At 38.7% G+C, this 124,158-nt stretch overlaps 5 protein-coding genes and 1 pseudogene across 16 annotated transcripts; all 6 read right to left on the reverse strand.

Annotated features, from left to right (window-relative positions):
• Nucleotides 1-5,363: 5,363 nt before the first annotated feature.
• Nucleotides 5,364-17,246, reverse strand: LOC141554165 (uncharacterized). Its single transcript, XM_074285780.1, has 5 exons — nt 16,600-17,246; nt 13,492-13,576; nt 10,486-10,612; nt 9,510-9,605; nt 5,364-7,696 (listed from the first exon to the last, which is right to left on the reverse strand). The coding sequence occupies exons 2-5, from the start codon at nt 13,507-13,509 to the stop codon at nt 6,078-6,080; spliced, it is 1,860 nt and encodes a 619-aa protein (XP_074141881.1). The 5' UTR covers nt 13,510-13,576; nt 16,600-17,246; the 3' UTR covers nt 5,364-6,077.
• Nucleotides 17,247-18,908: 1,662 nt separating this feature from the next.
• On the reverse strand, nt 18,909-34,308 carry LOC141554164 (uncharacterized). The gene is made up of 5 exons (XM_074285779.1): nt 33,799-34,308; nt 29,817-29,902; nt 25,270-25,396; nt 24,287-24,382; nt 18,909-21,583 (listed from the first exon to the last, which is right to left on the reverse strand). The coding sequence occupies exons 2-5, from the start codon at nt 29,832-29,834 to the stop codon at nt 19,746-19,748; spliced, it is 2,079 nt and encodes a 692-aa protein (XP_074141880.1). The 5' UTR covers nt 29,835-29,902; nt 33,799-34,308; the 3' UTR covers nt 18,909-19,745.
• Nucleotides 34,309-37,098: 2,790 nt separating this feature from the next.
• On the reverse strand, nt 37,099-56,117 carry LOC141554160 (uncharacterized). 5 transcript variants are annotated; one of them, XM_074285770.1, is made up of 5 exons: nt 55,984-56,089; nt 48,377-48,462; nt 43,030-43,156; nt 42,075-42,170; nt 37,099-40,230 (listed from the first exon to the last, which is right to left on the reverse strand). In XM_074285770.1, the coding sequence occupies exons 2-5, from the start codon at nt 48,392-48,394 to the stop codon at nt 37,955-37,957; spliced, it is 2,517 nt and encodes an 838-aa protein (XP_074141871.1). In that variant the 5' UTR covers nt 48,395-48,462; nt 55,984-56,089; the 3' UTR covers nt 37,099-37,954. The 5 variants fall into 5 exon arrangements, with proteins under 5 accessions (XP_074141871.1, XP_074141872.1, XP_074141873.1 ...); XM_074285771.1 differs by lacking the exon at nt 55,984-56,089 and adding an exon at nt 55,634-55,981; XM_074285772.1 differs by lacking the exon at nt 55,984-56,089 and adding an exon at nt 49,681-50,513.
• Nucleotides 56,118-56,861: 744 nt separating this feature from the next.
• Nucleotides 56,862-87,842, reverse strand: LOC141554161 (KRAB domain-containing protein 5-like). Of its 3 annotated transcripts, none has more exons than XM_074285777.1 (5): nt 87,778-87,842; nt 83,138-83,223; nt 66,841-66,967; nt 65,902-65,997; nt 56,862-57,508 (listed from the first exon to the last, which is right to left on the reverse strand). In XM_074285777.1, exons 2-5 carry the CDS (start codon nt 83,153-83,155, stop codon nt 57,462-57,464), a joined length of 288 nt encoding a protein of 95 aa, XP_074141878.1. In that variant the 5' UTR covers nt 83,156-83,223; nt 87,778-87,842; the 3' UTR covers nt 56,862-57,461. The 3 variants fall into 3 exon arrangements, with proteins under 3 accessions (XP_074141878.1, XP_074141876.1, XP_074141877.1); XM_074285775.1 differs by lacking the exon at nt 56,862-57,508 and adding an exon at nt 61,910-64,196; XM_074285776.1 differs by lacking the exons at nt 56,862-57,508; nt 87,778-87,842 and adding exons at nt 61,910-64,196; nt 87,415-87,771.
• Nucleotides 87,843-91,876: 4,034 nt separating this feature from the next.
• On the reverse strand, nt 91,877-95,805 carry LOC141552618 (uncharacterized; annotated as a pseudogene).
• Nucleotides 95,806-101,142: 5,337 nt separating this feature from the next.
• On the reverse strand, nt 101,143-120,239 carry LOC141554175 (KRAB domain-containing protein 5-like). Of its 6 annotated transcripts, none has more exons than XM_074285801.1 (5): nt 119,704-120,233; nt 111,119-111,214; nt 110,553-110,679; nt 108,762-108,857; nt 101,143-103,669 (listed from the first exon to the last, which is right to left on the reverse strand). In XM_074285801.1, the coding sequence occupies exons 3-5, from the start codon at nt 110,599-110,601 to the stop codon at nt 102,084-102,086; spliced, it is 1,731 nt and encodes a 576-aa protein (XP_074141902.1). In that variant the 5' UTR covers nt 110,602-110,679; nt 111,119-111,214; nt 119,704-120,233; the 3' UTR covers nt 101,143-102,083. The 6 variants fall into 6 exon arrangements, with proteins under 6 accessions (XP_074141902.1, XP_074141901.1, XP_074141900.1 ...); XM_074285800.1 differs by having other exon boundaries at nt 111,088-111,214; XM_074285804.1 differs by lacking the exon at nt 111,119-111,214 and adding an exon at nt 104,143-104,226 and having other exon boundaries at nt 103,551-103,669; nt 119,704-120,239.
• Between the last annotated feature and the right edge of the window lie 3,919 nt (nt 120,240-124,158).

Consider the following 124,158-nt stretch of genomic DNA (forward strand, 5'->3'; position numbering starts at 1 on the left):
ATGCCAATTAGGAGAAATAGCAAGTTCTGCCCCATTATTCCTTCTTTCTATTCTGGCATATTCTTTTTACCCTCGACTTATTTTTTCCTTTAAAAACTTCACAACAGAACCCATCTACCATTGGGAACCACTGTTCTTTCTTATTTAACTCCATTATTCGTTAAAGATTTGCAAGTTACCCTTTGACCCAGCCATACTACTGCTGGGCTTATATCCCAAGGAAATACTAAAGAAGGGAAAGGGACCTGTATGTGCCAAAATGTTTGTGGCAGCCCTTTTCATAGTGGCTAGAAGCTGGAAGATGAATGGATGTCCATCAATTGGAGAATGGTTGGGTAAATTATGGTATATGAATGTTATGGAATATTATTGTTCTGTAAGAAATGACCAACAGGAGAAATACAGAGAGGCTTGGAGAGACTTACATCAACTGATGCTGAGTGAAACGAGCAGAACCAGAAGATCACTATACACTTCAACAATGATACTGTACGAGGATGTATGCTGATGGAAGTGGATATCTTCAACATAGAGAAGAGCTAATCCAATTCCAATTGATTAATGATGGACAGAATCAGCTACATCCAGAAAAGGAACACTGGGAAATGAGTGTAAACTGTTATTTTTACCTTCTGAATCCAATTCTTCCTGTGCAACAAAAAATTCGGTTCTACACACATATATTGTTTCTAGAATATACTGTAATATATTTAACATGTATAAGACTGCCTGCCATCTGTGGGAGGGGGTTGGGGGAGGAAGGGAAAAAATCTGAATAGAAGTAAGTGCAAGGGATAATGTTGTAAAAAATTACCCATGCATATGTACTGTCAAAAAAAAGTTATAATTATAAAATAAAATAAAAATTAAATTATAAATAAATAAATAAAGATTTGCAGGTTCTAATAAGACATGTTTTTTCTTTCCCCGTTATGTTAGCACTACATCATTATCCATCCCCTTCTCATTGCTTAAATCAATTAGCCTCTTCTGGTCTTTTGGTTCTGTACTTCAAAGTTCTTTCTTAGCTCCAGTCTTTTATCAGAAATGTTCAAAATCCTTTAGTCCTTCAAATATATTTCCCTCACCAGAGGATTATGTCCAACTTGGCAAATAAGTCATTCTGGGTAATAAGCCTGAATCTTTTGCTTTTTGACTTATTGTATCTAACATCCTCTTGTTTATGCCAGAAGCCACATGGTTTGTGTGAACTTGCCTGTGGTTCCTTGGTCCTTGCTCAGCAATTTCTAAATGTTGCAAGATTTTTTTCTGTAACAGTAATGGATTAGGGCCGACATTCCCAGTTTCCTCTGGTGCTCTTCTCAGACAATTGGTGGAGTCTTTCTGTCTTTGCTTTGTTCTCTGATTCTTGAAGCTCTGAACAGTTTTTATTTATGATTTTTTAACATAGAAGATCTAGAATTTACTAGGTCCCTACTTTGGAGCTTTGTGCCTATCCAAGGTGTTTCTTGACTCTCCCTGATGTTGGACACAGTGCTTTCAAAGCCACTGTGGAGTAAACCTGAGGAATGAATGCATTTCAGGCACTGTGTTCAAATTCCTGGAGATAGGTGTTAGCAAGTCATATAGAAGCTATTCTGACTGGGATATAGAGCTCATAAAGGAACATATTGTTTAATAAGTTATGGAGAGGTGGGCTAATTTGAGACCGTGAAGGACTTTTGCCTGCACAAAGAGGAATTTGTACTTGATTTTAGAGTAGCTAGGCAGGGCAACCAGTAAGGCAGGAACTGGTTGAAGGAATCCAAGGTCTTTCACCTAAAGAAATTCTTGGAACAAAAGAAACTATGATGGTATTTGAAGGTCTATCAGGAAAGTAGGAAATCATCTTTGTTCTGCTTATTTCTAGAAGGGAGAACCAGGTGGAGTCAGGAGTCCCAGAATGAGAGGGTGGCTATAAAAAGGAAGATTTTTTTTTTATTAACTTCATGTAAGGAATTCTTGCAAAATCTGAGCTCTCCAGAATATAAAATCCTGTTCAGATTGCTCTTTTCACAACAGATCTTTAAGCCTGCTAGGTTGCAAAGCAGATAGAGCACTGGGCTTGGAATCAGGGAGACTCATCTTCCTGAGTTCAAATCTGGCCTCAGATACCTACTAGCTATGTGACCCCAGGCAAGTCACTTAAGCTGGCTTGTCTCAGTTTTCTCATCTATTGTAACCATCCACCCAGAGGTTACTGATGACAGTCTTGTCTAGTACCAGGCCTTCAGAAATCTTACCCGATCACAGATCCTTAGAGATTCCTGGCCACCGCCTCTCTGAGCAGTGGTTCTCACGTCTAACAGAGCGCCTGTGGCTTGCAAGCACAAGATTTTATTCCACATGTTCCCATCCTGCCCTCTCCTGCACACTTACTGACCTCTTTCTGAACTCTCACTGAACACCTGTTGAACTCCACCTGCTTCCTAGTCCCTACTGCTTATACAGGGCCTATGAAGTCACACATACAGCCAATAAGGGTAGGAGACGTATCCCGTTGATGATGTGTTCTCAACACAACCAGAGTTCCCGCTCATGAGGCAGTTAGTGCTGATTGCATAGATTACATCCCAGTGCCTCAGATATTAAAGACTCTTTGCTTCCTCTTATACTATGTGAAGTTCCTCCCCTGACCCTTACAATCTATAAAAAAAGCTGGAGGACATGGCTAAACTCTTTTTTTAAATAATTAATTTTTACAAAAATTGTATGCATAGGTAATTTTCCAGCATTGACAATTGCAAAACCTTTTGTTTCAACTTTTCCCCTCCTTCTCCCCACCCTTTCTTCCAGAGGGCAGGTTGACTAATACATGTTAAATATGTTAAAGTATAAGTTAGATACAATATATGTATACATGTCCAAACAGTTATTTTGCTGTACGAAAAGAATTGGACTTTGAAATAGTGTACAATTAACCTGTGAAGAAAATTAAAAATGCAGGCGGACAAAAATAGAGGGACTGGGAATTCTATGTAGTGGTTCATAGTCATCTCCCAGAGTTCTTTTGCTGGGTGTAGCTGGTTCAGTTCATTACTGCTCTATTGGAGCTGATCTGGTTCATCTCATTGTTGAAGATGGCCACATCCATCAGAATTGATCATCATATAGTATTGTTGTTGAAGTATATAATGATCTCCTGGTCCTGTTCATTTCACTCAGCATCAGTTCATGTAAGTCTCTCCAGCTTTTCTGAAATCATCCTGCTGATCATTTCTTACAGAGCAATAATATTCCATAATATTCATATACCACAATTTATTCAGCCATTCTCCAATTGATGGGCATCCACTCAGTTTCCAGTTTTTGGTCACTACAAAGAGGGCTGCCACAAACATTCTTGCACATGCAGGTCCCTTTCCCTTCTTTAAGATCTCTTTGAGACATAATAGCTAATATCTTTGCTAAGAAAATTCCAAATGATGTCATTAAGACCTGGAAATGACTGAACAGTAACAACAAATCTTTAAGACTGGTGACTATTTGCGAATTATGCCATAAATGGGATATGTACTGAAGACCCTTCTAACAATAAGTTTTGTGATTTTGTATCATTAGAGCTCACTGGGATGGCCAAGTCTAAAAGAGATGCATTAGGAAGGTGGAGATTCAGAAGCAGCATTCTGAGGTCTGGAAATATAACATGGAATCAGGAAAAAAAAAACATCAAAAAATCAGTATGTATTTATTAATTGACTCCCCATTTCCCTGTTGTCTTCAGGGTAGGGTGTGTATTTGGGGAGTGATGGATACAGCCTAGTAGGTGATTTCTCATTAAAGGAACACTCACTCTCTTAACCTTTGGATTATCTCCTTCCTCCCCAGGGAATTCCCACAGTTGGCATTCAGCTGGCTCTCACCTCGCACCATAAAAGGGGCTTAGATTAAACTAAATATAAGAAAAGAATATAATATATTCTTAATATATTATTATATTATAGTATTATTTTATATTTATTAATATTTATATTTATATATTATTATATTAATAATATAAGAAAATAATAGAATATATAAATATAAAGATAAGAAAATCTTTGTCTGCGAGCATTCCAGAGGAAGAATGCTCATAGGATGTCGGTTGTGTCTGACAGTGTCCCACTTCTTTTGATCTAATCCTGTGTGTTCTAGTTATGTCTACACTGCCAAGATATTCCTCACAAACTTCCTGCAAGTTTTAAATCAATTTCAACTCCTTGTTTGTTAATTTGTACACTTATTGAGTGTAAACATCAGTGGTACTGTGCAAGATTACAAAGAAAGCCCTTGAACCATTGTTCGCCTATACCTTCTGGTCCCTTAAGGGGAACCAGGCTGTGGGGTCTTTCCGTAATACCGTGGTCTGGCTCACTTCATGTCCCTGTTTGAGCACACTTGTTGCCTCCCAGTGGCAACTGGCAGCCAGGTTACCTCTCCCAGGTCTGCGGACATCCCAACAGAACACCAAGACCACTTTGTTCATTTGTAGAAGTTTATTGCCTAGATTACATCTTGATTCTGCCCCCAGTTCCCTTGTACATGTATATATTAGGACAAATGGTTAGCCCCTAGCAACAAGCACTAACCAATCATAAGGGGAGAGGAATCCATTGAGCTGCATGTTCAATATAAGCTTTCTTATCTCTAGGAACCTGTGCCTGATAAGGAGCTGCAGATTCACAACCAATGTCTCTTGAGAGCATGGAGTCCTAGCTACCCTGCTTTGGTTTTGTGCTCATAGCTTAAGCTCCAACAGATAAACTCAAAAGAAAGAGGAAATGAAGCAATTGAGTGTTTGATATAGCCAAAGACCCCAGTTTTAAGAACTCACTATTTGACAAAAACTGCTGAGAAAATTGGAAACCAGCATAGCAGAAACTAGGCATTGACCCACACCTAACACCATACACCAAGATAAGGTCTAAATGGGTTCATGATTTAGACATAAAGAATGAACTGATGCTAAGTGAATTGAGCAAAACCAGATCATTGTACACAGCAACAGCAAGATTATACAATGATCAATTCTGATGAACATGACTGTTTCTAACAATGGGATGGTTGGTTGAGGACAGTTCGAATGATCTTGTGAAGAGAGCCATCTATACCCAGAGAAGACGACTGTGGGAACTGAGTATGAATCACAACATAGCATTTTCACTCTTTTTGTTGTTCTTTGCTTGCATTTTGTTTTCTTTCTCATTTTTTCCTTTTTGATCTGATTTTTCTTGTGCAGTAAAAGAATTATATAAATATGTATACATATAGTAAATTTAACATATATTTTAATATGCCATCTAGGGGAAAGGGTGAGGGGAAGGAAGGAAATATTTGGAACACAAGGTTTGCAAAGATTAGGGTTGAAAAATTATCCATGCATATCCATAGAAAATAAAAAGCTTTAATTTAAATCCCAAAAAAGGAAGGGATTTGGAGAGAGAGGCACAAAAAAAATCAGAGAATAAAATATTTAGGAGAGTAGGAGGGGAAAGAGAAGAAAAAATTATTGACACAGAGGCTGAAATAGTTAAAGAACACATCAAAAATGCTGGCTATTATTGGAGTTCATGTGGTTCCCTTTATCAGGATAATGAAAAAAAAAAAATCATCCTATTTAGTTTGCATAGAATGACGTAAAGTTAGACTTTACTTGGCTTTTTAATCCATACCGTGTCCCACATCTGAGATTCTCTAGTTGCATCTTTAAAGTAGGCTAGACAGTTTTAACATTTCAATCCACTCCTCACTAAGTATTGTCTTCTACTCCATCTCCCCTGGCTATAAAATATATTTTATTCCCCAAAACACAACTGCTTTGTCAGTAAGACTGCCTAATGTGTTACATTAGCTTGACCCTGTGAAGTTATTTTCATGTAAAATAAACCGTATTTTAAAAAGTCATATCTAGTAAGACTTCTACTGGATCTCTTAAAGTATTGCTGCTGGTTGAAAACATTCTCAATCTTTACACGTAGATGACTTCTTTCCATTATGAAACATCTCATATTTCTTAAGATTTGAGCTGTACAAAAAAGTTTTCCAACATTTATTACATTCAAATGGGTTCTCATTTTTAATTTGGTGAAGACTGGCCTTCAACTACAGGCTTCTCCAATATCTGGACATTCAAAGGATTTCTCTCCAATATGAATCCTTTTATGTTTATTAAGGTATCCCTTAAGGCCAAAGGTTTTCCCACATTCATTACATTGATAGGGTTTCACTCCAGTATGAATTTGCTTATGTGTATTAAGGCCTTCATTACACCTAAATGCTTTTCCACATTCATTACATGTATATGGTTTCACTCCAGTATGAATTTTCTTATGTCTATTTAGATGTCCCTTAAGTCTGAAGGCTTTTCCACACTCATTACATTTATAAGGTTTCACTCCGGAATGAATTTTCTTATGTCTATTTATGCCTTCATTACAGCTGAAGTCTTTTCCACATTCCTTACATACATGAAGTTTCTCTCCAGTATGAATTTTTTTATGTCTACTAAGGTGGTCTTTAAGGCTGAAGGATTTTTCACATAAATTACATATATAGGGTTTCACTCCAGTGTGAATTTTTTTATGTCTATCAAGGCCCCTCTTCTCTTTGAAGGCTTTTCCACATTCTTTACATTTGTAAGGTTTCTCTACGGTATGTATTTTCTGATGTGAAATAAGGCCTCCCTTCTGTCTGAAGGCTCTTCCGCATTCAGTACACATATAGGGTTTCTCTCCAGTATGAATTCGCTCATGTTTATTAAGGCCTCCCTTATGAATGAATGCTTTTCCACATTCATTACATTTATAACGTTTCTCACCAGTATGAATTCTCTGATGTAAATCAAGGCCTTTCTTACAGCTGAAGGCTTTTCCACATTCCTTACATTTATAGGGTTTCTCTCCAGTATGAATTCTCTTATGTGAATTAAGGCCTCCCTTCTGCCTGAAGGCTTTTCCACATTCAGTACATTTAAAGGGTTTTTCTCCAGTATGAATTCTCTTATGTGAATTAAGGTTTCCCTTAAGGGTGAAAGATTTTCCACATTCATTACATTTATAAGGTTTCTCTTTAGTAGGTATTCTCTTATGTTGACCGAGATATCCCTTCTGGCTAAAAGTTTTCGTATCTTTTTTAATTTGTTTAAAAGACTTTTCTTCCTGAAGATGTTTCAAATGAATAGTATGATATGGATTGTAGCTGAAAGTCTTCCCACATTCCCCAAATTTATATTTCTCTTCAGTATGAATTCTTCCATATTCAGTAAATACTCTATGGTAATGATCAAGTTTTGAGTGGTAAGAATTCTTGTATTTATTGAATTTATACAGTTTCTTAACCATGGAAATTCTTTTACGTTTAATTAAGTGTGTATACCATTTGAAGCACTTTCCAATTCCAAAATGATTATGAAACCATTTTCCTGTAGAAACTCTCTGTTCTGGAAGGAGAACTGAACTGAAACTGAGTTTTTTTCCAAATTTAAAAAAATATGGAACACTAAACTTATGATATTTTCTATGTTTCACTATTAACTGTCCTTCCAGATTGTTTGTCTGCCTTTCTAATCCAGAGCCATAATTCCAAGTTTCTCCCAATTTGGAATCCCAGAAACCATGTTTTTTGAGTCTCTTTGTGAATGGCTCTTTTGTGGAAAAACACTGCTTTGGAGCTAAAGCTGAGTCCTTGGTTTCACATTTTGTTTTCACAACAGGAGAATCTGAAAGAAACAAAGCAAAGTGTCACCACTCATTACTCACTGTTGTGGGGAAAAAGAAAATTGCTTTAGAGTCCATTCAGTCTTCCCCATGAGGAAGAAGGTTGACAAATTTGGACAAAGCAGAAGAATCATAGTCACAAAGGAGCTGAAGTCAAAAAGAGCTGAGGGGAAGGTAGCAGAACTGCTCATGACCTCTAAAACATTTACATTTTCAGAAATGAAAATAATAATTTTCAAAGCATAGAGAGTTATATAAAAAAATTGCCTAGATCCAAACAGGTTTCCACATTCTATGAAAGTTAAAACTTGAGACCTGCCTAGAACATTGAACAGCGAGGCGTCCCTGCCATACTGCATATGCACACAGCACTGAGCCTCCAGTCAAGAAAACTTATTTTCCTGAGTTCAATTTGACTTGAGACACTTTCTAGCCAAGGGACCCTGAGCAAGGATGGCACTTAACCCTACTGGCCTCAGTTTCCCCATCTGTCAAATGAGCTGGAGAAGGAAATGGTAGACCATTCCAGGATCTCCACCAAGAAAACTCTAAATAGGGTCACAAAGTGTTGGACAGAACTCAAGTCCTCAATAGAAAAGGAACATTGAGAGGTGAAGTGAATTGTCTAATGTTACACTTAGTAAGTGTTAGAGGCAGGCTCTGAACCCAGGTCTGCTAAGTGGGAAGCTGGTGCTCTTTATACTTAGTAACAGTTCAGACCCTTAGAGCCTGTTTTCATGTCTTATGTTCCCATGTTCTAGGAAATTACTTAAATTTGATGAGATAGAAAGTCAAAGTGTGAATACCAGTTGTGAAAATTATTAGAGAGATGACCATGGACACCTTAAAATGCTATGGATTTTCACAGCCCTAATCTGTAAAATGGTGATAACACCCACATTCTGCATACCAAACATTGGTAAAACACTTGCTACCTGTATCTTAATAATAATTAAAGTCATTAATGACCTTAAAGGCAATTTTCCTTGGAGCAGAAGAAATAGAGAACTCATTTTACAAATTCAAGATGAAATGGCCAAGTAGGAAGTGGATACCAGGTATACATGGCATCTTTATAAGATCTCTCAATGAAAAAAAAAAAAAACGAGCCATATTGGAAGGCAGATTAAACAGGTAGGAGGATGCAACAATGGTTTGTTTTTTTAAATAGAGGTCAGTCTTAATTATATTGGAAAGTTCTTTTCCATTTATCTCTCAGCAAAGACTCTTCAAACAGAAAAAATAATCTAATGATTTAAGAAGATAAAACAATCAAATATAGGATATTATCTAGTGTATATGTGGAAGGTTAAGTATCATCAAGAAGTTTTTTCTGAGACTAGAGGGAACTACAAAGGTTAGTTTAATAGAATAACATTCCTTGACATGAAAAGTGAGGTTACAGGAGGAGCAGGATAGACAACCACAGCTCCTCTCCTCAGGCCTATAGACCTTGAAAGAGAGCTCCAGGCCCAAGATTTCCAAGGTAACTCACTCTAATGACCCAGCCAAGCTCCTGCTGGCAGTTTGTCCTGTCCCTGACTAGATTTCTGGGTCAGGGGGTTTGCAGCTGCATCTGACCCTTTGTAAGCCCCTCTGAGGGATTTCTGGACAGAGATTCATATGTCAGAGGAGTTTGCCATTAACTTCTCCACATCATGTCACAGAGGAGACCCACAAGGTTAAGGGACCTGTCCAGGGTCTCACTGTTGGGAAGTATCTGAGGTCAGACTGGAACTCAGAACCCTGAAGCTTCTTCAGTCCAGGGCTGGCTCTCAGGGAATTGCACCCCCAGTCTGCCTGGTTATCACTCACCCTCAAAAATGCATCTGGGATCTTCTTTCCTTGATAGCCAGGGAACTTCGTGTCTCTCCAGACGAGAAATCACAGTTGGTTTAGTTGCTGGAAGCCCTGCTCAAGGAGAAATAAGTGGAAAGTGCTGAGAACACAGAAACACCTCAGAACTCAGTCCTGGTCTCTCTCTACAAAAAAAGGACATGTCTGGAAATGTCAGTGGAGAAGCATCAATGACCCATCAAGGAAGTTTCCCTCAGCAAATGTGAGGGAAGGGACAGAGCCTTTGGTGCAGCCACGGGACAGATGGGGTCATGTTCACCCATTCCTAATCTGCTGGAAGAAGTCTTTCCTTCTCTGCCCTGGGGCTCTATGGAGAATCTGAAGCCTGGCTGAGCAGAGAGTATGGAAGGAGAGCCTGCAGGGCTACTGAATGAAGCTGCTGATTTCCAGCTGGACAAAGAAGGACCTTTTTGTCTGGGAAGAGCAACAACTGCTCAGAAATTGCCCAAAGATCTGATTGCATTTCTATTTAAAAGGCATTTGTGTGACTTTCCCTCCCTGTCCAGAAAACTCAAATTCAGCCAAGCTCCTCAGCCCCCCACCGGCATGGACAGTTGGAATGCTCTGACCTTGCAGTGGCTCACACATGATGCTCTCCCTGCCATCTCTGCAGGTCACCATGGGATGCTTCCCCAACTCTACTCTTTGCCCTTCAACTCTTGCAATCCTAGTTACCTTCACAGCTTAGCTAAGATTCTGCCATCTCTAGAGTGAGGCTTTTCCTTATCCCTCTACCTGCTATTGCCATCTTCTTAGAGATGACTTGTTTTGTACTGACATGTACATACTTGTTGTCTGCTGGATAGTACAGACGCTCCATGAGGGCAGGGCCTGTCTAATTTTTACCTTTCTTCTCTTTGTGACTTTGTGACATAGTTCCTGGTTCTTAATCAGAGTTAAATTCAGATTGAATGACTGAAAAAAATTAGCTTACCAAGAGAGACAAAGTTCTGGTAGTTCTCCAGCATCACGTCCCTGTACATGTCCTTCTGGCCAGGATCCAAATAGCTCCACTCCTCCTGGGTGAATTCCACAGCAACATCTTGGAACGTCAAGAAATTCTGAAATATCATAGGATCTTATTATGAGAAATATCAGAAATTTCAGAACCCATCTGCTAATGCAGGCTGGGGAAGAAGGGGGGAAGACCATCGGAACTCAAAATGTAAAAATGTATATAAATTTCTTAAAAACATTATTCTGTACATTGTGATCTTCCCCAACCCATAGCCATGCAAAGTTGTGTTTTTGGGTCAGGACTAGAGTGGAATCAGATCCTCTTTTTCTAAACAAATCTGTGTGCATCAAGTCTGTCAGCAAATGTTTTATCTATATGTACATGGCAGACTACCAATGCACATCTGTTTGAACAGTAGGTGACTTATCTCAATATGGCTTGCCCTGCTGAGATGGTCTGGCCATTTCTGGTTCTGTGGCAATGAGTCTAATTGAGGAGATTTTGCAATGACTTGGGCCTAAATATAATAAGTACCTAAGAGAGCATATGATGAGGCACAATAGCATGGTATAAAAAAGAATAATTCTTTCTTCTATGGCATGTCTCTCTGAAAGGGAAGGACAAAAATTTTGTTGACATAAAAACAAAAAGATCAATTAAATGAATTTTATGAAAAGATAATCATGGTGTTTTATTCAATAACTTTACTATTGGAACCATACCTCGAGATTGCCTTTCAATGATATTTGTAACAGCCTAATTTGTTATTGAAAAAAAAAATTGGTCAACACATGTCTAATCATTCTGAAATGGCATATTTTGTGGTATACTGATTGGAATACACAATATTACTATTAAAATTCAAATGAACCAAGAACAAAAAGGAATATGGAAGTGAAAAAAAAGAACAGATCACTGAAACAATAATTTCACCAATGAGAAATCACACCAAAGTTTATGGGACACAAAGAGAGGAATACTTAGAGGAAAATTAAGAAGAAAATTTTTGCTCAAAATCAAAAATTTCAAAAGCAAATATTAAAAAATTTTGCTTTAGATGAAATTGAGGAAAATTATTTTTAAAAAAGAATATTCAAGAACTGTGCAAGAAATCCAAGCTGAGTTTGTTAATATCATTCTCTATTAAAAAATAATCAACATTTATGAATGTTTCCTCTTCCCTGTCCCTACTAATTTTGCTCCTGGAGTTCTTGTCTTTCACTGGCCTGGCAATTCCTTACCTTCCCCCACTCAAGGATCCCGCTCTCTTCTCCTTCTCCCCTTTATTCCCACTCCCATTAACTAACATGCCTGGTCCCACTCCCGTAAATCTGAACATCCATCTTTTCTAAAGGGTTACCTATGAACATGCTCAGAAAAACAAGTCAAAGTGGGCTCCTGAATCCCCATCCCTCTGACTCCAAGTCCCCCCACTCCAACCCCTTTTTACTTATAGCTTAAACTCAACAAGATGACAGCTATCTTCCCCAATAGTGGGACTCTTGAGGGCAGAGCCTCTTTTTACTTAGGTGCTTAGGAGGAGCTTAATCAGTGCTTACTGTTGGGTTATTTCCATTTTCCATGTGGGCACACAGGAGTGCTTAATCAATGCTGCCTGCACCTAGTCTTCAAGACCCAGTTTATCCCCTTTAATTCTTGTGCCAAAAAGTGGAACTCAAGGAACTAGTTCAGGTCATGCAGTCAGATAGCCTCGGGGGCAGAATTAGAACCCAGCACTCTTGGGATCCTTTTCTTCTTCCTCCAGATTGGGGAGCCATCTCTCCACCTGGGCTGCCCCAAGCCAGAATGCTCCAGCTCACAGGCACTCACCCTCATCCTCACCTTACTGGCTGGCAACTCTCCCCAACCTCCTCCTAAGTGGAAAAGGATGGCAATATAAATGGTGGATGACCTTGTGAGAGTAAAAGTGGTATTCTCTTGAACCTTCCCCATCTTGGGGAATAAGAAATTTCCCCACCTGGCTAATTCTGAACCTGGCCAGGACTTCCTGACATACCACTGGCTGCTTATGGCTCATACCTGAAACCAAAAAGAACTAACACAGCTGTGTCCCTGTCTTTCTTCTCACATAGCAAATCCCACTGATAAGGGCAAGTATGAAAGAAAAAATGAACTCTGGGTGCTTAGTTCTACATGCTAGTTTAGTAAGGGATCACTCTGAATTGTCCTTTGAAAAATAATTATTTGAACCATCTCTTTAATTGGATTAGGAGACACAAAGATTCATTTTCCAACTCAGGGCCTCATAAAGCAAGAATTAAAAGTCTCCCAAGTTTTAGGTGAATTGGGTATTTTTAATAAATTAATTCCTCTTTTAACTATTTTATGCTGAATTTGAGTTAAGTCTTAGCAACTTAGACACAGATTTAGAAGGAAGAAGCCTCCTTAGAGCTTATCTAAGAATATGTTTTGGAAATATAAAATTAAATACCTTGAACTTTTTTTATCTACATAAAAGAAATATAAGCTTTAATAACTGAATCCACCTAAAGCTATGAAGCTATGATTATTTCAAACTTGTTGATAAAACTCATGGGATTGTGACTGACATTATTCTGTATTATATCTGTACACTGTCTTGAAATTGACTACTCAATGCATTTATCCATTCCATCCCAGAAAGGAATACCCTGGAATTAGAACCAAGAAGACCTGACCAGTTAATGGAAACTATGGGAGTGGAGCTGGGGGTGAGGAAGATGATTCCAAGATTGGAATTCCAAGATTCCTGTGCCTGGAAAAAAAGATGGCACCCTGCAAAGAAACAGGAAGTCTGGAGGAATGGCAGGTGGAGGATGGAGGGAAGGTGAATTCCATTTTGGATATGTTTTATTTGAGACAGCCAGGTAGACATGTCCATCAGGTGGACTGTGTGACACAAAGGGCACCAGGAGACAAACTGGGTCTGGCAAGGTTGTTCTTCCGTCACTTTTCCAACCTTTTCATGTCTGTACTTCTTACCTTCCTCTTGAAAGTCATGGCCTTTCAAAATCATTACTTCTCCAATGTTTCCTTAAGATTCCGATCTTTCCCAAGTCTTGTCTCCCTAGAAAGATGGAAGAGTTATCTTAGAATGGATTCTTGCTTCTCAGGGTGTAAGATTAATCTAGGTTCAGAATTTGCATTCTATAGGCACAGACTTAAAGGGGGCAAGTGCAAGTTGATTACTGCTCAGAACCTTGATTTGGACAAAACATAAGGGAAGAGGAAACTTGTAATGGAGAAATAATACACAACTTAACAGGTGTCATTATCACACTAATAACAAACAGGTTCCATTCATTATTACTAATTTGGGACTGTTGGCAGGAAGTCTTGGGATCAAGGAGAGAGATAGGCCTTTAAGAAAGCTAACGGGCCCTAGGAAAAGAGAAAAGACTTTGAAAGAGACAATAAAGGATTTGGACTTTAATTCCTGACTGTACTTGTGATGATTACTGAACTGAAAGGAAGGCTGCTCCCAGAGACCCCAAGGGAATATCAACAGAGAACATTACATTTTAGGGAGAACATTATAGAGGACATGTAAAGGAAATGGGTAAAGTAAAATAAAAACCAGACAGAAAAAGAGCACAAAGAGAGAGAGAAAAGTAAAAAGTCTGGAAGAACTGGCTCCAAATCCTGTATTACTAAGATTTGTCATTTACTAGCTGTGTGAGCCTGGACAAGTCACATTACTTTTCCAGGCCTAAGCAATGAGAGGGCTGGACTTGAAGAATTCTTATCTATGTTTCTTCCCCAGGCAGGTAGATGATGCAGTCTTAGAGCACCAGGCCTGGAGGCAGGAAGACCTGAGTTCAAATCCAGCCCCAGATACTTATCTGGATAGCTGGATGACCCTGAGCAAGTCACTTAACCCTACTTGCCTCAGTTTCTTCAATTGTAACATGAAGATAATCATAGCTCCTGGGTAAGTGTCATTGTGAATGGGAAAATATTTGTAAAAAGCATTTGGCCCAGACATAGTAGCACCCATATATTTACTTGCCTTTTAGTTCATCTTAAAAATGGGCAAAACAAGGACATCCATTTCTCAGAGTTGTTGTGAAAATTAAATTAGGTAATATTTCTAAAAAGCATTTAGAACCGTATCTAGAACAAGGTAGACACTCCATACATATTTATTCCCTTTCCTCTTAGCTCATCTGAAAAAATGGGGAGGAGAATAATAGCATCTACCTCTCAGGACTATCTTGAAAAATAAATGAAATAACAATGTTGAATGCTTTACAAAACTTTTAAGGTCTTTAATTGTCATGTGTCCAGCAGAAAATTAGGGAGGATTAAAATAAAAATAAATAAATATCCATTTCAAGAAAGCAAATATAATAACAGAAGACATTACAATATGAATGTCCATCTTTTCTGTGCTTCCTTGTAGGTTATTTTGTTCTCTACTGTCCATTTTTACCTTATTCTTTTTTCCCCTTTCACTGTGTCCACTTCTCCCAAACAGGCTGCAAGCATGGACATATTTATTACACAGATACATACAACTATATCTCCACGGGCATCCACACACATATATCTATATATACATTTACACAGACCTGAATGCATACATACACACACACATCTGTACCCTCCAGGAACACAAATATTAATTTATATAAACACAGTTAAACTTACATGTATACATAAACACGAGCACCCATCTGCATCCCTCCACACATATGCATAATATAAATACTCACATACACATACAAAACATATATCCTTCCTCATCCCCACATATACATATATCTATATATGCCTACATGAACACACATACATGTATTTATACACACACATAAAAATATACTTACATACATGCATACTAGGTATACACTCAATGATAAATACACTACATACATACACACACATATTTATCTATGCTTTCATATATCTATACACATTTATACCTATACATACCTACCCTCACACATTTACACAGAGTACAATATATACCCCACCAGGCCACATGCATGAACAAATACACGCATGAATACAAGCAATGTCACACATATGCACAGTCACACACATATACCCATCCCCACATTCATGTATGTATACATTTACATGTGTCTACATGCATACACATACATGCCCATACATGCATACACTCACACATTTACACTTAAACATATATTACCCATCAGGATCTACACATACATGTATCTATATATATACCTAACATGTACATACACATATATGTAAACATCCACCAATCCTACCCCTATAGCTATATATAATATACATTGAAATACACACCTACATCTACATGCACACACACATACACCCACACATACATATACTCACGTATTCACACACACACACACACAGAGCAGGGCTGACACAATGTACATTTCTCTCCTCATGGAACCGTTCAGTTTTCCTGTCAGAGAACAAGGATCCCAAGGCCCCCCTTGCGGTTTTCTAACAAACTTTACCGCGGCTCCTGTTACAATGTGGCTGAAAGTCTCTTCCCCGTCCCTGCGGACTCTGCTCCTGGTGTATTTCACTTGCGGGGCTATTCCTTACCCTCCCCCACCCAGGGATCCCTCCCTCCTCTCTCCCACTCCTCTTTATCGCACTTCCCTAACCTACACACCGGGTCCTCTGCCGTAAATCTGAACTTTCATCTTTTAAGGTCTTTATAAAGGGTTAGCTTTATCTTTCATGCTCACAAAAACGGGTCCAAGTGGGATCTTACATCCCCTCCCGACTCCAAGTCCTCCACGGCTCCTTTCAGCTATGTCCCCCATACACAGAGACGGTGAGGGAGGGCAGGGCCTCTTTTTGCTTTTTTTCAAAGGCGCTAATCAACGCTTACTATTGGGTTATTTACATTTTCCTTTCTGGCACACAACAGGTGCTTAATCAATACTGTCTGCAGCTAGTCCTCAGGGACTCAGTCCATCCCCGTTAACACTTGAGCAAAAAAAGTAGGGCTCAGTCACACAGCCAGATAGCCTCGGAGGCAGAATTAGAACGCAGGGCTCGTGGGACTCGTTTCTCCCTCTCCCAGATCCGGAGCCGTCTCTCCACCTGGGCTGCCCCAAGCCAGAACTCTCCCGCACAGATACTCACCCGCCAGCCTGGCAAATTCGCACAAGCTCCTCTAAGTGGAAAAGGGTAGCCATCTCCCCACTGCGCCTGCTCAGAGGTAGCTTGGTCCTTGCCGGCATCCGCCGGAATCCGAGAGTTCTCTCCTTTCTTCTGGGAAATGTAGTCTGGCGGATGGCCGACTCTGGTTAAGCGCCTGGCGGCGCGCGTCAGGACTGATGTCAGAATGCTCGCTTAGAAGGTCCCTGCACTATGGGCGCTTCTTCTGCTGGAAGCTGCATGGGAGGGGTAAAGCCGGACACCGAGAAGTGGCTGTAAAATGTTTCCTAGATAAATACCCAATTCATCCGCAGCTATTTCTGGAACTTCTAGAAACTCCATCCAAATCCAGGGTCTAGCGCTGAGTCTGGCAAAGAGTGACGTCATGGGATGCTCCCCTCGTAGACATTCCTACTCCCAGCGCGCATGTATACAATGCTTTTTCCCTGCCAAGCGCACTGCGCCATGATCTAGATCAGTCCAGAGCTGGAGCGGATAGATCTCAGGGGCCGGGCCTCTGCCCAGCTTCTTCAGTCACATGTGCGGAAGCTTGGGTGGTGTGTCTGTGTGTGCGGGTGGAAGACTTCTCCGCTACTGCCCGGGTACCATAACCCTCAGAATCTCTAAAGCTCAGGAGGAATGTCTGCAGACGGGAAAAAAGATGGAGTCAGGTGTAATCAACACTCAATCATTAGGCACTGACTGTATGCCTGGTGACAGAAATATTGTTAGTATCAAATATAATATTTATCTGTCACTCTTCTGAATAATCTTAATAATGTCAGAATTATAGAAACATCCTCACTTTCCTACTCTCTAAATTCCCTGCTCAGAAGACAGGAATACTTATTTTCCTGAGTTCAAATCTGGCCTTAGACACTTTCTAGCCAGGTTACCCTGGACAAGTCACTTCACCAGTATTCCTCAGTTTCCTCATCTGTAAAATAGGCTGAAGAAATGGCTGACTGCTCCAGCATCTTTTCCCAAACTAAACTTTTTATTTCCCTCATTTCCCCTCGAATTGGAGAGCTGGATGGTAGAACAATAAACTCCTGATAAACATATACTTTATGGAGGGCTGACTAAACTCTTTCCTTTCCATCTACACTTCTGTTGGGTGTTCAGGATGGCTAGTACCTTCCTTCTTGCTTTTTAGCTTCCTTTTGGGTAAGGTCTTCTCCCATAAGTAAGTTCCTTACACAAGAACTCTTGTGTTGGGTTTTTTTTTTTTAATTTATTTTTTTTTTAAACATAGAAGATCCAGAATGTCCTAGGTCCCTACCCTGGATTTGTATTTACCCAAGGACTTCTTCAGGGGGTTCTTGACCCTCCCTGATGTCAGATACAGAGATTTAAATTAAAAGAGCTTTCATTTAGTGAACCTTTCAGGCAGGATTCAAATTCCTGGAGATACATGATGGAATGTCATATGAGGGAAGATGAAGAAAGTCATTCTGCCTGGGATATGGAGCTCAGAAAGGAAAATAATGTTTAATAAGCCTGGGGAGCTAGGTTGATTCAAGAATGTGTAGGGCTTGTCTGCCAGGCAGAGGAATTTGTACTTGATTTTGGAGTAGCTAGACAGGGCCACTAGCATGGTTAAAGGAATCCAGGATATCTAACCTAAAGAAATGTTGGAGCAGAAGAAACTATGCTGGGATTTGAAGGCCTGTCACATAAAGGAAGAAATCATGTTTCTTCCACCTATTTCTAGAAGGGAGAAGTAGGAGGAACTAGAAGTCCCAGAATGACATGGTGGATTATAAAAAGGAAGATTGTTTTCTTACTTCATGTAAGGAATAAATTATTGTAAAATCGGAGCTCTCCAGAAATATAAAACACTGCTCAGACTGCCTTTTCCACAACAGATCTTTTGGCCTGCTAAGTTGCAAAGTAGATAGAGCACTGGGCTTGAAATCATCTTCCTGAGTTCAAATCTAGCCTCAGACATGTACTAGCTGTATGACCTCAGGCAAGTCACTTAAGCCTGCTTGTCTCAGTTTTCTCATCTATAAAAGAAATTGAAGGAGGACATGGTTAATATTTTTGCTAAGAAAATTCCAAGTGATGTCATTACGAGATGGAAATGACGAACAACAATAACAGAACTTTAAGACTGTTGACCACTTGCTGGTTATGTTGTAAATGGCATACATGCTGATCTTGTTTTGTGATCTGGTGTCATCAGAGTTCTCTGAGATGACCAAGTCTAAAAGGAGATGCATTAGGAAGGCAGAGAATTTGAGGTAGCATTCAAGGTCTGGAAATATAATATGGAGTCTAGAAAAAAATTTAAAAATCAATATACCTTTATTAAATAATATGTGGCAGGAACTATCCCTGGTATTGACGGTACGGATATGAAAGTGAGATAGGTCTTGCCTCAGTGAGTTTACAATCTACCAGGGATGATAGGAAGCAAGTACAGGGTAAGCTAAAAGAAAGAAGTGATTTAGGGAGAGGGGCAAAAAAATCAAGGAATGAGAAATATTTAGGAGAATAAGAGGAAGGAGAAAGAGAAAAACATTGAGAGATACAGAGACTGAGATAGTTAAATTTCACATCATGAATACTGGCTATTATTATTAAATTAATTTAGTCCCCATTATCAGAATAAAAAAAAAACAAAACAAACAACTCATCCAATCTTGTTTGCATAGAATGATGTAAAATTACTTAGCTTTGTAATCTATAATGTGTCTAATATCTGAGACTGTCTAGTTAGCATCTTTAAATTCATTTAGGCCAGACAGCTTTAACACCTCAATCCACTTCTCACTAAGTTCTGTCATCTGCTCCTCCTTGTCCCCAGCTATAAAAGACTTTGTTCCCCAAAACACAATTGCTTTGTCAGCAAGACTGCCTAATGTGTTACATTAGCTTGACCCTATGAAGTTATTTTCATGTAAAATAAACAGCATTTTAAAACTTCATATCCAGTAAGACTTCTACTGGATCTCTTTTAAGTGTTGCTGCTGGTTGAAAACATCCTCACATTCTTTACATGTAGATGACTTCTCTCCATTATGAAACAATTGATTTTTTTTAAGGTTTGAGCTGTACAAAAAAGTTTTCCAACATTTATTACATATAAATTAGGTTCTCATTTTTTATTTGGTGAAGATTGGTCTTCAACTACAGACTTCTCCAACATCAGGACATTCAAAGGATTTCTCTCCAGTATGAAGTCTTTTATGTTTATTAAGATATCCCTTAAGGCCAAAGGTTTTTCCACAGTCATTACACTGATAGGGTTTCACACCAGTATGAATTTTCTTATGTGTATTAAGTCCTTCATTACAACTAAAAGCTTTTCCACATTCATTACATGTATAGGGTTTCAATCCTGTATGAATTTTCTTATGTTTATTAAGGTGTCCCTTACGCATGAAGGCTTTTCCACATTCATTACATTTATAGGGTTTCACTCCAGTGTGAATTTTCTTATGTATATTAAGGTGATCCTTAAGGCTGAAGACTTTTTCACATTCATTACATTTATAGGGTTTTACTGTAGTATGAATTTTCTTATGTTTATTAAGGTATTCCTTAAGGCTGAAACCTTTTCCACACACACTACATTTATAGGGTTTCTCACCAGTATGAATTCTCTCATGTTTCCTAAGATGTCCCTTATGTCTGAAGACTTTTCCACATTCATTGCACTTATATGGTTTCTCCCCAGTATGAATTCCCTCATGTAAAGAAAGGCCTATTTTAAAGTTGAAGCCTTTTCCACACTCATTACATTTATAGCGTTTCTCTTCAGTATGAATTGTCTTGTGTTTATTAAGATATCCCTTATCCCTGAAGGCTTTTCCACATTCATTACATTTATAGGGTTTTTCTCCAGTATGAATACTCTTATGTGAATTAAGGTTTCCTTTAAGGTTGAAGACTTTTCCACACTCATTACATTTATAAGTTTTCTCTTCAGTATGATTTTTCTTATGTGATTTAAGGCTTCTATTCTGCCTGAAGGCTTTTCCACATTCAGTACATTTATAAGGTTTTTCTCCAGTATGAATTCTCTTATGTGAATTAAGGTTTCCCCTAAGGGTGAAGGCTTTTCCACATTCATTACATTTATAAGGTTGCTCTTCAGTATGATGTTTCTTATGTGATTTAAGACTTCTATTCTGCCTGAAGGCTTTGCCACATTCAGTACATTTATAAGGTTTTTCTCCAGTATGAATTCTCTTATGTGAATTAAGATTTCCCTTAAGGGTGAAGGCTTTTCCACATTCATTACATTTATAAGGTTTCTCTTCAGTAGGAATTCTCTTATGTTGACCAAGATATCGCCTCTGGTGAAAAGCTTTCCTACCTTTTTTATTTTGTTTAAAAGACTTTTCTTCCTGAAGATTTTTCAAATGAATAGTATGACATGGATTGTAGCTGGAAATCTTCCCACATTTCCCAAATTGATGACATTTCTCTCCACTACAAATTCCTCCATGTTCAGTAAGGCAAGAATTGATGTGGAAGCCTCTGAGACATTCATTTATTCTGTGGGATTCTCCTTGAGAACACACTCTATGGTAATGATTAAGTTTTGAGTAGCAACTGAAAGAATTCTTGTAATTATTAAACTTACAGAGTTTCTTCACCATGGAAATCCTCTTATGTTTAATTAAGTGTGTAAACCATTTGAAGCACTTTCCAGTTCTAAAATGATTATGAAAACATTTTCCTGTAGAAACTCTCTGTTTGGAAAGGGGAACTGAACTGAGTTTTTTTCCAAATTGGAAAAAATATGGAACACTGAACTTGTGAGTTTTTCTTTGTTTCACTATTAGCTGTCTTCCCAGGTTATTTGTCTGCCTTTCTAATCCAGTGTCGAAATTCCAAGCTTCTCCCAATTGGGAATCCCAGAAACCATGCTTTTTGAGTCTCTTTGTGAATGGCTCTCTTGTGGAAATGCATTGCTCTGGAGCTGAAGCCAAGTCATTGGTTTCACATTCTGAATCTGAAAGAAACACAGCAAAGTGTCACTCACCACCCATTCATTACTCGGTGTTTTGTGGAAACGAAAATACTTTGTGCTCAATTCAGTCTTCCCCATGAGTAAAAAGTTGACAAATTTGGACAAAGTAGAAGAATCATGGTCACAAAGGAGCTGAAGCCAAAACTGAGGGGAAAGTAACAGAACTGCTCGTGACCTCTAGAACATTTAAATTTTCAGAAATGAAAATAATTTTCAAACCATAGAGAGTTATATTTCAAATACATCTCTGATAACACTGAAAAAAGAAAGTGATTGGAGCTGTGATTTTATAAATAATTCCCTAATCCTATATAGGTTTCCACCTTCTCTGAAAATTATAGCTTCAGAGCTAGTGAGAACACTGAACAGTGAGGTGTCCCCATCATACTGCACAGAACATTGAAGCTCCAGGCAAGAACTCATCTTTCTGAGTTTAATTTGGTCTCAGACACTTTTCCAGTTTAGGGACCTTGGTGAAGTCACTTAATCCTGTTGGCCTTAGTTTCCCCATCTGTCAAATGAGCTGGAGAAGGAAATTGTAGACCATTTCAGGATCTCGTATACACCCTTTGATACAGTAGTGTTTCTACTGGGATTATATCCCAAGGAGATCTTAAAGGAGGGAAAGGGACCCACATGTGCAAAAATGTTTGTGGTAGCCCTCTTTATAGTGGCAAGAAACTAGAAACTGAGTGGATGCCCATGAGGTGGAGAATGGCTGAATAATTTATGGAATAAATATGGAATAAATAAATATGTTATGGAATATTATTTTTCCGTAAGAAACGACCAGCAGGATGATTTAGAGAGACCTGGAGAGACTTACATGAAGTGATGCTGAGTGAAATGAACAGAACCAGGAGATCATTGTAGAAAACAACAAGATAATATGATGATCAATTTTCATGGATGTGGCTCTCATCAACAATGAGAGCATTCAAACAAGTTCTACTTGTTTGTTGGTGATGAAGAGAGGTATCTACAACCAGAGAGAGGACTGTGGGAACAGAGTGTGGAACACAACATAGCATTCTCACTCTCTCTGTTATTTCCTTGCATTTTGTTTTCTTTCTCAGTTTTTCTTTTCCTTCCTTCTTGATCTGATTTTTCTTGTGCAGCAAGATAATTGTAGGAATATATAAACATACATTGGATTTAACATGTATTTCAACATATGTAACATGTATTGGACTATCTGCCATATAGGGGAGGGAGTGGGGGAATGGTGGGGAAAATTTGGAACAAAAGGTTTTGCAAGGATCAATGTTGGAAAAATTACACATGCATATGCTTAGTAAATAAGCAAGCAAGCAAACAAACAAATAAATAAATAAAAAAGAAAACCCCAAACAGGATCACAAAATGTTGGACATAACGCAAGTCCTCAATAAAAAAGGAGCATTGAGGGGTAAAGTGAATTGTTCAATGTCACACTTAGTAAGTATTAGAGGCAGGTTCTGAACCCAGGTCTGCTAACTAGGAAGCTGTGCTTTTTACATTGGGTAACATGTCAGACCCGTAGAGCCTGCTTTCATGTCCTATGTTTCCATGTTCTAGGAAAATCCTTAAATTTGATGAGATAAAAGTCAAAGTGTAAATACCAGTTCTGACACTTCTTAGGGAGGTGACCATGCACAACTCAAAATGCTATGGATTTTCACAACCCTAATCTGTAAAATGGTGATAATGTACACACTCTGCATCCCAAACACTGGTAAAACACTTGCTACCTGTATCTTAATAATAATAATTATTAAAGTCATTAATGATCTTAAAGACAATTTTCCTTGGAACAGAAGAAATAGAGAACTGATTTTGCAAATTCAAGATGGAAATTGCCAAGTAGAAAGTGGATACAAGATATAAATGGCATTTTAAAATGGTCAATCAGTGAAAAGAGACAAATTGGAAAGCATATGAAACAGGCAACAGGATGTAACAATGGTTTGTTTTTGAATACAGAGGTTAGACTTAATTATACAGGAAAAGTTTTTTTTTTTTAATTATATATATATATTTTTTATAATATTATCCCTTGTATTCATTTTTCCAAATAAAAGTTTTCTTTTTATCTCTCAGAAAAGACTCATCAAAGAGAAAAAATAATATTATGATTTAAGAAAACAGTCATGGAAATAAAGAATATTATCTAGTGTATGTGTGGAAAGCTAAGCATCATCAAGAAGAATTAAAGCTTTTTCTGAGACTACAGAGAAATATAAGGGATCTTATTTTACCAGAAACCATTTCTTGACATGAAAGGTGAGTTTACAGGAGGAGTGCAGGAAGGACAACCACAGCTCCTCTTCTCAGGCCTATGGTCCTTGAAAAAGAGCTCCAGGCCCAGCGTTTCCAAAGTAACTCACTCTAATGTCCCAGTCAAGCTCCTGCTGTCGGTGAGTCCTGTCTCTGCCTAGATTTCTGGGTCAGGGGTTTGCAGCTGCATCTGGCCGTTTGTAAGCCCCTCTGAGGGATTTCTGGACAGAGATTCTTATGTCAGAAGAGTTTCCCATTTCCTTCTCCACATCATGTCACAGAGGAGACCCACAGGGTTAAGGGAACTGTCCAAGGTCTCACTGCTGGGAAGTGTCTGAGGTCACACTGGAACTCAGAACCCTGAGGCTCTTTCAGTCCAGGGCTGGCTCTCAGGGAATTGCACCCCCAGTCTGCCTGGTTATCACTCACCCTCAGAAATGCATCTGGGATCTTCTTTCCTTGATAGCCAGGGAACTTCATGTCTCTCCAGACAAGAAATCACAGTTGGTTTAGTTACTGAAAAACCTGCTCAAGGAGAAATAAGTGGAAAGTGCTGAGAACACAGAGACACCTCAGAACTCAGTCCTGGTCTCTCTCTACAGAAAAGGGACATGTCTGGAAATGTCAGTGGAGAAGCATCAATGACCCATCTAGGAAGTTTCCCTCAGCAAATGTAAGGGAAGGGACAGAGCCTTTGGTGCAGCCACGGGACAGATGGGGTCATGTTCACCCACTCCTAGTCTGCTGGGAGAAGTCTTTCCTTCTCTGCCCTGGGGCTCTATGGATATTCTGAAGCCTGGCTGAGCAGAGAGTGTGGAAGGAGAGCCTGCAGGGCTGCAGAATGAAGCTGCTGATTTCCAGCTAGACAAAGAAGGACCTTTTTGTCTAGGAAGAGCAACAACTGCTCAGAAATTGCCCAAAGATCTGATTGCATTTCTATTTAAAAGGCATTTGTGTGACTTTCCCTCCCTGTCCAGCAAACTCAAATTCAGCCAAGCTCCTCAGCCCCCCACCGGCATGGACAGTTGGAATGCTCTGACCTTGCAGTGGCTCACATATGATGCTCTCCCTGCCATCCCTGCACATTACCATGGGATGCTCCCCCAACTCTCCTCTTTGCCCTTCAACTCTTGTAACCCTAGTTACTTTCACAGCTTAGCTGAGATTCTGTCATCTCTAGAGTGAGGATTTTCTTCATCCCCTCTAGCTTCTATTGTCATCCCCTTGGAAATGACTTGTTTTGTACTGACATGTACATACTTGTTGTCTGCTGGATAGTACAGACGCTCCATGAGGGCAGGGCCTGCTTAGTTTTTACCTTCCTTTTCTTTGTGACTTTGTGACATAGTTCCTAGTTCTTAATCAGAACTAAATAAATGCAGATTGAATGACTGAAAAAAAAATTAGCTTACCAAGAGAGACAAAGTTCTCATAGTTCTCCAGCATCACGTCCCTGTACATGTCCTTCTGGCCAGGATCCAAATAGCTCCACTCCTCCTGGGTGAATTCCACAGCAACATCTTGGAACGTCAAGAAATTCTGAAATATCACAGGATCTTATTATGAGAGATATCAGAAATTTCAGAACCCATCTGCTAATGCAGGCTGTGGAAAAAGGGGGGAAGACCATTGGAACTCAAAATGTAAAAATGTATATAAATTTCTTAAAAACATTATTCTGTACATTGTGATCTTCCCCAATCACAGCCATGCAAAGTTGTGTTTTTCGGTCAGGAGTAGAGTGGAATTAGATTCTCTTTTTTAAAACAAATTGTGTGCATCAAGTCTGTCAGCAAATGTTTTATCTATATGTATATGGCAGACTACCAATGCACATCTGTTTGAACAGTAGGTGACTTGTCTCAATATGGCTTTCCCTGATGAGATGATCTGGCCATTTCTGGTTTCGTGGCAATGAGTCTAATTGAGGGCCTAAATATAATAAGCACCTAGGAGAGCATATGATGAGGCACAATAGCATGGTATAAAAAAGAATAATTCTTTCTTCTATGGGATGTCTCTCTGAAAGGGAAGGACAAAAATTTTGTTGACACAAAAACAAAAAAATCAATTAAATGAATTTTAAGAAAAGATAATCATGGTGTTATATCCAATAACTTCTTTTTTGGGTAGAAAAAGGTAGTTATTCAATGATATTTATAACAGCCTAATTTGTTATTGGAAAAAAAAAACTGGGACAACAAATGTCTAATCATTCTGAAATGGCATATTGATTAGAATACAATATTACTATTAAACTTTAAATAAACCAAAAACAAAAAGGAATGCAGAAGTAGAAAAAAGAACAAACCATTGAAACAATAATTTCATCACTGAGAAATCACACCAAAATTTATAGGATACAAATAAAGGAGTTCTTAGGGGAAAAATGGGAAGAAAATTTTTACTCAAAGCCAAAAATTTCAAAAACAAAGGTTAAAAAAATTTGCTTGAGATGAAACTGGGGAAAATTATTTTAAGTAAAGAATATTCTAGAATTGTACAAGGAATCCAAGCAGAGTTTGTTAATTTCTTTCTCTATTTAAAAAAAATCAATATTCTTGAAAGTCTCCTCTTCCCTATCCCTGCTAACTGTGTTTCTGGTGTCCTTTACTTGCTCGGCTATTCCTTACCCTCCCCCACCTAGGGATCTTTCCCTCCTCTCCCGGACTCCTCTTTATAGAACTCCCTAATCTACACACCTGGTCCCACTTCCACAAATGTGAACACCCACCTTTTAAGGTCTTTATAAAGGGTTACTATGATCATTTATGGTCACAAAAATGGGTCAAAGTGGAGCCTTGAATCCATATCCCTCCTGACTTCAAGTCTCCTAATGCTCCTCCTTTTTGCCCAGGGCTTACTTCAATAAGGTGCCATAGTTAGGTCCCCCATACTCTGAGACCTGGGAGGGCAAGGCCTTTTTTACCTTTTTCCATAGGAGCTTAATCAGTGCTTACTGTTGGATTATTTCCATTTTCCATGTGACAAACCGGAGGTGCTTAATCAATGCTGCCTGCACCTAGTCTTCAGGGACATAGTCTATTCCCTTTAATACTTGAGCCAAAAAGTGGGGCTCGAGGGGCTAGCTCAGGTCATGCAGCCAGATAGCCTCGGGGGCAGAATTAGAACCCATCATCCTTGGGATCCTTTTCTCCCTCCTCCAGCTTAGGGAGCCATCTCTCCACCTGGGCTGCCCCAAGCCAGAATGCTCCAGCTCACAGGCACTCACCCTCATCCTCACCTTACTGGCTGGCAACTCTCCCCAACCTCCACCTAAGTGGAAAAGGATAGAATAGACCTGCCACAGGTGGATGACTATCTCTGGGAAAATTCTCTGTGGGGGTAAAGGGGGGATTTTTTGAACCCTCCCCATCTTGGGGAATAAGAAATATCCCCACCTGGTTAATTCTGAACCTGGCCAGGACTTCCTGACATACCACTGGCTGCTTATGGCTCATATCTGAAACCAAAGAGAACTAATACTGCTGTGACCCTGCCTTTCTTCTCACATAGCAAATCCCACTGATAAGGGCAAGTATGAAAAAGAAAAAGAAAAAATGAACTCTGTGGGTGCCTAGTTCTACATGCTTGTTTAGTAAGAGATCACATTGAATTGTCATTTGAATCACAGATATCAGAAACCCTGAAGCTTACAATTGCTGGGTTATTTAGTTTATAGGATGCTACCCTGTAACAGTCTTTCATTAGGATAATAATTAGCAGGAGACATGACACCATTTCCAAAGATGAATTAAGAATTTACATGTAAAATAATTATTTGAACCATCTCTTTAATTGGATTAAGAGACACAAAGATTCATTTTCCAATCCAGGCCCTCATAAAGCAAGAATTAAAAGTCTCCCAAATTTTAGGTGAATTGTATATTTTTAATGAACTAATTCCTCTTTTAGCTCTATTTTATGCTGAATTTGAGTTGAGTATTAGCATCTTAGACACAGATTTAGAAGGAAGAAGCCTCCTTAGAGCTTATCTAAGAATATGTTTTGGAAATATAAAATTAAATACCTTGAACTTTTAAAAATCTACATAAAGAAACTATAACCCTTAATAACTGAATCTACCTAAAGCTATGAAGCTATGATTATTTCTATATGATTATAGAACTCATGGGATTATAACTGATATAATTCTCTATTTGATACCAGCTATGATCATTAAGAAATCCTATTAAGTCAATGATTTCCTAGAGTATGGGACTCTGACAAAGGGAGTACAGAGGCCACCTGGACCTTTGGTGCACAATAAGTTTTCTGCCACGTTGCAGAAACGCCCTTGTTGAGCAAGGAGCAGTAATTTGTGATCATGGGATTGGTCTGAGCTTACAGTTAATGCTCATGAGCAGGGATGCCTTGACAGGGCCTCTCGCCCGTGATGCAGATGGCTGGATGTGCTCTCCCACCATTGGCAAATATCATGCATACGCAAAGACCTGAGCTGCTTTTCTGAATGGTGACTGGGGATTGCCCACTGTTCACCCACTGATCAGGCCGCAAAAATGTATGCCCACCAAGCTGTAGAGCATAATAAACTGGGGCTCTTTTCATACTCTAGAAATCTCCCACCTCATCTCATCTCTGAGATCAAAGGGCGCATATGTTTTGAGCTCTCAACCAGGAGGATGCAACAATGATCCATGGTGACAACAACTCTATGGGATCAATATTCCAGAATTACAGGTAGAGTACTCAAGTACATCCTTTAAGCCCAGCTCAATAAAACTGGCTAGTCATATGACTCTAGCTGAGAACTGACATGAAGTGAAGAAAGTAAGGAAGTTCCCTTATATATCTCTCTGTATCTATAAGGTCACTATTTTCCTTCTGTGGCAAATTTCTATAATCATGGCAGGTTAACAATATAAGTACAATACTAAATCTTTATTTCAAAAGTTAATACTGGAACATATCTGAGCTATTACAATAAGACACAGACATAACGTCTGAGCTGTTTAGCCTAAAATTTTACTCCTTCACAAAATAAATGTGAATTAGACATTAATGGAATAGTCTGTGGGATCAAATTGTTGTTGTATTAATTATTTAACAGAAACAGCTTTAATTTGGCTTTTAAAGAAAAAGAATGATAGAATATCTTGTATTACCTAAAGAGGAAATGTAGAGAACTCCCAGGAAGCTAAAAACCTCAATAACTGGGATGTTCCCCTCCTCCTAAGATTAATCAAGACTGCATTTAAGCTTGAAATCCTAGGAAAACAAAGTCCAGGCAGAATTACTGGGGCACTGTGCACTTTAAATAAGATTGAGTCTCTAGAAACTAAAAACATGCTTCAGAGAGTTAGATCGGAGAAAACAGAAACCAGGGTTGGTTATAGAACAATGTTTTTCAGAGTAACATGTGATTTTAAGATGTATAAGCAGCGTGATTTCTCTCAATAAATGGCTCTGTTGAATTATTGGCAACCCTGTCTTCTTTTTAACCTCCACTAGCCCATTTGTATTATCCTGGCCACAACAAGGAAAAACCAATTTTATTTCAATTTATTATTACCATGTAGAAGATGAATAAGTCTTGAAAGGTAAACCTGTTTGTACACTATTTTGAAACTGACTACTCAATGCATTTATCCATTTCATCCCAGAAAGGAATACCCAGAACCAAGAAGTCGGGGCCAATCAATGGACACTATGGGAGTGGAGCTCTGGGTGAGGAAGAAGATGATTCCAAAGTTGGAATTACAAGATTCCAGTGACTGGAAAGAAGATGGTGCCCTGCAAAGAAACAGGAAGTCTGGAGGAATGACAGGTGGGGAATGGGGGGAAGATGAGTTCTATTTTGGACATATTTTATTTGGGACAGCCAGGTGGACATGTATAGCAGGTGGACTGTGACACAAGGGACACCAAGAGACAAGTTAGGTCAGGCAAGGTTGTTCTTCCCTCACTCTTCCAACCTTGTCACGTCTGTACTTCTTACCTTTCTCTTGAAGGTCATGGCCCCCCCAAAATCATTCCTTTTCCAGTGTTTCCTTGAGATTCTGACTCTTCCCAAGTCTTGTCTTCCTAGAGAGATGGAAGAGCTATCTTAGAATGGATTCTTGCTTCTCAGGGTATAAGGTTAATCTAGGTTCAGAATTTGCATTCAACAAGCACAGACTTAAAGGGGGTAAGTACAAGTTGATTATTGCTCAGAACCTTGATTTGGAGAAGGCATAAGTCTTTACAGATCACTTTCAGGCTTACAAAACATTTTGCGGAAGAGGACACTTGTAATGGAGAAATAATACACAACTTAACAGGTGTCATTATCACATTAATAACAGAAACAAACAGGTACCATTCATCATCACTAATTTGGAAACAGCAACTCCTGAATTTTCTGAGGGAGCCAGTCAGAATGCACCCTGAAGAGGGAAAACTCCCAAGCAAGGCGTCCCTTCCTGAGTGAAACTCCCAAATGTCTACTCTGCTGTGAGGTTCATATAAGGTGAGACCAAAGAAGGCCCCGTGCTAAGTTTATGATGTCATATATGACCCTCTGGACACAACATCTTCCCAACTATGGGTCACCAGGGCCAGTAGTTCATTCATTCCTTTAAGCCAATTGGTTTCACTCAGGGAAATGGCCAGGTTTCCAGGGTGGAACACACACCAAGACTCAAAGGAAGCCCTTAAATTAAGCACAAGGAAAAGTGGCCTTCTCTTCCTGTGCCTCCCTGTGTCTCATCCTCATGTTCTCAGCACAAGGTTATACAAAAGGACCTGGCTCACATTCATAAAGATTCCTTTCAATCCCAGAAAATATTCCAAGGCCACGGCTGAGACTTGATAAGATCTCTTAAACAGGGCTGACCTGCTACCAGTACCAGAAGTCATTATCAGCTGAGCAAGAATTCTAGTGCTTCAAACTGTGGAAATTCTACCAAAAGGTGCTGGGATAAGAAACATCACTTTCCAACTTGAGAACCTGCACATTGATGCCCTTTGATGCCTAAAAGAACTGATTAGCTAAGCCAGCAAACAAAACCTCTACTCACATTGAGATCTTTAGTTATAAATACACATACACATAAAATAAATACTTTTGAGATGAAGAAAAGAGAGAAAAGAAAAAGATAAAAGATGATAGAAAAAGAGAACAAGAGAAAAAGAAAAGACCAGAAGAAAAGAACAGAGAGAGAAAAGTAAAAGAAAACATATATTTAAAAAAGGGGAAAAGTAAAAGAAATGAGTAAAGTAAAAGACAGAAAAAGAGACCAAAGAGAAAGAGAAAAGTAAAAAGTCTGGAAAAAACGGCTCCAGATCCTATCTTCTTAGGATCTGTCATTTACTAGCTGTGTGAGCCTGGCAAGTCACATTATTTTTCTAGGTCTATTCCAGTGGTTCTCAAACTGTTGAAAGGCCGGACTATAGTAAAAACAAAAATTCACACTCTTTCTCTGCTTTTCAGCCCATTTGCCATAACCCCGCAGGCCGCATAAATGTCCTCAGCGGACCGCATTTGGCCCACTGGCCATAGTTTGAGAACCCCTGGTCTATGCAATGGGAATGCTGGACTTGAAGAACTCTTATTTATATTCCTTCCCCAGGCAGGTATGTGAGCACCAGGCCTGGAAGCAGGAAGACCTGATTTCAAATCCAGCCCCAGATAATTAATAGTTGGATGACCCTGAGCAAGTCACGTAACTTTATTTGCCTCAATTTCTTCAATTGTAACATGAAGATAATAATAGCTCCTAGCTCAGTGTCATTGTGAATGGGAGAGTATTTGGAAAAAGCACTTGAGTCAGACATAGTAGCACCCATTTAAATACTTACTTGCCTTTATTTCATCTTAAAAATGGGCATAACAAGGACATCCATTTCTCAGAGTTGTTGTGAAGATTAAATTAGATAATATTTCTAAAAAGCACTTAATACAATGTCTAGAATAAAGTAGACACTCCATATATATTTATTCCCTTCCCTCTTAACTCATATGAAAAATGGGGAGGAGAATAATAGCATCTACCTCTCAGGATTGAGAGGACTGTGAGAATTAAATAAAACAACAATGTTGAATGCTTTACAAAACTTTTAAGGTCTTTAATTGTCATGTGTCCAGCAAAACATTAGGAAGGATTCAAAATATGTAACAATAAATTTCCATTTTAAGAAAGCAAATATAATAACAGAAGACATTACCATATGAATGTCCATTTTTTCTGTACATCCTGTAAGTTATTCTTTTGTTCTCTACTGTCCATTTTGTACCTTATTCTTTTTTCCCTTTCACTGTGTCCCCTTCTCCCAAGCAGGCTGCAAGCATGGACATATTTATTACACATATACATGCAACTATATCTCCACGGGCATCCACCATATATTTATATAGAACTGAATGCATATATACACACGAACACAGACACATACAATAAATACTTTGAGATGAAGAGAGGAAAAAAAAGATAAAAGGATGATAGAAAAAGAAAACAAAGAGAAAAAGACCAGAAGAACACAGAGAGAAAAGTATATATACACACAAAAACACCCATTTGCACCTCGCTGCAAACATACATATATAAACACACTTACATACACATACATGTACACACAAAAACATATCCATCCTCATCCCCATATATGCATATTATCTGTATACACTACGTGCACACACATACATATATCAAAATGCACTTACATATACCTACATGCATAACACAGTACAAACATCTACAGATAAGCAAACTTAAATACAGCTACTCTACATATATACATATTTATTTCTGTACACCTCCTACTTTGATATATCTATATACACATTTACACAAATGTATATATACATATATACCCATACATACATACCCTTACACATTTACACAGAATACAAATATATAATGCGCCAGGACACATACATGCAGAAAAGTATACACATGTTACATACATATCAATGCTTGCATATACATATCTATCCATCCCCACCCCCACAGTCATATAGCTACAGACAGACTTAAATGTGTCTACATATACATATATCCATACATGCATGTACTCACACATTTACACTTATATATTATTATATACACTAACATGCACATACACCTATGTATAAACATCCATCAATCCCTACCCCCATATATACCTAAAAATGCTTACATACAGCTACATGCATATAAATAGGCATATATACATACAAACATATACCCATCCACATCTTGGACCACAAATATGTATATGTGTATATATATATATATATATATATATATATATATATATATATATATATATATATATATATATATATATATATATATATATGCTATTATATATCCACACACATACACTGAAATAGTTACATACATCTATAAGCACACACAAATATACATACACATATACAATGAAATACACACCTACATCTACATGCACATACACACCCACACAAATACACATATTCCTATCCATAGGTACACCCGTGTACACCCTCATATACCCCTACATGCATACACACATACATGTACACACGCATGCACCCACACATACATGTACGTGTACACAGACATACACACGCGGCTAAAGCAATACCAGCAGGTATTTTCTTGACACATAATGTACATTTCTCTCCTGATGGAACCGTTCAGTTTCCCTGTCAGAGAACAAGGATCCCAAGGCCCCCCTTGCGGTTTTCTAACAAACTTTACCGCGGCTGCTGTTACAAAGTGGCTGAAAGTCTCTTCCCCGTCCCTGCTGACTCTGCTCCTGGTGTGTTTCACTTGCGGGGCTATTCCTTACCCTCCCCCTTCCGTTATCGCACTCTAACCTACACGCCTGGTCCCACTGCAGTAAATCCGAACTTTCATCTTTTAAGGTCTCTATAAAGGGTTGGCTATGATCTTTCATGCTCACAAAAGCGGTCAAAGTGGGCCTTGAATCCCCATCCCTCCTGACTCTAAGCCCCCCACCACATTTTACCCGTGGCTTACCTCAGAAAGGTGTCACAGCTATGTCCCCCATACACTGAGACTCGTGAGGGAGGGCAGGGCCTCTTTTTGCTTTTTTTTTTTTTTTACAGGCGCTTAATTAATGCTTAGTGTTGGGGTATTTACATTTTCCTGGCTGACACACAAAAGGTGCTTAATCAGTGCTGTCTGCAGCTGGTCCTCAGGGACGCACTTGAGCAAAAAAGTGAGGCTCAAGGGACTAGCTCGGGTCATGGACCAGATAGCCTCGGGGGCAGAATTAGAAGCCTGGGTCCTTGAGATCCGTTTCTTCCTCCTCCAGCCCCGGGAGCCGATTCTTCACTTGGGCTGCCCCAAGCCAGAACGATCCCGCACACGTACACAGCTGCCAGCCTGGCAACTTTCCCCAACCTCCGCCTAAGTGGAAAAGGATGGAAATAGACACCTCCCACTGCGCCTGCTCAGAGGTAGCGTGGTCCTTGCCGGCATCCGTCGGAATCCGAGAGTTCTCTCCTCCCTTCTGGGAAATGTAGTCTGGCGGATGGTGCGCGTGCGCACCAGCTACTTTAAATCACAGGCTCAGACTGTTTAAGCACCTAGCTTGGGGTTCAGGTTCTTGTCAGAATGCTGGCCCAGAAGGTCCCTGCTCTATGGGCGCTTCTTCTGCTGGGAGCTGTATGGGAGGGGTAAAGCCGGACACCGAGAAGTGGCTGTAAAATGTTTCCTAGATAAATACCCAATTCATCCGCCGCTATTTCTGGTGCTTCCAGAATCTCCGAGTGCAGAGTGGGGCAAAGAGTGACGTCATGGGATGATCCACTGCTAGACAGCCCTAGTCCTAGAGCGCATGTATACAGTGCTTTTACCTACAAAACGCATTGGGGCAGTGATCTGGGGCAGTGATCTAGGTCAGCCCAGAGCTGGAGCGGATGGATCTCAGGTGCCGGGCCTCTGCCCAGCTTCTCCTGTCACACGTGTGGAAGCTAAGGCATTGTGTGTGTACACACTGTAATGTGGGTGGGAGACTTGTCCATTCTGATAACCCTCAGAATCTCTAAAACTCGGGAAGAATGTCTGCAGACGGGGAAAAAGATGGAGTCAGGTGTAATCAACACTCAATCATTAGGCACTGACTGTATGCCTGGTGACAGAAATATTGTTAGTATCAAATATAATATTTATCTGTCACTCTTCTGAATAATCCAAATACTATCAGAACTATGAAAACATCCTCACTTTCCTACTCTCTAAGTTCCCTGGTCAGAAGACAGGAAAACTTATTTTCCTGAGTTCAAATCTGGCTTTAGACACTTTCTAGTTACATTACCTTGGACAAGTCACTTTGATGAGGTTAGTGGCAGTCAGAGAGTTCTGGTCAGCACAAAGGTTCAACATGAAAGAATTCACGAACCCGAAATATTAATTGGCAAAAATGGAAGTTTATTGTTGGATAGGAAGCCAGTTTTGCTGAGAGACTGACTTCTTTAATGGCAAATTCCTGTTAGGGAAATGGAGGCTGACACTGAGAGAAGAAGGCCTTCTCAGCGGGCAGCTTCCTAGCAGCTATTATCAAAGAGGCAGATCAAGCTGCTTTGGACCTTCTAGAAAGGATGAGTTCAGAAATTGCCCTTGAAAAAGGAATCTTTGAGACTCAGGTTTCAGGTTGAAAAGAAAACCAAAGTCCCCAGGCCTAGATGCTTATCAATATCTGGCCCAGATCTCCAATTGGAATTTAAAAGGGTATGGCATCACCTTCTGAAGACAATTCTTCCTGTGCAACAAGAAATTCCATTCTACACACATATATTGTATCTAGCATATACTATAACATATCTAACATGTATGGGACTGCCTGCCATCTAGGGGAAGGGGTGGATGGAAGGAAAGGAAAAATCGGAACAGAAGGGAGTACAAGGGATAATGTTGTAAAAAATTACCCAGGCATATGTTCTGTCAAAAAAAAAAGTTATAATTATAAAATAAAAAAATACTTTAAAATGAAATAAAAGGGTATGGCATCCCCAGAAGATCAATAGGGTGCTTTTGGACCAAGATTTCTAATTGAATAACGACACTTAACTGGGGAGCTATGCTTTCCCAGGAGGGCCTCAGACTCCAAGATCAAAAGGGAACACAGTTTCAGAGTAACAATTTTAAAGAGAACAGTTTCACTTCCCCTTCAACTTCACCCACTATGCCTCAGTTTTCTCATCTGTAAAATAGGCTGGAGAAGAAATGGCTGACTGTTTCCAGCATCTTTCCCCAGACTAAACATTTTTATTTCCCTCATTTCTCCTTGAATTGGAGAGCTGGATGGTAGAACAATAAACTCCTGATAAACCTTTACTTTATGAGGGCTAACTAAACTCTTTCCTTTCCATCTACAATTCTGTTGGGTGTTCAGGATGGCTGATACATTCCTTTTTGCTCTTCAGCTTCCTTTTGGGTAAGGTCGTCCCCCATAAGTAAGTTCCTTGCACAAGAACTCGTGGTTTTTTTTTCCCCTTAATATAGAAGATCCAGAATGTCTTAGATCCCTACCCTGAAGATTTGTGTCTACCCAAGGACTTCTTCAGGAGGATCTTGACCCTCCCTGACATCGGACACAGAGCTTTAAATTAAAAGAGTTTTCATTAAGTGAACCTGTGGAATGAGTGCATTTCAGGCAGGATTTAAATTCCTGGAGATACATAATGGAATGTCATATGTGGGAAGATGAAGAAAGCCATTTTACCTAGGATATGGAGCTCAAAAAGAAAAATAATGTTTAATAAGCCTGGGGAGTTGGGTTAATTCAAGAGTATGTAGGGCTTCTGTCTGCCAGGCAGAGGAATTTGTACTTGATCTTGGAGCAGCTAGACACTAGCATGTCAGGAACCCTGCTTAGATTGCTTTTTCCATAACAGATTTTTTGGCCTGCTAGATTGCAAATCATCTTCCTGAGTTCAAATCTAGCCTCAGACGCCTACTCAAGCTGTGTGACCCCAAGCTTGTCACTTAAGCCTGCTTGTCTCAGTTTTTTCATCTATAAAAGAAGCTAGAGGAGGACATGGCTAACATCTTTGCTAAGAACGTTCCAAATGATGGTATTAACAGATGGAAATGACTAAACATCAACTGCAGATCTTTAAGACTGGTGACCACTTACTGCATATGTCATAAATGGGATATATGCTGAAGTCCCTTCTAACAATGAGGTTTTGTGATTTTGTGATATCAGAGTTCTCTGAGATGGCCAAGTCTAAGAGAAGATGAATTAGGAAAGTAGAGAATCAGAAGCAGCATTCAAGGTCTGGAAATATAATATGGAGTCTGGAAAAGCCATCAAAACATCAGTATATCTTTATTAAATTCTATGAGGAAGAAACCATGCCTAAAGTTGACAGTACAAATATGAAAGTGAGCCAGGTCCTGTGTCAGTGAGTTCTCAATCTACCACAGATGATATGAAATATTCCAGAGCATAACAGGATAAAACCAAAAGAAAGTGGAAGTGATTTAAGGAGAGGGTTACAAGAAAATCAGGGAATAAGAAATATCTAGGAGAGTGGGAGGGAGAGGAGAGGGAAGAGAAAACATTGAATGATACAGAGACTGAGATTGTTAAAAGTCCACATCATAAATAATGGCTATTATTATTGAGTTCATTTGGTCCCCATTATTAGAATGAAAAAGAAAAATAAACCCATCCGATCTTGGTTGCACAGATTGATGTGAAGTTAGACTTTACTTAATTTGGTAATCCATATTATGTCCAATATCTGAGATTGTCTAGTTAGCATCTTTAAATTAAGTAAGGCGAGATAGTTTTAATATCTCACTCCATTCCATAAGTTCAGTCTTTTGCTTCTCCATGTCCCCGGGTACAAAATATTTTGTTCCCCAAAATGCAACTGTTTAATCAGTAGGACTGCCTAATGTGTTACATTAGCTTGATCCTGTGAAGTTATTTTCATGTAAAATAAACAGCATTTTAAAACGTCATGTCCAGTAAGACTTCTACTGGGATCCCTTAAGTATTTCTGTTGGTTGAAAACATTCTCACATTTTTTACATGTAGATGACTTCTTCCATTATGAAACATCTGATTTTTTTTAAGGTTTGAGCTGTACAAAAAAGTTTTCCAACATTTATTACATATAAATACGGTTCTCATTTTTTATTTGGTGAAGATTGGTCTTCAACTCCAGACTTCTCCAACATCAGGACATTCAAAGGATTTCTCTCCAGTATGAAGACTTTTATGTTTATTAAGGTATCCCTTAAGGCCAAAGGCTTTTCCACAATCATTACACTGATAGGGTTTCACACCAGTATGAATTTTCTTATGTGTATTAAGTCCTTCATTACAACTAAAAGCTTTTCCACATTCATTACATGTATAGGGTTTCAATCCTGTATGAATTTTCTTATGTTTATTAAGGTGTCCCTTACGCATGAAGGCTTTTCCACATTCATTACATTTATGGGGTTTCACTCCAGTATGAATTTTTTTATGTATATTAAGGTGATGCTTAAGGCTGAAGACTTTTTCACATTCATTACATTTATAGGATTTTACTGCAGTATGAATTTTCTTATGTTTATTAAGGTATTCCTTAAGAGCAAAGATTTTTCCACACTCACTACATTTATAGGGTTTCTCACCAGTATGAATTCTCTCATGTTTCCTAAGATGTCCCTTATGCCTGAAGACTTTTCCACATTCATTACATTTATAAGGTTTCTCCCCAGTATGAATTGCCTCATGTAAAGAAAGGCCTATTTTAAAGTTGAAGCCTTTTCCACATTCATTACATTTATAGCGTTTCTCTTCAGTATGAATTATCTTATGTCTGTTTATGCCTTCATTAGAGCGAAAGGCTTTTCCACATTCCTTACATATGTAGGGCTTCACTCCAGTATGTATACTTTTATGTCTAGTAAGGTGGTCCTTAAAACTGAAGGCTTTTTCACATAAATTACATTTAAATGGTTTCTCTCCAGTATGAATTTTATTATGTGAAATAAGGCTTCCCTTCTGCCTGAAAGCTTTTCCACATTCCATACACTTATAGGGTTTCTCCCCAGTATGAATTCGTTCATGTACAACAAGGTCTCTCTTACAGTTGAAAGCTTTTCCACATTCACTGCATTTGTATGGTTTCACTCCAGTATGAATTTTCTTATGTCTATTAAGGTATCCCTTATCCCTGAAGGTTTTTCCACACTCATTACATTCATAAGGTTTTTCTCCAGTATGAATACTCCTATGTGAATTAAGGTTTCCTTTAAGGGTGAAGGCTTTTCCACAGTCGCTACATTTATAAGGTTTCTCTTCAGTATGATTTTTCTTATGTGAATTAAGGCTTCTATTCTGCCTGAAGGCTTTTCCACAATCATTACATTTATAGGGTTTTTCTCCAGTATGAATACTCTTATGTGAATTAAGGTTTCCTTTAAGCTTGAAGACTTTTCCACACTCATTACATTTATAAGGTTTCTCTTCAGTATGATTTTTCTTATGTGATTTAAGACTTCTATTTTGCCTGAAGGCTTTTCCACATTCAGTACATTTATAAGGTTTTTCTCCAGTATGAATTCTCTTATGTGAATTAAGGTTTCCTTTAAGCTTGAAGACTTTTCCACACTCATTACATTTATAAGGTTTCTCTGCAGTATGATTTTTCTTATGTGATTTAAGATTTTTATTTTGCCTAAAGGCTTTCCCACATTCAGTACATTTATAAGGTTTCTCTTCAGTAGGAATTCTCTTATGTTGACCAAGATATTGCCTCTGGTGAAAAGCTTTCCTACCTTTGTTACTTTGTTTAAAAGGCTTTTCTTCCTGAAGATTTTTCAGATGAATAGTATGATATGGATTGTAGCTGGAAGTCTTCCCACATTCCCCAAGTTGATGACATTTCTCTCCACTACAAATTCCTCCATGTTCAATAAGGCATGAATTGATATGAAGGCTTCTGAGACATTCATTGACTCTATGAGATTCTCCTTCAGAAAATACTCTATGGTAATGATTAAGTTTTGAGGGGTAACTGAAAGAATTCTTGTACGTATTAAACTTATACAGTTTCTTGACCATGGAAATTCTTTTATGTTTAATTAAGTGTGTATACCATTTGAAGCCCTTTCCAACTCTAAAACAATTATGAAAATATTTTCCTGCAGAAACTTTTTGTTTTGGAAGAGGAACTGAACTGAGTTTTTTTCCAAATTGGAAAAAATATGGAACACTGAACTTGTGAGACATGTTTTTATTCTTCACTATTAGTTGTCTTTCCAGGCTATTTGTCTGCCTTTCTAATCCAGTGTCATAATTCCAAATTTCTCCCAATTGGGAATCCCAGAAACCATACATTTTGAGTCTCTTTGTGAATAGCTTTCTTGTGGAAATGCATTGCTCTGGAGCTGAAGCTGAGTCCTTGGTTTCACATTCTGTTTTCTCAACAGGGGAATCTAAAAGAAACACAGCAAAGTATCACTCACCACCCATTACTCATGGTTGTGTGGGAAAAAAAACGACTTTAGAGTCCATTCAGTCTTTCTCATGAGGAAAAAGGTTGAAAAATTTGGACAAAGTAGAAGAATCATGGTCACAAAGGAACTAAAGCCAAAAAGAGCTGAGGGGAAAGTAACAACTGCTTGTGACCTCTAAAACATTTAAATTTTCAGAAATGAAAATAATAATTTTCAAACCATAGAGAGTTATATTTAAAATTGATCTCTGATAACACTGAAAAAGAGATAGTGATTGAAGCTTTGATTTTATGAAGAAATTCTCTAGATTTCCACCTTCTCTAAAAGCTATAGCTTCAAAACTAGTGAGAACACTGAAAAGTCAGATGTCCCTTCCATAGTGCACAGAGCATTGAGGCTCCAGGCAAGAACTCATCTTCCTGAGTTCAAATTTGGTCTCAGACACTTTCCAGCTGAGGGACCAGAGTCCCTTAATCCTCACTTAATCCTGTTGGTCTCAGTTTCCCCATATGCCACATGAGCTGGAGAAGGAAATGGTACACCATTCCAGGATCTCCATCAAGAAAACCCCAAACAGGGTCACAAAGTAATGCACAGGACTCAAGTCCTCAATAGAAAAGGAGCATTGAAAGGTGAAGTGAATAGTCCAATGTCACATTAGTAAGTGTTAGAGGCAGTCCCTGAATACAGGTCTGCTAACTAGGAAGCTGGTGTGCTTTGTACTTGGTAATACATCAGACCCTTAGAGCCTGCTTTCATGTCCTATGTTCCCATGTTCTAGGAAATTCTCTAAATTTGATGAGATAGAAAGTCAAAGTGTGAATACCAATTGTGACACTTTTTAGGGAGGTGGCCACAAATAACTTAAAATGTTATGGATTTTCACAGCCCTAATCTGTAAAATGGTAATAATACAGACACAATTCATCTCAATTCTGGTAAAACATTACTAAACCTGCTACCCAGATATTAATAATAATAATTATTAAAGTCAGTAATGATTTTAAAGGTAAATTTCCATGAAGTCGGGCAAATAGAAAACTGATTTTATATATCCAAGATTGGATAGGTCAAGGAAGAAGTGGATATGAATTTAGATGTCATCTTTATAGTGTCTCTCAATGAAAAGAATGGGACACATATGGAGCGAGATGAAAACAATTTTTTTTTCTTAAATAGAGGTCAGACTTAATTATACTTGAAAATTCTTTTCCCTTTATCTCTCATAAAAGACTGTTCAAAGAGAAAAAATAATCTAAGGATTTAAGAAGAGAAAACAGTCATGTATAAAGGATGAGATCCTGCATATGGTTAGAAGTCTACAAGAATTACAGCTTTTTATGAGACTAGAGAGAAATACCAGGGCAGATTTACTAGAAAACCATTTCTTGACATGAAAGGTGAGGTTACAGGAGGAGTGCAAGAAGGACAACCACAGCTCCTCTCCTCAGGCCTACGGACCTTGAAAGGGAGCTCCAGGCCCAACATTTCCAAGGTACCTCACTCTAATGACCCAGCCAAGCTCCTGTGGGCAGTGAGTCCTGCTGCCCCTGACTAGATTTCTGGGTCAGGGGTTTGCAGCTGCATCTGACCCTTTGTAAGCCCCTCTGAGGGATTTCTGGGCAGAGATTCATATGTCAGAGGAGTTTGCCATTTCCTTCTCTACATCATGTCACAGATGAGTCCCACAAGGTTAAGGGACCTTTCCAGGGTCTCACTGCAGGGAAGTGTCTGAGATCAGACGAACTCAGAACCCTGAGGCTCCTTCAGTCCAGGGCTGGCACTCGGGAGACTGCACCCCTATCCACCTGGTTATTACTCACCCTCAAAAATGCATCTGGGATCTTCTTCCCCTGATAGCCAGGGGGCTTCATGTCTCTCCAGACGAGAAATCACAGTTGGTTTAGTTCTTGGAAGCCCTGCTCAAGGAGAAATAAGTAGAAAGTGCTGAGAACACAGTCCTGGTCTCTCCCTACAGAAAAGGGGCAGGTCTGGAAATGTCAGTGGAGAAGCATCAATGACCCATCAAGGAAGTTTCCCTCAGCAAATGTAAGGGAAGGGATAGAGCCTTTGGTGCAGACACAGGACAGATGGGATCACATTCACCCATTCCTAGTCTGTTGGGAGAAGTCTGTCCTCCTCTGTGGGGCTTTATGGAGAACCTGAACCCTGGCTGAGTAGAGAGTATGGAAGGACAGCCTGCAGGGCTGCAGAATGAAGCTACTGATTTCCAGCTGGACAAAGAAGGACTTTTTGTCTGGGAAGAGTAATAACTGTTCACAAACTGCCCAAAGATCTGAGGCATGTAAAAGATATTTGTGTGACTCTCCCTACATGTCCAGCAAACTCAAAACTAACCAAGCTCCTCAGCCACCCACAGCCATAGACAAATGGAATTCTCTGACCTTTCAGTGGCTCACATGTGATGTTCTCCCTGCCATCTCTGCAGTTACCATCGGATGCTCCCCCAACTCTGCCATGTGCTGCTCTTTGCCCTTCAACTCTTGCAACCTTACTTTCCTTCACAGCTTAGTTGAGATTTTGCCATCTCTAGAATGAGGCTTTTCTTCATCCCCTCTAGCTTCTATTGCCATTCCCTTGGAAATTACATGTTTTGTACTTACATGTACATATTTGGTATCTACTGGAAAATACAGATGCTTCATGAGGGCAGGGCCTGTCTAGTTTTTACCTTTTTTCTCTTTGTGACTACCATAGTTCCTAGTACTTAGAACTAAATAAAAGCAGATTTAATGACTGAAAAAAAAATTAGTTTACCAAGAGAGACAAAGTTCTCATAGTTCTCCAGCATCACATCCCTGTACATGTCCTTCTGGCCAGGATCCAAATAGCTCCATTCCTCCTGGGTGAATTCCACAGCAACATCTTGGAATGTCAGGAAATTCTGAAATATCACAGGATCTTAGTGTGAGATGACAGAATATCTGCTAATGCAAGTTGGAGAGGAAGGGGGGGGAAGATCCACAGAACTCAAAATGTAACACAAAAATGAAATAAAGTTTTAAAAAAGTTATCCTAGGGGCAGCTAGATGATGTAGTCTATAGAGCAGGTCCAATGCGAAAGAATTCACAAACTCTAAAGTCTGAAGCAAAAGGAAAGCTTTTCTAGGAAGACAGACTCCTGTGACAAGGTCCTATCAGAGAAATAACAAAGATTAACAATGAGAAGAACATATCTTCACAGTGAGCAGGAGTCCTGGCAGCCTTGCCAAGAAGAGAGCTCCATTGGCAAAGCAAATTCCTTGTTTGACTTATGCAGAAATTCAGAGTTCAAAATTGTCTTTTATTAGGGGTTTGAGGCTAGGGATTCCATTTAAAATCGAATGGGATTCCTTCAAAGTTGTCAATGGCCTGGGCTTAGATTTCCAGTTGAAAAGAGAGTAATTATCTTCAAGTTTCAAGCCACTCAATAGAAATATCAGGTTGAGATCTCCAACTCATTCAGTTAGAGAATGAGACCAGTTAAGTTTGAGCTACTGGGAGTGGTCCTGGGCTAATCTTCAACTCAATGATGTGTGCAGCTAGTCCTTAGCCAAGATTTCCAACAGAATGAAACCACTTAATTGCCCTGAAGAGTGGGTCTCTATCAGAGGAGAGTTTCAGAGTTCACCCCCATTGCTTCCCCCCAAAAGTCAAGGGGGACACAATTTGTATCAGTACCCCCTGGATAGCTGGAGAACAAAAGGCCTTAATCATGGTGAGGAGAAACTCCTGCATGGCTGCTCACCCACATGGCTCATTTTTCATTTTTCAGAGCAAAAGGAGACATAAAACAATGGGAGGTCAAATAGTTAAAGGATTGAAACATGAAGGGAAAGATCATAAGCTTTTACAGTTAATCATGTTAAAAAAGAAGAGTAAGGACTAAGAAAAATAAGTTAAGAGCATTTTTACAGGATGTTTATAACAATGCGCCTTGATTCCACGACAGCCCCCAAATCAATATTAGTGAATGGGAAGCCATTGGAGAAACTTTATACAAAGTATATAAAGAGAAAAGCCCTCAGGAGGTCTCTTCTAATATTCTCTCTTTGTATAACATTATAAAAATTTGCTTATCAAAACCAGGTGAAATAGAGGTAAGAATAGAACTCTGAAAGTCATTCTTGATTAAACAAAAAGGGAAGAGAAGTCTCCTAAGAATAGACTATATTGACTGAAGGACTAGATACTATTTATTATCTTACACTGAATAACATGTCCCATACCTCAGCTGACTAATTTTTTTCTTCACAACATAATTTTTCCTCAAACAAAGAAGAACAGAAAAGGTTAAAGGGCAAGCTCTGAGACCCGGCCCTCCCATTATAATATGTGATGTGGAAGGATGTCAGTGGGACATGGAGGGTAATAATTTCAGGCTGAGGTTTTCTTTATATTTTCACATCGAGAAGACACATGGATCCAGGAAAGGTGTAGCAGCCCTGTCCAGAGCATGAAGATAAAAGAAGACTCGTAGAGGCTGACCACAGCCAAAGGGGATCAGGCAGCATGGTTCCTGCAGCTGGCTTCAGGGCTGGCATAACTTAAATTGGGAGAAGGAAAACCCAAAACCTTTTGGCATATGATAGAAAGCCCACCTTGGGTGAGAGTAGTTGGATAGGGAGAACACATTCCTGGAGTTCTCTTGCATGGTAATGGATCTCAATATTTAGTTAAGGAATTTGGGATTAATAAGCATGGAGGGGAGTCAAATAGTTCAATAATTAAGTTTAATTTTACTGCATTTACTAAAGACCTTCCCCTATGTGTTACTACAAATACTAGCTTTGACAGCTGTAGTCTGATAACAATTTCTTCATTTTCATTATAGAGATGACCCTTTTCACAAGCTTTTGGACAGTAGGAATGTTGCAACCCTCCAATTGTGTAAACAAGGCTTTAAGTCTGTAGTACCACAAACCACACAACATTTCCTCAATCTAACAACCACCGTTATGTGTATATTGGGACAGAACTATGAAACTCCCAATTGGGGAATCCATATATCATCCTGTCTGGATCGGGACCTATGGGACTCTGAAGAAGCTGAGCCTGTGTTTCTGGACTGCAGAACAGAGCAAAGACTTTCGTCACACAATCTGGAATCAGACTTATGTGGCCTGGCTCATAATCGCCATATGCATGGAGGCCACCCCAAACCAAATTGGTGGGCAAATAATCATAAGGGGAATGATCAGGTTTGGAAAATCACATTACCTTTCACTCCTATAGAGGGATGTTTTCAGAAGAGAAATAAGAATATATTATATAATGCTACTGTGCAAGCATGTTTGGGGAATGATTATGCTTTCATGTAGGGAGAAATTGGCCAAATGACAATAACAAAGATAGAAGGAGTTTATAATTTTACTTGCAGGGAATGCAAGGTTTCTGAATGCATAGGAAGTAGTAAAGTTAAAAATAAAAAAATAAGGAAGTAGTAAAGTTAATATCAGTATTATGTTTGTTATTATGAAGAATTTATTTAATATGTTACCTATACAGAGTGATAATTGTATCACACTCCAGCAGATCATTTCTTGGAGAACATTGAACATATACTCAGCAAAAGCAGAAAGAAAAGATGTATTTCATTTGATATAATTGTATTAATTTCTATTTTATCTTCCAGTGACTCAATTGCTATGTTTGTAACTGATGTAAATTATGTCCCCCTTTAACCTTTCGGGGGACCCTGAAACTTGGTCTCCCTTGGAGGGGGAGGGGAGGAATTCCTGAGCCTCAAACTCTCCTAGACTCTTCTGTCTATAAGGGAAACTCCCAAAATAAGTAATCTCTTTTCAATTGGAAATCTAGATCTGGGGTATAGTCAACATTGAGTGGCTCAAACTCCCAGTTAAGTAATCTCATTCAATTTTGAATTGAATTGAAGCCCCAAGATTCAGATGGTTAACAAAAGACAATTCTGAACTACGAATCTTTGCAGAAGTCCTAACAGGATTATGACCACTGCTGAAAATATTTTCTTCTCAGTGTTATAGTCCTGACAGGACCTTGCCCACTAAGAAGTCTGTCTTCCTAGCAAGCTGGCTTCTTAGTGCAAATAATCCCATTCTTCCCCACAAATCTCATACCTGTATTCATTGGGATTTGCAAATTCTTTGGCAAAACCTGCCACTGGCCAAGGGGATCCCATTGCTGTTAGGGGAGCTCTTACACTCCATTCTCACTCCCCATCATAACAACTGTTCAAAATCAAGTTGTTCAAGCTAATTATTTGCATGAACTAATTCTAAATTTTTCTAACGGGTTGGCTATGCAGAATAAAATTAATAAGGAGTTTTATGAAGCTATAAATCAATTAAGGGAGGATATCCTTGAAACAGAACAAGAAGTGGAAATATTGAGGATAAGACAAAAATTGTGTGTGATTACAGATTTACTACTTTCTGTATGATTAATAAGGAATACAATGAGTCAGAGTGGGAATGAAAAAAAAATTAGAAATCATCTTAATGGATTATGGAGAAACTCAAATGTTACATTGGTTATTGAAGATCTTCAAAAATTGCTGATATGTATAAAGAATCACATGAAAATCTAGAACCTGACCAGACTGCCCAAACAATTGCTGATTGGATGAAGAGAGCACAAGGAACATTCAGTGCCACTGGGCATGAAATTAAACTCAGAGCATTTACTGTAATTTTATTTATATGTAAATATGTATTTATATGTATCTGTGGACCTACTCTGGAAGGGTGTTTTCTGAGCATAATCAAAAAGGATTGTAGAGAATATCCTCAGGCAGAATCTTAGCCAGACTTCAAGACCTGAGAGCACTTCAATAAACACAAAAAGAGGGAGATGTAAAGAACTCCCAGGAAGCTAGAAACTTCAGTAACTGGGAAGTTTCCCTCCTCCTAAGATTAATCAAGAATGCATTTAAACTTGAAATCATGGGAAAACATAAAGTCCTGGCACAATTACTGGGGCACTGTGAACTTTAAATAAGATTGAGTCCCTAGAAACTAACAAGTTTCAAAGTTAGATCATGGAAAACAGAAACCAGAGTTAATTACAAAATAATATTTTTCATAGTAAGATATATAAGTAACATAATTTCTCTCAATAAACAGCTCTGTTGAATTATTAGCAACCCTGTCTCCGTCTTTTCAATCACCACTAGCCCATTTGTATTGTGCTGGCCACAACAAGAAGAAACCAACTTTATTTTAGTTTATTATTACCATCTGAAAGTTGAGTAGGTCTTGAAAGGCAAACCTGTTTGTAAACTATTTGGAAATTGACTACTCAATGCATTTATCCATTCCATCTCAGCAAAGAATATTAGAACTAAGAAGACTTGGTGAGTCAATGGACACTATGGGAGTGGAGCTGGGTGTGAAGGAGATGATTCCAAGGTTGGAATTCCAAGATTCCAGTGACTGGAAGAAAGATGGCTCCCTGAAAATGATGGGGGTTGAAGTCCCTTTAAGAACCCCCCCCTTGGCAGACCTTTGATTTACAAATCCTGGTCAGTGGGCTTTCCCCATCCCCCACAGGATCTGAGCTAACTTGGGTTTTCCCAACCTCCTTTGATTTACAAATCTTGGTCATGGAGCCTGTCCCAGCCCCCACTGGATCTGAGCCAACTTGGGGAAACCACCCACAAGTCCCTTTAGGTATAAAAGAGCCAAACTGGAGCTCTCTCTTTGCAGAAGCCCTTCCCTCCAAACATGGTATCCTTCCCGCCATGTAAGGGTTCCTGCCTGCCCAGGGACCACCTCTGGCCCTGGCATCTTTCTACCTTTAACTTTACTTCCAAATCCCTACAATAAACCTTTTTATCAATCTAGGTTTTTGGGCCTGTAAATTCCTTTTAAAGAGGACTCTGCGCCATCATGCGACTATCTCTGCGCCAACCCAAAAGGGGGTTCCCCTTCCCTAACTCTCATCACAAAGAAACAGGAAGTCTGGAAGAATGGCAGGTGGGGAACAGGAGAAGGTGAGTTCTATTTTGGACATGTTTTTTTTGGGACAGCCAGATGGACATGTCCAGCAAATGGACGTGACACAAGGGGCACCAGGAGACAAGTTACGTCTGGCAAGGTTGTTCTTCCCTAGACTCTTCCAACCTAGACATGTCTGTACTTCTTACCTTTCTCTTGAAGGTCATGGCCCCCCAAAATCATTCCTTCTCCACTGTTTCCTTGAGATTCTGACTTTTTCCAAGGTTTGTCTACCCTAGAAAGATGGAAGAGTTATCTTAGAATGGATTCTTGCTTCTCATGGTATAAGGTTAATCTAGGTTCAGAATTTGCATTCAATTGGCACAGACTTAAAGGGGTTAAGTACAAGTTGATTACTGCTCAGAACCTTGATTTGAAGAAGGCATAAGCTTTTACAGATCACTTTCAGGCTTACAAAGCATTTTGCGGAAGAGGAAACTTGTAAAAGAAAAATAATAGACAATTTAACAGGCAGCATTACTGAAGAAGGGCTCCCCAAAACTCTAAAAATCCTTGAAGGAGAAAATCTCCTTCAACTCTGCCTCAGTGAGGGACCCCACTAATAGTGGGACAAATAGTTTCATTCTGTTATCTAGGTGGGGTCGGTTCAGTCCTGAAACTCATTGAATTCTATTCAAATTCCATTCCAAGCTGAAATCCAACTTGTAGAACTCTACCCATTAGCCCCCATCAGGTTGTAGCTAAAGCTCTTATTATAAAAGAGCCAATCTAAAAATGCTCTCTTTGCAGAGGTTCCAAACATGCCATGCTATGCCAAGGAGCCTCTGCCCACTGGATATTTTTTTCCAGTGTTATCCTCTCCTCATCCTCACCTATTTCTCTAACCAGACTTTATGCCTCTTTGTCAGGATTTCTAACCTTACTTCCCAATACCTATAATACATCTTTTTTTTTTTTTTTTTCCTCTGAGGCTGGGGTTAAGTGACTTGCCCAGGATCACACAGCTAGGAAGTGTCTAAAATCACATTTGAACTTGGGACCTCCTGAATTCAAGGTTGGTGCTCTATCCACTGCACCACCTAGCTGCCCTCCCAATAATATATCTTTTATCAATCTAGGTTTTCAGTCTGTAAATTCCTTTGCAGAGAAACTCTGCGTGCCAGAAGGGGATTCCCTAAAACTCCCTACCCTTGCGCCAAAACCCAAAAGGGTGTAGGGGAGCTAAACCTCTTCATTTGGTTCCCTGAACCCCAAACCTGACACTAGACCCTATCATTTAACTCCCTGACCACCTGAAACTCTAATCTCATTTTGGTTCCCTAAATCTAGACCTTATCATTTGGTTCCCTACTAAAGGAAACCCCAAAACTTAAACTGCTAGGGAACAGGATAACAAGAGTCTGCATTAATCTTATCAATGTGTACCCTGCATGCAATGCCCCATTTGTGTAAGCAACAAGTATGTGTGAAAACAAATCTTGTGCAGCCTGACCTTGTGGTCTATATAGCTGGTTAGTTTTTGGTCAACACACTCTTGGGAACTGATGCTGAGGTTCTCGGGTGTGTGTTTTTCCTGGCTGATTACAGGTCTGGAGTACGTTCTGTCGACAGGTCAGAGCAGGCATTGAGCATGTACCAGATAGAGATAACCTCCATCATCACAAGGGTTGGGCTCCGAGACACACAAGCTATACTATACTCATACTTGTTGCTGGTGCATGTGGGCAAGAGCAGAAGAGAAGGATATAAGTACAGGACTACAGAGAGAGAAAGACAGGACGATGTAACCAAGCAATAAAGCTTCTTAACTGCATTGTGGTGTCTGTCTACTCTGGCATATCCGGAGATGTCCAAAGGTTGTAAAGGTGACGATAACTGTGGGTAAGTGCTCAGACCTCCACTAGTGTCAGCATGATGAGAGATAGATAAGGGGGAACCCTGTTTTGGTCGGCACAAAGATAGTAAGATAGTCCCATGACGGCGCAGTGTCCCCTGTAAATGAATTTATAGGCCCGAAAACCTAGATTGATAAAAAGGTTTATTGTAGGATTTAGAAGTAAAGTTTAACTGGGAAATGAGTATAAACTGTGAGCATTGTTTTTTGTTTTGTTTTGTTTTGTTTTTCTTCCCAGATTATTTTTACCTTCCGAATACAATCCTTCCTTTGCAACAACAACAACAAAATTCGGTTCTGAACATATATATTGTACCTAGGATACATATTTAATATGTATGGGAATGCCTGCCATCTAGGGGAGGGGGTAGAGGGAAGGAGGGGGAAAATTCGGAACAGAAGGGAGTACAAGGGATAATGCTGTAAAAAAAAAAAAAAATTACCTATGCATATGTACTGTCAAAGAAAATGTTATAATTATAAAAATTAACCAAAAAAATTTACAAAAAAAAAAAAAAAGAAGTAAAGTTTAAGGTAGAAAGACACCAGGGCCAAAGGTGATCCCTGGGCTGGCAGGAACCCTTATATGGCCGGAAGGATACTATGTTGGGGGAAGGGCTCCTGCAAAGAGAGAGCTCCAGCTTGGCTCTTTTATACCTAAAAGGGGGCTTGTGGGTAGAGTCCCAAGCTCCTGAAGGGCTTTCAGATAAGGAAGAAACTGTTAGTGGGGTTTGGGGAAACCTGAGCAGATAGTGGGGACTGGGAAGACCCAAGCCAGCTCAGATCCGGTGGGGCTGGGCCCTGATATCACTGGAATTCAAAAGGGTGCTTTTTGATCAGGACTGTGAATCAAAGGTCAGCCATGGGGGTTGGGGAATCAGAAAGTTATCTTAAAGGGATCTCAACCTCCATCAAGTTTTGTACCAGCTGAGGACCCCAACATTAAGCCTCATTATCACAGTAATAACAAAAATAAACAGGTAACATTCATCATCACTAATTTGGGAAACAGCAACTCCTGAGTTTTCTGAGGGAGCCAGTCAGAATGCACCCTGAAGAGGGGAAAAATCCCAGGCAAGGCATCCCTTCCTGGGTGAAACTCCTAAATGTCTACCCCTATGTGAGGTTCATATAGGCTGAGAACAAAGAAGGCCCTGTGCCAAGTTTATTGTGTGATATATGACGATGTAATAATAATAAAGATCCTAACTCAAATTGCTCAAAGGCATGATACAAAACAAAAAGTTTCTTTATTTCAATTCTCAGGAGAAGTGGGGCAATCTTTTCACCAGAAAGTCTGGAACTTGGAAAGCCACTTTTATAGAAGTAATGACCATAGTTATATAATCAAGGTTTACAGACACTTTATTTGCTCATACATCTCATGTTAATTCTTTTAAAATCATTGACCAACTCGATCTCTATTCCTTATTTGTCTTTGGAATACAGGTGGGCTTTTTGTGGTACCAGAGTCTTGGTTAAGCAATAAATATTTCAAAATGTTATTAAGAAAAAGGGGTCCATCTTGCTTCAAAGATAAATAATCAATTAAGAAAGTGGGGTTAAATTAAAGGTTTCTACATTACTGAGCTAATAACTAAGGGATTGGGTCTGTTTCCAGCTTTTCTCAATCAATCAGATAGGGATGGCCAGGTTAGAGGCTTCTTAGGCCATTAAAAAATTAGGTTTTTCTCTATGCAGTTGAGTAAAGGTCAAGGGGTTATCTCTTAAATGTTTCCTGCTGGAGGAGCAAGTCTTTGCTACTCTCCCAGAGCCTAAAGATTAAACTGAGCCTAGGCTCTGAGTCTTGAATTACCCAAGGCTATTATTCAGAGAAGTCCTCAGTTTCCCTGTTTCACATATTACCCACCCTGGACACAACAACTTCCCAGCTATGGGTCACCATAGGGGAGTAGTTCCTTCATTCCTTTAAGCCATCTGGTTTTGTTCAGGGAAATGGCCAGGTTTCCAGGGTGAAACACACATCAAGGCTCAAAGGAAGCCCTTAAATCAAGCACAAGGAAAAATGGCCTGCTCTTCCTGTGCTTCTCAGTGTCTCATCCTCATGTTCTCAGTACAGGGTTATACAAAGGGACCTGTTTGACGTTCATGGAGATTCCTTACAATCCCAGAAAATATTCCAAGGCCATGGCTAAGACTTACTAAGATCTCTTACACAGGGTGGCCTGCTACCAGTACCAAAAGTCATTACCAGCTGAGCAAGAATTCTCGTGCTTCAGACTGTGGAGATTTTGCCAAAAGGTGCTGGGATAAGAAACATCACTTTCCAACTTGAGAACCTGCACACAAATGCCCTTTGATGCCTAAAAGAACTGATTAGCTAAGCCAGCAAACAAAGCCTCTACTCATATTGAGATCTTTAGTTATATGTACACATACACATACAATAAATACTTTGATAGAAGAGAGAAAAGAAAATGATAAAAGGGGGATAGAAAAAGAGAACAAAGGAAAAGAATTAGAAGAAAAGAACACAGAGAGAAAAGTTAAAAATATTTTAAAAAGAGGACAAGTAAAAGAAATGAGTAAAGGAAAAAAGACAAAGGGAGCAGAAAGAGAAAGAGAAAAGTAAAAACTCTGGAAGAACTGACTCCAAATCCTATCTTAGTAGGATCTGTCATTCACTAGCTCTGTGAGCCTGGCCAAGTCACATTACTTTTCCAGGCCTAAGCAATGAGAAGGCTAGATTGGAAGAACTCTTATCTATATTCCTTCCCCAGGCAGGTATGTGAGCACCAGGCCTGGAGGCAGGAAGACCTAAGTTCAAATCCAGCCCCAGATAATTAATAGCTGGATGACCCTGAGGCAAGTCACTTAACCCTACTTGCCTCAGTTTCTTCAACTGTAAGGACCCTTTAAATGGGCGGACACGGTGCAACAAGAGATTGAGGCCCGGAAGTAATTTCTGTGGATATTAGGACTGCCTTGTAGGTGGGATCTTGGCCACATTGAGATAGCTTCCTAATGGGTGACTCTCTCACTGATTGGCTATGTGTGTGACCTCACAGGCCCTATATAAGCCCACTGCACACAGCAGTTGCTCTCTTTAACCTGGCGCTCTTTCACCTGGTTCCCTAGCCTGGGTGGCCAAGCTGAGATGGATAGCCAAAAGAGGTAAGTATTTTGGTAGTGAACATGTGGGTCTTCTGACCAGGTGTTCACTCGGGAACCAACAAGTCAGGGCATCAGTCATGGCATTATGTGAGTAGGTATAATAAAGGCTTTTAAGATTACACATGGCTGTTCTTGAGCACGCTACCGGTTATTAAACTATAGATTCAAGAGATCATGGCCAGAGACCTTTGAAGGCCTCAGAGGAGGCGAGCCAGGTAGAGTTCACACTGTAAAGGTCAGTGGTCAAAAGTACTCTGTTGGGCCTAGGACAGACTAGTAATTGTAACTGCCAGGAGGGCATGTTACATTCAACTGTAACATGAAGATAATCATAGCTCCTAGCTAAGTGTCATTGTGAATGGAAGAATATTTGTAAAAAGCACTTGGCCCAGACATAGTAGCACCCATATACTTACTTGCCTTTAGTTCATCTTAAAAATGGGCATAACAAGGACATCCATTTCTCAGAGTTGTTGTGAAGATTAAATTAGATAATATTTCTAAAAAGCACTTAATACAATGTCTAGAATAAAGTAGACACTCCATATATATTTATTCCCTTCCCTCTTAACTCATCTGAAAAATGGGGAGGAGAATAATAGCATCTACCTCTCAGGACTGAGAGGACTGTGAGAATTAAATAAAATAATAATGTTGAATACTTTACAAAACTTTTAAGGTCGTTAACTGTCATGTGTCCAGCAAAACATTAGGAAGGATTCAAAATATGTAACAATAAATTTCCATTTTAAGAAAGCAAATATAATAACAGAAGACATAACAATATGAATGCACATCTTTTCTGTGCGTCCTGTAAGTTATTCTTTTGTTCTCTACTGTCCATTTTGTACCTTATTCTTTTTTCCCCTTTCACTGTGTCCCCTTCTCCCAAGCAGGCTGCAAGCATGGACATATTTATTACACATATACATGCAACTATATCTCCACAGGCATCCAACACATATATCTATATAGACATTTACACAGACCTGAATGCATACTCACACACTCACACACACACACACACACACACACACCTATATACACACTTAAACTTACATGCATACATACACATATAAACACCTATCTGCACCCCTCCACACACATGAATATATCTATAAACACATATGTATAATACAATTACATACCCATCCTCATCCCCCACATATCTGTATATACTATATGCACACACATGCAGATTTTATACACACATATCAAAATGCACTTACATACATCTACATGCATGACACAGGTATACAACATTTATACATCTACATGTAGACATATACACATATATTTATCCATCTGTACTCCTCTTTCATATATCTGTATACACATTTATACCCATACATACCTACCCTCACACATTTACGCAGAATACAATATATAACCACATGCATGCACAAATACATGCATGAATACAAGCAATGTCACACATATGCATAGACATACATATACCATCCCCACATTAATACATGTACACAAACATTTACATGTATCTACATGCATGCCCATGCATGCATACATTCACACATTTACACTTACACATATAAGCCATCAGGACCTACACATACATGTATCTATATATACCTAACATATACATACACATATATAAACATCCACCACTCCTTACCCCCATATATATCTATAAACTCTTCATGCATACAAATATGTATATATATACGTACAAATATCTATCCATCTGTGGACCACACACACACATATCTATAACACACTATAATACCTATAGGCACAGACCCACATATATCCACATACTTATGAAATAGTTACATCCATCTGTACACACAAATAGAGACACACATTATACACATACATTGAAATACCACCTACATCTACATGCACACACACATATACCTACACAAAACACATGTATCTCCCGTACTCTACTTGTATCCATCCACACCCCCTCATACACATACATGTCCATGTACACACACACAGACATGTACACACATACACACGCGGCTAAACCAACCAGCATTGTGTCAGGGCTGACACAATGTACATTTCTCTCCTGACGGAACTGTTCAGTTTCCCTGTCAGAGAACAAGGATGCCAAGGCCTCCCTTGCGGTTTTCTAACAATCTCTGCCGCGGCTCCTGTTACAATGTGGCTGAAAGTCTCTTCCCCGTCCCTGCAGACTCTACTTCTGGTGTGTTTCACTTGCGGGGCTATTCCTTACCCTCCCCCACCCAGGGATCCCTCCCTTCCGTTATCGCACTCCCTAACCTACACGCCTGGTCCCACGCCGTAAATCTGAACTTTCATCTTTTAAGGTCTTTATAAAGGGTTAGCTTTATCTTTCACGCTCACAAAAACGAGTAAAAGCGAAGCCTTGAATCTCCATCCCTCCTGACTCCAAGAACTCCACCGCTCTTTTTTACCCATAACTTACCTCAGTAAGGTGTCACATCTATGTCCCCATAGTCCCACAGAGATGGTGAGGGAGGGCAGGGCCTCTTTTTGCTTTTTTCAGAGGCTCTAATCAACGCTTACTATTGGGTTCTTTACATTTTTCTTTCGGGCACACAACAGGTGCTTAATCAATGCTGTCTACAGCTGGTTCTCAGGGACGCAGTCCACCCCCGTTATCACTAGAGAAAAAAGTGGGGCTCAAGGGACTAGCTCAGTCATGGACCAGACAGCCTCGGGGCAGAATTAGAAGCCTGGGTCCTTGGGTTCCATTTCTCCCTCTCCCAGCTCCGGAGCCGTCTCTCAGCCAGAACGCTCCCCACAAATACTCACCCCCCAGGCTGGCAACTTTCCCCAACCTCCGCCTAAGTGGAAAAGGATGAAAATAGACACCTCCCACTGCGCCTGCTCAGAGGTAGTGTGGTCCTTGCCAGCATCCGTCGGAACCCGAGAGTTCTCTCCTCCCTTCTGGGAAATGTAGTCTGGCGGATGGCGGACTCAGACTGTGGTTAATAGTCTGGCGGCGCGCGTCAGGATTGATGTCAGAATGCTGACATCTAATCCATGGGCGCTTCTGATGCTGGGACCTGGATGGGAGGGGTAAAGCCGGACACCGAGAAGTGGGTAAAATGTTTCCTAGATAAATACCCAATTATTCTGGAGCTTCTAGAAACTCCGTGTTCAGCTCTCGCTCTCAGTCCAGCAATAACGTCATGAGATGCTCCTCTCCTAGACAGCCCTCTAGTCCTAGCGCGCATGTATACAGGGTTTTTAGTCTGCCAAGCGCTTGTGGCAGTGATCTAATTTCTCCTGTCACACGTGCGGAAGCGGAGGCAGTGTATATGTGGGTGGGAAACTTTGTCCATCACTGCGCAGCTATGATAACCTTCAGCATCACTAAAGCTCAGGAGGAATAAATGCAGACTGGCAGAGATGGAGTCAGGTGTAATCATCACTCAATCATTAGGCACTGACTGTATGACGTGACAGAAATATCGTTAATATCAAATACATCTTATTACCTGTCATTTTTCTCAATAATCCCAAAATGTCAGAATTCTAGTAACATCCTCACTTTTCTACTTTTTAAGTTCCATGGTCAGAAGACAGGAAGACTTATTTTTCTAAGTTCAAATCTTTCTAGCTAGATTACCCTGGACAAGTCACTTCACCCTTGAATTTCCTCATCTTTAAAATAGGCTAGAGAAGAAATGGCTGACTGCTCCAACGGCTTTTCCCAGACTAAACATTTTATCTCCCTCATTTCTTCTGGATCTGGAGAGCTGGATAGTGGACTACTAAAGAACTTACCAACTAAACTCTTTCCTTTCCATCTACACTTCTGTTGGGTGTTTAGGATGGCTGGTAAAAGCTTCTTGCTTTTCAGATAGCTTTTGTGTAAAGTCTTCCCCCATAAGTAAGTTCCTTGGAAAACACAAAAATTCTTGTGTTGGCCTTTTTCTTAACACCCAGAGTTCCTGGAGGTTTATGTCTACCCAAGAACTTTGTCAGGGGGTTCCTGACTCTCACTGATGTTGAACTCAGAGCTTTAATTAAATTAAAAGAGCTTGCATTGTTAAGTGAACCTGCAGAATAAGTGCATTTCAGGCAGGATTCAAATTCCTGGAGATACATGAGGGAATGTCTTATGTAAGATAAAAGAAAGCCATTCTGCCTGGGATATGGAGCTCAGAAAGGAAAATAATGTTTAATAAGCCTGGGTTGCTAGGTTGATTCAAGACGGTGAAGGGCTTCTGTCTGTCAAGTAGCGGGGAATTTGTACTTGATCTCAGAGTAGCTAGTCAGGGCCGCTAACATGGCAGAAACTGGTTGAAGAAATCCAGGCAGGGTGTTTGACCTAAAGAAAATGTTGGAGCAGAAAAAAAATATGATGGTATTTGAAGGTCTATCACATACAGGAAGAAATCATGTTTGTTCTGCTTATTTCTAGAAGGGAGAACTAAGAGGAACCAGACGTCCCAGAATGACATGGTGATTATAAAAAGGAAATTTTTTTTCATGCAAGGAATACGTTCTGGTAAATTTGAGCTCTCTATAACTATAAAACACTGCTCAGATTGCTCTTTCCAAAACACAGCTTTGGACCTGCTAGATTGCAAAGTGGATAGAGCACTGGACTTGAAATCATCTTCCTGTGTTCAAATCTAACCTCAGACACCTACTAGCTGTGTGAGACCAGGCAAATCACTTAAGCCAGCTTATCTCAGTTTTCTCATTTATAAAAGAAGCTGGAGGAGGACATGGCTAATATCTTTGCTAAGAAAATTCCACAAAATTTCAGCAAAGTGGCAGGATACAAAATAAATCCACATAAATCCTCGGCATTTTTATATATCACTAACAAAATGCAACAGCAAGAGATACAAAGAGAAATTCCATTCCAAACAAATGTTGAGAGTATAAAGTATTTGGGAATCCATCTACCAAAGAAAAGTCAGGAATTATATGAGAAAAACTACAAAACACTTGCCACAAAAATAAAGTCAGATTTAAATAATTGGAAAGACATTCAGTGCTCTTGGATAGGCCGAGCGAATATAATAAAGATGACAATACTCCCCAAACTAATCTATTTATTTAGTGCTATACCAATCAGACTCCCAAGAAACTATTTCAATGACCTAGAAAAAATAACAACAAAATTCATATGGAAGAATAAAAGGTCGAGAATTGCAAGGGAACTAATGAAAAAAAACTCAGAGGAAGGTGGTCTAAGTGTACCTGATCTAAAGCTATATTATATAGCAGCAGTCACCAAAACCATTTGGTATTGGCTAAGAAATAGACCGGTAGATCAGTGGAACAGATTAGATACAAAGGACAAAAAAGGGTACATCTATAGCAATCTAATCTTTGACAAACCCAAAGATACCAACATTAGGGATAAAAATTCATTATTCGGAAAAAACTGTTGGGAAAACTGGAAATTAATATGGCAGAAATTAGATATGGATCCACACTTAACACCATATACCAAGATAAGATCAACATGGGTCCATGATTTAGGCATAAAGAATGAGATCATAAATAGATTAGAGGAACAGGGAATAGTCTACCTCTCAGACCTGTGGAGGAGGAAGGAATTTATGACCAGAGGAGAATTAGAGATCATTATTGATCACAAAATAGAAGATTTTGATTACATCAAACTAAAAAGTTTCTGTACAAACAATACTAATGCAAACAAGATTAGAAGGGAAGTAACAAATTGGGAAAATATTTTTAAAAACAAAGGTTCTGACAAAGGTCTCATTTCCAAAATATATAGAGAACTGACCATAATTTATAAGAAACCGGACCATTCTCCAATTGATAAATGGTCAAAGGATATGAACAGACAATTCTCAGAGGAAGAAATTGAAACTATATCCATTCACATGAAAGAGTGTTCCAAATCACTACTGATCAGAGAAATGCAAATTAAGACCACTCTGAGATGCCACTACACACCTGTCAGATTGGCTAAGATGACAGGAACAAATAATGACAAATGTTGGAGGGGATGTGGGGAAATTGGGACACTAATGCATTGCTGGTGGAGTTGTGAAGGAATCCAGCCATTCTGGAGAGCAATCTGGAATTATGCCCAAAAAGTTATCAAACTGTGCATACCCTTTGACCCAGCAGCGCTACTACTGGGATTATATCCCAAAGAAATACTAAAGAGCGGAAAGAGACATATATGTGCCAAAATGTTTGGGGCAGCTCTTTTTGTTGTAGCTAGAAACTGGAAGATGAATGGATGTCCATCAGTTGGAGAATGGTTGGGTAAATTGTGGTATATGAAGGTTATGGAATATTATTGCTCGGTAAGAAATGACCAGCAGGAGGAATATAGAGAGGCCTGGAGAGACTTAAATCAACTGATGCTGAGTGAAATGAGCAGAACCAGAAGATCACTGTACACTTCAACAACAATACTGTATGAGGATGTATTCTGATGGAAGTGGAAATCTTCAACATAAAGAAGATCCAACTCACTTCCAGTTGATCAATGATGGACAGAGGTAGCTACACCCAGAGAAGAAACACTGGGAGGGGAATGTAAATTGTTAGCACTAATATCTGTCTGCCCAGGTTGCATGTACCTTCGGATTCTAATGTTTATTGTGCAACAAGAAAATGATATTCACACACATGTATTGTACCTAGACTATATTGTAACACATGTAAAATGTATGGTATTGCCTGTCGTCGGGGGGAGGGAATAGAGGGAGGGGGGTAATTTGGAAAAATGAATACAAGGGATAATATTATAATATATATATATATATATATATAATAAAAAAATTTTAAAAATAAATAAATAAATAAATAAATTTAAGACAACTCTGAGATACCACTACATACCTGTCAGATTGGCTAAGATGACATGAACAAATAACGATGAATGTTGGAGGGGATGTGGGGAAACTGGGACACTAATACATTGCTGGTGGAGCTGCGAAAGAATCCAGCCATTCTGGAGAGCAATCTGGAATTATGCCCAAAAAGTTATCAAACTGTGCATACCCTTTGACCCAGCAGCGCTACTACTGGGCTTATATCCCAAAGAAATACTAAAGAGCGGAAAGAGACATATATGTGCCAAAATGTTTGGGGCAGCTCTTTTTGTTGTAGCTAGAAACTGGAAGATGAATGGATGTCCATCAGTTGGAGAATGGTTGGGTAAATTATGGTATATGAAGGTTATGGAATATTATTGCTCTGTAAGAAATGACCAGCAGGAGGAATACAGAGAGGCCTGGAGAGACTTAAATCAACTGATGCTGAGTGAAATGAGCAGAACCAGAAGATCACTATACACTTCAACAACAATACTGTATGAGGATGTATTCTGATGGAAGTGGAAATCTTCAACATAAAGAAAAGCCAACTCACTTCCAGTTGATCAATGATGGACAGAGGTAGCTACACCCAGAGAAGAAACACTGGGAAGTGAATGTAAATTGATAGCAATAATATCTGTCTGCCCAGGTTGCATGTACCTTTGGAATCTAATGTTTATTGTACAACAAGAAAATGATATTCACACACATGTATTGTATCTAGACTATATTGTAACACATGTAAAATGTATGGGATTGCCTGTCATCGGGGGGAGGGAATAGAGGGAAGGGAGGATAATTTGGAAAAATTGAATACAAGGGATAATATTATAAAATATATATATAATAAAAATTATTAATAAAAAAAAAGAAAAAGAAAATTCCAAATGATGGCTCTAAGAGATGGAAATGACTGAACAGCAACAACAGATCTTTAAGACTGGTTGAACATTTGCTAGTTGTTATAAATGGAAAACATGCTGAAGTCCCTTCTAACAATGAGCTTTTGTGATCTTGTGTCATCATACCTCATTGAAATGGCCAAATCTAATAGGAGATGCATTAAGAAGGTAGAGAGCTTCAGAAGCAGCATTCTGAGATCTGGAAATATAACATGGACTCTGGAAAAAAAAAAACCATCAAAAGTATACCTTTATTAAATTCTCTGGCAAAAACTGGTGTTGATAATACAGATATGAAAGTGAGACAAGTCTTGCCTTAGGGATGATATGAAATATTCAACAAAAGTTAAGTACAGGGTAACCCAAAAGAAAGAGGAAGTGTTTTTGGGAGAGCAGCACAAGAAAATCAGGAAATAAGAAATATCTAGGAGAGTAGGAGGGAGAAGAGAAAAACATTGAGAGAAACAGAGACTGAGATAGTTGAAGTGCACATCATAAAGAATGGCTATTATTACTGAGGTCATTTGGTCCCCATTATTAGAATAGAAAAAAAAAACAAAAACCAACCATCCAATCTTGTTTGCATAGAATGATGTAAAGTTACACTTTACGTAGCTTTGTAATCCATACTGTGTCCAACATCTGAGATTGTCTAGTTAGCATCTTTAAAGTAACTAAGGCCAGACAGTTTTAACACCTCAATCCACTCCCCATATTCTATCTTCTGCTCCTCCTTGTCCCCGGCTATAAAAGATTTTGTTCCCCAAAATGCAATTACTTTGTCAGTAAGACTGCCTAATGTGTTACATTAGCTTGACCCTGTGAAGTTATTCTCATGTAAAAGAAACAGCATTTTAAAACTTCATGTCCAGTAAGATTTTTACTGGATCTCTTAAGTGTTTCTGCTGGTTGAAAACAGTCTCATTCTTTATATGTAGATGACTAACCTCCAGTGTGAATCATCTGATGTTTCTTAAGGTTTGAGCTGTACAAGAAAGTTTTCCCACATTTATTACATTTGAAGAGATTCTCATTTTTTATTAGGTGAATTTTGGACTTCAAGTACAAGTTTCTCCAACATCAGTACATTCAAAGGATTTTCCTCCAGAATGAATTCTTTTGTGTTTATTAAGGTATTCCTTAAGGCTGAAGGCTTTTCCACATTCATTACATGTATAGGGTCTCAATACAGTATGAATTTTCTTATGTCCATTGAGGCCTTCATTACAATTAAAAGCTTTTCCACATTCATTACATGTATAGGGTTTCAATCCTGTATGGATTTTCTTGTGTTTATTAAGGTGTCCCTTAAGCCTGAAGGCTTTTCCACATTCACTACATTTATAGGGTTTCACTCCAGTATGAATTTTCTTATGTCTATTAAGGTGATCCTTAAGGCTGAAGACTTTTCCACATTCATTACATTTATAGGGTTTTACTGCAGTATGAATTTTCTCATGTCTATTAAGGTATTCCTTAAGGCTGAAGACTTTTCCACACTCACTACATTTATAGGGTTTCTCACCAGTATGAATTCTCTCATGTTTCCTAAGATGTCCCTTATGCCTGAAGACTTTTCCACATTCATTACACTTATAGGGCTTCTCCCCAGTATGAATTCCCTCATGTAAAGAAAGGCCTATCTTAAAGTTGAAGCCTTTTCCACATTCATTACATTTATAGCGTTTCTCTTCAGTATGAATTATCTTATGTCTGTTTATGCCTTCATTAGACCGAAAGGCTTTTCCACATTCCTCACATATGTAGGGTTTCACTCCAGTGTGGATATTCTTATGTCTACTAAGGTGGTCCTTAAGGCTGAAGGATTTTTCACACAAATTACAGTTATAGGGTTTCACTCCAGTATGAATTTTCTCATGTGATTTAAGGCCTCTTTTCTCCATGAAGTCTTTTCCACATTCTTTACATTTATAGGGTTTCTCTCCAGTATGAATTTTCTTATGTCTATTAAGACCGCCCATCTGCCTGAAGGCTTTTCCACATTCAGTACAAGTATAGGGTTTCTCCCCAGTATGAATTCGCTCATGTACAGCAAGTTCTTTCTTAGAATTGAAAGCTTTTGCACATTCATTGCATTTAAAAGGTTTCAATCCACTATGAATTTTCATGTGTCTTTTAAGGTATGCCTTATCACTGAAGGGTTTTCCACATTCTTTACATTTATAAGGTTTCTCTCCAGTATCCTTCCCTGTGAAGGCTTTTCCACATTCATTATATTTATAAGATTGCTCTTCAGTATGATTTTTCTTATGTAATTTAAGGCTTCTATTCTGCCTGAAGGCTTTTCCACATTCAGTACATTTATATGGTTTTTCTCCAGTATGAATTCTCTTATGTGAATTAAGGTTTCCCTTAAGGGTGAAGGCTTTTCCACATTCATTACATTTATAAGGTTGCTCTTCAGTATGATGTTTCTTATGTGATTTAAGGCTTCTATTCTGCCTGAAGGCTTTGCCACATTCAGTGCATTTATAAGGTTTTTCTCCAGTATGAATTCTCTTATGTGAATTAAGATTTCCCTTAAGGGTGAAGGTTTTTCCACATTCATTACATTTATAAGGTTTCTCTTCAGTAGGAATTCTCTTATGTTGACCAAGATATTGCCTCTGGTGAAAACCTTTCCTACCTTTGTTACTTTGTTTAAAAGGGTTTTCTTCCTGAAGATTTTTCAAATGAATAGTATGACATGGATTGTAGCTGGAAATCTTCCCACATTTCCCAAATTGATGACATTTCTCTCCACTACAAATTCCTCCATGTTCAGTAAGGCATGAATTGATGTGGAAACTTCTGAGATATTCATTTATTCTGTGAGATTCTCCTTGAGAACACACTCTATGGTAATGATTAAGTTTTGAGTAGTAACTGAAAGTGTGCTTATAATTATTAGATTTACACAGTTTCTTGACCATGGAAATTCTTTTATGTTTAATTAAGTGTGTATACCATTTGAACCCCTTTCCAACTCTACAATGATCATCAAAATATTTTCCTGTAGAAACTCTTTGTTTTGGAAGGGGAACTGAACTGAAACTGAGTTTTCTTCCAAATTGGAAAAAATATGGAACACTGAACTTCTGAGTTTTTCTTTGTTTCACTATTAGCTGACTTTCCAGGTTGTTTGTCTGCCTTTCTAATACAGTGTCGAAATTCCAACCTTCTCCCAATTGGGAATCCCAGAAACCATGCTTTTTGAGTCTCTTTGTGAATGGCTCTCTTGTGGAAATGCATTGCTCTGGAGCTGAAGCCAAGTCATTGGTTTCACATTCTGAATCTGAAAGAAACACAGCAAAGTGTCACCACCCATTACTCACTGTTGTGTGGAAAAGAAAACTGCTTTAGAGTCCATTCAGTCTTCCCCATGAGGAAGAAGGTTGACAAATTTGGACAAAGTAGAAGAATCATGGTCACAAAGGAGTTGAAGGCAAAAAGAGCAGAGGGGAAGGTAGCAGAACTGCTCATGGCCTCTAAAACATTTAAATTTTTTGAGATGAAAACAATAATTCTCAAACCATAGTGAGTTGTATTTCAAGTTGATCTCTGGTAACACTGAAGAAGAGATAGTGATGGAAAATATGATTTTATGAACAAAGAGCTGCTGAGAACATTGAACAGTGAGGTGTGACCACACTGCACAAAGCACTGAAAATGAAGATGAGAAAATTCATCTTTCTAAGTTCAAATTTGGTCTCAGACACTTTCCAGCTGAGGGATCCTGAACTCACTTAATCCTGTTGGCCTTAGTTTCTACATCTGTCACATGAGCTGGAGAAGGAAATGGTAGACTATTCCAGGATCTCTATCAAGAAAACCCCAAACATGGTCACAAAGTGTTGGACAGAACTCAAGTCCTCAATAGAAAAAGAGCATTAAGAGGTGAAGTGAATAATCCAATGTCACACTTAGTAAGTGTTAGAGGCAGGCTCTGAACCCAGGTCTGCTAACTAGGAAACTGGTGCTCTTTATACTCGGTAATACGGCAGACCCTTAGAGTTTTCATGTCCTATGTTCCCATGTTCTGGGAAATTCCCTAAATTTGATGAGATATAGTTGTGACACTTATTAGGGAGGTGACCATGGACAACTTAAAATGCTATGGATTTTCACAGCCCTAATCTATAAAATGGTGACAACACACACACACTGCAAATCAAGCACTAATAAAACACTTGCTAACCGTATCTTAATAATAATAATTACTAAAGTCATTAATGACCTTAAAGGCAATTTTCTTTGGAGCAGGGGAAGCAGAGAACTGATTTTACAAATTCAAGATGGGAATGGCCAAGTAGGACAAGGTATAAATGGCATCTTAAAAGGGTCATTCAGTGAAAAGAATGAGGCACATTGGAAGGCAGATGAAACAGGCAACAGGATGTAGCAATGATTTGTTTTTGAAAATAGAAGTCAGCCCTAATAATACAGGAAAGTTTTCCCTTTATCTCTCAGAAAAGAATCATCAAAGAGAAAAAATAATTTCAGGATTACAGCTTTTTCTGAGACTAGAGAGAAATACAAGGGCAGATTTACCAGAAAACCATTTCTTGACACAAAAGGTGAGGTTACAGGAGGAGTGCAGGATGGACAACCCCAGCTCCTCTCCTCAGGCCTATGGACCTTGAAAGAGAGCTCCAGGCCCAATATTTCCAAGGTAACTCACTCTAATGAGCCAGCCAAGCTCCTGCTGGCAGTGAGTCCTGTCCCTGCCTAGATTTCTAGGTCAGGGGTTTGCAGCTGCATCTGACCCTCTGTAAGCCCCTCTGATAGATTTCTGGGCAGAGATTCATATCTCAGAGGAGTTTGCCATTTTCTTCCCCACATCATGTCACAGAGGAGACCCACAAGGTTAAGGGACTTGTCCAGGGTCTCACTGATAGGAAGTGTCTGAGGTCAGACTGGAACTCAGATCCCTGAGGCTCCTTCAGTCCAGGGCTGGCTCTCCAGGGACTGCACCCCCTGCCCTCCTGGTTATTACTCACCTTCAGAAGTGCATCTGGGGTCTTCTTCCCCTGATAGCCAGGGGGCTTCATGTCTCTCCAGACAAGAAATCACAGTTGGTTTAGTTACTGGAAGCCCTGCTCAAGGAGAAATAAGTGGGAAGTGCTAAGAACACAGAGACACCTCAGAACTCAGTCCTGGTCTCTCTATACAGAAAAAGGACATGTCTAGAAATGCCAGTGGAGAAGCCTCAAAGACCCCTAAAGGAGTTTCCCTCAACAAATGTGAGGGAAGGGACAGAGCCTTTGGTGCAGACACAGGACAGATGGGAGTCACATTCACCCATTCCTAGTCTGCTGGGGCTCTATGGAGAACCTGAAGCATGGCTGAGCAGAGAGTGTGAAAGGAGAGTCTGCAGGGCTGCAGAATGAAGCTGCTAATTTCCAGCTGGACAAAGAAGGACTTTTTGTCTGGGAAGAGTAACAACTGCTCAAAAACAGCCCAAAAGTCTGAATGCATCTGTATATAAAGGTATTTGTGTGACTTTCCCTCCTTGTCCAGTAAATTCAAATTCAGCCAAGCTCCTCAGCCCCCCACGGCCATGGACAGATGGAATGCTCTGACCTTGCAGTGGCTCACATGTGATGCTCTCCCTGCCATCTCTGCAGGTCACTAGGGGATCCTCTCCCAACTCTACTCTTTGCCCTTCAACACTTGCAACCTTATTTACCTTCACAGCTTAGCTAAGATTCTGCCATGTCTAGAATGAGGCTTTTCTTCATCCCCTCTAGCTTCTATTGTCATCCCCTTGGAAATGACTTGTTTTGTACTGACATGTACATACTTGGTGTCTGCTGGATAGAAGGCAGGGCCTGTCTAATTTTTACCTTTCTTCTCTTTGTGACTTTGTGACATAATTCCTGGTTCTTAATCAGAGTTAAATAAATGCAGACTGAATGATTGGAAAAAAATTAGCTTACCAAGAGAGACAAAGTTCTCATAGTTCTCCAGCATCACATCCCTGTACATGTCCTTCTGGCCAGGATCCAAATAGCTCCATTCTTCCTGGGTGAATTCCACAGCAACATCTTGGAATGTCAGGAATTTCTAAAATATGACAGAATCTTAGTGTGAGAAATGAAAGAGACTTCAGAATTCAGCTACTAATGCAAAATGGGGAGGAAGGGAGGGAAACACTTGGAACTCCAAATGTAATCCAAAAATGAAATAAAAAATTTAAAAAGATTATCCTGTAGATTATGATCTTTCCCAAGCCAAAGCCATGCAAAGTTCCTCCCCCCCCCCCCCCCAGTTAGGAGTAGAATGGAATTAGATCCTCTTTTTCTTTCTTTCTTTCTTTTTTTTGTTAAAGCTTTTTATTTTCAAAACATATGCATGGATAATTTTTCAACATTAACCCTTGTGTAACCTTGTATTCCAATTTTTCCTCCCTGCCCCCACACTGTTCCCTGTAGAGGGTAACAGTCAGTGGGGAAACTTTGGGTAAGGTATAAGACCTTTCAGCCCAGAGGGAACCTGCTGACAATGTCTGATTCAGCTCCCCATCTCCTCTAAGGATTCTCGGCCTTCCTGAGAAGTCAGGGGATGATGACCACCTGTGTAGAGATTGAATCACAGTGATAGCAGGTGGCAAACTCCATGTGGTCCCATGTACACAGTGTTGTTTTTATTACATTATATCAAGGGGAAAGCCCTTGAAATAAATGGACTCCATTTTTCCCTTGAGACTCCCGCCTCATCATTTATCTACTAGGAAGGTATATTTTAATCACCCCAATTGTAGGGGCTCTAGAAAGCAGGAGACAATATTTCCCTATATGACAAGTAATCATGATAAAAATGTATGTTAAATCCAATATATGCATACATATTTATACAATTATCTTGCTGCACAAGAAAAATTAGACCAAAAATGGAAAAGAAAATCCAATGCAAGCAAACAACAAAAAGAATGAAAATACTTTATTGTGACCTATCTACACTCAGTTCCCATAGCCCTCTCTCTGTAGATGGCTCTCATCCTCACAAGACCATGGGAACTGGTTTGAATCATCTCATTGTTGAAGAGAGCTACATCCATCAGAACTGATCTTCCTATAATCATCTTATGGCCTTATACAAGGAACTGTTTCTGCTTGCTTCACTCAGCATCAGTTCCTGTAAGTCTCTCCAAGCCTCTCTGAAATCATCCTGCTGGTTGTTTCTTCCAGAACAATAATATTCCATAACATTCATATACTATAATTTATTTATCTCTTCCCCCAACTGATAGGCATCCATTAAGTTTCCAGTTTTTGCCACTACGAAAAGGGCTGCCACAAACATTTTTGCACTTGTGAGTCCCTTTCCCTCTTTTAAGATCTCTTTGGGATATAAGTACAGTAGAAACTTTTTTGGGTCAAAGAATATGCATAGTTTGATAGCTCTTTGGACATAGTTCCAAACTGCTCTCCAGAATGGCTGGATGCATTCACAATTCTACTAAAAATGTATGCGTGTCCCAGTTTTCCCACATACCTTTCAGCATTCTTCATTATCTTTTCCTGACATCTTAGCCAGTCTGAGAGGTGTGTAGTGGTACCTCTGAGTTCAGACCCTCTTTGACCCAATTATGGGAGCATGAAGTCCATCAGCAAATTTTTATCTATATGTACTTGACAAACTACCAATGCACATGTGTTTGAACAGTAGGAGACCTGTCTCAATATGATTTTCCCTACTGAGATGGTCTGGCTGTTTCTGGTTATGTGGCAATGATTCTAATTGAGGAGATTTTGTAATGACTTTGGGCCTAAATACAATAAGCACCTAGAAGAGAATATGATGAGTCAGAAATGCATTTCTTCTATGGGATGTCTTTGGAAATGAAGGACAAAAATTCATTTTATGTAAAAATAAAAAAGCAATTAAATGTATTTTGAGAAAAGATAATCATGGCCTTTTACCCAATAACTTTATTATTGGGAACATGCTTAGAAAGTCTTTTTTGGGTGGAACAACTATTCAATGATAACAGCCTAATTTGATATTGAAAAAATACTGGGACAATGGAAAAGTCTAATCATTAACAAATGGTCTATTATTTGGTATAATGATTGGAATATTGTTATACTATTAAAATTGAAGTAAACCAAGAATATTAAGAAATGTGGAAGTGGAAAAAAGAACAGATCATTGAAACAATAATTTCATCAAAGAGAATGACAATAATGAAAAATCACATCAAATTTATAGGATGGAACCAAGGAATTCTTAGGGGAAAATTTATATCTCTAAGCAATAAAAAAGAATAAGCAACTCAATGAATTGGGCATAAAGAAGAAAAAGCTATAATGAATTTAAAATGCCTAATTACACACCAAATTGAAAATTCTGAATATCCAAGGAAACATTAAAGAAAATAAAGGAATGAAAAACTATTGAATTAATTAATAAACCTAAGAGTTGGGGAAAAAACTAATTAAATAGACAAACTATTTTTTAATTTAATTTAATTTTTTTAAACAAAAGACTATTCCTGATCTCATCTTCTCGGCTAATTAAGAAAAGGATGCAGCTATCAGAATCACGCTGAGCCCCACTAAGCCAGGGACCAGCCAGATGCTTACTGAGCCTACTGAGCCTACTGAAGGCTCCCCAGAGAAGGAGTTGGGCAGCGGCCCTGGCTGACTGCCCCGGGAGCTCGGGATGCCATCCTCAAGCAGGCCCTCCTGCTGACCACAGGGTCTCTCAGGTCCTGGACTACGACTTTCACTACTGCCTGGGCTGTGGGATCTCTGGCTCCTTCACCACCACAGGTTTCCAGGCCACCAGCTTCAGCCCTGAGGGCCACAGATGAACACCAGGACTGAACAGAACCTGGGGTCTGGGGAGGAGAAGCAGGAGAGCCAGGCAGGCCTGAATAAGAGCCATTGTCCAGTGAGGGCCTGCACCATCTTCCAGGGCTACTCTGTGAGTCTCATCAGCCTGGTGACCCAGGGATCATCGACACCTGGAGCGACACAAACAGTGGGTGTTCTGGGGACAACTGTGGGAGGCAGAGAGGAACACCTGACCACACATGGCCCCTGCCTGCCTGGGTGCATTTAGTCTGAAGAGGAAGGACCTGAGACAAAATGCCGGCCATAGGACTGCAGACCTGCTTCTCCTCACTGACAATTACTGCAGCTTTGAGAACTGCTGGCTCCAAATTTTGGGCTAGATGGTTCTGGAGAAAGATCAGGGGAAGGAGCAGAATGGACACCCGAGAATATGACTGCACAAGTGGACAAAGAAATCCTCGATCCTGACTCCATATTATTGAGCACGGAAGAACAACATCCTAGGGCTAAGTCTGGCTCTGGCAGAAGCATTTCTGAGGGATATAATCTTCCGCCACTCATGGAAGAAAGCAGGACTTGTGCTGGACATTGTGCAGGATTTCCAGAACTTTCAGGCCCTCTCTGCCAAGCTCACGGGCCTGATAGTCCTTCGGAAGGCCTGCTGACACACATGGTGTCCATGCCGTGCCCACGAGAACCGAGCCGATTATGTTGTGTACAGCAACACAGGCCAGGAACTGGACGGCACAGACTGGGAACCAAGCCCGGACCTCGCCGTGTCTCCGGGGTGAGATCAGAATGGAATGGAAGCTGTTAAGGGCTATGCTGATGTTGTCTTCCCTCTGCTTGTGACAAGACTTTGGCCTAGAAAATCAGCAGCTTGAGTCCAGAGAGAAATGATGAGAACAACTGGGTCTAACAAGGACCTGGAAGCTGGGGTTCTGGATTCTGTTTGTTGTTTCCCATTTACTTCCCAGAAACCCCACCCTTCATAGTGCTCTGGCCAAGGACAGCAAATACCTGGACCTGAGACAAAGGTCTCTTTATGTTGCAGGTGATGCTACACATTCATAAAGCCAATGAACTCCATGCATCGTACCCCCCCGCCAAAAAAAAGAAAGAAAGAAAGAAAGAAAGAAAGAAAGAAAGAACAATTTACAGTATGAAAAATGAATAGGCTGAATTAAAAATCTCTTGGGTAAATTTAACAATAAATAGGAGATATATTACCAAAATTTATGCCAGTGAATCTGAATGAAATGGACAAATATTTATAAAAATATAAATTTCCCAGATTAATGGAAGAAGAAATAAAATATATAATCCTATTTGAGAAGAGCCTGAACAATCCATTAGTGAACTTTCTAAGGATCAAATGCATTCACAGGTGAATATTACTAGTTTGGAGAACAATTAACTCCAATGCTATATAATTATTTGGGAAAATATGCAATGAAGAAATCCTACAAAATTCCTTTTATGACACAAATATGCTATGGGGGTTTCTACCATAGGAAGAACCAGCATTGAGAAAGATAACTACAAACTAATTTCCAACATTCCAGTGTAAAACAAACAGTGTAAAAGTTTTAAATAAAATATTAGGATGTTGTAGAAATTTAACATAAGGATAATATACTATGACAAGTTGGAATTTATACCAGAAATACAATGTTGATTCAAGATTAGACAAATTTCAACATAATTGATCATGTCAAAAGAAACCAACAAAACCAAACAAACCAGAAGAAATCATAGGATTCTCTCAATGGATGCAGAAAAAGCTTTTGACAAAATAAATCACCCATTCCTATTAAAAACACTAGAATGAATGGGAATAAATGGAACTTTCCTTACAATGAGAAGCATTATCTGCCTAAAATCATCAGAAAGCATTATCTATAATGAAAATAACCTAGATGCTTTTCCAATAAGATCAGGATGAAGCAAAGATACCCATTATTTCTACAACTATATAGGAAATCGGGAATACGAGAAGAAAAAGAAATTGGAGGAATTAGCATGAGCATGAAGGAAACAAAACGATCACTCTTTGCACAAGATATGATGGTATATATATTTTTTAATTAAAGCTTTTTATTTTTCAAAACATATGTGTAGACAATTCTTCAACATTAGTCCTTGCAAAACCCTATGCTACAATTCCGGTCCTCTTCTCCTGCGCCCTCCCCTAGATGGGAAGTAGTCCAATATATGTTAAACATGGTAGAAATAAATGTTAAATCCAATATATGCATATATATTTATACAATTATCATGCCATACAAGAGAAAAAGTGAAGCAAAATAAAATACAAGCAAACAAAATGCTGTCTTGTAAACCACATTGAGTTCCCATGGTCCTCTTTCTGGATGTAGATGTCTCTCTTCATCACTGAACAATTGGTACTGGTTTGACTCAAATGATAGTATAGAGAATCAACTAAAAAACTACTTGAAATAGTTAACCACTTTAGCAGCACTTCAAGATATAAAATCAACCCACAGAAATCCTCAGCATTTCTATATATTGCCAAGAAAGAGCAATAACAATAGATAGAGAAATTCCACTTAAAAATAACAAAAGACAATATAAATACTTGGGAATCTACCTGCCAAGACACACCTAGAAACTAGATGAATCCAATTACAAAACACCTTTCACACAAAAAAAGGTGAGATCCAAACAACTGGAAAAGTATTAATTGCTCATGGGTAAGCTGAGCCATTATATATAAAAAAAGACAATTCTGTCTGAATTAACTTAACTGTTCATTGCTATATATGCCTATCAAATTAGCAAAAAACTATTTCCTATGCCTAGAAAAACACAATAAAATTCACCTGAAAGAATCTGAAAGAAATCAAAGAAATTAATTTTTGAAAAAGCAAAGGAAGGTGGCCTATCCATACGAGATCTCAAACTGTCTTATAAACAGGCAATCATCAGAACTATTTGGTACTGGCTATAAAACTGATTAGCCAGAATAGGTCAGGAGATTCAATTTCATATACAAGATTCAAGAAGTCAATGACCCTAGTAATCTAGTGTTTGATAAACTCCCAGCTCCCATCTCTGGGATAAGAATTCACTACCCAACAAAAATCTTAGGGAAAACTGGAAAACAACGTGATAGAAAGTGGATAAAGATCAACAGCGTACACTGTGTACCAATGTAAGGTCAAAATGTGCGTGTGATTTAGATACAAAGGGTAATACCAGGAAAGCAAAGAAAGTTGACCTATAAGATCTATGGAAAAGTGAAGAATTTTTGACCAAACAAAAGCAAGATGGCATTATAAGATGTAAAATGGATAATTTTTGATTATGCCAAATTCAAAAAAGTTTTGCACAACCAAATCAATGCAACCAAGAATAGAAGGAAAAAAAAACTGGGGAGAATTTCTACAGTAAGTATTATAGATAAAGGTCTCATTTCTCAAATACACAGGAAACTGAGCAAAATTTATAAGAATACAGGTCATTCCCTAAGAGATAATGAATAGAAAAAAGGAAAAAAGAGGCTGTTTTCAGATGAAAAAATGAGAGCTATAGATTCTCATATGAAAGAAAAAAAAAAAAAGTCTTAAATCACTATAGATTAGACTGGTCCTCAAACTTTTTAAATAGGGGGCCAGTTCACTGTCCCTCAGACTATTGAAGGGCTGGATTGTAGAAAAAACAAAAGCTCACACTCTGTCTCCGCCCCCAGCCCATTTGCCATAACCCGGCGGGCTGCATAAACGTCCTCAGCCCGCTGCCAGCAGGCCATAGTTTGAGAACCCCTGGAAAAATGAAAATCAAAATAACTCTGAGATACCATGTCACACCTATCAAACTGGCTGGCACAAAAGTAGAATGATCAGTGTTGGAGAGGAGTGGGGGAAAATTGGAAAAGTCAAGCACTGTTGGAATTGTGAACTAATCCAACAATTTTGCAGGGCAACTTGGAATTATTCAAACTATGTATATCCTTTCACCAAAATCACTATTAGATCTGTATCCCAAAGAGATAAAGGTAAAAGGATAAATATTTTCAAAAATATTTAGAGCAACAACTTGGCAAAAATTGAAAACTGAGAAGATGACCATCAGTTGGAGAAGGGCTGAATAAATTGTGGTATATGAATGTGTTGGATTACAACTGTTCTATAAGAACTAGTGAGCAGGCAGATTTCAGAAAAAGCTGGAAAGACTTATACGAACTGATGCTCAGTGAAGTGAGCAAAACCAGGAGAACACTGTGCACAGTACTAGCAACATTGTGCAGATGATCAACTATGATAGATATACCTCTTCTCAGCAACGCAGTGATCCAATTTTCCAACAGACTTGGGATGAAATATGTCATCCACATTCAAAGAAAGAACTATGAGGATTGAATGCAGATCAAAGCACACTACTTTTACTTTTGTTGATGCTTTTTTTCTCATGGTTTTTTCCTTTTGCTTGGATTTTTCTTTCACAACATGAAAAATATAGAAATATGTTTAAAATGATTGTACAGGTAAAACCTATATCAAATTGATTACTATCTTAGGGAGGGGTTAGGGAAGGACTAGAGAAAAATATAGAACTTAAAATCTTACAAAAAATTAATGCTATAATTTAACTTTACATATAATTTAAAAAGAAAAGATCAAAAAGAGAAAAATGGGAAGATTTATAGGAAGCTATATAAAAGGAACAATACTGAAATAAAATAGAATTTGACAAAGACAAAATGAAAGCCAACAAATATAGTAATGATTTGGGGATAACAAAAAAGTAAAAGAAACATGGAGAAATCAGCTAGTAGTTTGTTATGAATGTTAAATTTTGAATTTTTATTTATAAAATGTAAACACTGTGAAATTAGTTTATTTGCCTATGATGAATATAAGTGAGCAAGATGCTATCCTATTTTTAGGTATCTTTTCTACCTGCCATGGAATATTAACAAAATTGGGAAAATATTATTAATATATTATTATATATTTTATATTATATATTGCTAATATATCATATAATATAGGATAAAATATTATTAAAAATAGTTTAAGCAACTTTAAAGAAAAAGGCTGGCACATGGTAGACACTGCATAAATCATTATGATTAGCATGAAAATGTCAAGGGTAATAAGATAAATGACTTGCTATGAATTGATAAGTTTGAAAGGTCTATTAGCGAGTTTACATGTTTACTAATGTTTATTACATGTTTATTAATGTTTTAAATACAAGAAAGCTAAGAAAAATAGGTAAGGTGAATTTCTTTTTCTTTTCAATTTGAATACTGTTTCATTATAAATACATCTATTATGGGATTGTTGGAGTACATTTTTTTAAAAACAGAAAATAATAATAGTAAATGATTAACTATTGGGAGAAAAACATGGTAAAATCTTTTTAGGAAACAAAATCAATGCAGCTAAGATTAGAAGGGAAGCAGAAAGCTGGGAAAAAAAATTTTACAGCCAGTGTTTCTGATAAAAGCCTCATTTCTAAAATATATAACTGAGTGAACTTTATAATACAAGTCATTCCCAATTGATAAAGGGTCAAAGGATATGAACAATTTTCCATTCATGCCTATCAGATTGGCTAAACTGATAAGAAAAGATAATGATGAATGTTGGAGGAGCTGTGGGAAAACTGGGACACTGATGCATTGTTGATGGAGTTCAGAAATGATCCAACCATTCTAGAGGGCAATTTGGAACTATGCTCAAAGAGCTATATAACACTGTGCACACCCTTTGATCAAGTAGTGCCACCAGTGGGTCTATATCCCAAAGAAATAATAAAAAATAGAAAAGGATTCACATGGGCAAAAATGTTCATAGCAGCCCTCTTTGTGATGGGGAAGAATGGCCCATAAATTCGGAAATGGCTGAATAGGTTATGGTATATGAAAGTAATGGAATACTATTGGTTTATAAAAAATGACAAATTGGCTGAGTTTAGAAAAGTCTGGAAAGATTTACAAAACTGATGCTGAGTGAAACAAGCAGAACTAGGAAAAACATACACAGCAACAAGACTGCAATCATCAGCTATGACAGACTTAGTTCTCCTCAGCAATTCATTGATCCAAGGAAATCCCAAGAAACTTTGGATGGAAAACGTCATCTGCGTTCACAGAGAGAACTATGGAGATTGAATGCAAATCAACACATTCTATGTTCACTTTTTTAGTTTTTCCTTTTGTTCTAATTTTTCTCTCCCATCATGATTCATATGAAAATATTTTTAAATGAATGTACATTTATAACCAAAAGAAGCAAAATATTATTTCACATGTAACTGGGGAAAATGAGGGGAAAAAATACTCTTCGGAAATCTTTGTCTTTGAGGTTCCTTGAAATAAGCTCTATCTACAAGAGTATCATAAAACTTTGCAGCTTTGCCATTTAAGGAACTAAGGCCTATCCTATCTAAAATGAAGAAATAATATTTTTGAATAGTAAAGTAGATGTCATATGGGATCATTTGGATACTCCTTTACCTTTTAATGCTGTGACTGAATTAGCTGTTCACTGTGCTTGAACTAGTAGTGAAGTAGAAATAGCAATGCAGGTCTCCTGGGGCTGGGTGACTGAAGATGGCACTCCCTCCCTTCCAGAAGTTCCACCACCAGTTATATGTTCTTGATGTATAAAGAGGTATTACTGTGTTACATATGGGATCTAATTAGGCAAAAGTGAACCAACTTCAGACATCATTTCAGTGGCCACCTCTGTGATAACCACTTGTCCAACTTGGGCAATTTTGAATCAGCTTCCTTTCAAGTCACATTGCTACCTTGTACCCCTCTCTGAGTACTTGCAGAAGATTATGATTGTTCCCAAGGCAGTTCTTGACCAAGATTAAACTATTCTCTGGTTCTAAAAGTCACAGTCCCCTCGGATACCATAGCTTTTGCTAGGGAAACTGTGCCCAGGCAGGACCCCTTTGTCTACTTTGACTCTCATCTCAGTCTGATCCCATATCTATTCTAGAAATGGTCTCTCTTTGACTTTATCTGCAAATCAAAGAGGGTGGGGGAAATGAATGAATGATAGTTTAAAAATATTTCTAGATGAGATTTTGAGGCTAATATATAAGATAAACATTACTTATCTAGCCCTAATGTAAAATTATTGAAATTTTGCTGTTTGTTTGCATTTTTGTTTTTCTTCCCAGGTTATTTTTACCTTCTGCATCCAATTCTTCTGGTGCAACAAGAAATGCGATTATGCACACATATATTCTATCTAGGAGATATTATAACATATTTAACATGTATGGGAATGCCTGCCATCTAGGGGAGGGGGTGGAGGGAAGGAGGGGAAAATTTGGAACAGAAGTGAGTGCAAGGGATAATGTTGTAAAAAAAAATTACCCATGCATATGTTCTGTCAAAAAAAAAAGTTATAATTATAAAATTAATTTTTAAAAAGTAAAAAATAAATGAATGAGTGAACACAATTTTTAAAAATAAAATAAAAATTAAAAAAAAAAAAAAAGAAATTTTGCTATTTGAGAAAGAGTTTCTTAGGACTTCAATTTCCTGCTATTCTGATGTCTCTCTCTGGGAAAGTCAATAGAACTTCCTTGCAAAGCTGAAGATGAGATTCCCTTGGCCTCTCCCATCTTGGTGAATATGAATTTCACCACCTGGCTAATTCTGAACCTGGCCTGGATATCCTGTCATGCAATTGGCTGCTTATGGTTCATACCTGAAACCAAAGAGAACTAACACTGCTGTGTCCCTGCCTTTCTTCTCACATAGCAAATCCCTTATCAATAAGGGCAAGCATAAAAAAAAAAAAAAAAAAAAAAAAAAAAAAAAAGATGAACCCTATAATTATACATGCTACTATAGTAATGGATCACTTTGAATTGTCATTTGAATCACAGATAACATAGTTGTGAAGCCTTACAATTGGTGGGTTATTTAGTTTATAAGATGCCACACTATTACATTCTTTCATTATGATAACATGTTTAGTAGGAGACCTGACATAATTTCCAAAATTGGATTAAGAATTTATATATAGGGGGCAGCTAGGTGGCGCAGTGGACACAGCAACAGCCCTGGAGACAGGAGGACCTTAGTTCAAATTTGACCTCAGATACCTAACACCTTCCGGCTGTATGACCGTGGGCAAGTCACTTAACCCCAAATGCCTCAGCAAAAATTAATAATAACAATAATAATAATAATAATAAACATGTATCTACTTGTTCAGTGCCATACCAATCTAACTCCCAGGAAATTATTTTGCAGAACTAGAAAAAAAAATAACAAAGTTCATGTTGAAGAAGAAAAGGTCAAGAATTTCAAGAGAATTAATGAAAAAAAAATTAAATAAAAGTGGCCTATCTGTACCAGACCTAACACTATATTATAAAGCAGAAGTCATCAAAACCATTTGATACTCGCTAAGAAACAGAGTTGCTGATCAGTGGAAAAGGTTAGGTTCACAGTATAAAATAGTCAATGACCATAGTAATCTAATGTTTGACAAACCCAAAACCCCAGCTTTCAGGATAAGAATTCACTGTTTGACAAAAACTGCTGGAAAAATTGGAAACTAGCATGGCAGAAAGCAGGCACTGATCCACACCTAACACCCTATACCAAGTTAAGGTCAAAATGGGTTCATGGTTTAAGACATAAAAAGTGATATTATAAGCAAATTAGAAAAACAAAGGATAATTTACCTCTCAGACCTGTGGAGAAGGAATTTGTGGCAAAAGAGGAACTGAAGTACATTACTGAATACAAAATGGATAATTTTTCTTATATTAAGTTACAAAGTTTTTGTACAAACAAAACTAATGCAGACAAGATTAGGCAATAAACTAGGAAAACATTTTTACATTCAAGGCTTGTGATAAAGGCCTAATTTCTAAAATACATAGAGAACTGATTCCAATTCATAAGAATTCAAGCCACTCTTGATAAATGGTCAAAGGATATGAACAGACAATTTTCAGATGAAGAAACTGAAAATCATTTCTAGCCACATGAAAAGGTGCTCTAAATAATTATTGATCAGAGAAATGCAAATTAATACAACTCTGAGGTACTATTACACACCTCTCAGATTGGCTAAGATGACAGGAAAAGACAATAATGAATGTTGGAAGGAATGTAAAAAAAACTAGGACACTAATAAATTGTTGATGGAGTTGTGAACTGATCCAACCATTCTGGAGAGCAATATGGAACTATATTCAAGGGGCTATCAAACTGTGCATACCCTTTGATCCAGCAGTATTACTACTGGGCTTATATCCCAGAGATCTTAAAGGAGGGAAATGGACCTGTATATGCAAAAATGTTTGTGGCAGCCCTTTTTGTAGTGGCGAGAAACTGAAGTGACTACCTATCAATTGGAGAATGGCTGAGTAAATTGTGGTATATGAATGTTATGGAATATTATTTTTTATTATAGCTTTTTATTGACAAAACATATGCATGGGTAATTTTTCAACACTGACCCTTACAAAAACTTCTGTTCCAACTTTTCCCCTTCTTCTCGCCACTCCCTCCCCTAGATGGCAAATAGTCCTATACATGTTAAATATGTTAAAGTATATATTAAATACAATATATATATATATATACATATATATACACATATTTATACAGTTATCTTGCTGCACAAGAAAAATTGGATTTAGAAAGAAGGTAAAAATAACCTGGGAAGAAAAACAGAAATGCAAGCAAACAATAACAGAAAGAGTGTAAATGCTAAGTTGTGGTCCAGATTCATTTCCCAGAGTTCTTTCACTGGGTGTAGCTGGTTCTATTCATTACTGATTAATTGGAAATTATTTGGATCCTCTCATTGTTGAAGAGAGCCACATCCATCAGAATTGATCCTCATATAGTATTGTTGAAGTATATAATGATCTCTTGGTCCTGCTCATTTCACTCAGCATCAGTTGAGTGGTATCTTGGAGTTGTCTTAATTTGCATTTCTCTAATCAATAATGATTTGGGACACCTTTTCATATGACTAGAAATAGTTTCAATTTTGTCATCTGAAAATTGTCTGTTCATATCCTTTGACCATTTATCAATTGGAGAATGGCTTGATTTCTTATAAATTAGAGTCAATTCTCTATATATTTTGGAAATGAGGCCTTTATCAGAACTTTTAATTGTAAAGATGTTTTCCCAGTTTATTGCTTCCCTTCTAATCTTGTCTGCATTAGTTTTGTTTGTACAAAAGCTTTTTAACTTTATATAATCAAAATTTTCTATTTTGTGATGAATATTGCTCTCTAGTTCTTCTTTGGTCACAAATTACTTCCTCTTCCACAGGTCTGAGAGGTAAACTATCCTATGTTCCTCTAATTTATTTATAATCTCATTCTTTATGCCTAAATCATGAACCCATTTAGATTTTATCTTTGTTTACAGTGTTAAGTGTGGGTCAATGCTTAGTTTCTGACATACTAATTTCCAGTTTTCCCAGGAGTTTTTGTCAAATAGTGACTTCTTATCCAAACAGTTGGAGTTTGGGGGTTTATCAAACACTAGACTGTTATAGTTATTGACTATTTTGTCCTGTGAACTTAACCTATTCCACTGATCAACTAGTCTATTTCTTAGCCAATACCAAATGATTTGGGTGACTACAGCTTTATAATATAGTTTTAGACCACGTACAGCTAGGCCACCTTCATTTCTTTTTTTCATTAGTTCTATTGAAATTCTTGACTTTTTGTTCTTCCAGATGAATTTTTTTGTTATTTTTTTCTAAGTCATTAAAATAGTTTCTTGGGAGTCTGATTGGTATAGCACTAAATAAATAGATTAGTTTAAGTAGTATTGTCATCTTTATTATATTCGCTCCTATCCAAGAGCACTTAATATTTTTCCAATTGTTTAGATCTGACTTTGTGTGGAAAATGTTTTGTAGTTTTGCTCCTTTGGCATGTAGATTCCTAAATATTTTATACTATCGATAATTATTTTAAATGTAATTTCTCTTTGTATCTCTTGCTGTTGGATTTTGTTAGTGTTGTGTAAAGGAATATTATTGTTCTGTAAGAAATGACCAGCAGGATGATTTCAGAGAGGCCTGGAGAGACTTACATGAACTAATGTTAATGAAATGAGCAGAACCAGGAGATCATTATACACGGCAACAAGAAGGCTGTAGGATGATTAATTCTGGAGGACTTGGCTCTCTTCAACAATGAGATGATTCAGGCCAGTTCCAATGCTCTTATGATGGATAAAGCCATCTACACCCAGAGAGAAGACTGTGGGAACTGAGTGTGGATCACAACATAGCATTTTCACTCTTTTTGTTGTTGTTTGCTTGCATTTGATTTTCTTTCTAAGTTTTGATCTGATTTTTCTTGTGCAGCAAGATAATTGTATAAACATTTATGTGTAATGCCCAGACTAGCTCCCTGGAGGCCTCAGGATTAGTCAGAGTCAGGATTAATCAAAGTTATTGGTCTTTAGAGGAGAAGTGAAGGAGGCAGGCAAGCTGCCACAAGACTTGCCAAAGATGTATCCTTGATTCTGGAGTCTGGAGTCTCCAACTTCTCTACTTGTCCTGCAGCCAAGTGACCCTGACCTCTCTCCCCTCAGCTCTCCAATCCTTGCCTCCAATTATCTCATCACCAAACATTCAGCAAGCACCAATAGTGAAGAAAGCCATCACATCACCATCTCATCTAAATATGTATATAGAGCCATTATCTTATATCGAATAAGTAATTAGCCTTAAATGTTCTGCTGTCTGATTCAAGCATACTTTTTCAGAGTTTCAGCACTCTACATTTATGCATATTTTTACCATGTTTAACATATATTGGATTATTTGTCACCTAGGGGAGGGAGTGGGAGAAAGGAAGGAAAATTTGGAACACAAGGTTTTGCAAGGATTAATGTTGAAAAATTATCCATGCATTTGTTTTGAAAATAAAAAACTTTAATTAAAAAAAAAAGAATTGTGCTCAGAAAAAAAAGAAAGAAAATAAAAAACTTTAATTAAAAAAAAAAGAATTTAGATGTAAAAATTATCTATTTAAGTATTAATAGACACAAAAATTCATTTTCCAATTCAGGCCCTCAATGGAAAAATTAAGTCTCCCAAATTTTAGTTGAATTGTATATTTTTAATGAACTAATTCCTCTTTTAGCTGTATTTTATATTAAATTTGAGTTGAGTCTTAGCATCTTAGACACAGATCTAGAAGCAAGAAGTCTCCTTAGAGCTTATCTAAGAACATGTTTTGGAAATATAAAATTAAATACTTTGAATTTTTTTCATCTACATAAAGGAAATATAAGCTTTAATAACTGAATCTACCTAAAACTATGAAGCAATGATTATTTCAAACTTCTTATTAGAACTCATGGGATGGTAATCAATATGATTCCAGTATGTTTGTAGATATGATCATCAAGGAATTCTATTAGGTCAATGATCCATGATACCAACAACTCTATGGGATCGACATCCATGAATTACAGGTGGAAGACTCAAGGGGAAGGCTGGGATAACTATTTTTGGCATGAGCTGAGGCAGGACTCTCCTGACTTGATTTCCTAGGAAATGGAAAATATTCCATCCTTTAAGCCCAGCTTAATAAAACTGGCTAGTCGGATGACTCTAGCTGAGAACTGATATGAAGTGAAGAAAGTAAGGAAGCTCCCTTATATTTCTCTCTATATATAAGGTCACTATTTTCTTTCTCTAGCAAATTTCTATAATCATGGCAGGTTAACAATATAAGTACAATACTAAATCTTTTTTCAAAGGTTAATACTGGAACATATCTGAGCTATTACAATAAGACACAGGCATAAAGTTTGAGCTGTTTAGCCTAAAATTTTAGTCCTTCACAAAATAAATGTGAATTGGATATTGATGGAATAGTTTGTGGGATCAAATTGTTGCTGTATTAATAATTTAGCAGAAACATCTTTAGTTTTACTTTTAAATTTAAAAAAGATATAGAACCTTGTGTTACCTAAATAGGGAAGAAAAAAAAAAAAAAAGCTTATTTCAGTTTATTACCACCACCTGACAGTTGAATAGGTCTTGAAAGGCAAATCCGTTTGTACACTGTCTTGAAATTGACAACTCAATGCATTTATCCATTCCATCCCAGAAAGGATTATCCTGGAGTCAGAACCAGGAAGACTTGGCCAGTCAATGGACACTATAGGAGTGGATGATTCCAAAGTTGGAATTCCAAGATTCTAGTGACTTTGAAAGAAAGATGGCGTCCTGCAAAGAAACAAGAAGTCTGGAGGAATGGCAGGTGGGGGATGGAGGGAAGATGAATTCCATTTTGGACATGTTTTATTTGGGATAGCCAGGTGGACATGTCTAGCAAATAAACTGTGACACAAGGGGACCAGGAGACAAGTTAGGTCTGGCAGGTCATTCTTCCCTTACTTTTCCAACCTTGTCACATCTGTACTTCTTACCTTTCTCTTGAAGGTCATGGCCCCCCCAAAATCATTCCTTCTCCAGAGTTTCCTTGAAATTCTGACCTTTCCCAAGTCTTGTCTCCCTAGAAAGATGGAAGAGTTATCTTAGAATGGATTCTTGCTTCTCAGGGTGTAAGGTTAATCTAGATTCAGAATTTGCATTCTACAGGCACAGACTTAAAGGGGGCAAGTGCAAGTTGATTACTGCTCAGAACCTTGATTTGAACATAGGAAAGAGAAAACTTGTAATAGAGAAATAATACACAACTTAACAGGTGTTGTTATCACAGTAATAACAAAAGCAAACATTCATCATCACTAATTTGGGAAACAGCCACTCCTGAGTTTTCTGAGGGAGCCAGTCAGAATGCATCCTGAAGAAGGAAAACTCCCAGGCAAGGCGTCCCTTCCTGGATGAGACTCAAAAATGAACCTGTGAGGTTCATATAAACTGAGAACAATGAAGGCCCTGTGCCAAGTGTATTATGTCATGTATGACCCCCCTGGACACATCATCTTCCCAGCTATGGGTCACCAAGGAGAGTAGTTCCTTCATTCCTTTAAGCCAGCTGGTTTTGCTCAGGGAAATGGCCAGGTTTCCAGGGTGAAACACACACCAAGGCTCAAAGGAAGCCCTTAAATCAAGGAAAAGTGGCCTGCTCTTCTTGTGCCTCCCCGTGTCTCATTCTTATGTTCTCAGTACAAGGTTATACAAAGGGATCCGGCTCACATTCATAGAGATTCCCAGAAAATATTCCAAGGCCATGGCTGAGACTTGATAAGATCTCTTACACAGGGTGACCTGCTACCAGTACCAGAAGTCATTACCGCTGAGCAAGAATTCTCGTGCTTCAGACTGTGGAGATTCTACCAAAAGGTGCTGGGATAAGAAACATCACTTTCCAACTTGAGAACCTGCACACAAATGCCCTTTGATGCCTAAAAGAACTGATTAGCTAAACCAGTAAACAAAACCTCTACTCATATTGAGATCTTTAGTTATATATACACATATACAGATAACAAGTACTTTGAGAGGTAGAAAACAGAGAAAAGAAAAAGATAAAAGTGATGGAAAAAAGGGAACAAAGTAAAAAAGAAAAAGAAAGGAGATAGAAGAAAAAAACACGAGAGAAAAGTTTAAAAAAAAAAGAACAAATAAAAGAAATGAGTAAAGTAAAAGAAAAAAAAAAGACAGAAAAGGAGCAGAAAGAGAGAGAGAAAAATAAAAAGTCTAGAAGAACTGGCTCCAGATCCTATCTTAGTAGGATCTGTCATTTACTAGCCATGTGAACCTAGACAAGTCACATTACTTTTCCAGGCCTAAGCAATGAGAGGGCTGTACTTGAAGAACTCTTTTCTATATTCCTTCCCCAGGCAGGTATGTGAGAACCAGGCCTGGAGGCAGGAAGACCTGAGTTCAAATCCAGCCCCAGATAACTGATAGCCGGATGACCTTGAGCAAGTCACTTAACCCTACTTGCCTCAGTTTCTTCAACTGTAACATGAAGATAATTATAGCTCCTAGCTAAGTGTCATTGTGAATGGAAGAATATTTGTAAAAAGCACTTGGCCCAGACATAGTAGCACCCATATACTTACTTGCCTTTAGTTCATCTTCAAAATGGGCATAACAAGGACATCCATTTCTCAAAGTTGTTGTGAAGATTAAATTAGGTAATATTTCTAAAAAGCATTTAGAACAGTATCTAGAACAAGGTGGACACATTTATTCCCTTTCCTCTTAATTCATCTGAAAAATGGGGAGGAGAATAATAGCATCTACCTCTCAGGACTGAGAGGACTGTGAGAATTAAATAAAATAACAATGTTGAATCCTTTACAAAACTTTTAAGGTCTTTAACTGTCATGTGCCCAGCAAAACATTAGAGAGGATTCAAAATATGTAACAATAAATTTCCATTTCAAGAAAGCAAATATAATAACAGAAGACATTACAATATGAATGTCCATCTTTTCTGTGCTTCCTTGTAGATTATTCTTTTGTTCTCTACTGTCCATTTTGTACCTTATTCTTTTTTCCCTTTTCACTGTGTTCACTTCTTTCAAGCAGGCTGCAAGCATGGACATATTTATTACAGATACATACAACTATATCTCCATGGGCATCCAACACATATAGCTATACACAATTTAGATAGAGCTGAATGCATACATATACACACATATATGTGTGTATACAATATGTATAAGTATATATACACACATATCTATAAGCACACTTAAACTTCCATGTATTCATACAGACATAAACACCCATCTGCACTCCTCCATACACAGGCATATATCACATACATGTATACATACAAAAACATTATCCCCTCACATATACATATGCCTACATGCACACCCCTCCCCCCTTGTCATTAGGGAAAAGAGCCCAGGGAAAACCTTGAAGATCTGACCATCTTCATATACCACTGTGACACAATGAACCATATATATACATGTCTGTGAACACACCTACATATACACAAACATACGTACATCAAAACACCCACCTACATCTATATGAATGAAAAACAATATCCAGATGCCCGCCACTCTGACTCCATCCTTGTCCAAAACTACCAGGGAACAGAATCAAGCTTTCTCACCACCTGCCTAAAAACCTAAGTTATCTATCCAAAAATGGTCCTCCTCCCCTGTCTGATAGGGACTGAGCCACAATCCCAAGCTGTGAATCCCAAGTTAACTCCTCTCCCTGCTCTCTCTCTGTGAAGTAATTATAATAGCTGCAAAATGTTAGAGTAATTGCACTCTTGGCTTCCGTATCCTCCTTGCAAACCCTAAATAGTTAAAAGCCTATATAAGTTCCCTACCTCAGTTTCTCCGTACAGAATGATTTGGACAAGAGTCCCATGAGGCCAGCTAGTCTAAAACTCTCCATATTAAAGGATTGAAAACCAATCCCTGCCTTGCTTCAGTTTCTCTGGTATTATGTATACAAATATCTATATATAAAATACACTTACATAATCTACATGTAGACATATACACACATATATACACACACCTATCCACCCGCACCTTTCTACTTTCATATATCTATATACATACACATGTATACCCATACACACATACCCTCATACATGTACAGAGAACACACGTCTCACCAGGTCACATAGATGCAAATGTATACAAGCACATATGTTAAATACGCGCATATGCACACACCTGCCCATCCCCACCCCACAGTCATATATGTATATGAACACATGTCTACATACATACGCATGTCGCCATCATGATCGTGCATAATGCATGTATACACACGTGTACATATTTACCAATCCCTACCTCCATGTCTATAAACTCTTACATACACCCACGTGCATACAAATAGGCATATATACATACAAATATATACCCATCGGCAGCCTGGACCACAAACATATATATTTATTCACATGCTATTATGCCTACATATACATTTATATCCACATACATACATTAAAATAGTTACATACATCTATAGGCACACAAATATATATATACACATACGTTGAAATACACACTGATATCTACATGCACAAACATAGACATGTATATGTATGCATACCCAGCCACACCCCACACCCTACATATACAGATCTATATGCACATTCACATACACATGCACACACACAAACACAGATATCCACACCTACGTCTACACGCACACACATATACCCAAAGAAACATATACATATATATATATATATGTATATAGCCGTCCACACCCCACCCCATAAATATACGTCTGTGTAGACACTCATATACATCTACATGCAGAACACATCGAAATACACATACACATATATCCACACAAACATATACATATAGATATCCGTCCACAAGCCACGTCATATATATACATGTCTGTGAACACACCTCCCTACATACAGACATACGTACATCAAAACACCCACCTACATCTACATACCCACACAAACATATACATGTATCTATCCACACACCACAAACTTTACCGCGGCTGCTGTTACAAAGTGGCTGAAAGTCTCTTCCCCGTCCCTGCAGACTCTGCTCCTGGTGTGTTTCACTTGCGGGGCTATTCCTTACCCTCCCCCTTCCGTTATCGCACTCTAACCTACACGCCTGGTCCCACTGCAGTAAATCTGAACTTTCATCTTTTAAGGTCTCTATAAAGGGTTGGCTATGATCTTTCATGCTCACAAAAGCGGTCAAAGTGGGCCTTGAATCCCCATCCCTCCTGACTCTAAGCCCCCCACCACATTTTACCCGTGGCTTACCTCAGAAAGGTGTCACAGCTATGTCCCCCATACACTGAGACTCGTGAGGGAGGGCAGGGCCTCTTTTTGCTTTTTTTTTTTTTTTTTTACAGGCGCTTAATTAATGCTTAGTGTTGGGGTATTTACATTTTCCTGGCTGACACACAAAAGGTGCTTAATCAGTGCTGTCTGCAGCTGGTCCTCAGGGACGCACTTGAGCAAAAAAGTGGGGCTCAAGGGACTAGCTCGGGTCATGGACTAGATAGCCTAGGAGGCAGAATTAGAAGCCTGGGTGTTGGGATCCGTTTCTCCCTCTCCCAGCTCCGGAGCCGTCTCTCCATCTGGGGGCCCTAAGCCAGAACGATCCCGCACACAAATACTCACCCGCCAGCCTGGCAACTTTCCCCAACCTCCGCCTAAGTGGAAAAGGATGGAAATAGACACCTCCCACTGCGCCTGCTCAGAGGTAGCGTGGTCCTTGCCGGCATCCGTCGGAATCCGAGAGTTCTCTCCTCCCTTCTGGGAGATGTAGTCTGGCGGATTGGCGCGCGGGTGCATCAGCTAGTTCAAATCACGGATTCCTACTGTGGTTAAGCACATGCTGCGGAAGGTAGGGTGCGAGGTTTAGGTTGTTGTTAGGCGGCTGACCCAGGAGGTCCCTGCACTATCGGCGCTTCTTCTGCTGGGAGCTGCATGGGAGGGGTAAAGCCGGACACCGAGAAGTGGCTGTAAAATGTTTCCTAGATAAATACCCAATTCATCCGCAGCTATTTCTGGTGCTTCCAGAATCTCCGTGTGCAGGCTTTAGCGCTCAGTGGGGCAAAAATGACGTCATGGGATGCTCCACTGCTAGGCAGCCCCAGTCCTAGCGCGCAGGTGTACAGTGCTTTCACCTGCCAAGCGCACTGCGGCCGTGTGTGTGTGTGTGACTTGTCCATCACTGCCCAGGTGTGATAACCCTCAGAATCTTTAAAACTCAGAAGGAGTGCCCGCAGACTAGAAAAGGGATGGAATCAGATGTATTCAACAACACTCAATTATTAGGCACTAATTATATGGCTGGAAACAAATATTGTTAATATCAAACATATCTATTATCTGTCACTTCTGAATAATCCAAATCAGGATTCTAGTAACATCCTCACTTTCCTACTCTTTAAGTTCCCTGGTCAGAAGACAGGAAGACTTATTTTCCTGAGTTCAAATTTGGCTGAACAAGTCACTTCACCTTGTATGCCTCAATTTCCTCCTCTGTAAAATGGGCTGGAGAAGAACAGCTGAGTGCTTCAGCATATTTTCCCAGACTACACATGTTATCGCCTTCATTTCCCCTCAAATTGGAGAGCTGGATGGTAGTGCACTAAAGTCCTGATAAACCTTTACTTTGTGGAGAGCTTAGATCTGGACTTTCCAATTAAACTTTCCTTTCCATCTACAGTTCTGTATGTAAGGTCTTCCCCCATAAGTTCCTTGGCACAAGAACTCTTATGTTGGGTTTTTTTCTTAATTTGGAAGATCCAAAGTGTACTGAGTCCTGATACTTTTAAGATTTCTGTTTACCTAAGGATTTTGTCAGGGAGTTCTGGACTCTTACAGATGATGGACAAAGAGCTTTAAATTAAAAGAGCTTGCATTAAGTGAACCTGCGGAATGAGTGCATTTCAGGCATTCAGGATCCAAATTCCTGGAGATATGTGATGGAATGTCATGTGTGGGAATATAAATAAAGCCATTCCAACTGGGATATGGAGCTCAGAAAGGAAAATGTTTAATAAGCCTGGGGAGGTAGGTTGATTCAAGACTGTGAAGGGCTTCTGTCTGCCAAGTAGAGGAATTTGTACTTGATCTCAGAGTAGCTAGGCAGGGCCACTAACATGGCAGAAACTAGTTGAAGGAATCCAGGGTATTTGACCTAAAGAATATATTGGAGCAGAAAAAAAAATATGGTATTTGAAGGTCTATCACATATAGGAAGAAATCATGTTTGTTCTGCTTATTTCTAGAAGGGAGAACTAGGAAGAACCAGAAGTCCCAGAATGAGATGATGGTTATTAAAAGGAAGTTTTGTGTTTTTTTTTTCAGGAATACATTCTGGCAAAATTTGAGCTCTCTATAAATATAAAACCCTGCTCAAATTGCTCTTTCCAAAACACAGCTTTGGACCTGCTAGATTGCAAAGTGGATAGAGCACTAGGTTTGAAGCCATCTTTCTGAATTCAAATCTAGTCTCAGGCACCTACTAGCTTTGTGACCCCAGGCAAGTCGCTTAAGCCTGCTTGTCTCAGTTTTCTCATTTATAAAAGAAGTTGGTGAACCACTACATAGAATTCTCATTCCCTCTATTTTTGTCCGCCTGCATTTCTGATTTCCTTCACAGGTTAATTGTACACTATTTCAAAGTCCGATTCTTTTTTACAGCAAAACAACCGTTTGGACATGTATACATATATTGTATTTAATTTATACTTTAACATATTTAACATATATTGGTCAACCTGCCAAAGGAGTGGGGGGAAAGAGGGGAAAAGTTGGAATAAAAGGTTTTACAATTGTCAATGCTGAAAAATGATCCATGCTTATATATTGTAAATAAAAAGCTTTAATAAAAAAAGAAGAAGCTGGAGGAGACCATGGCTAATATCTTTGCTAAGAAAATTCCAAATGATGTCATTAAGAGATGGAAATGACTGAACATCAACAACAGAACTTTAAGGCTAGTGACCATTTGCTAGTTATGCTATAGTCCCTTTTAACAATGATGTTTTGTGATCTTGTATCATTAGAGCTCACTGGATGGCCAAGTCTAATAGGAGATGCATTAGGAAGATAGAGATTCAGAAGCAACATTCTGAGGTCTGTAAATATAAGAGAGTCAGGAAAAAAAAACATCAAAAAATCAGTATACCTTTATTAAATTCTCTGTGGCAGGAACTGGTATTGACAGTACAAATATGAAAGTGAGACAAATCTTGCCTCAGTGAGTTCACAATCTACCAGGGATGATACGAAATATTCAAGAGAAATACAGGATAAACCTAAAAGAAAGAGGAAGTGATTTGGGGAGAGGGGCAAGGGGCAGCTAGGTGGTGCAGTGGATAGAGCACCAGCCTTGAATTCAGGAGGACCCAAGTTCAAATGTGATTTCAGACACTTAACACTTCCTAGCTGTGTGACCCTAATAAATAAACAAACAAACAAACAAATAAACAAATAAATAAAAAATGGGAGAGGGGCACAAAAAAGTCAGGGAATAAGAAATATCTAGCAGAATAGGAGGGAGAAAGAGAGAAGAGAAAAACAATGTGACACAGAGACTGAAATAGTTAAAGTCCACATCATAAATAATGGCTATTGAGTTCAGGATAATGGGGGGAAAAAAATCCTATCTTGTTTGCACAGAATGATGTAAAGTTAGACTTTACTTAGCTTTTTAATCCATACTGTGTCCAAAATCTGAGATTGTCTAGTTTGCATCCTTAAATTAACTTAAGCCAGACAGTTTTAATATCTTAATCCATTCTTCCCTGAGTTCTGTCTTCCACTCCTCCATCTCCCCTGGCTAGAAAAGATTTTGTTTCCCAAAACGCAATAGCTTAGTCAGTAAGACTGCCTAATGTGTTACATTAGCTTGAACACATGAAGTTATTTTCTTATAAAGTAAAAAACATTTTAAAACTTCATGTCCAGTAAGACTTCTGTGGAATGCACAACCCATGAAAATACCAGAAATCAGACTAGCTATTCCAGCTCTCACAGAGATTATGAAAAGTGAGAGAAAGAAATACAAAAAGACACTGGTGTTTTTCCAAAGTGAAGAGTAAAAAGACTAGATGTTCATTATCACTAAGGGTACACCCTTAAATGATTTCTAAGCACAGTGTTGCTAAGAAAACACAAAATGAAAACAAAAAGTTGATAAATCAGTCAGTGTATGAAGGAACTATGTGAAAGATGGGTTCAAGGAGAAACTTCAATATTCTCAAACTGTTTCTCCTCCCATCTGGGCAGGTGGCTTATCACTCCTGTAGATTCATTCCCATAATATCTCTGCTCCTGAAGCTTTCCCAGCCATTGAGCAGACTGAAGTGGGGGTTTGTGCCAGTCAAAATGACACGGATTAGTGCAAACTGAGTGCAGACTGAGCAGGCCAGAATGCCTGGAAAAGTACAGCTTGGAAATAGCAAGCTATGCACAGGACAGGCAGGTGTTATTACATCACCAAGGCAAGTATTACCTGGGAGGTCACAACTTCTACTAGATCTCTTAAGAGTTTCTGCTAGTTGAAAATATTCTCACATTCTTAATAAGTAAATGACTGCTCTCCAGTGTGAATCATCTGATGTTTCTTAAGCTTCACAAGAAAATTTCCCCAAATTTATTACATTCAAAGGGGTTCTCATTTTTTGTTAGGTGAAGTTTGGACTTCAAATACTGACTTCTCCAACATCAGTAAATTCAGAGGTTTTCTCTCCCTAGTGTTTATTCTTTTATGTTTATTAAGGTATCACTTAAGGCTGAAGGCTTTTCTACATTCATTACATTGTTAGGGTTTCATTCCAGTATGAATTTTCTTATGTTTATTAAGGTGATCCTTAATGCTAAAGACTTTTCCATACTCACTACATTTAAAGGTTATGTGGATGGATTCTTTCATGTTTCCTAAAATGTTCCTTATACCTAAAGGCTTTTCCACATCCTTTATATTTATATTGTTTCTCTTCAGTATGAATTCCTATGTCTGTTTATGCCTTCATTACAAATAAAGGCTTTCCCACATTTCATATATATATGGTTTCATTCCAGTATGGATATTCATATGTTTAGTAAGGTGCTGCTGAACACCTTTTCACACAAGTTACATTTATAAGGTTTCACTCCAGTATGAATTTTCTTATGTGAATTAAGGCTTCCCTTCTGCCTGAAGGCTTTTCCACATTCTTTACTTTATAAGGTTTCTATTCAGTATGAGTTTTCTTATGTCGATCAAGGTCTCTCTTATGGCTTAATGCTTTTCCACATTCATTACATTTATAATGTTTCTCACCAGTATGAATTCTCTCATGTATATCAAGGCCTTTCTTACTGCTCAAGGCTATTCCATATTCCTTACATTTATAGGGTTTCTCTCCAGTATGAATTCTCTCATGTGAATTAAGGTTTCCCTTGTGCGTGAAGGCTTTTCCACACTTTACATTTATAAGGTTTTTCTCCAATATTAATTTTCTTATGTGAATTAAGACTTCCCTTGTGCGTAAAGGTTTTTCCACATTCAACACATGTATAAGGTTTCGTCCCAGTATGAATTTGTTCATGTACAGTAAAGTCTGTCATATAGTAGAAACCTTTCCTACATTCATTTCATTTGTATGGTTTCACTCCAGTATGAGATTTCTTATGTCTTTCTAGGGCTTTCTTCTCCATGAAGGCTTTTCCACATTATTTACATTTATAGGGTTTCTCTCCAGTATGAATTTTCTTATGTCTGTTAAGGGATCCCATATCCCTGAAGGCTTTTCCACATTCTTTACATTTATATGGTTTCTCTCCAGTATGAATTTTCTTATGTGAATCAAGGACTCCCTTCTGCCTGAAGGCTTTTCCACATTCAGTACATGTATAGGGTTTCTCTCCAGTATGAATTCTCTCATGTTTCTTAAGGGCTCCCTTATGGCTGAGTGCTTTTCCACATTCGTTACATTTATAAGGTTTCTCACCATTATGAATTCTCTCATGCATATCAAGACCTTTCTTACTGCTCAAGACTTTCCCACATTCCTTATATTTATAGGGTTTCTGTCCAGTATGAATTCTCTTATGTGAATTAAGGGTTCCTTTCTGCCCAAAGGCTTTTCCACATTCAGTACATGTATAGGGTTTCTCTCCAATATGAATTCTCTCATGTTTCTTAAGGGCTCCCTTATAGCTGAGTGCTTTTCCACATTCATTACATTTATAACGTTTCTCACCAGTATGAATTCTCTCATGTATATCAAAGCCTTTCTTACAACTGAAGGCTTTTCCACATTCATTACATTTATAAGGTTTCTCTAAATTAGGCATTCTCTTATGTTGAGCAAGATATCCCCTCTGGTGAAAAGCTTTCCTGCCTTTTTTATTTTGTTAAAAGGCTTTTCTTCCTGCAGATTTTTCAGATGAATAGTATGATATGGATTGTAGCTGGAAATCATTCAACATGCCCCAAATTGATGACATTTCTCTCCACTACAAATTCCTCCATGTTCAGTAAGGCATGAATTGATATGGAAGCTTCTGAGACATTCATTGACTCTATGATGTTTTCCTTGAGAATGTACTCTATGATAATGATTAAGTTTTGAGTAGTAACTGAAAGAATTCAGTTTTTTCATCATGGAAATTCTCTTATGTTTAATTAAGTGTGTATACCATTTGAAGCACTTTCCAATTCTAAAATGATTATGAAAACATTTTCCTCTAGAAACTCTCTGTTTTGGAAGGAGAACTGAGTTGGTTTTTTTTCAAATTGGAAAAAATATGGAACACTGAACTTGTGAGACAGTTTTTTTATGCTTCACTATTAGCTGTCTTTCCAGGTTGTTTGTCTGCCTTTCCAATCCAGAATCATAATTCCAAATTTCTCCCAATTTGGAATCCCAGAAACCATGCTTTTTGAGTCTCTTTGTGAATGGCTCTCTTGTGGAAATACATTGCGCTGGAGCTGAAGCTGAATGGTTTCACATTCTGAATCTGAAAAAAAAAAACAGAAAAGTGTCACACCTATTACTCATGATTGTGTGGAAAAGCAAACTGCTTTTGAGTCCATTCAGTCTTCCCCATGAGGAAGAAGGTTGACAAATTTGGACAAAGTAGAAGAATCATGTTCACAAAGGAGTGGAAGGTAAAGGGAGCTGAGGGGAAGGTAGCAGAACTGCTTGTGATTTTTAAAACATTTAAATTTTCAGAGATAAAAATTATAATTCTAAAACAGAGAGTTTCAAGTTGATCTCTGGTAACACTGAAGAAGAGATAGTGATTGAAGGTGTGATTTTATGAAGAAATTCCCTAGTCCTAAACAGGTTTCCACCTTCTCTGAAAGTTACAACTTGAGACCTAGAACACTGAACAATGAGGTGTCCCTGCCATACTGCACAGAGCACTGAACCTCTAGGCAAGAACTCATCTTTCTGACTTGAAATTTGGTTTCAGACACTTTCTAGCTTAGGAACCCTGGTCAAGTGATTTAATCCTGTTGCCCTCAGTTTCCCCACCTGTCACATGACCTGGAGAACCAAATGGCACACCATTCCAGGATCTCCACCAAGGAAACCCTAAACAGGGTCACAAAGTATTGGGCAGGACTCAAGGCCTCAATAGAAAAAGAGCATTGAAAGGTGAAGGGAATAGTCCAATGTCACACTTAATAAGTGTTAAGAGGCAGGTTCTGAACCCAGGTCTGCTAACTAGGAAGTTTACATTGGGTAACGTCAGATCCTTAGAGCCTGCTTTCATGTCCTATGTTCCCATTTTCTAGAAAATTCCATAAATTTAATGAGGTAGAAGGCCAAAGTATGAATACCAGTTGTGACACTTATTAGGGAGGTGACCATGGACAACTCAAAATGCTATGGATTTTCACAGCCCTAATCTATAAAATGCTGATAAACACACAAATCCTGCATCCCAAACACTGATAAAACACTTGCTACCTGCATATGTAGTAATGGTTTGTTTTTGAAAATAGAGGTCAGTCTTAATTATACCAGAAAGTTTTCCCTTTATCTCTCAGAAAAGACTCATTAAAGAGAAAAAATAATTTAAGGATTTAAGAAGAGAAGACAGTCATGGAAATAACCCTGCATATGGGTAGAAGGTAAAGTATAATCAAGAAGAATTACAGCTTTTTCTGAGACTAGAGAGAAATACAAGGGCAGATTTACTAGAAAACCATTCTTGACAGAAAAGGTGAGGTTACAGGAGTGCAGGATGGACAACCACAGCTCTTCTTCTCAGGCCTATGGATCTTGAAAAAGAGCTCCAGGCCCAATATTTCCAAGGTAACTCACTCTAATGACCCAGCCAAGCTCCTGCTGGCAGTAAGTCCTGTCCCTGACTAGATTTCTGGGTCAGGGGTTTTCAGCTGCATCTGACCCTTTGTAAGTCCTTCTGAGGGATTTCTGGGCAGAGATTCATATTTCAGAGGAGTTTGCCATTTCTTTCTCCACATCATGTCACAGATGAGACCCACAGTGTTAAGGGACCTGTCCAGGGTCTCACTGCTGGGAAGTGCCTGAGGTCAGACTGGAAGTCAGAACCCTGAGGCTCCTTCAGTCCAGGGCTGGCACTCAGGGGACTGCATCCCCTGTCCGCCTGGTTATCACTCACCCTCAGAAATGCATCTGGGATCTTCTTTCCCTGATAGCCAGGGGGCTTCATATTTCTCCAGAAGAGAAATCACAGTTGGTTTAGTTACTGGAAGCCCTGCTCAAGTAGAAATAAGTGGAAAGTGCTGAAAACACAGAGACACCTCAGAACTCAGTCCTGGTCTCTCTCTCTACAGAAAAGGGACATGTCTGGAAATGCCAGTGGAGAACCACCAATGACCCCTGAAGGACGTTTCCCTCAGCAAATGTGAGGAAAGGGACATAGCCTTTGGTGCAGACACAGGACAGATGGGGTCACAGTTACCCACTCCTAGTCTGCTGGGAGAAGTTTTTACTCCTCTGCCCTGAGGCTCTATGGAGAACCTGAAGCCTGACTGAGCAGAGAGTATGGAACAAGAGCCTGCAGGGCTGCAGAATGAAACTGCTGATTTCCAGCTGGACAAAGAAGGACTTTTTGTCTGGGAAGAGCAACAACTGCTCAGAAACTGCCCAAAAGTCTGAATGCATCTCTATGTAAAGGTATTTGTGTGATTTTCCCTCCTTGTCTAGTGAATTCAAATTCAGCCAAGCTCCTCAGCCACTCACTGCCATGGAAAGATGGAATTTTCTGACCTTGCAGTGGCTCACACATGATGCTCTCCCTGCCATCTCATCAAACAACAACAACAAAAAAAAAGGAGTGAACATGCTATGCTGTGATTCATACTCAATTCCCATAATTCTTTCTCTGAGTATAGATGCAAGATCATTGTTACTAGTCTGAATTATCTCATAGTTGGAAAGAGCCACGTTCATCAGAATTAATTGTCATATAGTCTTGCTGTTGCCATGTACAATGATCTCCTGGTTCTGCTCATTTCACTCAGCATCAGTTCATGTAAGTCTCTCCAAGTCTCTCTGAAATCATCCTGCTGGTCACTTCTTACAGAACAATAATATTCCATAACATTCATATACCATAACTTATTCAGCTATTCTCCAATTGATGGACATCCACTCAGTTTCCAGTTTCTTGCCACTATAAAAAGGGCTGCCACAAACATTTTTGCACATGTAGGTCCCTTTCCCTCCTTTATGATCATTTTTGGATATAAGCCTGATAGAAACACTGCTGGGTCAAAGAGTATACACAGTTTTATAGCCTTTTGGACATAGTTCCAAATTGTTCTCCAGAATGGTTGGATCAGTTCACAACTCCACCAACAATGTATTAGTGTCCCAATTTTCCCACATCCCCTTCAGCATTCATCACTATATTTTCCTGCCATCTTAGCCAGTCTGAGAGGTGTGTAGTGGTATCTTAGAGTTCAGACTTTCTTCTATCCAATTAGAGAAGCATGAAGTCCATCACAAATGTTTTATCTATATGTACTTGACAGACTACCAATGCACATGTTTTTGAACAGTAGGAGATGGTCTGGCTGTTTCTGGTTATGTGGCAATGATTCTAATTGAGGAGATTTTGTAATGACTTTGGGCCTAAATACAATAAGTACCCAGAAGAGCATAGGATGAGTCAGAAATACATAGTATAAAAAAGAACAATTCTTTCTTCAATGGGATATCTCTAGAAGGGAAGGACAAAAATTTATCTTATGTAAAAATAAAAAAATAAATAAATGTTTTTTGAGAAAAGATAATCATGGCCTTTTACCCAATAACTTTATTATTAAGAATATTCTTAGAAAGTGTTTTTTGAGTAGAACTGATCAATGATATTTTAAACAGCCTAATTTGTTATTGAAAAAAAAAACTGGGACAATGGAAATGCCTAGTCATTAGGAAATGGAGTATTATTTAGCATATTGATTGGAATACTATCATACTATTAAAATAGGAATGAACCAAGAATATTAAGAAATGTGGAAGTAGAAGAAACAACAGATCATTGAAATAATAATTTCATCAAAGAGAAAGATAATAATGAGAAATCACATCACATTTATCTGATAGAACCAATGAAGTATTTAGGGGAAACTTTAGTTTTCTAAAAAAGAAAAAAGCAGATCAATATATTAGGGATGAAAAAGAAAAGGCTAAAAAAAAAAAAAAAAGACTGAATTAAAAATCCCCAATTACACACCAAATTGAAAATTCTGAATATCCAAGGAAACATTAAAGAAACTAAAGGGATGAAAATTATTGAACTAATTAATAAATCTAAGAGTTGGTTTTATAGGGGAAAAAATAAAATTAAACAGACAAATTATTCTTTCATTTTATTTAAAAAAAAAAAGGCTATTCCTGATCTCATCTCCTCGGCTAGTTAAGAAAGAGATGCAGCTATCAACGTCACGCTGAGCCCCACTGAGCTAGCATCCAGCCAGATACCCTAATGAAGGCCTACTGAGGGCTCCCCCAGAGGGGGAGGCTGGGCAGTGGCCCTGGCTGACTGTCCCCTGGGAGCTCAGGATGCCATCCTTAGGCAGGCCCTCATGCTGACCACAGGGTCCCTCAGATCCTGGGCTACAACTTTAACTGCGGCCTGGGCTGTGGGATCTCTGGCTCCTTCATCACCACAGGTTTCCAGGCCACCAGCTTCAGCCCTGAGGGGCCAGAGATGGATACCAGGACTGAACAGACACTGGGGCCTGGGAAGGAGAAGCAGGAGAGCCAGGCAGGCCTGAACACAAACCATTGTCCAGTGAGGGCCTGCACCATCTTCCAGGGCTACTCTGTGAGTCTCATCAGCCCTGGTAACCCAGAGACCATCTGACACCTGGAGCGACACACACAGTGGGTGTTCTGGGGACAACTTTGGGAGGCAAAGGAACATCTGACCACACATGGTCCCCGCCTGCCTGGGTGCATTTAGTCTAAAGGGGAAGGATCTGAGACAAAATGCCGGCCATAGGACTGCAGGCCTGCTCCTCCTCACTGACAATTACTGCAGCTTTGAGAACTGCTGGCTCCCAATTTGGGGCCAGATGGTTCTGGAGAAAGATCAGGGGAAGGAGCAGAATGGACACCCGAGAAGATGACTGCACAAGTGGACAAAGAAATCCTCGATCCTGACTCTGTACTAATGAGCACAGAAGAACATCCCAGGGCTAAGCCCGGCTCTTAGAGAGACCACTCATGAAAGAGAGCAAGACTTGTGCTGGACATTGTGAGGGATTTCCAGAACTCTCAGACCCTCTCTGCCAAGCTCACAGGCCTGATGGTCCTGGGGAAGGCCTGCTGACACACATGGTGCCCATGCCAACCCACGAGAACCGAGCCAGGAACTGGACAGGGCAGACTGGAAACCAAGCCCGGACCTCGCCGTGTCCCGGGGTTAGAACAGAATGGAATGGAAGCTGTTAAGGACTATGCTAATGTTGTCTTACCTCTGCTTGTGGCAAGACTTTGGCTCAGAAAATCAGCAGCTTGAGTCCAGAGAGAAATGATGAGAACAACTGTGTCTAACAAGGACCTGGAAGCTGAGGTTCTGGATTCTGTTTGTTGTTTCACATTTACTTCCCAGAAACCCCATCCTTCATGGTGCTCTGGCCAAGCTCAGCAAATACCTAGACCTGAGAGAAAGGTCTCTTTATGTTGCAGATGATGGTACACATCCCTAAAGTCAGTGAACTCCATGCATCGCCCCCCCCCCCCGCCCAAAAAGAAAACAATTTACCAGTATGAAAAATGAATAGGCTGAATTAAAAATCTCTTCTGTGAATTTAACAACACATTGGAGATTATCCAACTGTATGCTAATGAATCTGACAATCTAAATGAAATGGATGAATATGTATTAAAAATATAAATGTCCCAGATTAATGGAAGAAGAAATAAAATATGTAATCCCATTTGAGAAGAAGCTGAACAATCCATTGGTGAACTTTCTAAGGATCAGATGCATTCACAGGTGAATATTACTAGTTTGGAAAACAATTAACTCCAATGCTATATAATCATTTGGGAAAATATGCAATGAAGAAGTCCTACAAAATTCCTTTTATGACACAAATATGTTTGGGGGTTTCTACCCTAGGAAGAACCAGCATAGAGAAAGATAACTACAAACTAATTTCCAACATTCCCGTAAGACTAACAGTGTAAAAAAATTTAAATAAAATATTAGAAAATATATTATAGAAATTTATCATAAGGATAATATACTATGACAAGTTGGTTTATACCAGAAATACAATGTTGATTCAAGATTAGCCAAATTTCAACATAATTGATCATGTCAAAAGAAACCAACAAAACTAAACAAACCAGAAGAAATCATAGGATTCTCTCAATGGATGCAGAAAAAGCTTTTGACAAAATAAAGCACCCATGCCTATTAAAAGCATTAGAATGAATGGGAATAAGTGGAACTTTCCTTACAATGAAAAGCATTATCTATAATGAAAATAAAGACAAGTATTAAAAAAAAAAAAAAAGAAAAAGATGACCCCTATGTGGTTAATTATACATTCTACTATAGTAATGGATCACTTTGAATAGTCATTTGAATCACAGATAACAGAGAATGAAGCCTTACAATTGTAAGGAGAATTGGATGGGTTATTTATAAGATGCCACACTATTATATTCTTTCATTATGATAACATGATTAGTAGGAAACATGACACAATTTCCAAAGTTGGATTAAGAATTCACATATATCTACTCATTCAGTGTCATACCACTCAAACCCCCAAGAAATTATTTTACAGAGCCAGAAAAAATAATAACAAAATTCATCTGGAAGAACAAAAGGTCAAGAATTTCAAGGGAATTAATGAAACAAAATGCAAATGAAGGTGGCCTAGCTGTGTCAGACTAAAACTATATTATAAAACAGCAGTTGGTACTGTCAAGAAACAGAGTTGCTGATAAGTGGAATAGATTAGGTTCACAGGATACAATAGTCAATGACTATAGCAATCTAGTGTTTGACAAACCCAAAGACCCCAGCTTTTGGGATAAGAACTCACTCTTTGACAAAAACTGCTGGGAAAATTGGAAATTAGTATGGCAGAAACTAGGCACTGATTCACACCTAACACCCCGTACTAAGTTAGGGTCAAAATGGGTTCATGATTTAGACATAAAGAGTGATATTATAAGCAAATTAGAAGAACATAGGATAGTCTACTTTTCAGATCTATGGAGAAGGAAGGAATTTGCAGCAAATCAGGAACTGGAGTACATTATTGAATATAAATTGAATGCAATTGAATACAATTAAGTTAAAAAGGTTTTTAAATAAACAAAACCAATGTAGACAAGATGAGAAGGGAAGCAATAAATTGGGGGAAAAATTTTACATTCAAGGATTCTGATAAAGGCCTCATTTCTTTTTTTTTTAATAGCTTTTTATTTACAAGATATATGCATAAGTACTTTTTCAGCATTGACAATTGTAAAAACTTCTCCCCTCCTTCCCCCCAACCCCCCTTCCCCCAGATGGCAGGTTGACCAATACATGTTAAATATGTTAAAGTATACGTTAAATACAATATATGTATACATGTCCAAACAGTTATTTTGCTGTACAAAAAGAATTGGACTTTGAAATAGTGTACAATTAACCTGTGAAGAAAATCAAAAATGCAGGAGGACAAAAATAGAGGGAATGGGAATTCTATGTAGTGGTTCCTAGTCATCCCCCAGAGTTCTTTCGCTGGGTGTAGCTGGTTCAGTTCATTACTGCTCTATTGGAACTGATTTGGTTCATCTCATTGTTGAAGGGAGCCACGTCCATCAGAATTGATCATCATACAGTATTGTTGTTGGAAGTTTATAATGATTTCCTAGTTCTGCTCCTTTCACTCAGCATCAGTTCATGTCAGTCTCTCCAGGCCTTTCTGAAATCATCCTACTGGTCATTTCTTACAGAGCAATAATATTCCATAACATTCATATACCATAATTTACCCAATCATTCTCTAACTGATGGGCATCCACTCAATTTCCAGTTTCTGGCCACTACAGAAAGGGCTGCCACAAACATTCTTGCACATACAGGTCCCTTTCCTTTCTTTAAAATCTCTTTGGGATATAAGTCCAGTAGTAACACTGCTAGATCAAAGGAAAAGGCCTCATTTTTAAAACACATAGGCTTCTACTAAATCGACTAAGTGTTCTTGCTAGTTGAAAGCTTTCTTACATTCTTTACATTTAGATTTCTATCCAATATGAATTATCTAATGTTTCTTAATGTTTAAACTGTACAAGAAAGTTTTCTCAGTTTCATTACATTCAAAGAGATTCTCAGTTTTTAATATGCAAAGTTTGGATTTCAGATATAGTATCCTATAACATTGGAACATTCAAAGGATTTCTCTCCAGTATAAATTTGTTAAAAGTTTCTATATATTTAAAAGCTTTTTTATATTCACAGAATTTTTAGGGTTTCTCTCCAATATGAAATCTCTTATGTAAATTTAGGTTTCCCTTACGTTTGAAAACTTTTCCACATTCAATGCATATATAGAGTTTCACATCAGTATGAATTTTCTTATGCCTATCAAGATGTCCCAAACAACTGAAGGCTTTTCCACATTCATTACATTTATAAGGTTTCTCTCCAGTATGGATTTTCTTATGTCTAGTAAGGCCTCCTTTCTCCTTGAAGGCTTTTCCACATTCATTACATTTAAAGGGTTTCTCTCCACTATGAATTCTCTTGTGTGAATTTAAGCCTCCCTTCTGCCAGAAGGCTTTTCCACATTCATTACATTTATAGGGCACAGTATGAATTGTCTCATGTATATCAATGCTTTCCTTACAACTGAAGGCTTTTCCACATTTAATACATTTATACAATTTCTCTCCAGTATGAATTTTCTTATGCCTATTAAGGAGATCCTTATGGCTGAAGGCTTTTCCACATTCACTACATTTGTAGGGCTTCTCCCCTGTATGAGTTGCCTCATGTATATCAAGGCTTTTCTTAAACCTGAAGGATTTTCCACATTCATTACATTTATATGGTTTTACTCCAGAATGAATTTTCTTATGTATACGAAGAGTTCCCTTAAGTTTGAAGGCTTTTCCACATTCCTCACATTTATATGGCTTCTCCCCAGTATGAGTTGCTCCATGTACAACAAGGTCTCTCTTAAACCTGAAGGCTTTTCCACATTCATTACATATATATGGTTTATCTCCAATATGAATTTTCTTATGCCTATTTAGGTGATCCTTCCGACTGAAAGCTTTTCCACATTCATTGCATTTATGGGGCTTCTGCCCTGTATGAGTTGCCTCATGTACATCAAGACCTTTCTTAAACCTGAAGGCTTTTCCACATTCATTGCATTTATATGGTTTCTCTCCAGCATGAATTTTCTGATGTCTAGTAAAGGATGCCTCATCCCTGAAAACTTTTGCACATTCTTTACATTTATAAGGTTTCTCTCCAGTAGGAATTCTCTTGTCTAGATAAAGATATCCCCTCTGGTTAAAACCTTTCCTACCTTTATTGCATTGTGTAATAGGCTTTTCTTTCAGGAGATTTTTCAGATGAACAGCAAGATTTGAATTGTAACTGGAAGTTTTACCACATTCACCAAATTTATGAGATTTCACTCTAGCCTGAATTCCTCCATGTACACTAAGGCTTGAATTGATGTGGAAGGTTTTGCCATATTCATTAAATCTATGAGGATTTCCTTGAGAACACACTCCATGGGAATGATTAAGTTCTGAATGGTGACTGTAAAATTTCCTGTATTTATTAAACTTACAAAGGTTCTTCAGCAAGGAAACTCTGCTAGATGAAGTTTTGCAGGGCTTAACTATTAGCTTCATGGACTGTCTTTCTGGGTTGTTTATCTGCCTTTCTAATCCAGTATCATAATTCCAAACTTCTCCCAATTTAGATTTGCAGAAATCATCCTTTATGAATACCTCTCTGGTTGGTTCTCTGGTAGTAATACATTGCTGTAGAGTTGACTCCACAGCATATTCTCTTTTCTTAAGAGGGGAATCTGAAAGAAACGCAAAAAATGTCAGCATTCAGTGCTCAATGTTAAGGGTAAAACAAAACTATTTTATGCTCAATTCTAGTTTCAGTCATTTCCATTAGGAAGAAGGGTGATTGATATGGACAAGGTAGAAGAAACATGATCAAGAGAGAGCTAAAGCCCAAAAACAGATGAGGGGAAAGTGACAGAACTGCCCAAAAATGTTTAAATGTTCAGAGAGAAAAACAATAATTCTATTTTAAAAATTTTTTTAAACTTTTTATTTTCAAAACATGCAGACATAGCGTTATGTTTCAGATTTAATCCCCCTTCCCCTCACTCACTCCCCATATACATATACATATATATGTAATCCAATATGTATAAACATATTTATACAATTCTCTTCCTGCACAAGAGAAATCAGAGCAAAAAAAAGAAAGTAAATGAGTAAGAAAATAAAATGGAAGCAAACAAGAGTGAGAATGTTAAGTTACCATCCACATTCAGTTCCTACAGTTTTCTCTCTGGGTGTAGATGGCTCTCTTCATCACTGAACAAGTGGAAATGGCCTGGATCATCTTATTGTTGGAAAGAGACATGTCCATCAGAATTGATCATCGTATAATCTTGTGGTTACCAAGTACAATGATCTCCAGGTTCTGCTCATTTCACTCAATATCAGTTCTTGTAAGTCTCTCCAGGCTTCTTTGAAATCATCCTATTGGTCATTTCTTATAGAACAATAATATTCCATAACATTCATATATCATAACTTATGCAGCCATTCAGTTTCCAGTTTCCAGCCACTACAAAGAGGGCTGCCACAAACATTTTTGCACATGTGGGTCCCCTTCCCTTATTTAAGATCTCTGGGATATAAGCCCAGTAGTAGCACTGCTGGATCAGAGGGTATGTATACACAGTTTGATAACTTTTTGAGCATAGTTGCAAATTGCTCTCCAGAATGGTTGGATCCATTCACAACTCCACCAACAATGTGTCACCGTCCCTACTTTCCCACATCCCCTCCAACATTCATCATTAACTTTTCCTATCATCGTAGCCAAGTGTGTGAGTGGTGTGTAGTGATATTTCAGAGTTGTCTTAATTTGCACTTCTCTGATCAATAGTGATTTAGAACACTTTCTCAAATGATCAGAAATAGTTTTAATGTCTTCATCTGAAAAATGTCTGTTCACATCCTTTGACCATTTGTCAATTGGAGAATGCTTTGGATTCTTATAAATTTGAGTCAATTCTTTATAGATTTTAGAAATGAGGCCTTTATCAGAACATTTAAATGTGAAAATGATTTCACAATTTATTGCTTCCTTTCTAATCTTGTCTGCATTAGTTTTGCTTGTAGAAAAACTTTTTAACTAAATATAATCAAAATTGTCTGTCTGGCATTTAATTATAAGTTCCAGTTCTTCTTTGGACACAAATTCCTTCCTTCTCAGATCTGAGAGGTAAACTATCCTATGTTCTTCTAATTTGCTTATAATATCATTTTTTATGTCTAAATCATGAACCCATTTAGATTTTATCTTGCTATACTGTGTTAAGTGTAGGTCAATGCCTAGTTTCTGCCATACTGGTTTCCAATTTTTCCAGCAGTTTTTGTCAAATAGTGAATTCTTATCCCAAAAGGTGGGATCTTTGGGTTTGCCAAACACTAGATTGCTATAGTTATTGACTATTTGTCCTGTGAACCTAACCTACTCCACAGATCAACTAGTAGTCTATTTCTTAGCCAGTACCAAATAGTTTTGGTGACCGCTGTTTTACATTATAATTTTAGATGTGGTACAGCTAGGCCACCTTCATTAGCATTTTTTTCATTAATTCCCTTGAAATTCTTGACCTTTTTTTCTTCCAGATGAATTTTGTTACTAATTTTTCTAGGTCAGTAAGATAGTTTCTTGGTCAACTCTGAGACACCACTACACACCTGTCAGATTGGCTAAGATGACAGGAACAAATAATGATGAATGTTGAAGGGGATATGGGAAAACTGGGACACTGATGTATTGTTGGTGGAGTTGTGAAAGAATCCAACCATTCTGGAGAGCAATCTGGAATTATGCCCAAAAAGTTATCAAACTGTGCATACCCTTTGATCCAGCAGTGCTACTACTGGGCTTATATCTCAAGGAAATATTAAAGAAGAGAAAGGAACCTGTATGTGCCAAAATGTTTGTGGCAGCCCTTTTTGTAGTGTCTAGAAACTGGAAGTTGAATGGATGCCCATCAATTGGAGAATGGTTGAGTAAATTATGGTATATGAATGTTATGGAATACTATTGTTCTGTAAGAAATGACCAGCAGGATGAATACAGAGTGGCTTGGAGAGACTTACACCAACTGATGCTGAGTGAAATGAGTAGAACTATGAGATCATTATACTCTTAAACAATACTATATGAAAATGTATTCTGATGGAAGTGGATATCTTCAGAGAAGAGCTAATCCAATTCCAATGGATCAATGATGGACAAAATGAGCTACACCCAGAGAAGAAACACTGAGAAATGAATGTAAACTGTTATCATTTTTTTGTTTTTCTCCCCAGGTTATTTTTACCTTCCGAATCCAATTCTTCCTTTGCAACAACAAGAACAACAAAATTTGGTTCTGCACATATATATTGTACCCAGGATATACTATAACATATTTAATATGTATGGGAATGCCTGCCATCTAGGGGAGGGGGTGGAGGGAAGGAGGGGAAAAATTTGGAACAGAAGGGAGTACAAGGGATAATGTTGTAAAAAAAAAAAAAAAAAAAAAAATTTGCCTATGCATATGTACTGTCAAAAAATGTTATAATTATAAAATTAATAAAAATTTTAAAAAATAGTTTCTTGGGAGTTAGTCACTAAATAAATAGATTAGTTTAGGTAGTATTGTCATTTTTCTTATATTCGCTCGACCTATCCAAGAGCACTTGATATTTTTCTACTTCCTTAGATCTGACTTTATTTTTGTGGAAAGTGTTTTGTAGTTTTGCTCATATATTTCCTGACATTCCTTGGCAGATAAATTCCCAAATATTTTATACTACTGACATTTATTTTGAATGGAATTTCTTTTTCTATCTCTTGCTGCTGAACTTTGTTGATAATATATAAAAATGCTGACGAATGATCTGGATTTATTTTGTATCCTGCAACTTGGCTAAAGTTGTGAATTGTTTCTAGTAGTTTTCTAGTAGTAGTTTCTAGTAGTTGATTCTCTAGAATTCTTTAAGTATACCATCATATTATCTGCAAAGAGTGATAATTTGGTTTCCTCATTAACTACTCTAATTTCTTTAATCTCATTTTCTTCTCTTATTGCCAAAGCTAGCATTTCTAATACAATATTGAATGCAAATGGTGATAGTGGGCAACCTTGTTTCATCCCAGATTTTACTGGGAATGGTTCTAGTTTATCCCCATTACATATGATGCTTGCTTATGGTTTTAAATAGATGCTACTGATCATTTTAATGAAAAGTCCATTTATTCCTATACTCTCTAGTAAAAAAATAACAAACAAACATTTCAAGTTGATCTCTGGTAACACTGAAGAAGAGATAGTGATTGAAGCTGTGATTTTATGAAGGAAATTCCCTAGACCAAACCAGGTTTCCACCTTCTATGAAAGTTATAGCTTGAGAACTGCGAGATGTCACTACCATACTGCACAAAGCACTGAACCTCCAATGAAGAAAACTCCTCTTCCTGAGTTCATTTTGGCCTCAGACATTTTCTAGCTGAAGGACCCTGGTCAAGCCACTTAATCCTGTTTTCCTCAGTTTCACCATCTGTCAAAATGAGCTAAAGAAGGAAGTAGTAAACCATTCTAAGATCTCCACCAAGAAAACCCCAAACAGGGTCACAAAGTGATGAACAGGACTCAAGGCCTCAATAGAAAAAGAGCACTGAGAGGTGAGAAATGAATTGTCCAATGTCACACTTAGAAAGTGTTAGAGGCAGGCTATGAACTCAGGTCTGGTAATTGGGAAGCTGGTGATCTTTATACTTGGTAACACTTCAAATCCTTGGAAGCTGCTTTCATGTCCTATGTTTCCATGTACTAAGAAAATCCCTAAATTTGTAGAGATAGAAAGCCAAAGTGTGAGTAGCAGTTGTGACACTTGTGAGGTCACTATGGGCAAGTAAAGATCTTCTGCTTTTCCCCAGGCCTTATTCTAAAATGAGAATGATACAAACATCATACATCCCAAGTGTTGGTAAAACACTCCTAAATCTGCTTCCAGTATATTAGTTATATTTATTATTAAAGTCAGTAATGACCTTAAAGGCAATTTTCCATGAAACAGTGGAAATGGCTGACAGCACCAATTCATGGTGGGGAAGGGAAAGTAGGAAGAGGATGAAAGGTGTAGATGGCACCTTTATAGGATCTATCCCTGAAAAGAATGAGACCAATTGGAAGGAAGCTAAAACAGGCAAGAGGACGGAGCAATGGTCTGATTTTTTAAATAGAGGTCAGACAATTATACCTGAAAGTTCTTTTCCGTTATCTCTCAGAAGACTCATCAAAGAGAAAAAATAATCTAAGGATTTAAGAAAACAGTAATAGAAATAAAAGACAGGACCCAGCTTATGGGTGGAAGGCTAAGCCTGATCAAGAAAAATTACAGCTTTTTCTGAGACTAGCGAGAAATACAAGGGAAGATTCAGTAGAAAACCATTTCTTGGCTTAGAAGTTAAGCTTGCAGAAGGAATGCAAGATGGACAATCACAGGCAGATGGACCCTGAAAGAGAGCTCCAGGCCCAACATTTCCAAGGTAATTCACTCAAGTTCCTGCTGGCAGTGAGTCCTGTCGCTGCCTAGGTTTCTGGGTCAGGGATTTTCAACTGCATCTGACTCTTTGTAAGGCCCTCTGAGGGACTTCTTGGCAGAGATTCATATCTCAAAGGATTTTACCACTTCCTTCTCCACATCATGTTACAGATGAGCCCCACAGGGTTAAGGGACCTGTCCAGGGTCTCACTGCAGGAAGTGACTTAGGTCAGACTGGAAATCAGAATCCTGAGTCTCCTTCAGTCCAGGGCTAGCTCTTGGGGCACTGCACCCCCTGCCCGCCTGGTTATTACTCACCCTCAGAAAAGCATCTGGGATCTTCTTCCCCTGATAGCCAGGGAGCTTCATGTCTCTCCAGACGAGAAATCATAGTTGGCTTAATTACTGGAAGTCCTGCTCAAGGAAAAATAAGAGGGAAGTGCTGAGAATACAGAGACATCTCAGAATTCAGTCCTGGTCTCTCTCTACAGAAAAGAAGCAGTTCTGGAAATGCCAGTGGCAAAACATCAATGACCCCTGAAGGAAGTTTCCCTCAGCAAATGTGGGAGAAGTGACAGAGCCTTTGGTGCAGACACAAGACAGATGGGGTCACTTTCACCCACTCCTACTCTTCTGGGAGAAATCTTTCCTTCTCAGCCCTGGGGCTCTATGGAGAACCTGAAGCCTGGCTGAGCAGAGAGTGTGGAACAAGAGCCTGCAGGGCTGCAGAATGAAGCTGCTGGCAAGTGTTTTGTAATTTTGCTCATATAATTCCTGACTCTCCTTTGGTAGATATATTCCCAAATATTTGATACTATCGACTGTTATTTTGAATGGAATTTCTCTTTGTATCTCTTGCTGTTGGATTGTGTTGGTAATGTATAAAAATCCTGAGGATTTATGTGGATTTATTTTGTATCCTGCGACTTTGCTAAAATTCTGAATTATTTCTAATAGCTTTTTAGCAGAGTCTTTGGGGTTCTCTAAGTATACCATCATGTCATCTGCGAAAAGTGACAATTTGATTTCTTCATTTCCTACTCTAATTCCTTGGATCTCTTTCTCGGCCTTATTGCCACTAGAGTTTCTAGTACTATATGAATAGTAATGGTGATAGTGGGCAACCTTGTTTCACTCCTGATCTACAGGAAAGGTTCTAGTTTATCACCTTACATATGATGTTTACTGAAGGTTTTAAATATATGCTCCTTATTATTTTAAGGAATAGTCCATTTATTCCTATACTCTCAAGCGTTTTTAGTAGGAATGGATGTTGGATTTTATCAAATGCCTTTTCTGCATCTATTGAGATGCTATGGTTTTTATTAATTTGATTATTAATATGGTCAATTATACTAATAGTTTTCCTAATATTAAACCAGCCCTGCATTCCTGGTATAAATCCCACTTGGTCATAGTGTATTATCCTGGGGATGATTTTCTGAAGTCTATTTGCTAATATCTTATTTAAGATTTTAGCATCAATATTCATTAAGGAAATTGGTCTATAGTTTTCTTTCTCAGTTTTCGATCTACCTGGTTTAAGTATCAGTACCATGTCTGTGTCATAGAAGGAATTTGGTAGGACTCCTTCAATCCCTATTTTTTCAAATAGTTTACATAGCATTGGAGTTAGTTGTTCTTTAAATGTTTGGTAGAATTCACCTGTAAATCCATCTGGTCCTGGGGACTTTTTCTTAGGAAGTTGGTTAATAGCTTGGTCTATTTCTTTTTCTGAGATGGGACTATTTAGACTACTTACTTCTTCCTCTGTTAATCTGGGCAAGCTATATTTTTGAAGGTATTCTTCCATTTCATTTAAGTTATCAAATTTATCGGCATAAAGTTGAGCAAAGTAGCTCCTAACTATTGTTATTAGCTGAGGGTCTGCCATCTCTACCTCATCACCATAGTGGCCTTTGCCATTCCTCAGAAATGACTCCTTTTGTATTGACAATTACATATTTGGTATCTCCTTGGATAGTACAGAAGCTCCATGAGGGCAGAGCCTAAGTTTTACCTTTGTCATCTAGTGACTACCATAGTTCCTGGTACTCAGTTGGAGCTGAATATATGCAGATTGAGTGATTAAAAAAAAAATTACCTTACCAAGAGAGACAAAGTTCTCATAGTTCTCCAGCATCACTTCTCTGTACATGTCTTTCTGGCCAAGATCCAAATAGCTCCATTCCTCCTGGGTGAATTCCACAGCAACATCTTGGAATGTCAGGAATTTCTAAAACATAATAACATCTTAACTTGATAAATGAAAGAGATTTAAGAACCCATCTACTAATGCAGACTGGGGAAGAAGGTAGGGAGATACTTGGAACTCAAAATGTAACCAAAAAATGAAATAAATTTTATTTCTTTAAAATTTTATTTAGTTTTTTTTTTAAATGAAAATACTTTTTTTTTCAAAATGCATGCAAAGATAGTTTTCAGCATTCACCCTTTCAAAACCTTGTTTTCCAAATTTTTCTCCATCCCTCCACACCTCCCAAGTCCTTTAGGCAGCAAGCAATCCAATATGGGTTAAACATGCACAATTCTTTTATACATATTGCCACCTTTCTCATGCTAAGTAAGAAAAAACAAATCAAAAGGGGAAAAAAAGGGAACAAATTTAAAAAACCAAACAAACCACCAAGCAACCACAAAAAAGGTGAAAATACTATTCTTTGATCCACATCCAGTTTCCATAGCCCTTTCTCTGGATGCAGATGGCTCCCTCCATCACAAATCCACTGGAACTGCCTTGAATCACCTCACTGTTGAAAAGAGGCAAGTCCATCACAGTTGATCATCACATAATCTTCTTGTTCCTGTGTGTATTATTCTCTTGATTCTATTCTCCTCAATTAGGACCAGTTCATATAAGCCTTTCCAGGGTTTTCTGAAATCAGCCTGTTCGTTATATTGTACAGAACAATATTATTTCATAACATTCATATACCCCAAGTTACAGCCATTCATTTTCCATTTCCTTGCCACTAAAAAAATTTTTGCACATGTGGATTTTTTTCCTTTTTATGATTTTTTAAAAGATATAAACCCAGCAAAAAAAAAAAAAACTGCTGAATAAAAGAGTACCCACAATTTTAAAGCCCTTTGGGCATAGTTCCATATTGCTCTCCAGAATGGCTGGATGAGTTCATAATTCCACCAACAATGTACTAGTATCCCACTTTTCCTATATCCCTTCCAACACTTATCATTATCTTTTCCTCAGAGTTAACTTAATTTATATTTTTCTAACCAATAGCGATTTAGAGTATTTTTGCATATGACTAAAAATGGCTTCAATTTCTTTGCCTGAAAATTGTTCATGTTCATGGTAAATTGACCCTTTAACAGTTGAGAAATTGCTTGTGTTATCATAAATTTGAGATAATTATCTATGTATCTTAGAAATGGGGCCATTATCAGAAACATTAGATGTAAAAAAAATTTCTGTTTTCTGCCTCCTTTAACTTAACTAAATGGTTTTGTTTCTACAAAAACTTTTTCATTTAATATAATCAAAATTATCCATTTTGCATTTCATAATGTTCTGTAGTTCTTTTTTGGCCATAAATTCTTCCTTCTCCTCAGGTAGACTGGGAGGTAAACTATCTCTTGTTATCTTAATTTGCTTATATTATTACCCTTTACGTCTAAATCATGACCCCATTTCAAATTTACTTGGCACAGGGAATTACAGTTTGGTCAGTGCCTAGTTTCTGCCATATTATTTTCTAGTTTTCTCAGTAATTTTTGTCAAATACTGAGTTCTTATCTCAGAATCTAGAGTTTTTGGCTTTACCAAACACTAGATTACTATAGTCACTGACTTATGTCTTGTGACTTAATCTATTTCACTGATCCATTATTCTATTTCCTATCCATTATCAAATGGTTTTGATAACCAGTACTTCATAATATAGTTTCAGGTCTGGTACAGCTTACCCACTTCCTTTGCTGTTTATTTTTTGTTCATTAATTCCCTTGAAATTTTTGATCTTTTGTTCTTGAAGATTAATTTTTTTGGTAGCTTTGTAAAGCAATTTCTTGGCATTATGGCACTAAATAAGTAGATTAATTTAGGGAGAAATGTCATTTGTATTATAGTATCATCAGCCTGCCCACTAACACTTGATCTTTTTCCCAAATTGTTTAACTTTATTTGTGTGGAAAGTATATTGTAGTTGGGTTCCTGGCTTTGTCTTAGCAGGCAGATTGCCAAATATTTTATATTATCTACAGTTATGTTTAATGGGATTTTTCTTTTTATCTCTTCCTGCTGGTCTTAGTTGGTAACATATAGAAATGCTGATGATTTATGTGGGTGCATTTTATATTCTGCAATTTTGCTAAAGTTCTTCGTTGTTTCTGGTAGTTTTTTCACTTGTTTCTCTAGCATTCTTTTACTATACCTACATATCATCTGCAAAGAGTGACAACGATTTTCTCATTACCTAATTCCTTCAATTTCAATGAAATAGAATGGTAAAAAATTTGTTATGAAGATATTGTGATGTTCCCAAACTCAAAGTTAGGCCAAGTTCTGTTTTTGGGTAAAGAATAGAATACTGGGAGCAGCTAGGTGGAGCAGTGGACAGAGCACCAGCCTTGAAGTAAGGAGGACTTGAGTTCAAATCTTAACTCAGTCAACACTTACTGTATGACCCAGGGCAAGTCACTTAACCCCAATTGCCTCATATACAAAAAAAGAAAAGAATGGCATCAGATCCTTTTTCTCAACCCAGTTTTGGGTGTGTTTGGTCTATCAGCATGCGGCTTATTTATATGTATTCAACAAACAGTACATATCAGGTGGAGTAGTAGGTGACTTGTCTCAGTATACTATAATCTATTGAGACGGTCTGACCATTTTCTACTGAGTGGCTATGAGTCTACTTAAGACTTTGCAATGGCCTAAACTTTAATACAAAAAGGACTTGGGAGAGCTTATCATGAAGCAGAGTGACATGGTGTAAAAAAAAAGAACAATTCTTTCTTCTATTTTACTGTTTGAAAGGAAAGGACAAAAATTTAGGTGATGTAAAAAAAAAATCAATAAAATATATCTTAAGAAAAGATAATTATGGCCTTTTAGCAAATAACATTATTATTGGGAACATGTCTAGAGACTGTTTTGGGGGGAAGAAGAAAGCTAGTTGTTCAATACTTTTAACATCCTAATTTGTCTTTGGAGAAAATTGGGACAATTGAAATATCTACCTATTTGGAAATAAAGGCATAGTTTGTGGCATATTGATAGTAATACTGTAATGCTATTAAAATTAAAATGAACCAAGAACATAAAGAAACATGGAAGTTGATCAAAGAACATCATTGAAGAAATAATTTCAAAGAGAATGACAATAATGAAAAAACATAACAAAATTGATGGAATGTAATCAAAGCAGTACATAAGGGAAAATTTATATCTCTAATAAAAGAGAAAAAGCCGATCAATGAATTAGGCATGAAATTGGAAAAGCTAAAAGAAGAATAAATTTAAAATCACAATTACACATCAAAGTGGAAATTCTGAATATCCAAGGAAACATTAAAGAAATCAAAGATACAAAAATCGTTGAATGAATTACTAAAACTACAAGATAGTGTCAGAAACATTCTTAATATTGAAATTCCGGTATCAAGGAAAATTTATTAAAGAAGAATCTTGAGGAATCAAATTAAACTTTCTGGCCAGGCATATGATCATCTCAATAGATGCAGAAAAAGCATTTGATAAAATCCAACATCCATTCCTACTAAAAACACTTGAGAGTATAGAAATAAATGGACTATTCCTTAAAATAATAAGGAGCATATATTTAAAACCGTCAGTAAACTTTCTGGCCAGATATGCTTTCCCTTCATATTCCAGAAGAGGGAGCACTGAGCACAGAATTCAAAGAAGCTTTATACTTGTCAGTTTACCCACAGTCCCCTCCCTTGAGACAACAAATTGGTCCTTTCCCTCTAGGTAAAAATCTTTGCCCAGTGTTGGATTCCTCCTAAATATTTATAAGCATTTCCCCTCCTCTTTATCCTACATCCCAGGTTCAAAACTGGCAGAAAACTCCTCCTGTAGGATATGCAGTTTAATGAGCAACTAGCCTATTAAGCAAGTTCTGATCATTGACCCCAACCAGTTTGACCTGGATGGGCTGTTATCTTCAGTTTGTAGTTTTCTCAATACCAAAAGTCTCTTTCACATCCTCAGAGTCCACCTGTGCCTTCCTAGCTCCCAATTCCGAGTCTTCCTCAGATTTCTGAGACTGTGAAGCATAATTGTTCTGTGTTCTCTCTTAATTTCTGACATTCTGAAAATTCACAGTTCACTGTACTTATTATTACCTTACCCAACCTCAAAGCTTACATCATACAGTGGAAACCTAACTTTTCAGGATTTCTCACACCGGTTTTATGAACCAAACCAAAAAACCTAATCACAATAAAATGGATAAAACATTGGTTAATTTCTTTAAAAAAAAAAGAAAAGATAATTTGGAAAAATGAATACAAGGGATAATATTATAAAATATATATATATAATAAAAAATTATTAATAAAAAAAAATGTTCCTGGTCTCACTCCTCTGCCAGCTGTGATCACACTGAGCCCCACTGAGCCAGGGACAAGCCAGATACCCTAATGAAGACCTACTGAGGGCTCCTCAAAGGAGGAGGTTGGGCAGCAGCCCTGGCTGACTGCCCCGGGAGCTCGGGATGCCATCCTCAAGCAGACCCTCCTGCTGACCACAGGGTCCCTCAGTCCTGGGCTATGACTTTAACTGCTGCCTGGGCTGTGGGATCTCTGGCTCCTTCACCCCCACAGGTTTCCAGGCCACCAGCTTCAGCCCTGAGGTCCACAGATGGACACCAGGACTGAACAGAAGCTGGGGCCTCAGAAGGAGAAGCAGAAGAGCCAGGCAGGCCTGAACAAGAGCCATTGTCCAGTGAGGGCCTGCACCTCTGCCGGGGCTACTCTGTGAGTCTCATCAGCCCTGGTGACCCAGGGATCACCGATACCTGGAGAGACAAAAGAGTGGGTGTTCTGGGGACAACTTTGGGAGGCAGAGGAACATCTGACCACACATGGCCCCCGCCTGCCTGGGTGCATTTAGTCTGAAGGGGAAGGACCCAGACAAAATGCCAGCCATAGGACTGCAGACCTGCTTCTCCTCACTGACAATAACTGCAGCTTTGAGAACTGCTGGCTCCCAATTTGGGGCTAGATGGTTCTGGAGAAAGATCAGGGGAAGGAGCAGAATGGACACCCGAGAAGATGACTGCACAAGTGGACAAAGAAATCCTCGATCCTGACTCTGTACTAATGAGCACAGAAGAACATCCCAGGGCTAAGCCCAGCCGTGACAGAGGCCTTTCTGAGGGATATAATCTTCTGCCACTCATGGAAGAAAGCAGGACTTGTGCTGGACATTGTGCCGGATTTCCAGAACTCTCAGGCCATCTCTGCCAAGCTCACGGGCCTGATAGTCCAGAACCCCAAGCTTCCTTGGGAAGGCCTGCTGACACACATGGTGCCCATGCCGTGCCCACGAGAACCCAGCCGATTATGTTGCGTACAGCAACACGGGCCAGGAACTAACTGGATGGTGCAGACTGGAGCCCGAGCCCGGACCTCGCCATGTCCTGGGGTGAGATAAGAACGGAATGGAAGCTGTTAAGGACTATGCTGATAATATGCTTGTAGCAGAGACTTTGGCCCAGAAAATCAGCACCTTGAGTCCAGAGAGGAATGATGAGAGCAACTGGGTCTAACAAGGACCTGGAAGCTGGGGGTTCTAGATTCTATTTGTTGTTTCACATTTACTCCCCCCCCCCCAGAAACCCATTCTTCATGGTGCTCTGCAAATACGTGGGCCTGAGATAAAGGTCTCTTTATGTAGCAGGTGATGGTACATATCCCTAAAACCAGTGAACTTCATTGCATCACCTACCCCCCAAAAAACAACAACAACAACAAAAAAAAAAAAAAAACAAGAAGAAAACAATTTACCAGTATGAAAAATGAACAGGGTGAATTTACCACCTCTGAAGAGCAAATTTGAGTAATAACTAAGAGATATATTGCCCAAATGTGTGCCAGTGAATATGAAAATAAAGAGGAAATGCATGAATACTTATAAAAACATAAATTGCCCAGATTGATGGAAGAGGAAATCAAATATGTAATCCAACATGAGAAAAGAAAAATTGAATATAATATAAATGAACTTTTCAGAAAACATCCACAGGGTCAGATACATTCACATGTTAATTTTACCAATTTACAAAACAATTAACTCAAATACTATATAAATTCTTTGGAAAAATAATTAAAGAATTCTATTAGATTCCTTTTATGACACAAATGAAACAAATATAGTATTGATTCTTAAACTAGGAAAACCAAATAAAGAAAGAAAACTATAGACTAATTTCCAATATCCTCATTGAAATATTGATGCAAAAATTTAAATGAAATATTAAGAATGAGAACATAGAAATTTATCACAAAGATAACACACGATAAGCAAGTCAAATTTATAATAAAATACAGGGCTGATTCAGCCTAATTAATGACATATAACAAAAACCAACAAAAATCGTATGATTATCTCAATTGATGCAGAAAAAGCTTTCGACAAAATAGAGCATCTATGCCTACTCAAAACACTAGACAGAATAGGAAAAAATCAAGCTTTCCTTTCAATGAAAAAAGTATTATCCATCTAAAATCATCAGAAAGCATTTTCTGTAAGGAATATAAGCTAGAATTCTGCTTAATAAGATTAGGGTAGATAGAAACAGGAATGCCCATGACCACCATTATTGTACTGGAAATATTAGCTACAGCAAGAAGAGAAAAAGAAATTGGAGGAATTAGAATAGGGAATAAGGGAAAAAAACTATCACTCTTTGCAGACAATATAATGGCATCTTTAAAGTATCCCACTAATAGACACCTACATACATACCTACACACATACACATGCATACATTGACATACACTTACATCTACACATGTATACCCACACATACATTTATACAAACATACACACGGATCTAAAACAATAGCAGGGCTGACACACAATGTACATTTCTTTCCTGATGGAATCACTCAGTTTCCCTGTCAGAGAACAAGAATTCCAAGCCATTCTTTGTGTTTTTCCAATAAAGTCTACCCGGAATCCTTGTTATAATTTAGCTGAAAGGCGCCTCTTTCCTATCTGGTCTAACTCTTGAGTTATTACTTACTCTCTCCTATAGGGAGCTCTCCCTTCCTCCTCTCCTTTATCCCACTCCTTTTAATACACACACTTTGTCCCATTCCCATTAATCTGAACACCCACCTTTAAAGGTCTTTATAAAAGGTTAGTTATAGTCATTCATGCTCAAAACAATGGGTCAAAGTGGGTCCTCGAACTCACATCTCTCCTGCCTCCAAGTCCCCCGACTTTCCCCCTTTTCATTCATAGTTTCCCAATAAGTACCACAGCTATCTCCGCAAACACTGAGATCCTTGAGGGCAGGGCCTCTTTTTGCCTTTTTCCATAGGCCTTTAATCAGTGCTAGTTTGTTTGTTTACATTTTTATTGCTGGCTACGGCAGGTGCTTAATCAATGCAGGTAGTCTTTAGGACTGCAGTCTACCCCCTCTTAACTGCTAAGGAAAGAACTGGGGTCCAAGGGACTAGCTCAAGTCACACTGAGGAGGTCCTGAATGGTGTTCTCAGGCTGTCATCCTCTCTACACAGTAACTTCGTCCTTTTAAGCACTGTGGCACATTTATCCTTGGCCACCCAAGGGAACCCTTCCCTGTTCCCAGTGCTACTAAGCTCTGCTCCTTAGCTCTGTGTTAGCCTTTGGTCACCTTGGCACGACCAGCACTTGCAGCTGCAGTGACCAGCTTCACTCAGAGCCTCACTGATAACCCACCTCAGCCGCCTCCTGGCCCACCCTCCAAATCAGCTCTAGGTCCATTCACAGCAGGAAGGAGATCCAGAAGAAGAGAGCATAGCCCCATATCCCAAAGGACTCTGGGCTCCACTTGTTTGGGTGGGGTGATTGTTGGGGTGAAGAGACCTCAGCAAAACACTACCCAGGGTCTGAGTGGGCCCCCAGGAAGGCGCACCCTGATGTCGTGCTCATCTCTGCTACTGACTCTGTGTCCCCAAGATGTCACCGAATGTGGGCTTCAGTTCATGTCTGTAACACTCCAAGCCCACGGACCCCCGAATTTCACTCCCACTTTTTGGACACTACTTAATAAGTGCTGGGGATTTGGCCCCAAACATTACAGTGTGGGTCTAATCCTCAGCCCACTTTTCAAAAGATTTAGCAAATTAAAACAATGGGGAATGATGAGGTCTTCGAGGTGTTTTGGACCAAGGGAAACTAAGGAACAGATCACTGCCCCAAGCAGGGAGAGAGCTCTGACAGAGACCTGCTCAGCTCCACGGCCCCACCCACTGGGAGGTCCTGCTCAGACCCACCCATGCCGTCAGAAATCTCAGGCATAGTCTGGGGGTTAAATTTTCCCTAGAAAATCTTCTTCTGGGCCCTCCCAAGGTTTCTGCCTTCCTTTGGATCAATCCTCCAGGGTGCTCTGCCTCCTAGTGTCTTTCCCCTTCCCCTCCCCCATGCCCCCTTCTCACTACAGCTCTTATATGGGCCAAAGTCCCTTTCAGGATTTAGGCTGCCAGCTAAGGGCCCGCCCCAACCTCATGGGTGCTCCCCATCTAGTGGGTAATAGTGAGTTCCACTGAGGAACTTGTCTTTCATACGCTCTCCCGCTCTATTTCATAATCCCCATTCCCGGGGCCTTCATTTTCTCTGAAATCTCTCCTAAATCTCCATTTGCCAGAGAGAATGACCATTGTGAATTCTTCACACGGCCCAACCCAACTTTTGGAGGCTCCCACCACCTGCTGTCCATAAAACCCACAATAATTGGTTCTCAAACCACATCAGTAGGGTAGAATTAGAACCCAGGACCCTGGAATCTCTTCCTCCTCTCCCTAGAATTAGAACCCAGGACCCTGGAATCCCTTCCTCCCTCTCCCTAGAATTAGAACCCAGGACCCTGGAATCCCTTCCTCCCTCTCCCTAGAATTAGAACCCAGGACCCTGGAATCCCTTCCTCCCTCTCCCTAGAATTAGAACCCAGGACCCTGGAATCTCTTCCTCCCTCTCCCAGCGCGGCCCAGTCTCTATAGTAGGACTGCCTAAGCCAAAGCTCTCCCGCCCACAGGCACTCACCCATGTGGCGAACATGTCTCCCACGCCTCCTCCTTAGGTCGTGGATAAGGCTGAAAACAGACATCTCAGCGACTGCGCCAGCTCAGAGGTAGTGTGACCCTCGCTGGCATCCGTCGGAACCACAGATTCCTCTCCTCGCTTCTGGGAAATGTAGTCTTGCAGCTACCGCGCAGGCGCACGAGACAATTCAAGCCACTCGTTTATAAAGGGACTTTGGTACCCATCTGCAAGGGTTGGGCGGCGGGGGTGAGCGGCGCTAACCGAGAAGTGGTTGTAAAATATTGCCTAAATAATTACCTAATTTATCTGCAGCTATTTCTGGTGCTTCTAGAAACTCCGTGCGCAGGCTCTAGCGCTCAGCCAGGCAAATGATATATTAGGACGCTCCGCCCCTAAACAGCTCTAGTCCTAGCGAGCATGTATACAGCGCTTTCACCTGCCAAGCTCTTTGCGCCGCAATCTAGATCAGTCCAGAGCTGAGCGGATCTCCGGCCCCGGCCGCTGCCCAGCTTCTCCTGTGACACGTGCGGAAGCTGAGGCGGTATCGCTGTATCTGTGGGTGAGAGACTTGTCCGTCACTGCCCCGGTACGATAACCCTCATAATCCCAATCCTCCCGCTCCTCAGAGAGATCCTCCAGATCCACTCTTCCAGCGTTCCCTCCCGCGCCCCAGCCCTCTATTTTCAGGGTCACTCAGTCCATCTTTATTAAGCTTCTGCTGTGCCAGAAAATTCCTGTTTCTAAAACCCAGGAGGAATGTCTGCGGAAAGGTGGAGTCAGATGTAATTAACAGTGACTCATTAAGCACTTATTACATAATAGAAATATGGTTAATATCAAATATATTCCCCATTGCTGTGGCTGATACAGTATCCAGTGATGTGGTTTGCAGGTACCAATTAATGTGAGACAGCAAATACTGAGGTTCAGTCACGTGAAAAAACACAATGGCCATTCTCTTTCGGCAGAGAAGTTACAGACAAAATGAGGAGATACAGGAGACACCAGGAGTGGTAAATATGAAAGAGAGTGGAAGAGAACATATCTAGGACAGTGGTTCTGATGATTAATGAAGTAAAAGTTCCCCAGTATAACTTGCAATTAGCCAAGAGAAAGGAAATACACAATGAACTGGGAGTGTCCCTTAGAGGGCAGACTAAGCCCTAAAAGGGATTTATCCTTAACAAGTTACCTAGAAAGGGGAAAAGTGGAGTCTGAGAGGACACTCCATAAAACATAATGGTGCTAAGAGAAATGACAAGTAGTATGAGAAAGCGATGGGGGAAAGACACCACAAAAAGGCCATCCCTTTGCTCAATTTCTCCTGTTATATGTGAGGAAGTTGAGGCAGTTTTCATGGGTGTGCAGTGTATATTTCTGTGACAGCGACAATGAGACAGTCATATAGAGAAAGACAACTTGTATAGAAGTGGGGTTCAACCATGAAACCTGACACATTATGAGCCATAATTCTGCTAAAAAGGTAAATCGACAGTAAGCCCAAAGGCCTACAGATTTGGAGGAAAGTGTTGAAGATTACCCATTGACTTCATTTTTCAGGTGAAAATACTAAAGAGAGGAGAGGATGAGTCACACACTCCAGCCTCCCACAGCTAGAAAGTCACAGAATTACAATATGAATACTCCTTGGACACAACTCTAGGTGTAGGCCCGATTCAGCCAAACATAAGGTATTTTTGATGTGGTCTTCTCTGCCTTCAGCCAGTCCTTTGAGTTGAGGAAGGAATTGTCCACACACTGTGATGAGACTCTAGGGGAAATTCCTTCATACCCAATTTACTGTGACAACCATTCTCCCTTAACACTAATCCTCTATAATAAACACGTCCAGAAATTCACCACTGAAAATAGCAAATGGTGAATAGTTTGGATTTCTTTTTCTAGTAATCAAATTCTATATAGCATTGATTTAAACTTGAATTCCAAACCAATGAAATAGCTCTTTCCTTCAAATCTATAGTCTGATGTTCCAATTTATATCCCATTAATATTTAAAATCCACCAAATACATATTTCTCAAAATTTTGAACATAAAAGAATGGAATGGATAAATCCTCTCTTGAAAAGATAAGAAAAAACTTCAAACCATGACTTTTCCCAAACATAATCTCATTGAAATACTAATTAGTGAAATACAATGCAAAATTTAGAAAACAATCAAAACCACAAAAACTAGAAACCAAATTTCTATTAAAGGTTAGAAAATACATTGACTTTTACAAAGCAGTGCTCTGAATCCCCAAAAGGGTAAGAGACCCTGCTGATGGACTCTCAGGTTCAGACTAGTTAGAGGGAGTTGAACAAAAAGTTAAGATGCCTGGTCTATTTCAAGCCCCTAATTTTATAAATGAGGAATCTGAGGGCCAGAAAAGGTCAAATAAGTTTCCCTAGGTGAGGAAGAGTTTAAGTCATGAAGTCAGGATTCAGCCCAGTTCTTCTGATCACCAGGCTGGTGCTCTGCCCTTAACAGCCTTAATCAGCAAATGGGCATTGCCTCAGTCAAACTGAGACCTATTAAAGATGGTAACTTAAGGTCTCTTCCTGTATCCAGGGCTATTTCCAGTCCTCCTGATCTGAAGCTGGCCCCTGGATCCAGATGCTTCTGGAGAACAAAGGAAGGCTGGTAACCTTGCACAGTCTTCCCTCACTCAAGTCTATTCCATTTTCCTGTCAGGGCATCCCCTCCCTGAGCTAAATGATCTTCAGGAATGAAGGAAAAACAACAATCTTGATAGGACAACTCTCCCTGGGATGTGTAAAGTTTTACCTTCTCTCTCCATAACAGAGATAGTGACACCCAGAGGACAAGGCAGATAGCCTTCTTCCCTTCCTCCTTCTCTCCTTCCTCAAAGAAAGCCAAGGTTGGAGTACAAATGGTGACACTTACGAGGTAGGTAACTAGGGGTGAGTTATATTATGGACTCTCACAGCTCTTCTCTGTAAAAAAGGGGATAATACACACACAACACATCCCAAAGTCTGGTAAAATTTAAAGTGCTGGTGGCTATTCTTATTATCAAAGTCAGTCATGATCTTAAAGACAATTTTTCATGAAGCTGTGCAAATAGAAAGAATATAAAGGAGGGAATGACTGATGCGGGTGGTAGCCCCCTTTAAGATTCCTTTTCTGATCCCCAATCCCCATGACTGACCTTTGATTTACAGGACCTGGTCAAAACCACCCTTTTGTATTCCAAAGGGAGAGATTGGGATCTGAGCTAACTTGGGCTGTTACCCAACCCCCATTCTAATGATCTGGCCAGGTTTCCCAACCCCTCCTGGTGGGTTCTTGCTCTCAAGTAATCAACCTGGGACTCCACCCATAGGCCCCTTCAAGCAAATAAAATAGCCAAGTTGGAATCATCTCTTGGCAGAGGGTCGAAACATTCAAGTACCATGCTTTGCATCAAGACTCTGTCAGCCACTTTTGGTGTATTTCTTCCTCTATCTAATACGTTTTACTAATCAGACTTTAACCTTACTTCCAAACCCTACAATAAACCTTTTTTTTTTATCAATCTAGGTTTTCCGGCCTGTAAATTCCTTTACATGGGACTCTCACGCCGCCACTAGACCTCATTTAACTTTGTATCCTTGCACTGAATCTAAAGGGGTTGCAGCGGAGCGCCATTTGACTCCCTGTACCCCAAATCTGCCACTAGACCTTCAATTAATCCTAGTTTTATTTAGGTATACCTTATCTAGACCTCATCATTTGGCTAGACCTCATCATTTGGTTCCCTGACCAAAATCCTTGAAAACTAGACATAATTTGGCTACCAATAGGAATCTTAAATCTGAAACTCTGGACAAGGTAAAAGACTTTTTTTCTTTTCTTATTTTGCAGTGGATATCCAAGTCTCTTCAAGCTTGGATGTCTTTAGGGCATATGCTCCAGCCGGATTCTTTATCAATTGCTGGGAATTGACAAAAGATTTCTTTTTATCTCACTCTCTGCCTTTAGAGATGAGAGAAGCTGCAAGAAGTTAGAAACTAAAACCTTTTACCTATCCACAATCTAGATACACCTTTGACTCCAAAATCATTTCGTAGCAGTCCCTGGGCTTAAAAAAGCTGCTTCCAGAGACAAAAGGCCTTCTTTTGCATCTAAAGGTCAGTCATGGGGATTGGAGATCAGAAAAGGAATCTTAAAGGGGGCTACTGCCTGCATCATGACCAATGTTCTGATTATTTCAAGAAAGAACCAGGAGGAATCAGGAGTTCCAGACCTAGGTTTTGACTTCATGTAAGGCATAACATCTTGTAAAATTTGAGCTCTCCAGGAATGTAATAGGTGATTCAGATTGCTCTTCCTACTACAGATCTTTTGGGCAGGTAGGTATTACAATGAATAAAGCACTAGGCTTGAAATCATCTTTATGAGTTCAAATCTAGCCTCAGACACCAAGTAGATATGTGAATCTAGCAAGTCAT

Source organism: Sminthopsis crassicaudata, chromosome 2 (genome assembly GCF_048593235.1).
Source record: "Sminthopsis crassicaudata isolate SCR6 chromosome 2, ASM4859323v1, whole genome shotgun sequence".
Taxonomy (NCBI): Eukaryota; Metazoa; Chordata; class Mammalia; order Dasyuromorphia; family Dasyuridae; genus Sminthopsis; species Sminthopsis crassicaudata.

Coding starts and splice junctions, on each gene's coding strand:
- LOC141554164 (XM_074285779.1), bottom strand. Junction 24,383..25,269: donor TGAGAACTTTGTCTCTCTTG/GTAAGCTAATTT, acceptor CTCCTTGAGCAG/GTTTTTCAGTAACTAAACCA. Junction 21,584..24,286: donor TCCCAGATGCATTTCTGAGG/GTGAGTGATAAC, acceptor TGTTTCTTTCAG/ATTCAGAATGTGAAACCAAT.
- LOC141554161 (XM_074285775.1), bottom strand. Junction 65,998..66,840: donor TGAGAACTTTGTCTCTCTTG/GTAAGCTAATTT, acceptor CTCCTTGAGCAG/GGCTTCCAGTAACTAAACCA. Junction 64,197..65,901: donor CCCCAGATGCACTTCTGAAG/GTGAGTAATAAC, acceptor TGTTTCTTTCAG/ATTCAGAATGTGAAACCAAT.
- LOC141554165 (XM_074285780.1), bottom strand. Junction 9,606..10,485: donor CCAGAACTTTGTCTCTCTTG/GTAAGCTAATTT, acceptor CTCCTTGAGCAG/GGCTTCCAGCAACTAAACCA. Junction 7,697..9,509: donor TCCCAGATGCATTTTTGAGG/GTGAGTGATAAC, acceptor TGTTTCTTTCAG/ATTCTCCTGTTGTGAAAACA.
- LOC141554175 (XM_074285799.1), bottom strand. Junction 108,858..110,552: donor TGAGAACTTTGTCTCTCTTG/GTAAGGTAATTT, acceptor TTCCTTGAGCAG/GACTTCCAGTAATTAAGCCA. Junction 103,670..108,761: donor TCCCAGATGCTTTTCTGAGG/GTGAGTAATAAC, acceptor CGTTTCTTTCAG/ATTCCCCTCTTAAGAAAAGA.
- LOC141554160 (XM_074285770.1), bottom strand. Junction 42,171..43,029: donor TGAGAACTTTGTCTCTCTTG/GTAAACTAATTT, acceptor CTCCTTGAGCAG/GGCTTCCAAGAACTAAACCA. Junction 40,231..42,074: donor TCCCAGATGCATTTTTGAGG/GTGAGTAATAAC, acceptor TGTTTCTTTTAG/ATTCCCCTGTTGAGAAAACA.